General features: G+C 40.5%; 1 protein-coding gene across 1 annotated transcript; it reads left to right on the forward strand.

The window, feature by feature from the left end:
* The first annotated feature begins 49,381 nt into the window (after window positions 1-49,381).
* On the forward strand, window positions 49,382-110,346 carry PKDREJ (polycystin family receptor for egg jelly). The gene is made up of 2 exons (XM_044087240.1): window positions 49,382-49,460; window positions 102,302-110,346. Exons 1-2 carry the CDS (start codon window positions 49,382-49,384, stop codon window positions 110,344-110,346), a joined length of 8,124 nt encoding a protein of 2,707 aa, XP_043943175.1.
* Window positions 110,347-144,179: the final 33,833 nt, after the last annotated feature.

Genomic DNA, 144,179 nt, shown 5'->3' on the forward strand with positions numbered 1-144,179 from the left:
GTACTGGTAGTGTGATGGCTGTAATCTGTGTGCATAGTGGTGAATGAAGAAGGTTTGGTAGTGATATGGGACTAGTTGAGTAAAATGGTGTGTTGTAATAATGTTAGTGGAAGTCGTTTTTCTTGGTATGTGGATAAAATTAAGTTGCTTTTGGTGGTTGGTGATAGAAGTTAGCAGTAGGAGGGTGGATACACCTAGGAGCAACAGTAAGAGGTGTATGTATGTGGGTTTGGGTAGTTTGGGTATAGTTTGGTTGAGTTTGGTCATGAGAGAGAGAGATCTGCTTGGGATGGGGTGGGTGTGGTGGATGATGAGAGGTGTTTGTGACTGTAAGGTAGTTAGATGGAAGACTGTGCTTTACAGGATGTGGAATAGTGGAAAAGAAGGAAATGGGTACAGAGATGGGGTTGAATTCAGTGATTGGTGGTTAGCATGAGGGGAGTGGCTAAGTTTAGTTCAATGTAGCACTAGTGGGGTGGGTGGGAATAGGGGGCAGGGAGGGGAGCGGAGTAAGCCCGAGCACAGCGGGGCTAACACTAACTCCAATTATATCCCTGGGCTTACTTGTTTCTTTACTTTGTACACCAAATGTATCTTTTCACTTGTTTCTGTTTACACCAAATGTATCTTTTTGCCTGTATTGTACTAGTTTAATTTCACTCCATATGTATCTTTTTGGTTGTATTTTACTGGTTTAGTTTTACACCAAATTTATTGGCTATTTTAAGCTATAGATTGTCTCCTTGCAGAGATTAATTAAGACATGCAGGGTATATTTTATTGGCTATTTGCAGGGGAGCTGGATGAAATTACTGTGTGCAGGGTAGATTTGTAGGTTAAAGAGGTAAGATCCTTGGGGAAAATCTAGCTAGGTTACACAATATGGAGGGAGCCTAGATGTGCCTTTAGACCCAGGGCAGCATGAAACAGTGCATAGGTAGAGTATTAAGGTACTAGTACATGCTATGGTATTAACCTTATTCAAAATTCAGGTTGGACTTCAAAGACTTGTAGCAGGTAAAGTTTTTCAGGATAACATCCTTTCAGTCAAGAGTGTCTTATACCAGATCACCCTAGCCCAAACTCACTTATTGTCCACTCTAATGTATGCAGCGCCAATTCTTACCCACATCAGAAAACAATGATCTCACTAAGCTGGAGACATGTTATAATAAAATTGCCAAGTTTGCTAACAACTCCACCTTCAGAACCCATCACTGTCAAGCTCTAAGGGAACTACAATGGCTAGAACTTCCCCAGCTACTCAGTTACCACCAACTAGTCATTACCCACAATATTGTGAGATATCCAGATAGAACACCAGCACTAAGCCATCTACTCACTCTATACAGATCAAATCATCCCCTTTGCTCTACCAACAAATTGCTCTTGTGTATATCTACAGCTAAAACACTGCTAGGAAAGCACTATTCACTTATAGCATAGCTAGATCCTGGAATAACCTCACTCCTGCTTTGACTTCTGCCTCTACTACTACACTGTCCAAAAACTCTCTCAAATCTCACTTAATGAATACCTGGCTATGTCCATGTATTACTTAACTTTCACTGCGGCTAAAACCATAGACTGTTTCCTTTCCCATTATACTTATTGCATATATGCTACAGTCTCAAGAATCTTTCTCAGATGATGTTTCAAATATATAACTGCATGCTTTTATCAAAATTGATGTTTTACTGTATTTATGTCTCAAAATGTTGTATATATGATTATATTCTTATCATGTGCTTAAATATTTTTGCTTATGTTAATTACTGTGGAGCTTTTCTCCCCGGGCCTCCACTGTAAATGGACATATGTCTAGCTGGACTATCCCGATAAACAAATGTAAAATAAAATAAAATAAAATAAAATAAATTATCAGTGCTACTTTTGTCTTCTTTTCTTCGACCACTATATCTGGTTTCCTCACATCTATCTTCATAGGCTGGTACTAGGCTAATTGAACTGTTAGTAATGGGGGATCCCATGTGATGTAGACTTCATCATTTTCTATGATGCTTTGTGGCTCATGTTTCTGATGTTTTTAAGCTACTTCAGTATTATAATGTTTGCACAATCCCCAGTGCAACAGTCATGCCACATTATTATGCCTTTCAATATACAGTCTTTCTACCATTAGTATGTTACAACCAGCAACAAGGTATGCAACTATTTCCAATTCTATTTTATAAAACCTACATTTGTCTGTTTCTCCCACATGTTCAATGGACTTTGTAAACCAATGTGTACGTTGTCCACTATCTTGGGCTGCCAATATTAATCTTTCATCTTTTGGTTTAAAATTGACTCTCCTTAGCCATTCCTGTGTATACTTGCAACTATATTTATGCATTTTCCAAATTTCTTGCCTTCTCATCTGATCCTTCACCTTATATTCTTTTGGGAGTATTTTTCACATTCAGTTGCTGCCTGATATTTATCTACTTCTGGTTTGATTTCCATTCCCACTTGAAGCTGATATGCTTCTGCTAGACTAAGCAGGGAAGTCATCTTAGGTTTATTCTCCTCATGTTTCAAAACTTTCACTACATTTGGGTCTTGTGAGGTCAGCAAATATGTATGCAGTTCCATGTTTATCAGATCTGTACAAGTAATCAGTTTCAGGGAGGCCCATACCTCCTTCAGAACAAGGAATATATTACACATATTTTTATAAATCATTTGATGAGTATGAAGCATCCTTTTTGTTTTCCTGTCTAATCTATCCAATACCTTTTGGGCCAGTCAATCACTCCAAAACTGTAAGTTAGGACAGGAAGAGCAAATTGGTTTATAGCTTGAACTTTGTTCCTAGATGTCAGCACTGTTTTCAGGATTAATTTAAATCTTCTAAAATATTCCTTACTGAGTTTTATTTGCATTTATTCATGTTTTATTGTTGGTCCTTCATCATTTCCCAAATATGTATACACTCCCTCTTGCTCAAGGTCTTTTATATCACATTCCTGTCCCACACTGATGTTTTCTTGGTGCTGCAGTTTCCCTGCTTTAAAGGTTGCTTTTGCACATTTATCAAGACCAAATGACATTCTTATAACATCTGAAAAAGTTTTGGCTACTTGCAGTTGTGCTTTCAGTTCCTCATCTTATGAACTATACAGTTTTAAATCATCGACAAAAACAAGATGAGAAGTCTTTACATTTTGATACTTTCTGGGAGCCAAATTATAGCCATGACCTAATCTGTTAAGCAGACAGTTTAATGGGTTAAGGGCAAGGCAAAAGAGCAACAGTGACAGAGTCACCCTGTAATATCTCCCTTTGGATTTTTATCCTTGGAATAATAATTTGTCCTTTATCATGGCTTAACTGTAAAGTGGCTTGCCACTGTTTCATGGTCACTGTGATGTAGTTTATTATGTGTTTTCTTTACCACTCTATGTGAAAATACTAGTGAAGTTCTCACATGTCCACAACATCACTCATTGCATCCTACAAATGCATCAGACTTTCTTGTACACATGTACTGGCTTTTATGTGTTCCAAGTTGCCCTATCTGTTGTTGTTCTGTACACACATTCTCACTTATTGACCTCAGACATGTATATATTCTCTCATTCACATTGTATACACAAGCCCTGCCTTAAATATACATGACCATGAGCATGTACTGTGGAGTCTAGCAGGTGCTGCTCAACTTGTAACGTATTCGATTAGGAAACCATGCTCATCACGCACAGCCAGATCATGTTCGCTTTAGTGTGACACCCAGGATTTTAATGAATCCCAGGGATAGTGTTCATTAGCTTTGTATTAATGTAAATTCTAATGCCTTAGGCCCTGATTAATGACTTGCAAATGAATAATGCAGATGTCATTGCAATAAGTACTGGCATTCTTCGTACTATAAGAACAGTAATGGCAATATTATCTTGCAGCTTAGGACTGTACACTTCAAAGTTGTTTAAGCCAAAGTAAAAAGTGTAGAACTTTGCCCTTCCTGAAACTATTTGCTGAGATTACCATAGCAGCAAAATTTTCACTAATAGATAGTTCAGAATATCTGTAACCATAAGCCACCCCCAAGAAAAAGGCAGTTGATGTTTTACTTTGCTCTACCAACAAATTGCTCTTGTGTATATCTACAGCTAAAACACTGCTAGGAAAGCACTATTCACTTATAACATAGCTAGATCCTGGAATAACCTCACTCCTGCTTTTCTCCCTGGGCCTCCACTGTAAATGGACATATGTCTAGCTGGACTATCCCGATAAACAAATGTAAAATAAAATAAAATAAAATAAATTATCAGTGCTACTTTTGTCTTCTTTTCTTGGACCACTATATCTGGTTTCCTCATATCTATCTTCATAGGTTGGTACTAGGCTAATTGAACTAGTATAAACTCAGGAATGTTCATTACTGCTTGTAACATTTTATTTTCAGTTGCACAGCATTCCATCACTTCACCGAATGCATATATAAGATTTTTTTTTGTGGGATGCTTACTTTCTCAACTATGCATCCAGAAATTTACAATAACAGTTTCCTTATAAACCACTTAGCATATATTTACCATTATCGCTGGTCAACCTTGACATTCGTAGCAACTCATTATAAGGCAGAGCAGCTATTAAATGGGGAGGATGACTACTGGAGCCATATAAAAAAATTGTTTACTCGCTCAAACTTGTGATGAACAAATGTAACTATCTTACTTCCTTCTACCTCCAAATTAACATCTAAAAATGTTACTCTTTCCCCACATTGTGCCCCATCAAATTTAATCGTGTTAGATTTTTAGAACATTTAAGAAATATATAAAATGAAAAAGTGGAAAGCCCATTAGAGTTGCATTTTAAAATGTACCATAATAGTGATGGGATTAAGTTGAAAGGAAGTATTTTAAAAAAAGTTAATTGTGAAAGAGATGTATGTTTAAAAAGTAAATTACAACATAAAGAAGCACTTTTTATTTTGAAATTCAATACTTTGTACCCTTATGGGTTAAATAGAGAGCTTAATTGGAAATGGCTCTTGTAAAGTGTTTCTCTAATTGGTTAATTGGCTTTGTTTTAATATATATATATATATATATATATATATATATATATATATATATATATATATATATGAGGTTGTGAATGGATGTAATTGTACTCTGTTAAAGGCATTGGCTGAGGCACTAGAGAGAGGGAAAGAGTTTGCTTGTCTACAGTCATTTCAGCAATAAATTCTGCTTTTGGATTCACTGGCTGAGTCATTTTTCTGCAAGTAGAAAGGTACACTACATACACATTAAGAATCGTGAACTTGTTTTTCTCCTTTTTTTCTCAGATCTCCCAGCTGCTGAAGAAGTAGAGTTTAACATAGCCTCATTTTAAAAGAATACGTGGTCTCACAACCCCATATGTATGATATTACTCAAAAAAGGGAATCATAAGTATATAAAATAAAAATAAATAAATAAATAAATAAAATGACATTGAAGAATTACATAACACATTTCAGCTTGTCATTTTGTCATAAGTGGTCAGTAAACATATTTTCCGTGATCTATGTGAATTTATTACAGTAAGTCAGTCATGTGAAAGGAAATGGAATAAGAAAGTTGTTGTTGTGTCTTTCGGCTTTTCCCGGTTAGGGGTCGCCACAGCGGAACTCCGGTCCGCTAATGATTGGCAGTAGATTTTTACGTGCCGAGTTGCCTGCCCTGATGCACAACCTTCAACGAAGCTACACCCATTCACACATGTGTCCACACAGAAGGCACTCTAGCTGAGAATCGAACAGGACATCGTCTTACTGTGAGGCGACAAAGCTACTGCAGCACCACGGAATAAGAAAGTAGTAAACATTTTTGAAGTGAAAGCATTCCTGACCCTGATGCATTGCTTGTTGATACTTAATGTTGCAATACTTAATTGCAGATGGTTTGTGGCATTTAATTGCAGAAATCAGTACAGTTGTTTGCTGTGGCAGATCCAGGAATTTGCAAAAGGGGAGGCTCAGTCTGGTGGGAGTGGGAAAGGTGGACATTGGGATTGATGGTTGTGGAAAGATCACCTTAAGATGTTCTGACATCATGTGTGGAAAGACAGCAATATGCATTCAGTTACACATGATGATGCTTTGGATTTGGTAGTACATTTTGTTCCATTCAGCCCCCCTGGACCCTCCTTCCATTATCTGTAACTGCCTTTCAATAACTGATCTGTTGAATGTAATGTATTAGAACAAGAACACTCATCCATCTAGCTGCTTAACTGAATAAACTAAGTCCAACAAGGCATCAGAGAAAAAGTCCCGTAGATCTGCTTGCTAAAGTGATTTTATCTGGACTAATCCTTTGTACTCTGTTTCTTGTTAATCCTGTCACCCCTGGGTAACAGGTGGGACAGCATACCTGACTTGAGCTTTCTGGATTACCTCTGTTCACAGTTGTCATTTTGCCACATCAATATACTTGCCTTACATGCTGCTAATATTACCATGTCTCCAAGTACTCCTAGCTGTGTGGGGCAGATGTCAGTCTCAAACACATAATTAATGTACTTCTCCACATACTTTTCTTAAATAAGGCTAAATAAGAGGATATGCTGTTTTTTTTTTCAGCACGTTAATAATAAACGTATTCATTCATTTCAGATGTAAATTAAGAAGTCCCTGTGCGCCAGAGGCCCTTATGCAAAGGAGTTTTGTAAGTTTAAAAGTAATGACTAGAAAGCACAAAAAATGTGGCAGGGATGCTTTTGAATACAGATTGTGTGCTCTTCTTAGTGGAGGTGTTCATTAATCTGGCCTTTTAGTCTTTAATACAATATGGCCTACTACAGGGTATAATGGAAACTAGAAATCAAATGGTATTAAAGAATGTATTTATAACTATGATCAGACCCATGATAAAATATAATTTGTTGTTTTGTAATGTATTACTGACATAGGAAATTCAGAAACAGGTTAAAGAAGGTTTACAAAAAGAATAAACAAAATGAATAAGTAGACACGTTGAGAGATTGAAGTATTTGCATGTTTTCAGCATTTCATATAGAGTAATCAGGAGAAACATATTAAGGCTACATTACAAGGAACAGTTCTGATCTTAAGCAAGCAACTGGTTTAATAAAGGCCGTAGAATATCCTAAAATATGGGGCTGTGGTCCTAAATATATAAAAAACAGAACTGAGCAAAGAAAAGAGATAATTTTAAAACTCAAAGGATTTCTAAATTGTGGAATAGTATACTTGTTTATGTCAGAAATTCTTGATCTGTGTCAATCTTCAAAAAGAAGTTAGATGATTATATGGGGATCAATCTTCAAAAAGAAGTTAGATGATTACATGGGGAAAATAAATATAAGTATAGGCTTATGGGCTCTGCAATGCTTAAGGTCAATAAATACTATCTGCAGTTAAATTAAACAATGAAACAATGGTGATAGACATGTAATATCAGGACCATAACTTAACTCAATGTAAGGTCATGGATTGGTGAAGAGCAGGCTAGGTTTAAACAGCTATAGGAGTAACAGGGACTGTTACTGATAAGAGATAACCATTAAGAAATATACAGCTTAAAGTTTAGTGCCTAAGGTGACAGTGGTAAAGTTAGTTAGGTATTTAATAAGAGTTAAGCTTGGTGTGGTGATTATTAATTGTAGTCTCTGAATTAGTAGTAAGTGGCTTCAGTGATATGGTTTGGCTTAGTTTGTAAGGTAAGTTAGCAAAATATGGGACAGATTAAGGTAATAACTAGGTAGGCACAATGAAGGAGCTAATGCCGTAAACAGCTATGAATAACAACGATAGCTTGCAGGCAGAGAATTAAATATGAAAACAACTGCTTAAGAGACAAAATATGAGCATGAAAACAGTCTACCAATAGACAAGGCAGCGATTGCCCATGGCAACAGCAGTCTTGAGAGGAATAACAGTCTAGATAAAAAACAGTGTGCTAGCAGAACAGTACAACCAAACATTACACAAGAGTGAAATATCAGATAAACAACTAAGATAATCAGAATAGCAAAGGTGCAAAAGGCAGTACAATATATGAATGCTATGCAAAAGCAAATCCATCTAACAGCAGGCAACAATTCAATGACAGGAAACAGCAGCAATTCTGTCAAGTAGCAAATATAGCGGAACAACTACTCACTATAAACAGTAAAAATGAAAAAGTACACTGCCAGAAAACACTACTGTAACAGGTATCACATCAAGATGTAGTTTAAGTGCAAGAAAGCAAAAGTGAAAAAGTCAACCCAGTAACATCAGTAAAAATCCAAAACAGAAAAATAGCAGAAAAGGATTTAAAAACAGACAACCCAGCAATGAGTAATGTAAGTGTATTGAAACTAGTTAAACCAGCTGGGGAAAAATGTATGCAGCTGGTTGACTGATAGGTAAGTCTTACTTAGTTGTTGGTAACTAGTAGAGTAACCACTGAAATTATACATGGAGTGACTAGTATAATAAGCTGATAGTGCTGCCTCAATGCACTTTATGCAGCTAGTCTAATCCCAGACGTAAAAAGGGTTTAAGAGAATCTCTTACTTCTTTCTTCTCTCATGTGCATTGCACAAATATGCGCAGTAGTCAGAAAAAAAAAGGCAGTAAGTCATACGACAGTTTCTTATTTAATGCCCAAGTGTTTTGCTTTGACAGTAGTCTGCTGAACAAGAAAACAACGACAGAAGTGATTCCACAGCAGAGCAGCAATGACCAACTGTTCCTCTCTCACTCAGAACAGAGCAAAACAGTCCTAATCCATTTCACGCAGGCATATTCTGGAACTCTAAAAACGTAACAAAGGATAAGGGCGAAACAAAGCTTTAAGAGACAGCTAAATAGAATGTCACTAATATATCTCATCAACCTCCAAACGACACAGCTTCTCCAAGAAAATAAACTTCCAAGGTATAAAATCCGTTTTCTTTATTACAGGCAGGTACCAGAGTTAGCGCTTTCACCTTGCGGTTTCATCAGACTCAATACAAAGTACATAACAATGAGTCTTTAAATACTTAAAAAGGCGGGAAAAAACAAACAATTAAAGGTTCTTGACAACAAATTGAATGCTTAGCAACCAACTCATCCAACAAATTCATCTATAAATCTATATACATCATTAAAACATCATTAATAAAATAATCTAAAAACTTATATCAACTTTCTAACTACCAGTTCATATTAATAAAAACATATAAATTTGATACTTTATTTAATTTTAAGTCTTCTCATCCTTAAAAAAGGTTTTAAGGAGACCTTAGCATTAAGCCCAGGGGCCATATCTGATCTCAACTTCAAAATCCATGCATTTTCCCTACTCTCAGTGATGGCCCAAATATCCCCACCTCTAGTGGTAACATTTATCTTCTCTATAATCCTGAAACTAAATGTATGGGAACAATCTGTGTCCATAACATGTTTGGCTAATGCATTTGTAACGTTTTTAACCCTAATATTGTACAAATGTTCTCGTACACGGTCCCTTAAACATCTGTTCGTCTTACCTACGTAAAATGACGAACAGACGTGGCACATAGCCAGATAAACAAGGTCCCTGGACATACAATCACCTCTAGTCTTAAAGGTGTAAGAATTGTGGGTCGTGGGATGTATAAAAACTGGGTCCCCACAAATGAAGTCACAAAAATTACATTTACCACACTTCATGGTTCCAAATGGAATAGTAGTTCCAGGATTATTAATCACCCTATCACATAACAGCCTCTTAATATTCTTTTTGTTCTTATACCTAAATCGTGGGCCATCACCGACAATGCCATGGATGTGTGGATCCACCAACAATATATCCCAATGCTTCCTCACCACATCCTTAATGCTGCCCACATCTTTAGTATAAAACAAAGAGAAGGCAGTAAAGCCATGGGTGTTGATGTTAGTAAGGCCTGGTGTGTCCATGCCAAGGCTTGATTCAGAGAAATACGGAGCAGCTGCTTCAGATCTCAACTCAAATATATCCTCATGTCCTCTAATAATATCATCCATCTTGTAACCCCGTAAGGCCAACCTCCTATCTAAATCTGATAAGTCCTGGTGGAACCCTTCCTCTGTGGGGTTGTACCTAGAAGCCCTCATACTCTGTCCCCTGACAATATTATGAAAAATATAACCAGGATGCATACTATGTCTATGTAAAATAGAATTTTTATGGCATGGCTTTCTATAGACCCCAGTGTTGATAATGCCATTAGAAAGTCGCTCAACAAATATGTCCAAAAAAGGAAGCTTATGGTAAGAAAACTCATAACTGAACCTAAGATACTCAGTACAAGTATTCAAATCAGTTATATAAGATACAAGCTGTTCAACAGACCCCTTCCATAACTGGAAGAGGTCATCTACAAAACGCCTGTAGAAAGTAACATGAGCTTGGAAACTGGGATGAGGAATCATGTAATCAACCTCCCATTCAGCCATGAACAGGTTGGCGTAGCTATTGGCACAAGAAGTGCCCATAGCTACGCCATCCAATTGTATAAAAAACTCCTGTTCAAAGCCAAATACATTGGTGTGTAAAACAACATCCAAAAAAGTTAATAAAACACTGATTCTATCTTCACTATATCCAGAATGGTTATTAAGATGTCGCTTAATATAATCCAAACCTATTCGGTTGGGGATAACAGTGAACAAGGAATTCACGTCCAAAGTAACAAACAAGCAGTCTTGATGATCAGATGCATCCCTCAAATGTTCATAGAGATCTACCAAAAACTGTTTAGTATCTCTCAAAATGAACCGGTGGGCATCAACAACAGGTCTCAAGAACTTCTCTAAATATAGGGAAAAAGGCTCTGTTAGCCACCCACCACCTGACACAATAGGCCGAAGTGGTGGGTTAACTAGGCTCTTATGAATTTTAGGAAGCCCCTTAACAACCGGGACTAAAGGATGGGGTACTTCCAAAAAAGAGAACATACAATCATCTATTAGGCCCCTATTTAACAAATCCTCCAAGACACCACAAATCACCACACTATAGTTAGCTAAAGAGTCATAAGGGACACGTTCATAAAATTTACAATCACCTAACATTCTCCTAACCGCATCCAAATACTCTGATGTATCCATCACCACAATTCCTCCTCCCTTGTCCGCTGGCCTCAGGGTGATAGAATAATCATTCATCAGTGTTCTAAGTGCTATTCTCTCACCATATGTTAAATTATCCTGCCTTCTTTGTCTCTCATCATACATCCTATAAATATCTTCCTCAACCAATTTACTGAATGCTCCCAATAACGGGTGCATGGGAGGGATATAAACACTAGGTTTTTTAAAACTACTATGAACAAATCTATCATCATTATTATCATTAAACATCAATTTCAATGATAAATTCCTAACATAGAGTTTAAAATCACGTAGGGACTCCTCAATAGTACTATATGTGGTGGGGATAAAGGACAACCCCTTAGCTAAAACAGATTCCTCAGCACTAGAAAGCACACGAGAGGAAATATTAAAAACTAAAGAGTCCCCCTCCCCTGCCACATTTTCTTCAAGTTCATATTCATGGGGGCGCCAGCCGGCAGCTTCCTCTTCTGCCTCCCCCTGCTTTGGGACCTCACCCTCACATCCCTCTGATCTGTCCTGATGGGAAAAGGGTGCGACTTATCAAAGTGTAAAGGTGGCTCAACGCCATGAGGAGGGGTGAAGGGGGGAGCCTCAGGTGGAAAACCTGGTCTCCTTGTCTTACTCCTCACCACTGGATCCACAGTGGACGTAATACTAACAGTCTTGAAATTGCTGCCAACAGATACATTCTGAACATTACATCCTGGAGATACAGTACTAACAACCTTAGTGTTATGATTCACCGTGCCTTCAGATCTTATGCACTCATTAACTGCATTCAATTCTGTACTATCAATAACATCAGTCCCAGAGGTATTGTTGTCAGTTCTGATATTAATATCAGGAACAACTCCATCACTTTGGAGTACCACTTGTCCTGTTAGTCCAGATTCTCGTACATCAGAAGATGTTATATTTGAACTGTCCCGATCAACAACGGCATTGTTCACTTGTCCCTGGTTAAAACGAGGCCATATTCTGGAACTCACTTCATGTATACTGGATTGGACAGAAATATAAAATGGCTTGGCGGTAGAACCACTTCCTATGTAAGCTAGAAAAGGGGAGTTTGCACTTTAGGTATTGCGTTAGGTACATACTGAATGGAAAATATGAATGTTAGGGTAACTACAATTTTATCTAAGGTGAACGCTTTCCTAGTAGGATCTTCTAGTGTTCACCACTATAAGCAGATGAGATACAGCTGTGAGAAGCTTCTGAAGTCAAATTTACATAAGGAACAATCAACTTAAGACCTACAGCAGGGCCAGGGTGAGTAAGCTGTAAAAACAGCCAAATTAGAGATAGAACAACAGTTAAAGAACACTGGCAGCTCTCATAATTTAAGTTGTTCCTGAACTGCTTGCCTTAACTCACTCCCTCAAATCGAGCTCTGGAAGTTTGCACTGTAACTTTTAATGGCAAATACTAACCTTTTTGATAAAAGTAAATTATTTCATGTCATAACAGTTCAAACAAATGTTCATATATCTGGAACTATAGGGGTTATTAAAGAAGTGTAAATGGAAAACTCTTCAGCACAAACTATTTTTTACAGTGGTAGTATTGTTTAGGTCCTAGGTCTTAAACTGGATTTTATAAGTCTATTAAGTTTGTAATATTTTGTAAATAACTTAGAATATCTCAACAACCACTCAAGTTACCCACATACTGTCAGCAGCATTTTGCTTATCTGGATGACAGCATTCATAGGAGGCTGTAAGAAAACAATAACAGTAGCGGCAGGGGGCTGCTGGTGCAAACTGTAAACCAAGAAATCCAAAATAGTCACACTACAACACTTACGGAACACTGCAAGTTCTTATAGTTTACGTTTTTCCTGTATTGCTTACCCTAAGATTCTAGCTGAGGAAATGAAAGAGGCTAAGTAGTGATTCCGCAATGGGTGGGAAGCATTGTAAGGTGAATAACTGTGATGGCATCATGTAACAAAGGATGGATGCCTAACCAGGGAATATACACAGAGGCACTTACTGCTCATCAGGTACCTAGATTGCACTTCTTTAGTAGAAGCTTCTGCAGTAGGTTCTAAGCATGATTACTAAAGGTCCCTTTCCACACTTGATGTCTTTGGTAGCCTAAAGTCTTACTTTAGCAGCTGAAATTATGCTGTTCTCTGGGAAGCAGTTAGAAAGCTCTAAAGTGTTTAGGCCTCTTGCACTTCCAGGAATCTTTGATTCCTTTCTAGAACTTTTTGGGTCTCACAAATGTGGTAGATAGTGTGTGGTGGAAAGAATGGTACAATAAACTTGTTTTGTCATTGTCTGTTCTCCATCAGTATATTGAAGTCAAGATTTATGTGACTTCATTCTCCTTCTTACAACATAAATGTAATTTAAGCAAAAGGGATTTTTGGAGATACTTACAACTAAGGAAGGCCCTGTATAAATCCTTCTTTTAGCAAATTAATGAGTTGGAAGGTCTATCTATCCTGTATCTCCTGTTTGAAGATCACCTCTAATTACAATCACCAGCAAAATTAAGACAGCACAGTTATGTGCAGCTGTTGTCTTCTGAGCTGGAGGCACATGGAATGTAATTCTAACTCCAATTCTTATTCTGTCTTCATTTCAGGATGGCATGGTCCATATTAGTTAAATTTATATCTATTTCCCATAAAAGTGCTTCCATTTTCAGAAAACATCTGGATTACCTTAAGTATTCCACAACAAGAAAGGACTTTGCAAGGAGAGTTGGTGTAGCTGGCACTGATAATCAGAAATGCTATTACCTCCAGATAGAAAAATCCTTATGATTTTTACACCAGAACATGGAGGTACAAATTTGATTTGCTCTGAAATGCTATCATGTTATATCAATCTCAAAGAGATTTTCTGGGGCAGATAGAGATTTAGGGTGTCATAGTGGTGCAGCGGTTAGCATTGTCGCCTCACAGCAAGAGGTTCTCCAGTTTGATCCTTGGCTGGGGTGCCTTCTGTGTAGAGTCTGCATGTCCTCCCTGCATTTGCATAGGCTTCCTCTGGGTGCTCTGTTTTCCTCTCACATTCCAAAGACATGCAGTAGGTGGATTGGACATTGTAAATTAACCCTAGGTGTGAGTGTGTGCATGCAAGTGTGTGATGCACTCTTCAGGGAGGGTTGGGCCTAGAGCTAGCAACACGAGCTTGTAACACCCCTAACAGCTACAGAAACAAGGAGCACTGAAGGGTGCTCATTACCCAATGTGCCGCATGGCACGGGAAAGAGAGAAGAGATACAGATTTAGAGGAAAATGAAAAAAGACAAGGCAGGAGGAAAGGATATATTTTCAATTGACATTTACAAACTGGTAGGTTGTCAGTTTAGGAGGGTTATTGTGGCTATTTTAATGTCATCTTTAAGAAAGAACTCTTCCATTCTCATGAAAAGAAGCATGGCTAGTAGTTCTGAAGGGAAAGAAAGGGAGCGTATGAGACCATTGATTACCATCTAATTTATTTGATAAACATGGATATAAAGCTTTAATTATGTGTTCTATCTGCTAGATTGGAAAAATTATAGGTAAGATATAAGTAAAGGAAAATGGAGGAGTTGTTCAGGGTAGGTGATGTGAGGACCATTGGAGACTCCTGTTGCATTATATGGTGGCTTGTGAGTGACAAGGCTTGGATAGAGTGAGCATGGCTCTTTTGCACTTCAAAAAATTAATTTGATAAAATTAGTTGGAATTTTTCAGGTGTGTATCTAAAGGATGTGGATTAGCTATATGTTTTGCAAAAATGGCTAAAGGTACTGTACAGACTGCAGTCTCTGATGGCAATAGTTATTAGTGGGTATACAGGTTAGTAAAATATTGGGAGAGGTACAAGGCAAGGGTTTATTCCTTTGCTGTTTAAAAGTCCTAGTGCATGAATACTAGGAATTGATAAGAGTGAAGGGTCCTTCTAGTTGAGCAGTCAAGAATCTAAACTTGTTTGGCTATGTCTGCTTGGTATTGATTTATGATGTTAAAAGTAGTCTGTCTGGTACAGTGAAGAATTTGTTTAGTTTAGGAAACAAGCAAGGTTTCAATATCACCCCCCCCCCCATCTGCAATAATCCTGGTAGGGAGTTGGAATATTGGGTGGTTTTGCCTGCATCAGCAGTAAGAGGAGCAAAATATGTGGGCTTAAAACTTTATCCATATTAATAGGAATTATGTCAAATAATTGTGGGGTGCTGGTTAAAGCTCTATACTAGATAAATGTGTAAATCAATTCAGTTCAGTCCTGGTCACAGTAGATGTTATCAATATGATAATCTTGTCCATGACCTCTATTTAGCCACTTATGTGCCATTATGGGCAGGTATGAATGGGATTAGGAGCTTACAGATAATGTGTGAAAGTGATGTATGGAGAGGCAAGGGAAAAAGTACAGGTAAGGACAGAAAGATGGCAAGGAAATAGAGTTGTGTTAGGGGCAAACAGAGTGACTCAGATGCATTATGAAAACACATTTGGCAAATATGTAGGGTACCTCTGGGGAGCACCCTGAGATGGGAAGACTTGGAGACATGAGAGAGGGGTGCTAAGCATACTGTGGGAAAATAACAGACTGAAAGAGGAATGGTGCCAGGATTGAGAAGAGTTAATGAAACAAAATTTAGGATACAGTCAATGGCACCTAAAAGTAGAGCCTTTGGACACTAGATGCACAAAATCAGGCAAAGCTAATAACTCTCACCTAAGAAACTAAAGCATTGGGTGGATAGAGGGGTTCAGGTCTGTGGAGGCTTTGTGGACAGGATAAGGCAGGTGACTGTCATATGCCAGGGGTTATTTGTGGTACTATGAGTATGAGCATGGACATCTTGCAAACACTTACTCTTTTTCAAAATATTTAATATATGTGCTGGAGTATTTATAGTCTTAAGAAATAACTGGTGTGAATTCCAGTACCGAAGCTACATACATGCAAATGTATTAAAATAGTATACCTAAAAAAGTGAAAGCATTTTTTTGCTTGTAAAAATGAACACATATATGTGGCATTCATATAACATGACTGGTAAAATATCGAGCAAGTCCAGATTTGTTGAGTCCAGCAACCCAAATCCAAATTTGCCACATTGTGGAAACTCCTCTTTTCTCAGAGGTGGTAATTTAGGTAAAAGTTTTAATGGCAGATTTATCTCATGTTGTGATATCTGACAAGTGCCATGCATTTTTTAAAGTTGGTTGGTTCTTAAGATATTAATAAAAATATGGATATTTTAATATGAGCATAAGTAGCTTAATACAGTGACTACTTTAAAACAGCACAAGTCCCCTCTGTATTACAGTTTTAACTTTGCATAAACTATTTTAACTATTATGGAAATGCTATCTATTAGTTTGTTGACTGACCTTGATCATTGAGCTACATGGCATTTTTTTTGGACTCAGCCTGAGGGGCACAGTTTGGTTAAGTGAAATGTAGATGAGGGAATCCGTTCCTAAACTACAGGAAACAAGTCACTAACAGCTCATAGACTTACTCCTCTGTGTCAAATGCCCAACAATCATCTGTGTTGCCAAATATTACAATTCTTTTAACCCTTTATAACAAATCCAAGTGGATGCATGACTTAATCCCAAGTATAATGCCAAGTCACAATGTACCAGAGCCAAAAGACTGAAAAAATGTTTTACACAGAAATGAAATTCTAGAACATCAGTCCTATTCATGGGGGAGAGGGCAACCTACAAAAAATCTTTCTAAATGCTTGTTAAGATCTTGATACTTTCAAACACATTAAGGCACATTTTAACTTATCCTGTTAATACAAATGTTATGCAGTTTGTTGAAATTATAATGTGTGACTTCTACTATAATTCAATACTATAATGAGCACTAGGCAGTAATATAAAGTGAAGAATAGCTAAAAGCAAAAATACTTTAACTACTTTAAATCACTGGCATTTCAGGCACACTCACACTCCCCCACCCACAATATGTCATCTCTGCTGACAAAACATTCCTACTCAAAGTTTCACACAATTTTTAGATAAAAGAATATGCTGAATTTTGCTAGAAAACAAGTGCTTCCTTTATCCAAGTCTGGGCAGCCCTGCAATATAAATATTTAAGCAACTAGCATGCCAAGGGTGCAAGAGGGCTTGCCCTTTTTCAAACATGTAGACTACATCACATCCCTGATCACTGCACATCTTTTCAGCATACACAGAAAGCACTGTAGAAACAAATAAAATATATACATCAAATCACACATTTATAAGAACAATGTAAGTATGTAGCTGCATTTCATAACTGCCCTGTAAGAGTTTGCTTATAAAGATGGTATCAAACTCATGTTTTTATACATGATTAAGTTGGAGTTCTTTTCTAAGTCATAAACACACAAATACACACACATGCACACTGTCTATAACACATCAGAAGTGCACCACATTTTACTGTTTCAGAACTACAATGTACCTCGTCTTCCTTATTCAAGAGTTCACATCAGGTATGAGCTTCTCCAGGGACACATATTTAGCAATGAATGTCTCTAAACTACATACCGCATGAATGATACATACAGTGGAAATAAAAAGTTTACACACCCCTGTTAAAATGCCAGGTTTTTGTGATATAAAAAAAGAGACCACAATAAATCATTTCAAAAATTTTCTCACATTTAATGTGACCTATAACCTGTACAATTCCATTGAAAAACAAAAAAATCTGTTAGTTGAAAAAATATAAAAAAATAAAAAAAGTACAATACGCTGGTTGCATAAGTGTGCACACCCTTAAACGAATACTTTGTCGTGTGTGCACACCCTTAAACTAAATACTTTGTTGAAGCACCTTTTGATTTAATTACAGCATTCAGTCTTCTTGGGTACACACCTGCCATCAATTAAACAGACTCTGATTAACCCCAAATAAAGTTCAGCTGTCCTAGTAGGATTTTCCTGACATTTACTCGGTTGCATGCTACAGCAACAGCCATGGTTCGCAGATAGCTTACAAAGCATCAAAGGGATCGCATTGTTGAAAGGTATCAGTCAGGAGAAAGGTACAAAAACATTTCCATAGCATTGGATATACTATGGAATACAGTGAAGACAGTCATCAAAAAGTGGAGAAAATATGGGACAACAGTGACGTTGCAAAGAACTGGATGTCCCTCCAAAAACTGATGAAAAGACAAGACAAAAACTGGTTAGGGAAGCAGCCAAGAGACTACAGCAACACTGAAGGAGGTGCAGGAATTTCTGGCAAGTACTGGTTGCGTACTACATGTGACAACAATCTCCCATATTCTCCATATGTTTGGACTATGGGGCAGGGTTGCAAGACAGAAACCTTTTGTTACACAGAAAAACATCCAGGCCCCAGCTAAAATTTGCAAAACAATACATCAAGTCCACCAAAAGCATGTGGGAAAATGTGTTATGGTCTGATGAGACCAAGGTTGAACTTTTTGACCACAATTCCAAAAGGTACATTTGGCACAAACACAACACTTTGCATCACCAAATAAACACCATCCCCACAGTGAAGCATGGTGGTGGTAGTATCATGCTTTGGGATTTTCTTCAGCTGGAACTGGGGCTTTAGTCAAAGTGGAGGTAATTATGAACAGCTTCAAATACCAGTCACTTTTGGCCCAAAACCTTCAGGCATCTGCTAGAAAGCTGAAGATAAAGAGGAATGTCACCTTTCAACATGACAATGATCCCAAGCATACATCCAAATCAACTAAAGAATGGCTTCGCCCAAATAAAATTAAAGTTTTGGAATGACCCAGCCAGAGCCCAGACCTAAATCCAATAGAAAATCTGTGAGGTGACCTGAAGAGGGTTGTGCACAAGAGATGCCCTCACAATCTGACACATTTAGAGCGCTTTTGCAAGGAAGAGTGGGCAAATAATGCCAAGTCAAGATGTGCCATGCTGATATACTCCTACCCAAGAAGACTGAATGTTATAATTAAATCAAAAGGTGCTTCAACAAAGTATTAGTTTAAGGGTGTGCACACACAACAAAGTATTAGTATAAGGTGTGCACACTTATGCAACCAGCATAGTGTATGTTTTTTATTTTTTATATTTTTTTCCCCTAACAGATTTGTTTGTTTTTCAATTGAATTGTACAGGTCATAGGTCACATTAAAGGTGGGAAAAGTTTTGAAATGATTTATTGTGGTCTCATTTTTTTATATCACAAAAACCTGGCATTTTAACAGGGGTTTGTAAATGTTTTATATCCACTGTAGGTGATATCCATTCATCACTACTTAATCTTTCACATAATACCATGCAGTTCCAGGCTTTGATGCAGAAATGGTAACACAAACATGAAAATATTTCATATATACATCTGGGTAGGTGGGTGTGTGAGCATGTGTGCATGTCTCTGCGTATGTGTGTGTGCCCATGTGGCTAGGCGGTACAGGACTGATTTTCATATGCTCATGGGTAAGTACTAGGCTAGCTGTCCTTGTAGGTCATTTTAAGCCTAGCTAGTTTCCTTTTTGTGCTCAAATTAACCCATCTCATTTGATTATAGACTGGCCTTATGCATCCCATGGTCAATAATTACATATTACTCTTAATGAGAGTAATTTTGATTGAGTGATTGGATTGAAGGACTGACTAATTGGCCAAGTGCATGGGCAACATGAATCAGTGACAAGTCTTTCACATGGATGTGCCTGCCACTCATTTGTTTACTCATCCCTTTCTGTACCCATCTGTCTTGGCCTGTGTAGTGTCCTGACAGCAGTAGACTAGATGTGCCCTCAGTGGTTTGAATACAGTAGGGTTGGTTGAATTAGTAACAAACATAACCCTTGAAAATACTGCTTGTGTACTCTGTCTCTGCCACATTCCTAATATTAACATTAATTTGGTGGAGGATATGGGCCATTTAGCCTTTATATTCACTATAACTAACTAAGGGGATCCTGCAGTGCTTTCTGTAACCATTCAGCCTCCCCTAAGAACTAGAACTAGAATGTCTTGCTATTGCTGTGTCTCAACCACCTCTGTTGTCTTTCACTGTTCTACAAAACACCCTGGCTTCCCGCCCTTGAAAGAACTACCTAAGGGGATCCTGCAGTGATTTCTGTAACCATTCTGCCTCCCCCAAGAACTAGAACTATAACGTGAATGTAACCCTACTGTGATAATTATTTTATTCCTTTCTACTGTTGTGTCTTAACTCATCACACACTCACTAGCAGCCTAACACAGCCTTTAGTCTCCCTTTTACACACCAGCCTCCTTCCCACTCCCTTGTGTGCTCCTGGCTTGTAGTCACTCATAGTTTGGCCACTAGGTGACAAGATATATCCATTCCCTACCCCTATATTTTAAGTTAATATTTTAAGTTAATCGATGGGTGCCCTAAGTTTAGTTCCATACCCCAGAGAATTCTCTGTTTATTTCTACTTTCCATGCAAAGTGACCCAGTGACTTATCCCTGTGCCCCCTTACCTTTGAGCTTGCTCTCTCCTTCACTAATTGTTTTTTGCTGGCTAGGCTTCTTCCTTCTCCTTGGCTCTACCTGCTCTGTTTGCCCTGCGGGTGCACTCCGCTCCCCTACCCTGCCCCCAATTCCAACCCGCCCCCACTATTTATACACTTATATTAACAAAAGCACACCCACTCCCACATAGCCCAGTAGGCTCTTCCCATCCTCTGCCCATAATAATTCTTACCTCCCTCCCTTTCCTACTAAATCTTCACCCCCCCACTTCTCCTCAACTTCTAACCATACTTGGCACAACCCAATCCACTACCCACTCAACTCAATATTCTTCCACAGCTCAAATTCTAAATAACCATTATGCTTATAAAACCTGCCTCCTTCATAACTCATATACTTCTTCTTCTCACCTTATCCTGTCTTAATTATCTCACCAGTCCTCTTAATACTATTGACTATCACTCTCTATCACTCAGTACTATCACTCTCCCCCTTTTCATACAACTTGTTCACTCCCCATACAACACAAACACTCTTCAGCCTTCATATCCCCCTATCTTTACATCTTCAGTAACTGTCTCCTTTTTCCTTACAAACTTATCCCTACCTACATTTACACTACTCCAACCCCAATTGGGCCTAGTCCCACAAAATACCTGACTCTCAAACCAGACACTAAGCAGTCTAAATACCTCTTTTTCCATATTCACCAACTCATTACCATCCTTCTCTCTGGTGATATACACCCTAACCCTAGTCCCTGTCCTCCTCACAATTCAAATCCCCCCACTTACCCTCCCCTCAACAGGAAAATCCCTTCTTTTCACAACACTGAATGCTCAAAGTATATGTAACAAAATCCCCAGCCTCCATGCCTGGCTTCTCCATAATCAGCCAGATATCCTGTCCATCTCCGAAACTTGGCTGAAACCCCATATAAAAGACTCTGAGGTAATACCCCCCAACTATTGTATCATTAGAAAAGACAGAACCCATAAAAAAGGTGGTGGAGTCGCTCTCCTCTACCCATCCTCCCTTTCAGTTACTCCCTACACTAAACCTATTCCCCAGTTCGCTAATGCTGAACTAATTCTGGCCCTACTTCAGATGAATAGACACACATATATATGTATAGCTGCCCTCTATATCCCTCCTGGATATTACTTACTTACTAACAAATGTATAAGACTGAAGGAATTCACTTCCGTGAGAGCATTTTAAGGAATGGGGAAATAAAATAGAAGGTAAATGTACAGGGTGTCTCAGTATGGATCTCCGAACTGCACAACCCCATGCCGGTGGTAGCTCACTATTGGAAAGTCAGTACTGGAAATGCTGAATACAGGAAAAAAAAAAAAAACTGCAAATCCAGGGGAAAAAAAACGAGTTGGAAACATCGCTCTTCTCCATTAAACTTCATTGTTTTGGCATTGTTAAGGTCCCCTGCACCCTCTCCATACCTCTCAAGTGACCAGATTTTCACAGAATGTCCAGATTTTCCCTCATTATTTTTTTATATGTTTCTCATAAAATTTTATGCTTTTCTAGCAAATCATCGATGATAAAAGTCACTAAATAATGACAGAGATTTGAGTTTCACACTTTATATCCTTCCGAAACTGTATGCTAACACAAAACTTTTTATTCTAGCAGCATTCTAAGTTAATGAGTGATATTTAAAATCTGTACCTATTTTTGTGTCTTTGAACACCATTATTATTGGCTTTGTCCATTTGTCTTGTGCTAAGAGGTTGAAAGGTATGACCCCTCATGTTATATATACCAGTTATGAGATCTTGTAATGTTATCAACCCTTACTTCCCTTTCTCACCAATGCGAGCCATGGCATGTTGGTCTCTACCCATCACTCTCTCCCGAAGCAGTTGGAGGAGCAGTTCAGGATCGTCATATAGATCACCTAACCACAACTTCTAATCGCATCTCTGAAGTGTCTTTTACCAGTAAAAAAGTTTGCAAGTTTAAACGGAATCATGAAAGCCTTTGGTGGCACATTTTCTCATTAAAAAAAAAATAAAAGTGCATTTTTTTAATGGCATTCCAAACAGCTTTAAAAAGGGGCGGCATGCACCCCTGCGCCAATGCCTAAATCCGCCACTGTTTTGGTCATATTAAAGTAATTGCAATAGTACTAACAAAAGCAGACCTGAACCTCAACCAGTACTTGTCAGTATTTACTCATTGTATTATTAATAGCAAGGCATACAAATTGGTTACTAACAGTTTCATATTTAGCAATAAAAATGCTACTTCTCTTATTTTTGTGTCATTGCAATAAAGGCATTTGCTGTTATGAGTCCTTTTGTTGTCTCCATCTCTCTCTCTCTCTCTCTCTCTTATTCTTCTTTCATTCCCTTTATATTCTGTTTTCTGCAGATCAAGAAATGCCTGGGGCAGCTTCCCACAAACCCCATTCTCCATGTCTCCTGCCCACCTGAGGACCACTTCACAGCAGTGGCTCCACCCCTGTGGGCACCACAGGCCATGGCAATCTAGCAAGCCAGGCACATTGGCTTTAGGAACTGGTTGAGGCTGCAGCTGAGAAGGCAGTGAAGAGGTACTGGGGCTGATAAGAATCCCTCCTCCAGTGCATATAAGAGTCACAGTCCTGGTCAGCTCTGACCACTGAGCCACCTGAGGCCACCTGAACCTTTGACCCCCACACCATTGGGGTCACCCCACCCAGACCCCCAAGTGTAGGAATATTTGAATCCCTCCAGTCTGATGTGATACCAGGCTTTCTGTCTTCCTCACCTGCCCTTTTTCTATGTCTCCCCCTCTGAACTCAGCCAACTCACACTGTTCCTGTCTGTCTTGTCTGTGTTTTAAGTTTGTCTTAAAAAATGTCATTATTCCACTAGCCTTCTGTCTTACACACTCTGCCATTCTTCCTTCCCCAACTTTCCTTATAAATAAAAAAAATGGAAAACTGGGAGTCTATTCGCACCAAACAACATAGTGTCCATCCTCTCTGTTCTCCTCCGCACAACCCTCTTAATGCGTTCTTTTTATATTTCTGTTGTCTGCTCTCTCCACCTTATCTCAAACTGTCCTGTCTTCCCTATTTCTAACCTTATTAAAGCCATAACAGGGTATTCATATAAGGGCACTCAAGTGAATATAAGCCTTAAAAAAATTGTTAATAAGTTGTAGGCCAACAGTGTAGAGCCAAGTCCAGCACAAGATCTTGTAGAATGTCCTGAGAGATCTGTGTAGATCCATGTTCCTTACCATTTGCCAAAAATAGATGACAGCATTTGAAACTTTACATACATACATACATACATACATACATACATACAGATTTTTCCATACTTAACTACACTCAATTTTAATCAGTTTACACCAATTCAGATGTGTGAAAGTGTACTGAGTATTTTGTCGCAAGGCCAAAATGTTCTAAAATTGGCACCATTTGTCTGTGCTTTCCTGATTTAAATACACTGCAGGTATGTGGCAGCATGATTTGTAGATTCCCTTTATGCATCTATGAAGTATGGCACATTGAATACCACCCATAATCTTCAAACTGGATTATTAATTCTTGCAATTGCAGTGTGTCAATACTGCTCACATAACCTCTTCTGTGAGCACTCTTTCTCAACTTGTCCTTATAACCACCATCTTTCCTTCCTCTGTGAATTTAAGGTCACAGTACCAACATGTGTTCAGACAGGATGGTACGCATTTGTCTAGATCAGGGAAGAGAATTTTTGCAGCAGATATTTTGCAATATTTGACAAACACTAGCCAGGATTTTTGCCAGGTCAAAAATGTAACAGTTCACAGACAGCAACATTTGATGCATCTCTGATGGTTGTTAATGCTAGGAGCATTAATAATAAAGTTTTTTTATTAGAAAATTTGCTATGTTCCGACAAGATTGATGTTGTTATAGTTTGTGAAACATGGTTAAAGAACAATGACTGGAAACCAGTTCTGTCAGGGTATAAATGTTTTTACTGTAACAGACATTCTAGCAAAAAATCAGGTGGAGGTGTTATGATAGGGATTAAAGATAGATATGAGACTTGTGATTATTACATGTTCAGTGATAACACCAATACTATAGACTGTGTAACTGTGACAATAAAGACAACCCTGGAACATATAACAATTGTTGGAGTGTACAGACCACCAAAGTCAAGTGCAGATGACCTAGAGGAATTCATACATTTCTTACATGAAACACAGGAGGGAAGAATAATATTAGCTGGGGACTTAAATTTACCAGAAACAGACTGGAATAATATTGATTCAACAACGTTAGTAAAGAAATTATTCACAGAGTATATTCAGGTACAACAAATGCTTCAGATTGTAAAAAAAAACTACCAGGGGACGGAATATACTAGATGTTGTTTGTGTTCCCAAAGAAATTACTGTAACTTCAAGTCAAGTTTTACCACCATTGATGTGCAGTGATCATGGGGTCATAAAGGTTAATTTGTTGCTAGATAATTCTGCCAAACTGAAATCTAAGCCAATGCACAGAAGGTTAATTATAGATTATAGGGAAGCAAAACAGTTACTATATAAAACTAACTGGAGTGAGGTGTTCAGTGGAAAAACTGCAGATGGAATGTGGAAAGTTTTGAAAGAGAAATTGAGTGCAAAAAGTAAAAAAAAATGTTTAACATCAGTATCTAGGCATGCAACATCAGGGGGGGGGTATATTTTCATAAGAACAAGATACCTGATTAAGGTGAGAGACAAAAAATATAAGAAATAGAAGAGAGGTCAAACTACAACTTTGAAAACTGAAATAAACAAGCTGGACAAACAGATTAAGCATAGTGTTAGACAAGATCAAGAAAAATTTGAAGAAAATTTATATAAAGATACTGAGCATAATAGGAAACCTTTTTATAAATACATAAGATGTGGAAGGAGTAAAGCTACACAAATTGATAAACTGTGTGCAGATTCTAAAATTTATTCTCAGACACAACAGATTATAGATATATTTACAAAATCTTATGCAAAACAGTTTGGCTCCACAAAAGGGGTGGTAAGTTGTCCTAGTGACATCCAGGTAACCCCAGATACTGGAATCAAATTAGATTATAATGAAAAAGAACTGTGCAAATTGGATCCAAACAAAGCACAGGGAGGAGACGGAATAAGTAACAATGACCTGAGAACACTTAAGCAAGAACTTGCACTGCCATTACATCTATTATTCACTAGGTCATATAAATATGGGGAGATTCCTCATGATTGGAGACATGCACTTATTAAACCTGTCTTTAAGGGAAAAGGGAGTAGGACAAACTCAGAATCATATAGACCCTTAAGTCTACTTTCATGTTGTGGAAAAATAATGGAGAAGGTAAAACTGGACAAATTATTGTCAGAACTGAATAGGTTGGGACTTGAAACCATATATCAGCATGCATATAGGTTCATAGGTAGGTACTAGGCTATTGGCCCTAGGGTCTATATAAGCCTAGCCAAATGGTACCCTGGCTTTTGCCACCCAAGAAAATTATTTTCCTGTGCCCCTGTCAAGCAGAGCCACAGAAGTGATCCCCGGGGTGAATTTCCTATCTCCCATCCAATCATCAGGATTTTTCTTGAAGAGTGCTAATGAGGAGCGTTGTTTGATGTAGATAGGTAGTTTGTTGAAAAATATGTTGAAAATAGATCTATTACCACCTGTAACATGATGCTCTATAACAATATAATAACAGCTATGAATGAAAAATTGTGCTGGGATGTGATTTATATAGATTTAACTTCAGCATTTGACAGGGTCATGCACAAAACACTGACCAATAAATTAGTACATCTAGGTTTTGATGTACTGTTGATAAGATGGATAGCTACATGGCTTACAAATAGAACATGGTAAGTATCACACACCAACTGGACAGGTGAAATCCTTGGTTACAGTGGAGGTGTCCCACAGGGCTCTGTACTAGGCCCTTACTTGTTTAGATTGTATCTTTCAGACCTTACTTTTTCATCTGAGGTGTTCTACAGTCTATATGTTAACGACCTGAAATTGGGTAAAATGATTACAAGTGTCACAGATAAGGCATGTCTGCAAAACAATTTGACTAAATTGACCATTTGGGCACAGGAGAATAATATGTTGATAAATACATCAAAAACTAAGCATATGAGATTTGGGAGACATAAACTGAAAGATGAATATTTAATACAGCACACAGTGATTGAAACTGTAAGGACCTGGGTATATGGGTAGATTCAGCTATGAGCTTTTCTAATCATATCAATCAATTGGCTAATGATAGTTATGCTGTATAAAAAGATTTATAAAGTCTAGGAAATCAAACATAATGAAGTCATTGTTTGTTAGTTACATTAGACCCAAACTTGAGTATGGAATAACAATATGGAAACCCTATAGGAAAACAACCATGAATAAACTGGAAAGAGTACAGCGGAAATATACTAAGGGCATCCATGGATGTGAAAATCTAAGTTATTATGAAAGACTAAAATATGTGAACTTGTACAGTGTATCTTACAGATATTTAAGAGGTGATCTTATTTAGGTATATATGGCATTTAGGGAGAACTAACTCTGGGAATGTTTAGGGTTGTCAAAAAGTCCTAGAGAATCATCAGATAACCTATGTAGAAGATTCTATAGGAATGAAAAGTGTACTAATTGGTTCTCTGACAGAGTGGCTGATGCTTGGAACTGACCACCAAATTACATTAAAACAAGTACTAGTTTAGATATTTTTAAGAACAGCCTAGACATTTACTATGGGAACAAGTGTTTTGGCATATTGGCAAGCTAGAAGGGTTTTAATGCCCATGCTTGAAACATCTGTATGTATGTATGTATGTATGTATCTTGTAAAATCCATAAGGGCTCTCACTGTTTCGCCTTCCTTGCGCAATAACTTATAAATGTTTTACTTATGCTTTTCTTTGATTTACCCTCTTACAACTTTTTTTTGCTTAACCTTAAGACCAACTGTATTAAAACTACTCTAATATCATCAATAAGTGGTATATATTGTTTTAATTTGCATTGATTTGCTTCCATTGCAACAGCAAGTGTATAAAATTTGCTGAAATTCTTGTTGGAGCTTGTTGACACTATTAGTTATTGATGATTCCCTCTTCTTACTGACTTTCTCCTACACATTGAGACTTTTGCTGAATAATCTGTTTTCCTTATTATTTGATGACTACTACCTACATTCTAAAGTCTTGTACTCATTCCCTCTGTCAGATGTGCCCTTCTGAATCAGACATGAAACTGGAAATGTTTATATCTAGTGTGATAACAATGTCTCAGGTGACCCCAGCAAACATCGCCAACTGCACTTACCCTGTTGAAACAAATGGGTGATAGACAAAAAGGAAATGAAATAGGCATGCAGACAGGACAAATAAGTGAATACTCACACTCTCAAAACTAGTAGAAGCACCAAATGGACAGCTCAATAAAACCCAACTGAAATTAAAAAAATGGTAAAAATGTGCCAACAAAACAAAATCATCCCATAAGCAATATATACATATGTGTGTGTGTGTGTGTGTGTGTGTGTGTGTGTGTGTGTGTGTGTGTGTGTGTGTGTGTGTGTGTGTGTGTGTGTGTATGGGGTCCCTTCAGAATATCGAAGGTTTAAAACTTCGAATTTCATATGGTCGAGACTATATAATCAAAGTTTTAAAACTTCAAAATTCTGAATGGAGATCTCCATACAGTGCAGAACGGGAGATTTTTCTCACTGTAGTGTGATCTCAGAGTTGTTATATTTAAATAGAGGGGGTATGGGGGTGCAGGGGGGCTTGCCCCTTTGCAAAAACATTGAGGATCATGGTTTTGTTTTGTTTTTGTTTTTATTTTACAATATCAAAGTTTTGAAACTTTGATCATATGGTCTTGACCATATGAAATTTAAAGTTTTAAACCTTCAATATTCTGAAGTGAATATATATATATATATATATATATATATATATATATATATATATATATATATATATTTAGGTCTACTTCTTAATTTCAAAATCTCAAAATCCCGAACATCAGAATCCCGATGTCTGGATGTTCAAAATTTTGAAATCTTGAAGTTAAACAATTGAGATCACCCAACAATGCGTAACAGTAATTTTACCATTCTTTTCACTGTAGTGCGATCTCAGAGTTGGTATATTTAAGTAGCAGGGGGTGTGGAGGGTGCAACAACATGATGCCTAACTTTTTTTGTTTTAGTTTAGTTTTTTTTTTTTTTTTTTGCATTTAGAGATTTCAAAATCTCAAATATCTGAACGTCGGAATTCTGATGTTCGAGATTTTGAATTTTCAAAATTACATTTTATATATATATATATATATATATATATATATATATATATGGGTTACCCTTATTATGTCGAAAGGCGACTACATCAAATTCCACTACACCGACATGGGAGAACATCGACAAATGAAGAGCCAAAGTTTCCCACACAATAAGTTAGCATTTGGCCATCAACCTGAACTTTGCCCCTTACCCCCGCATTAATGCATACTTGGAGTTGGAATATTAAGTTAGGGGGATATGGGGGGCATAGTCCCCAACATTTGTGTAGTCGGTTTAATGGCAGTTTTTTATTTCTGGATGGCCAAACGGTAACTTACCATGTGGGAAACTTTGGCTCTTCATTTGTCGATGTTCTGCTGTGTCGATGAAGTGGAATTCAATGTAGAACTCTGTCGACGTACTAAAGGTAACTTGTGTGTGTATGTATATATATATATATATAAAACAATGTTTCTGCATAGGTGGAAAATCCCTGCACTGTCTTATCCATTTACTGATTGAATTAATCTAAATAAAGGTAAGAACCTTGGATAAAGAGGAACAATTTGTTTAAAATGAAATCCATTGTTTTTCACTTCTAAGTTGTGCAACCTTGCAGTCTACATAATTAAATTGCCACTGCTTGGTCAGCACACACAATTAATTTCCAACTAAAGGAACATTAAGAAAGGCGAACTTGTGCATAGTGTTGGTGGATCTAAAGAATATACCTGCTCCGAAGACACAGCAGTACCATTCTCAAAGTCAAAGTCAAAAATAACTTTGTTGTCATTTAGATCTACACATGTGTAGATTAAATGAGATTCTGTGCAATCAGCTCATCACAGGACAAACAAAAAAGAACCAACATACATAGACAGAGATAATTTAAAACAACATATAATAATGCTACCACCATCTTATAAATCAACTCTATACTTAAGAATATAGCTACATATATTCCTAGAAACAGACATTTGTTAAGATACTAAAAACATACATCTAGAAGCAAAGTTCATAGGATCATAGGATCACAGGAAGTTACTAGGCTATTGGCCCTGTGGCCCTTACAAGCCTAGCCAAGAATTTAGCCCATGTTCCAACAAGTCAGCACCCTATGCCACTGTCCAACAGGGATACAGGTGGAATCCCAGGTGTGTATTTTCTGTTCCCCATCCAGTTATCCAGGTTGTGCTTAAAAAGGGTTAATGAGGTACTCTGCTTGACGTGGAGAGGGAGTCTGTTCCACAAAAGGGAGAGTCTCCGTAGCACAAATCTGTCCCACCAACAAGTCCTATTGATGTCACAGACCACGGTGAGGTCACGTGTGTGGGTTACTCGAGTGGAGCTTGGGTTGCGGATATGCAGACAGTCCCATCAGGCTGGGGTCTGAGATTACTTTGTATGCCAGACAGAGGTCACCTCTGAGGAATCTGTAGGAGACTGAGTAGAGGGACAGGGCCTTTAGTCTATCTGCGTAGGGTAGATGTTTAGACCCTGGGTTCCCCTGGTGAGGAACTTCTGTGGTCTCTCCAGCTGCTGCATGTACTTTGTGAGGTACATGCCGAAAGGGGCATTGTACTCAATAATGGGTCTTATAAGGGAAGAATACAGGGATGTTATGACCAACTTGTCCCTGGATGAAATATCCTTACTAATGAGGTAGGCCATGTAGAAAGCTTTCCATACAACAGAGGCAATATGGTGGTCAAAAGTCAGTTTGCTATCAACCTGGGTGCCCGAGTCTTTGATGACTGATTGTATGCTTAGGACCTTATTATCAGTGTGATAATTTGTGGGGATGTCACTCTCCTCAAAGGGGAAAGATGATGCATTTTTTGGCATTCAATTTGAGGCCATGTTTCTGGCACCAGTCATATGTTTGGGTGAGACCCTCTTGGAGGATGTTCACATCACTAGGGAAATAGATGACAGCACCCAGCATGCAGTCATCTGCATACTTGGTCAGTCATATCCTACTGCTTTTGGCCTGCACCTCAGAAAAGTATATCCCAAACAGCAGAGGCCCCAAGACTGATCCCCGGGGTACACTTCTCATTATGGGTCTACTGCTTGAGATGGCTTTCCCTATTTTGACTAGGTGGGTTCTATCAGTGAGCCAGTTTGCTACCCATCTGGTAACATATGGATTTATGCCTAGTTGAGAGAGTTTATCTATTATACCTGAGTGGGGAATATTATTGAAGGCTTTGGCCAGGTCAAGGTAGGTGGTGTGCACCATCTTCCCCTCGTCCATGGTCTTGGTGACGTTCTCAAAGAAATCAACCAAATTTACCAGGCATGACCTCCCCTTGATGAAACCAAACTTTGTGGGATTGAGTGTCTGGAGGTTGCCAATGTTCTTGTTAATGAGGTCTATGATAATCCGCTCCATGGCCTTGCAGATCAGGCTATTTAGGCTGATGGGTCTATAATTTCCTGGATCGATGGACGCTCCACCTTTGTGCAAAGGGACGACAGTGGCTATCCTCCACTCAGCTGGGACTAAGCTAGTACTCAGCCTTTGGTTGAATAGGTTGCCTAATGGTGCTAGAAGTTCTTGCTTGAGATCATATAGGATGCAGCCTGGGATTTTATTGGGTTCCATGGAGGCTGTATTTTTTGCCTTTGAGAGGGCAGTGATGACTTGTTGCCTAGAGATAAGGTGAAGGGGGCAGGTACTGGGGATGTCCTGTTTTACTGATGGGGGGACAGGGGGTGAAGTTTTCATTGAACTTGTCTGCCAGCAGGTTGGCTATATCAACAGAGTTTGTGTATGTGGTGTCCTTGATCTCCAGTTCTGAGCAGATCTGGGTGCTTCTCTTGAGATTGTGGACATATGTGAAGAAGGCCTTATGATTGTCTTTAGTAGATGTGGCCAGTCTGGACTGGAAGTTTGCTTTGGAGGATTTCACTAGTGCTCTTATTTGCTTGTTCAGGCTAAGGAAACATTGCTTCCAATTAGACACCTGCTCATTCTTGGTCCTGGACAGCAATGTTTTCATTTTATTATGGAGTTTATTTATCTCAGATGTCCACCAGACAGGTTTACTCTTCCTTGAGGAGGAAGATTTCATCCTGTTGGGTATTCCTGATTCCATGCAGCTATATAAATACTCGTATAGTACTTTGGTGTAGGTTTGGACATATGTGCCAGTTCCTATATAGGGGGAGGGGACTGTGAAGCTGTCCATATTTTCCCTCAGGAGGTTGTAATCAGCTTTGGAGAAATGTTTTTCTTTGACCCTAGCTGGAGGGGGGGAGGGTGTCGGGGGAGTTGGTGACTTTAAAGGTGACCGCTTTGTGGTCGGCTCTTACCAAGTATGATGACACTAAAGGGATGCTGCAGTGGTTACTCATGTTGGTTAATACCAAGTCCAAGATATTTTCACCTCTTGTGGGGGGTGTTGACCAACTGGTCTAAGGCATTTGCATTGATGAAATCAAGGAATCACGGGCATTTGTGTTTTGACATGAGTATTTCTTCCAATCAATGATTGGATAGTTAAAGTCACCCAGGATCAGGCTAAAGGGTTGAATCTTGATAGATTTGAAGAGGTCCAGAGAGATGGAGTAGGCATCTTGAGTCAAAGTTGGAGGCCTATATATAGCTAGTTATGATTTGAATAGGGATCTTCTCAGTTGTTAACTGAACCTGGAGTGTTTCCTGTGTGTCATACTGTTTGACCAGCCTGGAGGTATGTATGTCATTTATATATATTGCAACTTCAGCTCCATTTGCTTTGCTGCCCACAGTTTGGGGTCTGAATGTATGATAGGATGAGTAACCTGGTATGGCTGAGGTGCTCTCTACAGCTTTGAACCAGGTTTCTGTGACTGCACAAATGTCAGCTTCTTCCAGGGTTAATAATGCTTGCAATGAGTGCAGTTTCATGTTTAGACTCCTAGTATTTAGCAGCATGACCTTTAATTTACGTTTTGATGAAATTTTCATGTTGGTAGTTTTAAACTCATGGCATTGCCTAAAAAAGGCACTATGGGGGAGGCAAGAGCCTTTATCAGGATCCTGAAGAACAAGGGGACACAGATTCAGGCCATCTCTGGCAAAGTATCGTGGCTTGTCAATCATGTCATCCCAGGCTGTCAGGTACTGGATCCCCTTGGAATTACACCAGAAGCTAAACCAATTGTTAATATCAATCATTTACTGTTTGTATTGAGGCATCATTCTGGGTGATGGTAGAATGCTGCTTAAGGTTAGGAACATACCTGCCTGGGACACATATTCAGCAAGTTCGATCATGTCTCTCTTCATATAGTCCAGAGGGATATGTCTCAAGTCATTCATGCCAACATGGACTATGACAGAGTCATAACAGTACCTGTAGAGAGACTTGAGTGCATGGGTGATATGGTGGATTCTGGCACCCGACAAACAACAAACCGTGACTTATCCATCCTGGTAAGGGTCACATCTTTGTGTCTCACAATGGAGTCTCCTATGACTAATACGTTGGGTTTATGTTTAGGCCTTAGTTGCTGTGAGACACAGGTGTGTGTACTATGTCTGGTGTGTGGTGTGGTGGGCAGTGGAGTTTGTGTGTGTTTTTGCCTCTGAGGTCTCTTTTGTTTGGGTATGTTTTTGTTGAGGATCTCCATGTATGTGGGGGGTGTTGTGTAGGTGTGGGTGGTGTTCGTGTTGACAACTTTCTCAGTGTCAGATACAGTGGCTTGTGGGGAGAGTACAATGACACTAGGTGCTTGATGTAATTGCATCCCTCACAAATTGTATTCCTAGGTGGTAGTTGCAGAGTGTTGTCCATGTACATAAGACAGTTGCTACACTGTCTCAGGATACCCATATCAACGAGAATGGCAGGAGAAAATGTAGGAAATTGGCCATCCATATTTGTCAGAAACTGAGGGACAGAGGCTAGAGAGAGCTAAGAGGGTAAAGGGAGGAAGGTCTAAGAGTGGTACTACTAGGTGATCACACAAGTGCTACTAAGGGAAGATTTGTAGCTGGAATACCTCAAAAAGGGTTAAAAAACATAAAGCAGAAGCTCTGGATGCAGCAAACCTGCATTTAGACTATGCTACTCAATTTAAGTTTAAGAATACAGTATGAAACTGACAAAGAAGCACAGATTAACCACTTACAGTCAAAAAACGGAACTCACAGTTTGAAAAAATACAGTTAAACAGTAACAAAATGCAGTAAAATGCAGTTAAACAGTAATGAATTGCAGTAGATAGCAATGAAATATAATTAGTTAATCAGTAGATTGCTTTAAAACAGTAGCTCACAATCACAACAGTAAAAAGCAGCTCAAATAAGGCAGCAATTCAGTAGAATACTGTCATCAATTTAATAAGGCTACCAACAAGCAGTAACAAATGCGGAAAACTAAATGCAGTTGAACTCCTAAGCACAAGCAGCAAAATGAATTAGGAAGAGGCATAGTTTTTTTTTTTTTTTTTTTTAGTAGAAAGTGAGGAGACAGAAGATAATTTAAGGTTGAGAAGCTAAAGGGGTTGTCCTTCACAACTTATCTCACTGTACATAGTAGAATGAGCTGATGTATTGCAGATGAACCATTTACCACATTATAGGTGAAGAAGCACATAGCAGTAGCAGATGAAGAAAAATATTGCACCTGGGTTAGTAGTATAAATTATAATGTTTGGCTGGGTTTAATAAATAATAGATAAAATAATATAGCACAGTAAATGGAAAGTCCCAACATCCTGACCTGTCAGTGATCAGACGTAATGTTGGAATTAAGAAGTCTGATCACCTTCAGATAAAAACTGTCTTTGAATTTAGTTGTCCTGCATTGAATACTGCGACATCTTTTACCCGATGACAGGCTCATAAACAGACTGTTTGCAGGATGAGTTGAGTCATTTAGTATTTTGGTGGCTCTCTTTAGGCTCCTCGATGTATAAAGATCCTGGATTGTGGGCAGACTAGTGCCACTTATTCTCTCAACTCTCACCACTCTCTGCAGGGATTTCTTTTCTGCAGCTGAACAGCTCCTATACCATATAGAAAAATTGGATGTTAGGGTGCTTTCAATTGCTGCTCTGTAAGGGTTTGTCTTTAGCAGCAGTACCAGCCCTACATCCTCTTTTTCTTGTTCTTTCACATCTCTTCCTTTTCTTACTTATCCAGCCTGTTTCAACACCTCCCATCTCATGTTTCAGGCACTCAGCAGCATGGTGGGTTAAGATCTTTAACTCGTAGAGATCTGAGACTCTTGTAGGCCCCACAGACTCTGCAGACAATAGAAAAGCAGTCTAGCAGCATGACAATGAAGTATGCTTAATTTCCAGCAATTTCTCTCTACTATAAACACCTATATTTTCATTTAAGAGCCCAGAACCAGGTTTTCTTGTATTTTTGTGTGAAAAAGAAGAAAAATTAAGCACTTTTCCCCTGACAAGCCGATGCAGCAGCTGCCATGCAGGGTGCCACCATTTTTTTTCTTTCATTCTGCATCATTTTATTTCATTCTGCATCACTCAGCACCGATGTCAAGCCTGTGCTTGTGGTATAGAGAAATAAAGCCCTAACTATGGCCCATGCAACTTCAGTTTGAATAGCAGCTCAGGTTCTTGATGCTGCAGGCAGGGAGGATGGGTGTGTTCATTCTAGGGGGATGGAAGGGACAGATGCTCAAGGATAGAGGTGCACTGGTTCATTTCCCTGTTAGACAACAACCCCTTGTGCATGGTCAGGATTGTCCAGCACAGACACCCAATACACATCCCACTCATGGACACTCAGTGGATATGCGTGAGGGGTAGGAGAAAAATGAAAAAAAAATCTTGAGCAATCCCTGATGGGCACATGCATGATATCCCCCACCCTGCTGACTCTTGCTCCTGGTGAGAGGAGGAAATGAAAATGCTGATTGGCTTTGGTGGGGTTGATGATAGCAGTTAGAAGGGACAAAGAAAAAAAATTATACAAATGTCAAGCCATTCAGATATGGTACCACTTCCAGACTAACCATTTCTATCCTCCATGATGTTAATCTTTTTGTTTGGAATAACTCAGTTTTACCTACCACAATATATCACTTACAGTTCTTATTAATTAAGGCTCCTTTTCTAGCATACAATTTAGTTAAGTAATCTTGCTTTTCTCTCTTCATGAGCAAACGGTTCCACTTCCTCCATATTCACCAAACAACATCTCTTCCTTCTCCTTTCTTACCTACAAGGGCTTGCCTTTTACTTGTCTACCTCTAATAGCAAACTTTTGATTTTTCAGCCACTCCTTCTTCCCTGTGAAATTCCTGTCATACTTCCCCTTACACTTATGACTGACACTGGCAGTGTCTTGCATTGCTGTATGTAGGTCTCAGAATACCGTGCTTATATTTCCTCCAATCTTCCTTCAACACAGCTTGTCATTCAAGGTCTCCCATCACTGAGATCAAGTTATATAAAAACATTCATATATCTTAGTGGTATTGATATAGCATCTGCATAGACTGTTTAGACTCTGGCAACGTGAACATCTTACAGTCAAAATTTAGTTCCATTCCACCACCACTCCCGCCTGTAACTTACTTTTTCACTTGTTAAAAGTAGTGCCTTTCAAAAAAAGAATTTACAAAAACAATCAATCTGATGTTTGTGGTGACCCCTAACCAGGAAAAGCCGAAAGACGCAACAACAACAATCAATCTGATGTTGTTAATTTTCATTCTATCCTCAACTCTTGGGTTCAAATCTGATCCTCGATCTGACTCAGTCATTACTAAAGCTTGCAGCCACCAAAAAGCTCTCAAGCTGCTCCATTACCCACAATGCACCAACCCCTAATATACCTCAGGTCTCATTTGCCACCTTTTGTGAAAAGATGTGGTCAGTCTTACCTCTCCACTTTCTGTAAAATTTGTGTTTTTCTCTTAAAGTTTCCATTTTTCTATTCTAAATCTTATTAATATATTACTGCCTTACCCCCCTTACACATGGTGTCATTTTTGTCTGCCATTGTTGGGAATTCCTTTCATATTTTCTGCTATTGTTACATGCTAATGCAGTCTTTCTTACCATTGTTGGTATTTCCCTTTATTCTCTTTAAAAATTTTTTTCTTTTCTTCCTTTTCCTTTTTTTCTTTGCTGCTGGTATGTCTCATAAAAGACCTTCCTGTTTTAATAAATGTCAAAAATATGGGCACAAATTGCCCTATTCAGATGCCCATGAATTGTGTGTTTACTGCTTAGGCACACAGCATCTCCAGGAGGATTGTTTAATTTGTAAACACTTCAATCCCAGAGCAACAGTAGACAGGAAAATAAATTAATATTAAAGGATTGCTTCTGTCAACCTTCAGTGAAGCTATTTCTAGGGCTCAGTCCCTCAAGACTAAAACTAAGGAGCATGTAAGTTAGAAAGACCCTCAACTTCATCAACTCTGTATATTCAGCCACTAAAGAAAAAGCCAAGACCAGATCTAAAACTAGTTCAGATCTACACTCCTTCAGAGCTGACAAGAAAATCAATGGATCCAAATTCTTCAGATCAGACAAAAAAATCAACAGATCCACATTCTTTGAATCTGAAGATCTTACCAAGGACTAAATATTCTCCAGCATTAGATCCAGTACCTTCCGGGGTTTCCTCTCCCTTTTTGGAGAGATGTCATTCCAGGTCACTTTCCCTTGCCTCATCTCATTCTTCCATGAATCTGACTGAGGAAGATGTGGACAGAATGATAAGGAGGTTCCTCTCTGCACAGATACAGATGGGTATTCCTCCAGCTCCTACCCTCTCGAGTCAGGAAGCCCATCCATCTACAACACCACAACTAGATGCTCATTCTCTGATCCATCTGGTTGCTTCAGATTCCCTGGATCTTCTGGGTTCATTTGGCTTGGAATCTGAAGATACCTTAATCTTTGGATCCAAATTGTTCTTTGAGTGTACCACCCCTGACATCTTTGGATCCAGGTGACTCTCAGAGTCGAAGCTGCCATTTAAAATCTGAGGTGTTGGATTCGACTCAGAGGTTTTCAGAGTTGTTTCTGCCCCTCACAGCTTTGGCATTAGATAGCTCGGCTACAATATCCTCCTTGGGGAGATTGCTCTTGGAGTAGAGGGAGTCAGCAGTCCAGAAGCCTGCCTTCTTGGGGCTGGTGTCTTTCTTCACTCCGGAGCAAGCTGCCTTTGAGGTAGTGAAGAAAGTGTTCTCTGCTCTGACAAGACAGATGGATTCAACCCCCTTGAATTTCCAATCTGGTTCCCAAATGTCTCTGCACATAGAGCTACATCATTCTACACCACAGGGACAGGCAACTCAAGGCCCCCAGAACACCCATCAGAGCTCTACAGTCTCTTCCAACATTTTGCTGGAGCATCCCTTCAAGGAAGTCTCTAAAAAGAGGAAGTACAAGAGGAGGCACTTAGACTCTCCACAACAGTCAGTCATTGAGGATACTGATTTTTGATGAGAGAGAAAGATCCCCACAATCACCTCCAGAAGATGTCTCATTTGGAGACATTCTTGAGATTCTTAGGCAGAGAGATGGTTGGTCTTCTAGCAATCATTCACCAGAGGACTCAGTATTTCTGGAGACCTTTGGAGCTGGCCTGTTTACCTCCTGGGTTACTCCACCTACCAATGAGCTCATTGATTTGGTCTCTAGGCAGGCGTGAAAGGAACCTGACTCAGTTGAGACAATCCCTAACAGGCCAGATCAGATACTGGCTTCACATATCAGGAACACATTTTGGAGTAAGGGGGTACCCATGGATTCCATGGTCAAGGTGGCAGCCACTAAGAAGGAAACTGATGAACAAAGTTCCTCTTTTCATCCCCCTAACAGGTAGTCTAAGGTGATGGACAGATTTGAGAAGCATGCATATGCATCAGTGACCTTTGCCCTCAGGTCGCTGAACTATTTGGCACATTTTATACACTACAAAGGGAATTGATCAAAGAACTTTCAAAATCCCTTTCTGGGACCATTACTGCTGAGACTTAATCTTCTGTGGCCTCTCAGTTGGCTACCCTCCAATCCATTTCAAATTCGTCTATGAGGCTTATTACGCATGCAGCCAAAGGTGCTTCAAGGACAGCAGGTTCAGGCATATCCATTAGGAGGCAGACCTGGATGTGCTTATGTAATTTTATAGAGCCTTTCAAGTCCTTGTTCATCAATGCACTCTTTGATGGCAGTTCATTGTTTGGAACAAAAGTGAAGAACACATTCTCCAGGTGTGAAAAGGATGGAAAGCCCATCTCTGCAGTGGACGTATGTTTTTCGACCCCTAAAAGACCCTTTTCTAGGAATCAATGAGGTGGTCAGAAAATGTGGTTCAAAAAGTCCCAGGGTCCTTTTCAGGACACAAGTGGAGATAGTTCACCTAAGGGCAGAGGGGGGAACTCTAACGGACAACAATGTCCACCCATCAGAGGAAGTCTGCAAAACCAGGGGTCCAGAGAATCTTTCTCTGACAGACCCTATCAGTGCTCCTGAAAAGAGGCCTGACTGTCTCCCTCTGGAGGTAATTGGAGGTCAACTACCCCTGTACCAGAGAGCCTGGCTAGATATAACAAGAGATACTTGGGTGCAGAGGATTATTTCCAGAGGTTATATAATTCCCTTTTCTCTTCAACCTCCAATTGTATGCAAAATTCCCGATGTTCCACCCAGTCAGAGGAAAGCAGCAGCACTAGAAATACAAAAGCTGCTAGAAGAAAGAGTCATTCAAGAAGTCCCACTAGACCAGATAGAATCCGGAACTTACTCAAGATTCTTTTTAGTGACAAAGAAGACAGGGGACTGGAGACCAATACTGGATCTCAGCTTCTTGAACAAGTCAGTTTGACATACAAAGTTTTGGATTGTCACAGTTCAGTCCATTCTACCCTTCCTGGGCAAGGATGACTGGATGTGATTGACAGACCTTCAGGATACGTGCTATCACATAAAAATGAACAGACAACCCAGACACCTGACAGAAGATATTTATGCTTCTGGCTAGGAGACAGTCACTATCAGTTCAGAGCACTGCCCTTTGGACTCATCACAGCCCCCGGCATGTTCACCAAATGCATGGCAGTGGTAGCATCTCTCTTGAGACTGCGGGGATTTGGACTGTTTCCATATCTAGATGACTGGCCCATTACTGCCCCAACCAGGCATCTACTAATAAGACCAAGAGATCAGGTACTTCACATTTATTCTCATCTGGGGATAACCATAAATTACAAGAAATGTCAGTTACAACCAACTGAAATTTTGGAATTCATAGGAGTGGTCTTCAACACGATATCATTGACAGCTTCTCTTCATCTCTCAAGAGTGCAGACTATCAGATTCTAGGTCAGGAAAATAATTTACAATACCAAAATTTTAGCACGGTTGATCCTTCAAGCTTTGGGGTCAATGTCAGCTGCCATAATCTTAGCTCCCCTAACAAGATTTCTTATGAGGATTCTTCAATGTATGTTAGCAACACAATCATCAGGTCTTTACCAACACATCAGCCCAAATAAGAATCACTCAGGCATGCAAGAGATACCTTTGGTGGTGGATTCAATCAGATCAAATTGTTTGAGGTCACCTTTTCGTTTTCCCTCAACCCAAGGCTGTAGTGACCATGGGCACTTCCCAGACTGGGTGGAGGGCACTTCCCTGGAAAGACAGTCCAAGGCACTTGGTCCCCCAAAGAGGTCAATATGCATATCAATGTTCTGGAGATGACAGCAGTGCTTTTAACACTGCAGGCTTTTCAAGACTCACTGACTTTCAGGACAATTGTGATTCAAACAGACAACATGTCAGTAGTCTGGTACATAAACAAACAAGGAGGAACCAAGTCTTACCTCTTGTGTCAAGAAGCCCTCAGACTGTGGCAATGGGTGACCTCTTCCAACCGCTTTCTGATAGCAATGCACATTCTTGGGAAGTCCAATGTGATAGCAGACAAATTGAGCAGGTCTATTCTACTACCTCACAAGTGGTCTCTCAACTTGAAAGTGACAGAAAAAATTTCCATCAATGAAGCCACCTTTCTGTGATCCTTTTGCTTCTCCACTAAGTGATAAATGCAGCAGCTATTTTGCCCTAATCCTCTCTCTGGGGAAATAACCGAGGGATGCTTTACTCCACTATTGGCCCCCCTGTCTACTTTATACATACCACCAATTTCCCTAATTCCAAAATTTCTACAGAAAGCTGCCAGGTCAAAGAGCAAAGTCATCATCATTGTATCTTTCTGACCTCTACAGAATTGGTTCCCCTTCCTTTGGCCTCATCTGCTTTGCATTTTTTATTTCTGGATCCAATGCCAGACCTCTTGTTTCACCTGATAGGTATGATTCATCCAGATATCTCAAACTTCAAGCTGACAGCATGGTTTCTCTAATTCTGTTAATAGCCAGACACTAATGCTCTCTTACCCCATCTGTCATATTATTTTATCTTCCCATAAGCCTTCTACAAGCAAACTTTACACAAGAAAATGGAAATGGTTCATTTGTTGGGTACAGCAAAAACATATTGATCCCTTCTCAGCTCCTGTACAAAGTATACTTGAATTTTAACATCAATTTTTAGTGAAGGAGCTAGCTCCTCAACCATTAAACTTCAGTTAGCAGCAATTACTAATTATCATATTGGATCTAAGAAGTCTTCTGTGGTTTTATCTACACTTTGTAAAGCATCTTTGAGAGGCACATTCCTGCTAAGAACCCCATATGGGGATCCTACTCCACCATGAGATATGAACTTGGTACTGCAGGCCTTAATTCATTCTTCCTTTGAACCAGCAGCTAAATGTGATCTTAAGTGCCTGGACTGGAAAAATATCTTTTTAGTGGCCATTACCTCTGCTAGAAGAATTTCAGAAATTCAAGCACTGACCTCTAAACCTCCCTACTTGATGTTTTATAAAGATAGAGTCACATTACGTACTGCTTCCTTCCTCCCTAAAGTGGTGTCAGAATCCAGTATCAATCAGTCTATTCATTTGCCAGTTTTCTTTCCGAAATTTCCTAAATTTGAAAAGAAAGGTGAATCTACGTTACATTTATTAGATGTTCACAAACAATTACATTTTTACCTACACAGAACAAAAGAAATTAGGAAGACAGATCAATTATTTGTGTCCTTTGCAGACTTAAATTGGGCAAATCAGTTGCAAAGGTAACTTTAACCAGATGACTGATGGATTGCATTTCATTTGTCTATAACAAGTTGGGCCTAACCTTACCAAAACCTTTGAGTCCAGATAACTAGGTCTATGGCCACTGCTTCAGTGTTTCTATCTAAAACTTCCATAGATGATATATGTACAGCTGTGACTTAGACCAATCCTCATACCTTTATCAGTCATTACAAACTGGATCTGGTCTTGAGGAAGGAGACCGCCTTTTGTTCAACTGTGCTTAGAAATATCCTACCTTAGAGTCCACCTGTGGTTTTAGGTAGCAGGGGACTCTGCCACAACAGTTGAGGATAGAATGAAAATTGACAACATCAGATAAAAAAGTTATGTACTTAGCATAACATTCCATCTGTGTTTATCGATTTTCATTCTTCCTCAACTTCCTTCCCACCAACCCCCCAACCCTTCTCACAATGGACTTCTGGAAGATTGTGAGATTATAAGGACACCACTGTCCTTAATGTTGAGCTCTAGATATGGCCTTTCTGTAAGGAAAGTTATATTAGTTCTTTATACTTTATGTAAAACAGCAAACAAGATCTGGGGTATGTTAAGGGTTGGTGTACTGTGGGTAAGGGAGAAACTCGAGAGCTTTTTGGTAGCCACGAGCTTTAGTAACAGTCAAGTTGGATCTGAGCATTGGATCCAAACCCAACAGTTGAGGAAAAATGAAGAAAAGGACAACTCAGATGGAACATTATGGCAAGTACATAACTTTTTTTTAGTCACACTGGATCCTGTTCTGTAAATATGTAACTCAAAAGGCAACTCTTTCAACTCAATCAGAGTCAGTATATCTTTTAAGTGTCATTGTATGTATGGGTTCCTTTTGTCTAATGATGATGCTCAAATGTGTACTAAAATCTAGCACCAGATTCATCAGATTTATGGATGAAAAGTGCACTCACCTTATGGAATGACTCCCTTCTTTTTTTCTTTTAAGGAACATACGCTTCACACTTATGATCAAACCACACCAACCATAGGTAAATCCTGATACACCCACACACAATCTTGAATTATTCCTTAAATATGCAATCTAAATTCAAAAACCTTTGCAGCTGGCTTCAAACAAATAAACCACTTATCAATAATACAAAAACAAACACTATGACATTTTCTGCTGAAAAGAAACAAATGTTACTACCTGCAATATCAATAAAAGATTCAGAATGCAATTGTTTTCCCAATGTTATTCAACAAAAATACCTACTCTAGTACCTTTGCTTAGCTTCAGTTGGCACACAGATAATATCACCAGTGAAGTGACTGCAACTACAGTTATGTTACCATATCTCTCACCTTCTCTTGTCATCTACACAAACTGTCATAGCCAAAGATGTCCTAATACCCAAGACTGTATATGCCTTTCCCCTTGGTTATAGTTCATTCTTCAAATAATACCCCAAAAACTCAAATTGTAGAAAACAGAATATTCAGATTTGCCCTTCTAGCTGATCTCAGTTGTCATCATTGCATCCTATTAGTTATTGGGGTCCAAATGGAGAGATGATAAATCAGCACGCAAAGGTAAGTAGTAGTGCTGGAACTGAATTCATCCTCAAGTCTTGGTGAGTACCTTCACAAGGTGGACCCTATTTTTCACAAAATTTCACCAAGGTGACATTGATATATAGATTGTATTTTATCAGAAGTAGGTTAAAAAATAAAAAAAGATAGCTGGGTGTGCAAGGCCCAGGGTAAAATAGTGCCCACTTCTGATAGGTCTACTGATGCCAGTACTGGAAAAAATGACAGTGTAGAATTCTCAAGGCATGAAAACTTTCCTACAATGGGGCTAGGCCAGGCCAGGCCCAGGGGGAGGATGGTCCCATTGTAATTAGCAGTCCACAAAAAAAAAAAAAAAAACTGACAGGCCAAAAAAAAAAAAAAAACAAAGCCATGCAGACAATACAGTGGACTATTGAGGATAAGAAAGAAAATATGCATTGTTACTATTATAAAAGAATCCCAGAATTTCCAGACAAGATATATGAAAAGATTAAGAGAGAAATTAGAAGAAAGAAAAATACTACCAAAAGGAAAACTGTCAGAAGCTTCAAATGCAAATTTGTGTTAGTTAATATTCCAGATCCATGAAAAACACTATATAGACCAAGAAACCTTGGGCCATTTGGAAAAAGAAGCAACTGAGGAAGTGCAAAAACATAAAAGAGCAAAATCTAGAGTCCAAGAAAGAGAGATTTGATATGGTATCATATTTATGCAATGGAGAAACCAAAATTAATCAACACAAAATAGGTATCCCCAAAGATATTCAAAGAGAAATACAGGCAAAGGCATCCAGATATGGAAAATTTCGCAATAAAGAAAAATAAGGTCACAAAGAGGGAAAGTAGACCAGAAGATTAGTCATGCAAAAGTTAAAAAAAATAGAAGCTGAAGTTATGCAATACTTGCAAAGTGAAGGATTTAGTTTAGAAAGTCTAACTCAGGTTAGATCACAGCATGATGGAACAAAAAGTCCCCAAAATAAGGAGAAACTGGAGGAGTAGAATACATCTGAGGAAGAAATATAGACATGGGAAAGAAAAAGAGATTTAATATGGTGCAATATTTATGCAAAAAAGAAAGCAAAAACAATTAATACAAAAAGACCAGCACCAAAGATATTTGAAGAGAAATACAGGAAAAGGCATACAGACATGGAAAATTTTACAATACAAAAAATAAGAAAACAAAGATGAAAAGTAGAAACAGAAACTGAGGTTATGGATTACCTGCCAAATGAATGACTTAGTGTAGAAAATTTAACTCATATAACATCACAGCAGGATAGAGCAATGAACACACAAATTGAGGAGAAACCAGTGAAACAGGAAGAATCTGATTAGGTGCCATATGAAGATATTTTGGACTCTTCCATAGGAAACCAGTACAAATGTTCAGTTTGAGTTAGACAGGAAGGGAAGGAACAGGAAACTGTGGAAACTCTGATGCAGTCAATGGAGTGATAGGCTAATGAGCTCCCATGTGAAAGAGCAATGGATAACACAGGATGAAACTGAAGAAAACGTGGCACAGGAAGATGCTCTGGAACTTTCTATAAATGCCCACAGGAAATGGAGAACAAAGACTGTGCCCTCAGTTTAGAAGAAAATGATTTAAGAGAAGAGTTGCTTGATTTAATAGAGATGGACAGACGTATTAAGATCAATTAAAGAAATAGACTGCAGAAGGTCAATAAAATCCATAAAGTTAAAAGTTTGATAAAACAGATGAACACAGTAATTAGGAATGTCCATAGAGATTCGTGCAAGATAACAGAACTAAATAGGATATACTACTGTGCAGCTAAATTAACAACAGATAAACTCTTACCACAAGAACATAGGGTAGTAAGGGAAAGGAAGAGGAGAAATTGAATGCCATCATGGAAGTATCGAATACAGAAAAATATAAAGCAATTAAGACAAGGAGTGTCACTGTTAGAAGAGTACAGAAGAGGGAACAGATCAACAAAAATAGTCAGAAAGATAGACATGAAAAAAGCAACATGCGTTATTATACCAGATCAGGATTTATCATGCACTATCGCAAATAATAAACCAAAAATATCAGCACAGGCAGAAAAACTTAGAATATATGTAAAGAAATATAAAGGAAAAGTACAAAATAAGCAATTTATTGATGACCCAAAATGTTTTGTAGATAATTGGGAAACAAGGCAAAATGAATTGAAAAACCAGCAAAAAAGAAGAAATAGTTACATTTTGGAGAAATATCTATGAAGATTCTGTGAAACATAACAAAGATGCTAAATGGATAGAAGAAGTAAAAGAAAGAATAAGAAGTTCAAACATACAGGATATGAAATGGGATGAAGTAACAGCCGGAAGGAATTGAAACAAAGTTAAGAAAAGCTCCTAATTAGAAAATCCCAGGCTCAGATGCAGTACTTAACTTCTGGCTAAAAGTATTAACATCTTTGCATGAAGATTTAGCCATGACTAAGAACTATTTATATATGCACTCTTAACAGATACCATCCTGGTTAGCAACAGGAAAAACAATGCTCCTACTTAAGACCGAACCTGCACGCTATCGGTATCAAGTGGGAATGGAAATCAAACCAAAAAATTATACAAATCAGGCAGCAACTGAATGTGCCAAAAATAAAAAGAAAGAATATAAGGTAAAGGATCAGATGAGAAGGGAAGAAATCTAGAAAATGCATAAAAATAATTGCAAGTATAGAAAATATTTGAAAGGCATAATAATGTGGCAAGACTGTTATACTGGGATTGTGCAAACATTATGCTATTGAAGTGGTTGAAAATCACTAGAAACATGAACCACAAAGCATTATAGAAGATGATGAAGTTTATATCACATGGGATCACCCATTACCAACAGTTCAAAAAATAGATGGAAGAAAAACAGATATAGTAGTCCATGAAAAGAACATAAAACTGGCATTGATCACTGAAATTGCTACACCCAGTGACTACAGTGTCTTATATACAGAGAGACACAAAGTCATAAAATACCAGGATTTGTAGGAAGAAACAAGAGCAATGTGGAAGAAAGATACCTGGACAGTTCCAGTAGTAGTAGGAGCAGCAGGTCTTATAAAAAATAATTTCAATCATACTTAGATATGTTACTGATACGTGTGACTCTCTACGAATAGTAGAAGGAGTCATTACTGGGCACATTGCGGGTGCTGCAAAGAGCACTTCTGGCTGACATCAAAGATTGAAACAATACTAATTTTATGAACTTTAATCATACTTTGACTTAGGAATGGGGTCCATTCTTGTCATGGTATTAGAAACCCAAAATACTTGGAGAAATTAAAAAGAGAAAAATTACACTAGCTTCCTATTACCTATAGAGAAACTTTTCTGCTAAATACCATTATATACAATAGTCTAACACCTGGCCACTGACCACTCCTTAAAAGAGCACACCAAATAAGGGGCCAAAGCTACTTTCTTAGAAGCAGCCAATAAAATACACCTACATTTGAAAGGCCAAGCTTTAACCAAACTATTAAAGAAAAAGCGTTCTCAAAAATAGTACCTGGTGCATGGAACCCACTACTTAACAAAATAAAAAACTAAGAACATTGGAAACTTCAAAATAAATCTTAAGCAATATCTATGTAATGAATCTAAATGCATCTTCTGTCTAGATTCTGGCTAATCACTGCAACTTAGTGACTTTGGACAGTAATAACATACTTAAAAATTACTTCAGCTCTGATTTGTACATATTGTTAAGTATTACTAATCTATATAATGGACATTACTATGTTGCTATCTTCAAATTTTCTTTTTTCTACTTCTAATAATTTCCCTGCACTTTGTGCAATGTGTGTTAATGCTGCTTACTAGGTTGAGTTGGTGTACAGTGCAAATAATTCTTTTGTAGCTACTACCATACATTTTTTTGGGGGGGTTGTAACTGAAAATGGTCAGTAGACTAGGTCACACACCTTATTAAATTATAAATAAATGTATTAGTTTTTGCTTTGACCATAACTGAGGAGGTAAACGTTGAGAGTTGTGTATTTCACCTCCCCATATAATTTCAGTCCTGTATGTTACCACATTGTTCACATAAGGTGCATCTTGTAAACATATCAAATCCACTTTGTATATTTTCACCTTTTCACAAAACAGAAAGCATTTGACCTCAGTCTCAAAGCTACTTAAATTAATAGGAAGGATATTCATTGTTTCTTTATATTACCCTTCTCCTTCTTCATCTTTCTATTGCTCTACAATTCCCCATGTATTGGCTCCTTCTCCAGATATATTTTCTCTGCTGTCTTTCCCTTCATTGTGCATGAAGTCCATCATCTCCTTGTCCTTATGAACCTCCATAACATTCATACATTTCCTGGGTATTGAATATTACTCAAAATCAGTAACTGTGCTTTCTCCCATGGACTTTGTCAGTATGTTCTGTATTATTCTTTACAGCACAGCAGTCAACCCACAGTTAAGTCTCAGAATTGTATTTACAGCATTTCATTTTATATTTCAGTTTCATGTGTCCCCTCTCCCCATAATTTTCAGATCATTGTTTTAGATAGGGAGTAGATAAAGGCCCAGGTCTCCATAAAACTATTACACTTTAGGCTGCCCTGGCTATTGGACAATGCCTTTGCAAAATTTCACATAAACAATATTCAGTAGCTATACCACATGACAAGCAACAAATCTGTAATCAGAGCAGCCTAGTTGCCAGTCTGTACTCATTTGGGATCAAGCATGATATTCAGAAATTCAACACTGCTTAATATCAGCTTAGAAATGCTGTCTACAGCAGTTACAATGTCCATTCTAAATGGCAAGTAAAAATCCACCTTCCTCTTACAATGACAGCCTTGTAAAATAAATTTAGACCTTGGAGCAGTCTGCTTTTCTGGTGAAAATTTTCCAAATACTTTAAAACCTTATCAAATGTCTCAGATGAAACATCGTTGTCCTCTTTCTTATGAATATGTTTCAATGACAAAAATAGCTGCACTGACATTCTTAGTAGGTCTAAGATAGGTCTCTGAAAAATTGTAATATTTTAGGACATTCAGCAGTCTTACAGCGAAATGCAAAACATTGTTTCTCAACTGAACATGTTTGTATAGAGTCTGGATCTCACCATGTTCCAATAGGGATGTGTCAACCACTGTGATGTCACTTCTTCCTGTCATCTTGGTGATACTGCAGATGTTGTTATTTCAGCTTCCTGTCCCTTTGGGCGTGCAGTACTTCTTGGTGCTCCTCAAAGACCGCAGACGTTCTCTTCAGATCTTCAGATTTTCCTCCTGTGTACCTGCATCATCAAACATTCCTGTGATGATACTACACAATGGGTCTTCTGGACTTTAAGACAGATGTGGTTTGCTACACATTTAGATTAGCACATCCGCAGGTAGATAAGAGTGTCTTAGCTCAATAACGTAAACAGATAGAGTTGTAATCCCCTCTTTCAAGAAAGACCACATTTTTCTACTTTGTTGCTGCCAACAAGATGAAACTCAGGCATACTCACCAAGAGCAGGAGGATTTCTCATGTTTCCTGGTCCAGTTTCCCTGCTCAGTTTAAATACCCTGTTGGGTTTCAACCTTGACATGTGCTTTGATTAGTGGAAATAATTTTATTAACAAAAAGTAAATAATGTAATATAATAAAAGGATAGAGCAGGAGAAACATTTATAATTGTGGGAGACATAAATCTTAGGAAAGGAAACAAGTTATTTCTGTATCCAAATCTAAAAAAATGTAACCTAATAAAATGACCAGATCAGGCTATATTCTGTCATGTAGGAATGTACAAGGAAAGAGAACATTTTTGATGTAATACTGACCATCAATGGAGATGTAGGGAACATTCATGTAAAAGGATTACCTGGCAGCAGTGACAACAGCATCATGTTGTTGTCATCTGGGGAAATGAGAAACGACAGATATGGCTATGGTAATGGATTACAGAACTGTGGATTATGAGAAGGTAGAAGAAATGTCTGAAAAAGAAAGGTGTGGATGGGGTAAGATGAAATTCGTAAACTGAGGGCTATATCAAGGAAAGCTTTGCATGAAATCATGCATAAGAGGCTAGATTAGAAATAATAAATCATAGGAATGATGCCAATATGATTTAGTGTTGAAGTGAGAAAAGAAAACAATGCAAAGAAAGAGTTCTCAAAATGTCTGAAGGTGAGAAATGCAGACATTAATATGAGGGCCCAAGGGAAATTGATCAAATACAGTAAGGCATGCTAAGAGAGACTCAGTGAGAAAATTAGCAGGAGGAATCAGAAAAAAAATGTTTCTTTGGGTATGTGACTGAAAGCTGTAAGGTAAAAACAGAGATGCAGAGATGGATCAAAATGCAGGATCAGTACAAAAGGCCATCTGATATGGCTGAAATGTTTAATAATTTCTCATTCCGCTATGCATAACTGAGAAGAAAGGAAGAACACTATTTTAGGAAGAGGATAGTTAGTATTTAACAAAAGATGTGGATGCTAAGAGCCTGCAGCAGGTGTAATAGGCATGCCCTAAACAGAACTTTTCAATCAGTCATTACATAAATGTATAGTTCCAGATGTTATAAAAGAGGTTACATTGGTTCCAGTCTGTAAGGCTACATTGGTTCCAAGTCTGTAAGGCTACATTGGTTCCAGTCTGTAAGTGTACCTCAGGAATGTATTCTAGCAATTACAGGCCTGTAAGTCTCACATCTGAGGCTGCAGAGTGATGGGAAGATACTGAAGATCCTCTCAATTAATTTTCAGGATATGTTCCAGCACGGTTTTGTAGCCAAAATATTCTGTCAGATAAATCTGATTCAGTTTTCTGATTGTATCTTTTGCAGCTTGATGATGGGAATGCAGTATAGACATCACATACCTGCACTTTAGTGATGTTTTTGACTCACTCCGACCTCACAAAAAGCTAATAGTAATGTGAAGAGTTTAGGAATGGGAGGAAGGCTAAAGATATGGGTGCAGGATTACTTAAGAGACAGAAAAGCAGTAGTCATTGGGGGACTGTGTCAGAAAAGGGAAGATATAGGAGATGGTTACTTTAATGGTTTGTCCCAGGTACTCTACTGTTTAGTATTTTTATATCAGATATCAGAAGGGGAAGTGAGAATAATATTAACCTTTTTATAAAATGAGAATAATGTTAACCTTTTCGCAAAGTATACTAAAAACAGGTTTCTGATTAATAAGTAGTGGAAAAGCATCTAAAGAGACTGTGCAGAAGATGGCATTGCAGATTGTGAGAAGGTAAGTGCAAGGCACATTATCTGGGAGTCAGTAACCTAAAAGCATATGTCATTCTGAGTGGAGTTTGAAAGGAGTACAAAAGTGAAAAACGAAAAACGTCACGGAGGTGATATTATCAGTGAGAATGAACAACGTACACAATAAGCTACAGTCAGAAGCAGTAAGATACTGGGCTCTGTGGTGCAGGCAACTCAACTCAACATGGAAACAAATCTCATTCCCACTATACCTATTGGATCGTAGGCTGCATCTGGGGCATTCTGTACACTCTTAGGGCTCCTTAACAGACAGACAAAAATAAACTAAATGATGGAGAGTTCATAGAAGGGTTAATTACTACAGAGCTAAGGAGAAAAGAGGGAAATATGATAAAAGGCTGAAATATCTTAAAAATGTCATTCAAGATAAAAGAAAAACATGAGGCATGATATAGGCTCACATGACATTGAGAAAGCATTTTGAGGTAATAACTTTAAAATAAAATAGGAATAAATAAAGATAATTATGACACTAAAGGCACATATTTTAATGTGGAAGTCAGGAAGAAGTTTTTTAAGAAAGGTTTGCGGTTAATTAGAAGAGGTTGCCCAAACTCATTGTGAACTATAACCCTACACATTTATTGAAGAGTGTCTGGTATAAATACCAGGCTTGGTGAAAGAAAAATGGATGGGTTAACTACAGGCTGCTAGTATAAATAAAATGGGAATACTAGGGAAGTAGCACTGTCCTATTATATCATCACCATGTTGTTATTTTGCATTATTTTGTGATGTTATTATGCTATGTTTAAGAACACATTTCAAAACAGGCACAGTTTTACATTAAACTAATTTGAGAACATTCAAACTTTTCTCATTTGACTTTGATTATGGCAGGCTTCTTATTTGTATACTATTTATTTGTTCATTTATTTGTTTGTTTGATTGTTTGTTTCTATTTGTTAACTGAGGTAAAGCACTAATCTATGTGGACATTTTCACGCTCAGCTCGGGAGTACTATCTAATTAAGTGATTTGTAAAGAAGAGTCAAACAGTACACAAATGGGGGCTGACAGAATCAGACTCTTGACCACAGGAAGAGGCTTATTAGCAGTTCAAAGAGGAGTCCTGTTTTAATTTCTCAGATTTCTTTGTACACTGAGGCATTTTGCTGGATGTTGTAGTTTGTGAAGGGAGTTGGTCTTTCACATTTAATACAATTTACATGCATGCAAAATATGCAAACTGGTATAGGTCTCTTTAGGCAGGCACATCTTCTGCAAAGTATGCTAATAATATATATATATATATATATATATATATATATATATATATATATTTTTTTTTAATTTTTTGCCACTGCATGGTCATCATCCTTCTTAGACCCCCCCCCATAAAGATATTTATTCCTTTTCAGAGCAAAAGCCCAGGTTCTTTCAAAGGACACAACTCTACAGAGTAAGAGCCCTTTGACTCATTTGTTGTCCATCACAGTGGTTGCTGTTCCCTTTCAGAAAGACAGCCCACTGGCTCATTCATTACCCTTAGTCGTGAGAGCTGGATACTGCCAAGGTGCTATCATATACTGTGAAATGTTTTTTTTTTTGTTTACTATAAAATGATCTGACTGCATTTGACTGAAATTTACAATATTTGCATAAATTTGACTGAAATTCACTTGAATGAAAACCCACATGACTTGAAAACTCATTTGACTGAAACTCATTTCACTGTATCACAAATTACAGAAAACAATTCTATATAACAAAATACACCATAAAAATGTTTTTGCAGAGAGCAAGCCCCTATTGCACCTCCTCTCACCAATGTATCCTTAGTTAAATATACTAATTCCATGATTGCACAACCATGATGAAAAAAAAAACACCATGCATGGTGAATCAGTGCTGGTGCACAAAGATGAACATCTATAAATGTGGGGGTAAGACAAGACAGGGGGCACTGCCAATCCACAAATACTATTTTAGGTTTGCTTCCCTAGCAAATCATATCCTCATAAATGACTTCATCACATACTGCATATACACTTCTACACACTTCTGTCATGTCTGGTTCAGGGAAATTAGTTTTAGTCAAATGAGTTTTTGGTCATGTGAGCTTTCATTCAAATTGTTTCAACCATTTGATTGCAGTCAAATGCACTTCAATCACATTAGAGTAAACTATTTTTTGATTGTTTGTTTGTTTTAAGTACCTAACCCCCTCCCTCAATGATACTAATGTTTATATCACTCAACCTCTTAGAGCAAGAAATATGGACAAAGCCATAAATAAAAGTGGACCAAAGGCCCCAAAATAGGGACAATTTTTAAATATTACTCTTACAAACTTAGAATGTTGCTAGAATAACAAGGTTTGCATTATACTCACATTATACTAACAACCTTTGTACATCTTCTGTACATGCTTCAGTTATCCAATATGCAAACAACTCCACCTTAATCTGCGCTGCATCATCCCTACAAGAGCTCCATAGTATTACGCAAGACTCCTATCAGTAAAAACATGGCTCACAAACTCCAAGCTAATTTTAAATCCTAACAAGACTAAACTTCTATTTCATCCAACAAAATCCTCCTCTTTGAATTCCCCTTTCGACATCCACAGTCCATGAACAAAACCACTATCTCCTCTGTTACTCATACTAAACTCCTTGGTGTAGAAATTGAATGCAACACAAAATTTGATATCCACATCTCCCAAACCATAAAAAGGTGCATAAAAAAACTAGGAGTACTAAATAGAAATTAACAATTCTTTACGAAGCAAGCCAAGTCTACTGTTGCACAAACACACCTCGTATCCACCCTTCTGTATGCCTCCCCAATTCTCACAAACATCAGAAAGTCTGAAATGGCCAAACTAGACTCTTTCTATAATAAAATAGCAAGTTTTACCACTGACTCCTTTCAGGACTCATCATTGTTCAGCCTTGAAACGACTGAATTGACTAGAACTACCCAGCCTCCTTCTCTACAACCAACTTATTTTTGCACAAAAAATCCTTTACCAGTCAGAAAAAAACCCTGTTCTCCAAAATCTAACACTTCATCGCTCACATAACAGAACCGTCCACTTGAGCAGTGAATTATTTCTACATGTTACAAAAGCTACTAACACAGCCGTTGAATTCTTTTTCTCTAACTACATAGCTAAAATATGGAATACACTACCCTCCAATATAGTAACCCATCCTTCACTAGCCCAATTCAAACAAACACTAAAATCATATCTGACTAACACTTGGCTATGCTCCTGCACTACCCCAAGGTAGATCTTACACAACCATTGAATCTTTTCAACTCACTCTCCTCAACTATACACTCACACTACTAACCAGGTTTCTCACATGTGGTTTCTCCCCATAATGCGTGCATATTAACAAAACTAATTCTGCAGAACCTACTTGTTTACTATCTTAGATTACTACTGTTCATTATGTTAGGCATTCAAATCATATGTATTTTTAATATGAATCTACTCAGTCTTGTTACATAACATCTATTGCTCAATGTGTACTGCACAACTGACTTGCTGTCAAAACCTGTGGTATTTTTAACTGTATTGTACTTGTATTTGTACTACTAATTGTATTATTCATTTGTACTAGCACTTGCATTTCTATTTTGAAAATGGGGACCTGTGTCCAGTTGGACTTTCCCAGTTAACAAATATAAAATAAAATAAATAAATAAATCATCTTGAATTTTCTGAAGGTTATGAAGTCTGAAACTCAAATGCCTTTGTGATACCCATCACTGCTACCAATATATGATGGCCACCACTGCCACCAATATGTGATGTCCTCATACTGGACCAGTAATCAAGGAGCCTGAATCCTCATCACTGATGCTGGATAGAGATATGCACTTGGAATACAAATTGATGCACTCAGTATTTCCAGATGAAGACCTCCATGCATCAATATTACTTTATTTTGCTTGTGCTTCTTCTTAAAAGCACTCAATTGTATTATTCTGCTGCAGTTATTACTGCTTGGTGATTGTTTGATTTGCTTGATTGCTTGCCTGATTCAATTGTAACTGTTATTCTAAGCCTTTTGGTTTAAGCACTTGGGTTCAGACCAGTTGTTTTACATTAAGAATGTTTGTGGACTGCATTGTTGTGGCAGGACAGGTAGCTTACATTCTTCTAAGTTGGGAATTGCTGACTGAAGGATCAGTGGGCAGGATTCACGAAACCTCCGTGTAAGAGTTAAGAAGTCTTACACGGAGGCTGCAGTAAAACGGTGTGATGTCAGCATGCCATGCATACGCATGCTGAATCACACCCTAGGCTAACACGGTCCGTGTAGGAAAGTAGGGGGCGTGTCCACACGGCGAGTCCTGCAAAGGGACACGCCCCCAGAAGAATCACAGTTCCGAAAGGAAACTCCTACGAGCGAGTCCACGGAAATGTCAAGAAACACAACACCACACATGCCCCCACAGACTATAAACCCAATTGTAATATAAATCATAAAAATTAACAGTTTAATTTTTTTTTTTATAAATTCAAAAATGTTTGCCCATAATTGCGCTCGTTTGCACGGGTGTGCCCTTCGCTCAGCCACAGTTAGCAGTCATTGAAAAAGCATATAAGATCTAAATATGCAAATTAAGCCAAGTAGCAATAGCGTAGCGGTAGAGACGTCGGCCAAAGAGGAGGTAGTCACGGTTCGAGCCCCAACAACATCATTTTTATTTTTAGTGAAATAAGCACGAAACAATCCCCTGACATATATGTACATATACATAACTATAATTTAAGTAAAATGTAATGAAATGGGCCATGTATTTTGAAGAAATGTGATACAATAAAAAAAAAATTTTATAAGTGCCCATAGCTGAGCAACGCTCCAACAAGCTGAGTATGACTGCCCGCAGGTGAGCAGTGGTTTAACAGGTGTAATATGAGTGCCCGGAGTTGAGCAGTGCTTTAATACGCTGAAACTGTGTTCCCATAGTTGAGCAACATTTCTCATAGCGTAATATGCGTGCTCATAGCCAAATAACGCATTAACCAGCGTAACCCATTTGCGCAGAGCTGCGCAGCGTGCCAACCGGCTTGCCGGCGGCAACGTTGAGCAACCTGTATCAAAGCCGCCTTTACACAGACACACCTCCTAGCCTGTCTAGACAGTAGTAAAATAAAAAAAAGCAATGCCCAGGCTCGAACCCAGGATACTGTGCAGCATAGTCAAAGTACTGAACCACTAAGCCACGAGAACTGTACTGAAAAATGCAGTATTAGCATATATATATATATATATATATATATATATATATATATATATATATATATATAGGAATGAATGGAAATAGAAGCATGACAAAGCAGGTTTTTTTAAGCTGATACAATTCCAAAATGGCCAATCACAGATAAGTGCGGGAAAAATGGCATATATAAGCCCCATAGGCGGGAATACACAGCATAACTAATTGTGGAACCTATTTGCAGTCAGGATGGCAGGTGTAGGAGAGGGGAGTCACTTCCGAGCACAGAGGTGGGGTGTTGAGGAGTCCAAATATATAGTTTGGCTCCTAGTCCACGATCATGAGGCTCAACTCATGCAGGGCCAGGTTCTATGGGGAGCATACAAGGCAGAGGCGTGGAACCGGTTGGCACATGATCTCACCAGTGCCACAGGCATACCAAGGACTGGTGAACAGGTCCGTCACCACCATGCGGACCTGAAGAGATGAAAGCAAGACCAACTGAACCATTGGATCCAGGAGGCCCGGCAAATGCCCAACACCCCACTACTGAGTAAGTATCCATATAATTACGTATGTAAGGAATTATCCTAGCTGATATTATGGAGATGTATGTTCCAATATTACTTCATTTATATTACAGCTGCAGGTGTGCGTTCTGCGAATCGGCAAGCCTATGGTGATAGGCTGGAGCGGTTGCGCCACCAGGCAGGTTAGTAATTATTTTTCTGTAATTGTTATACAATATAAGTGAGACAGCTTGTAAAAGAGTTCAGTGTAGTTACATATTAATAAAGTTCAAATAACACTAGAAGAAAGATTCTGCTAGTACTATATGATTAGATAAGTGATGCAGCCTGTAATCCAGAAATAAACATTAAACAAGTCTGAAATAGAGATTTCCCACCTGTATTGTAATATCAGATAACCTGCTGCAGCCTGAAAATTAGTGGTAAACAAGCTAAAGACAATAGACATGTGTCAAATACATCCCCTTTGAAAATCTGCAATATGAAACAAGTGAATCTGTTGGAAAGGATTGTTGTAACCAAGTATGACATGTTAATAACGCCTAGAATAAAGTACCATCTTGAATTGTAAAAATAAAACAAGTGAGTGTGAGAAAGAGTTATGAATCGACCAAGAAAGCTGTTATAACTTTTGAATAAAGTATACTGCAGTCCGTACATAATGAAATGCATGAGACAGCCACAACCAAACAGTGAAATGTTTGTAATAAAGTACTGAAGCTGGAATGTGTCTGTCCCACAATTTGGATATGTTGCTGTACCCTTGCCATATGGAGATAGTATGGTTGTATGAAATAATGAACATCCACAGTTGTCTAGAGCCATATAAATCAAATGTAGCAGGATGCTGTACCTGAACACAGCCAGATATGAACGTGTATGAATAAAAATGCAATGTATATTAATGTAGCAGTAACAGTCCCATCACCAACATTCCTAAGGTTATATATAGGAAACTGTACTAAGACCTGTAGGGTATATATATCTGCAGCTACTAGAGATGTACAGCATATGTATAGGTAGTTGAAGTTGTTAATGAAATATTTCTTCACCCTACTCTATATTCACAAATAATGCCATTCCACAACAAACTGGGTATGTGTATTCACAATTAATTCCTATGGACATTTGTCCTGTTGGTTCAAACATATTTGCACGTACGTTGATGCATGTGCCCTGTTCACATATCCAAACCTGATGGCCTGTTGCCATAAATCAACCCTGCATGCTGTTGGATTGTGTACTGTTGTTCAAAATATGCATGTGTTATGCTTGCTGTTCAATGTTTGGAATTCATGGGTGTTTGGTTAATGGGAATACTGATGCATGCTGTTACAAATAATTTTGAATGGTATTGTTTGTTACTAACCCAAAATGTCATAAAATATTGCTAAACATAGGACAACAGGGAAGGCGGGTTTCAGCGGACCCACCTCTCCCAGCTCAGCTGGCGAGTGCACCTGGCACTAGTGCCCAGGCCGGAACCTCCTCCAGTGGTCTGTGGTGCGTAGTGAGATCAGGCATTCTGTGCTTGAACCCCTACGCCAGCTTGAGGCTCGGGTGGCGCAACTCACGGGTGTGCCTGCTACCCATCCTACACAGCCCCCAGCACAGCCCTTCCTGGGCTGTGAAGGCACAGTAGCAACTGCCCATGGGTGGGGATCTCAGTTCCACTGTTGCCATCTGTGGGCTCATGGGCTCGCTATATCCAAACATCCATCCCCGTCAATTGTGTTTCCCCCCACGTGTCATTCTCCGCCCCTGTATGCGTCTTGTTTGTCTTGTCTGTTAACCTCCCCTACCTAGCTCCCCAAATACCTACTTCCTGTACCTCACATTCCACTCTCACCTGCAAAAAAAATAAAAAAAAGGGCACTCTGTTCCCGCAAAAAAATTACGCCCCATACATAGCTGCCCATTTTACAGGCATGTCTGCTGGACATGTGAACTGGTAATTACACTTGGCTGTACAACATATTTTGTTGTCCTCACCCCTCTCTCAGGGGTGGAAGGTTTCAAATTTCACACCAAATTACACACATATGCACAGCTGTTGCTGATAAAGAAATGGACAGCTATGGGCCTTTCCTACGTCCTTCCTGCAAATCCCAAGCTTGTTTTCCTACTGTCCTACCCTCTTTGTGTCCCCTTTTTCACCACTTTCCTATCTCCCCATTTTCTTTTCTTTCAAAGAAATTAGTGCGGGTGTGTGCGAGAGTAAGCACTTTTAAGTAGTAGTAAGCGGGTGTGCGCTTGTGTGTGTTTAGCTAAGCATGTGTGCGCGAAGCTAAGCAGCACTGCGCATGCGTGAGCTCCACGCAAACCAGCGCTAACCCACTTACAACTGCTTAAAAGTGCCTTAGTCACTCTGAATGACAAGGCCTGTAGTCTGCTCAGCAGCAAAATAAAATTCTTCTGTCAGTCTCGAACCCAGGACCCTGGAAACACTAGTCTGCATGACTTACCACTAAGCCATGACTGATATACAAGAAATTTGTGCTGAAAGCAATATATCATGAAATAGTAGGACTGAATGTAAAGGGAATATAGGAAGGCTATTACACAAAGCTTTTCTTGTATCTTTACTGGCAATTCTTGTGGATTTGTATAACATTAGTGTGAGAAGAGAAACAGCCATGCTAGTCGGTAGCTAGTAAGTAATAATGTGACAGTAGCACCTTGCAAACCACACACACTATCAGAGCAGGATAAACACTGCCATATTTGAATAGGTAAGAGGCCAGACCTTGCAACTGTGACTGATTTACAGGGATGTCCCTGATTTGAAAACAAATGTTAACTGTGCCCCACTGACTCCCTGTGAAATGTACTAACAGTAGGCAGAAAGGTGTTTTATCCCATGTAATGGTAACTGTCAATTACTGAAAGTATGCACTACTTGCATGTCAGAAATGGTGTAGTAATACATATGCTCAAAATACCCCACAGTCACAACTGCAGAATATCTGAAATATATCACAGGTATATCCCACTGATATGTACCATTCCCTGAGGCTGATAAAAGATACACCTGAGAGTATCTGAGGCCTGCAAGTGTCACAAACTCACAGGCATATCATTCTGTCTGCTGTCACACACTCTGTGAATAGCTGTAGAATAGCTTCCACAAGCACACCCGCATGTAGGTGTACAACCCACAAGTATCAAAGGATGTAGCCAACTAATAAAATAAGGACAGTATAGCAGTTTACAAGCGCTGCATGTGCCTGCTATCCATAACTGTTAGTACAAAGTACAAGGCCCCACTACTGCTCAGCAGCAAAATAAAATACCCTTGTAGGTGTCAAGCCCCACACCTTGGCCAGACCACACTGCATGCAGTACCACCAAACCACACCAAACATATAAGGAATTGCTGCTGAAAGAAATATAGCAAGCATTACAAGGAGTGAATGTAAATGGAAAATAGGAAAGCCATAGCAACACATTCCAGTAAAGACACCTAGCAGGCATTCAAGGAGTGAATGTAAAGGCCAAATAGTGAAGCCATAGCAACAAATTGCAAGAGCCACTGCTGTATACCAGTTACTCCACAAGTCCCACAGGAAAGCACATACTCCCATTTAAACAGTATTAGTATTATTAGGTGTTAGTTAACATACACACTGAGAAGAATGAACTGGAGGAAGCAATAGTCAGGTTTCAGTACAACATGCATTTCAGTGCCTACAACACAGCCTGAAATATGAGAGACATACCAACCTTTATACTCACAGAACAGTATCCACAGCATACCAGCATGGTCCCCACCTTGAAACTCTGAAAGGGCTATGCCTACCTAACCTAACATTTTATAGCACTGTCCTGAAATCACAGTGAGAATTGCAATTACCACACAGCAGGCTGCATGCAATTAGTAAATGCTGGCTAACAATTGGTGCAGAGGCCATCACATGCACATGTGCATATACCTACAAAAGCAGCCTGTACTCCCAGTCCACACATGCAATACTTTCATTGCAACAACCGGAGGGAGAGACAGAGAGAGAGAGAGAGAGAGAGAGAGACAAAGAGACAAAGAGACAGAGAGAGGCACCAAAAAAAACAATAAAAACCAGCAAGCTAACCAGCAGCAGGCCACCAAGCAGCAAGCCATCACAAACAGCAGTGACAAACAAAGGTAATGTAAACTAATAATCTAATAGTCTACATACTGTGAACCCTCCATATGTGTTAGCAGTCTGTATCTATATATATATATATATATATGAAGATGTGCACAGGGCAGGGGACATACTGCAACTGTTAGTGAAGGCTGGACATACATATGTATTTGAAGGTTGCTATGTGCACATATCAATGTAGGTTGTAGTGCAACGTACAATGTAGGTTGTACAGTAATGGATGTTTAGCAGTATGTTAGTGTGTGTATTCGTATGTGTAAATAAAAAAGTATATATATATATTATATGTATATGACTGTATATTTATATATGTATATATATATAATATGCATATATGTGTACAAAGAGGGATGTATAAATAGATAGACATATATAGATAGATAGAATGTGTATATACATATATATGTAATAGACACATACATATATATATATATATATATATATATATATAGATGCATACACATATACAGACAGATATGAATGTCTAGAGATATGTATGTATATGAATCTCTCTCTCTCTCTCTCTCTATATATATATATATATATATATATATATATATATATATATATATATATATATATATATATATATATATATATATGTACTGCGAGAGGCACATGTGTGCAGATGTATTGCAACAGGTGCCTGGTGACAAAGGCATGGACTGAACACCAGTGTGGATACTGGAGTACCATACCTCATTCCAAAACACTTATACCACTAACCTCCACATAGGTGGTTGCCTGCCTACTACTGGATGTGTCAGGAGGGAACATGGGAAACAAGTGTACAATAGCCTCCCCTTTGATATTCACAGTGGCACACTAGTCTTGTAATTCCTGTACATGGTATGTGTCAGCACAAATGGTGTGTCAGCTAGGGAAATGTAGGTCACTGTACCCCTCTACACCTCACAATGTCCTACACGGTATGTACCTCCAATGACAACTACAGAAAGGGAGAAGGACACAGTCATACCTAACAAACAGTGATAATGCCCTCAAACACATTACCTATGCAGAGTGACTGACAAAACCACAGATAGAGTGCCTCTCAAACTACCTACACAGAGGTTACCACTGCTGGATATACATAGTTAAGTTACACCCATAACAGTTGTCCAACAACCATGGTAACACCTCACAATATCCCCAGCCTAAATGACCTATGTCTGTCATCCTTGGCACCGCAGTAAAGAGCACATGGTGGAGGTACAGGTTCCTACCCACAAATAAGCCATACCCTGGAGTAAACCACCCAGCATTAAGAAGCAAGGCTCCTCATTAGTAGATGTCAGACATACCCCGGTTGAATGTTATGCAGATAGGTAATATGCCATATGAGTCACCCTGTGTAACTGTTTGACAGGAGCAAGTACAATCACATTACATGTGTCCCAAGGGGCAGGGTAGCATAACAGTATGCTGCTGTAGGCCCAGGGTCAATAGCATACTACCTACCTATGACACAATGCACACACATGTGTACTCATTGCAATGCCAACTATGTGAGGTGGAATGAGTGTGCCACTGACTGTGTGCAAGGTCTGTAATGGTGTGATTGCTCAGCATGACTTTGTGTCTGTCATGGTAGTATGTGTCCTTGGTGTGAGGCCAGAGAAAGATGTGTCAGGTATTGGGATACAAACATACTACATTGCCATATGTTGTGCTGTGGTTCCCTGTATGTGACTGCGGTGTGGGTAGGGGTATGGCCACAAAGACTAGGGTGCATTACCATTGAAATTTTAACTGTGCATTGCATGAATTGCATGGGTTGACAATGTTCCCCAGCAATTACCTTGATACAAACCCCCAGTGTGAGGTTGTGCATTGGACCTCAAACAGTGTGCCGACTGCTAGTGTATACTAGTTTGTTGTATGGAGTGTGCCAGGCACTGTCACTGATGAAGCGCAATTCTATTGCGTGAAAGCGCTTGTTCTTATTTTGTTTTTATCATTAAATGCTGTCTGATTCATTTCGTGGTGGTTTCAAGCAATTTCTTCAGCACTGTCACACAGTTGTTGGCTGAGCACTGATATGTGGTCATTTACATGTGTATCCCCCAATAGACAGACAGATGCTATATATGGCAGTTCAGTGATATCACTACAGTAGAGTATTATGTGTGCCATATCACTTGCTCACATATTTTTCTTTTCCTTCCAGGGCGATGGTGCACCATCGCAACCCCACGTACTCTGCTGCAGAGGAAGAGGAGATACACCAGAGCCTGGTGCAGGATTTTGCCACACTCTTTTCCCGCACCAGCCAGAACCAGCAGGAGAGGGCTGCATTGTGGCAAGACCTTGTCCATTAGGTAAATGACATAGGCATGCATAACCGGACATATGAGCAGGTACGCCATCACTGCAGTGATTTAATTAGAAATGTCCGTCAGCGTGCGTCTGATATCCACAGGCAACAGCTTGCCACAGGTGGTAGGATGGCTATACACCCCCCCTCACCAGACTATAGGGGCTCCTCCTAAGTGTTGTGGCTCCAGCCCAACAACAACAACATCTGCAGACATGTGTAATGATGGAGGCTGGAGCCACCCAGCATGTGGACTTGGAGCGTGCAGGTAACATGCCATATCTATAGTTGACTGTTCTCTACACTGGTAGTTTATGCATGTGTGAGGTGTGTACTGTGGTTGTAGCTGTTATCCTGGTAATTATTGTGCAAGAGTGATATTCTCAATATCAGCAGTAGACTTGTGAAAGCCAACTGTTGTACTACTGAACTGTATCATACTCACAGTATCAATGGCACAGTTGTGCCCACTGACAATAAATGTCTTATTTGTGCAGGTCCCTCTGGTGTAACAGCAAGGCAGCCAATCCATGCTAGTGAGTGTGTAATAACAATACTTTTAATACTAATGATAATAATAGTAATAATACCCTCAAACAGTATTGCTATGTGTTTGATTGCAGGTGTGTTTGTGTCTGTGTGTTTGTATCTCATGTACTGAGGAGTGTGCATGTGCCCATGTGCGCATGTGCGCATGTGTGCATGTGTGCTTGTGTGCATGTGCCCATGTGTGCATGTACCCATGTGTGCATGTGTGCATGTGCCCGTGTGCATCTGTGGTAACATTGTGTACACATTGTAAACTGTGTTTCCTGTCTTCCTCTCACAGGTTCTGGTGTTGCTCTGGTGGTGTGCAGCAGGGAATCTGAATCCACTGCTGGGGATAGTGATAATGATAATACATGTGTAATGGCACAGGAGGTGTGCCAGGGTCTGTTGTTGGTCAGCCAATCGACAGTACACAGCAGCCAACCCCATCAATGTGCACAGTCATCCTGCCAATACATCCATTGTCCCCAATGTCCTTAGGTGATGGACAGCATACAGTGGGCATTGACCAGGGTAATGTGGTATCAGTGTGGCATATGTATCCTCTCACAGCAGCCATGGCCAGAGTCCTGACATGGTACCACACAGGCAGATGTCCAGGGGTTTTCTCGTGGGAGCATCCGTGGTCGTACTGCCCCTGTCAGACGTGCCCACAGAGGTCTTTCAACCTCAGCTATGTTCAGGGCTGTAATGCAGGCACAGGCACATATGGAACGGTACACCAGACAGGGTCTGAGGGAGCTGAGAGCACATCGCACTGCTATGAATGACACTATGCATGATGTTGCGGCTGCCATCCGTAATTTCACCAAGGTCATTGACAGACGTTGGGGGGACACATTAGATCTGTTCCACAACTACATGTCCATGAGCCAGGGCAATGCAGGATGGTTGAGGCATTGACGTGGACGTATGCCAGCAACATCAGCAGCTGGCAGTCGTAGCAGATGACAACAAACCCACGGCCGCTCCTATAGTGCCAGTACCAGCCCCAGCAATGCTGGGTCTGTGCTGTCATCAGACCGCCCTAGGAGACCACGTGCACGTGGCTCTGGACAGTCCCAGCAGGGACATGTCTCCAGTCATCAACCAACTGCTTCTGATGACAGTACCCAGTCCAGCTTAGTACCTGATACTGTCCGTAGCACCCCTGCCAGGCACAGGTACCGTGTCCATGGCCGGAGACAGTGATCTGTATGACCTGGCAGGTACAGTCTGTGGCTGTCCACAAACACCCGTATATGGCAGCCACAAGGTGGAACTGTGTGCATGCATACACACATGCATAATGCTAACACCTAGGGCTAACACATACATGCACACACCGCATCAACATTGCCCCATCTTGTACTGTTGTCCCTCCCTAACACACACACACACATACATGTCGATTGGTTGTATCAGTGGCAGACTCAGGCATACCAAGTACACACCCTGTGCATATGATGAAACCGTGCCACCTCCTGAAATCTGTAACATTGATGCAGGAACAGGTTAACATGGTGCTGATGCACAGGGTGACTACATAGAAGTGTAGTAATATTATCATGTTGTCAACAGTACAGTGTAATGATATCATTGTGGGTATATCCCAGCATGCCTGATGCATTAACAGTATGATTGTCATTGTATTGTTTGGTACACCACTATTAACTACCATAGTGTAATGTCTGCACATCTTTGCATTCTGCTGGTAAGGCTGAAAACAGAAGGCCACCTACATAGGTAGCACAGGGGATAAGAAAACTGAAGTAATGATGCTCAATGATGGACATGTAAACCACAAGATGCATGCAGTCCAAACTCTACTCTGCATGGAGAATGTTGATATCTGTGCAGTAATAGACAACAGGTTCAAGACTCCCAAGAGCACCCTAGCACTACCAGGTTACACCTCATACCATGCTTGACAGCCCCAAAACACGGAACTAACTATGACAGGAGGGTGAGTCTCATTAAATGTCAAGGATACTGTGGTGGCAGGACAGGTAGCTTACATCCTTCTAAGTTGGGAACTGCTGATTGAGGGCTCAGTGTCTGTTATTCTAAATGTGTATTAGTTCTGGTTTAAGCACTTGGGCTTCAGGCCAGTTATTTTACATTACGAAGGTTCATGATCTGCACTCTTGTGGGAGGAGAGGCTGGACTCTGCCCGTCTGAGCATGGAATTTCTGGCTAAAGGCTTATAGTGCCTGCATATTTGAACTGTTTCTTACCGAAATTGGTACACCTTGTTTGCTGTAGCATAGACTAGATACAGGCCTGCTGAATGTAGCTTTGTTTGTATGCTTGTTTGCTTGTTATTTCCCTGAAGCACTAATTCCACCTGAAACGCAGCTTTTCAGCGCTTCTGTGGATCCCTAGTGACATTTGCATTGCTTACTGTACTTATTTCCTTGTTTCACTTGAAAGAAAGTTACTGTTTGTCATTTTTGCATTTAAGTTACATGTAACACATTGCATTTGAGTTATCTGGCACTTGCTCACTAAAGCATTTATATATGCCAGCACTAACAAATTAAAAGCACTACACCCTCACAAACTCACCTTGAGTACCTTGTTCCCCATTGGCCCTTTTTGTTGTCAATTATAAAGGAATTCCCAATACTATTCTAGCATGTCCAAAGGTCAGTTGTCAATCTCCTCACCGGTCCAGCTGGTGAATCTGGGAATCTTGAGGCAATGTTACAACTGCCTCATGTACACAGACAACCCTCTCCTCCTCCCAACAAATTCCAACACATGTGAGAGATGCAACCATATAGCCAAACTGGAGGCTAAGCTCTCTCAACTCAGTGCTGGTGAAACCTGTCAGGAGGAGAAGGAAACCACAGTCACTACAATTCCAGTCTCACATAGACCTACCACGACAGCAATCCAAACACATAAACACACAAAAACATACTCGGAGTCTCTAAATAAAAATCTGCCTAAGCAGCAGAGACCTCTAAAGCAGACACCCAAGCAACCGCTACCCCAGAACAGAACACATGCAACACATAGCTCACAAAGCCAGTGTGCCGAACAGTCACAGCCCTTAAGGCTAAACAACACACCTGATACACTTGTAATAGGTGACTCTATCGTCAGGCACACTGACGTCCCGCTCACCAGGCTGAACAAGGAGAAGGCCATGGTGAGATGCCTGTCGGGCGCTATGATCCGCCACATAACACAAGCACACAGGTCACTCCAAGGCAAGTACAAATATGACTCAGTCATTGTCCATGCCAGTGTGAATGACTTGAGACGTACCTCCCTGGACTACATGATAAGAGACATAGAGGAGCTCTCTGAGCATGTGGCCCAGGCTGGTATGACCCTGACCTTGAGTAGCATCTTACCCTCACCAAGAATGATGCCACAATATGAAGACAAGATGATCAATTTCAACAATTGGCTTAAGTTTCGGTGTCATTTAAAGGGGATCCAATGCCTGTCAGCCTGGGATGACATGCTCGACAAGCCACGATGGTTTGCTAGGGACGGCTTGTACCTGTCACCCCTGGGCTTTCAGATATTGGCAAAGGCTCTTGCTACCCCCATAGTGTGTTTTTTAGGCAAGGCTCAAAAGACTAAACCACCTCCATAGGTATCACAAGGGATAAGAAACTAATAGTAATGCTACTCAACGCCAGCAGTGTAAACCTCAAGATGCATGCACTGGAAACTGTCCTTAGCATGGAGAACATCAATATCTGTGCAGTAACAGAATCCTGGTTCAAATCTCACGAGAGCACCCCAGCACTGCCAGGTTATACCTCATACCATGCTTGTTGGCCCCAAAACTTGCACCGAACCAGAACAGGAGGGGGAGTATCAATATTCGTCAAAGATATACACACCTCCAGGTTGGTGGCACAGCACGAAGCATCAGAGACTATCCATGTGCAATTAACAGTGGGTAAAACTGCCTTCCAGTTTATAGCCTGGCACACACCACCCTCCCAAACCCAGGAACCCCACTTGGCCTTCCTGAGAACACTGGAAATATGAAGGTCTCTCCAAACACCATTATATTGGTGGACTTCAACTACCCAAACATAGACTGGGAGCATTACTCTAGTTCCAACACCCTAGCTCAAAGGTTCCTAGCATTTATACACTCAAATGCTATGGAACAACTTGTTACCACTCCCACAAGAGGGGGAAACATACAGGACCTGATCATCACCAACATGGGGGCTCTATGCTCCAGACCAGAAGTGTACCCCTCACTGGTAAGATCAGACCATAAACTAATCTCACTAGATATTCACATCCCAACCTTACCCCCTGCCCACAAAACCACAGTGTAAAACTTCTCTACAGCAAATTCCACAACCCTCAAAACCGAAGTGGAATCCTTCAAAGCCCCCGGGCCTGTGGAAAATACGGCCCAGACCACAGAATCCTTTATAAACGCATTCTATGAACACCTTCAGGAATGCATGGATCATGCAATCCCAAATAAAAACAAGACCCAATCCTCCAAAGGCAGACATCCTGTCTGGTGGACCACAGCCATAAACAAACCATACAATAGAAGGAGGAAGCTACTACATGATAGAGCAAAATCCCAAAAAGGGGAGGCATCTCTGTTCAGTGTTAGCAAAATACTACGGGCACTCATAAAATCGTCTAAGGCCAGCTTCGAGAGAAGAAATGCACAGGACACTAAGGATAATCACAAGGCTTTCTTTAGTTATGTTAGGAACCTGGGTGGGAATTCCCAGATATGTTCAGAATTAGCCCAAAATGACAAAAAACTACACTGAACCCACAGACATTGCCAACATCCTAGCTGACAGGTTCAGCACAACCCCCCCCCCCCACCAGAAGGGCAAATATCTATCCCAGCAGAGTGCTGCCCCCCCGACATCTCAGATGCTCAGGTAAGAGCTGCCTTCTCCAAAGCAAATAACACAGCATCAATGGGACCAGATGGTGTCCCGGGCTGCATCCTACATGAACTCCAAGATGAGCTAAACCCAAACATAAAACTACTGTTCAGTCTCAGCCTTACCACAGGATATGTACCCTAAGAGTGGCGTACAGCAACAGTGGTCCCTCTACACAAAGGTGGTGCCTCAACGGATCCTGTAAACTATCGCCCCATAAGCCTGACTAGCTTGGTCTGCAAAGCTATGGAAAGGATCATCATGGACTTCATACATACAGATATTGGGGACCTACAGACACTGGATCCTACCCAGTTTGGCTTTAAGGGCAGATCCTGCCTCTTAAACCTGGTTGATTTCTTTGAAACAGTCACCAAGGCCATTGACAAGGGGAAGGTGGTCTACACAGCCTACCTGGACCTCACAAAAGCCTTCGATACAATACCCCACTCGGGCGTTATAGATAAGCTCATCAGCTTAAATATCAACCCCTATGTCACTAGATAGTTTGCAAACTGGCTCAAGGACAGAACCCACATAGTTAGAATTTCTGGAGCCATGTCAGACTCCAAACCAGTTACATGTGGCATCTCACAAGGCTCAGTCCTGGGACCTCTCCTGTTCGGTATATATTTCTTGGAGCTACAGGCCAACACGGACGGACTGCGGCTGACCAAGTACGCGGATGACTGCAAACTGGGCGCTATAACTGACTCTCCAGCCGACACAACCATCCTCCAAAAGGGCCTCATAGAAACACACAACTGGTGCCAGAGCCATGGCCTCAAGCTAAATGCCACAAAGTGTATAGTCATCCCCTTTGGCAAACACAAAGTGGCCACAAATGACCACATAAGGTGGTAATCTATTACGTACAGAAGAAGTAATTATGGACATGGGGACCGAAGTTGATAGCAATCTCTCATTTGAGGACCACGTGGCCAAAGTGGTTAGAAAAACATTTTATATAGCCCACCTAATCATGACAGGATTCACATCTAGATCAGAGGAGGTCATTGTGCCTCTTTACTCATCCATCATTAGGACCATAATTGAGTACAATGCCCCTTTTGGGATTTACCTTACCAGACACCTGCAGCAACTGGAAAGACCATAAAAGTACCTCAACAAGAGGATCAAAGGGCTCAAACAGATGCCATATGCTGCCTGGTTAACATAACTCCATACTCAGTGGCATACCGCCTGCTCAGAGGCGATCTGTGCCAGACGTATAATGCCATGTCCAACCCAGAAGTAATGGTCATGCTGCACCTCAGAAAATCCAAATCCCATCGAGCTACGAGCTCGAGAGACTTGAAACTCAGCACTGACATCAATAGGACATGCTGGAGGGACAGATTCATAACCCAGAGGCTCCCTTCACTCTGGAATAAAATCCCAGTCCAGGTTAGGCAGAGTCCCTCATTGACTCTCTTCAAGAGGAATCATGATGAGTGGATGGGGGATCGTAGGTGTACCCCGGGTATCACTTCTGTGTCAATGTTAGACAGAGGCACAGTATACTAACCTCAGAAAAGGACATAGCAACATTAATCTAAAATGGGTGGCGAAAGCCAAACACACTCTGGCTTGGCTTATAAATGCCCTAGGGCAGATAGCCTAGTATGAAATTATGAACCTATACCCACACCCCCAGGTTGTTGCCACAGTGTGACGCATTACAGACTATCCACATGCAACTAACAGTGGGTTAAACTGACTTCCAGTTCATAGCCTGCTACAGACCACCCTCCTAAACCCAGGTAACCCACTTGGCCTACTTAAGAATACATGAATATCTGCAGGTGTCTCCAAAAAACAATATATTGGGCAGCTTAATTTACCCACACATAGACTGGGAGCATTACTGTAGCTCCAACCCCTACCTAAATATGTTATGAAACTTGAGATAGATGCATTAGCAGAGCATGCTATTCGCATTCCTGGGAGGTTTCCCTTCTCCTGCTATACTTATAGGGTGCTGACATCATCAGTGTTTAGAAAGAGGAATGTGCATCATGTAGTGTGTTCTTCTAGTTGCCAAAAGGGGCATTTCTTTTACACAGAATTGCACACACACTAACTCCTCTCACCCAAACACACACACACTGAGCATTTGCAGGATTCAAACGCCTACCTAACTATGTTATGACACTTGAGAGAGATGCATTAGTGGAGCACGCTATTCGCATTACTGGGAGGTTTCCCTTCTCCTGCTATACTTATAGGGTGCTGACATCATCAGTGTTTAGAAAGAGGAATGTACATCATGTAGTGTGTTCTTCTAGTTGCCCAAAGGGACATTTCTTTCAAACAGAATTGCACACACACTAACCCCCCCTCCCCAATCACACTGTGCATTTGCAGGATTCAAACCCCTACCAACTTGTGTATCTGTGGAAGATGTTTGAATAGGAGAGGGATCCACTATTTAACTTATGTTTCTGTAGTCATTTAACTGTGTGCACTGGGCAGATTGCTGTATTGTGGGAGGTTCCTAGATTAACACATACAAATACCAGATATGTGTGGCCAACTGCTAAACTGAGACATGGCATATGTGTGTGAGCATGCCCAGTTCAGGCTTTCCATGGCTTGTTGCCTGACATATGTCTCATTTATCAAAGTGTGCGAGCATGCCCAGTGTGAGCTTTCCATATGTTGAAATCTGCAGTCCACCATATTTGTGGTTGTGTGTGAACTTCAACATTTCACATTTATAGTTCTGTGTTGGGAGTCATGTTGTGTACTTACTGCCCAACTGCTTTGTGTCTGAACCCAACAGGGATTATACTGTGCCTGCAGGGTTTCCATGGGATAGTTTGCATACAGTTGTCAACATCCTTTCATACTGACCAAACACTGTAATATCGTATAGTGTACTGGTTCAGTACTTTCACTGTGGTGGACAGTATCCTGGGTTTCAGTCCTATCACTGCTTTAAATATTCATAGTGAGCACACCAGACTGGTTAAGGGCCAGTTGTGCACATATGACCATGTTGCATTTTGTTCAGATATGGACTACTTAAATCAGGCTTGTCCAACATTGGTAGTGTATTCCGCAACTTGGGTGGACATTGACAAACACTAGCTATGTGCCCTAGGCCATTTCTAATGCTAGTCAGAGAGTGTGTTTGCCCTTCAACACACATTGTAACTGGAGTTTGCCATGACATATTTCAAGGTTAGTATACTGTGCCTCTGCCTACCCGTGACATAACAGTGATACCCAGGGTAAACCTACCATCTCCCATCCACTCATCAAGATTCCTCTTGAGGAGAGTCAATGAGGGACTCTCTGGCTAACCTGTACTGGGAGTTTACTCAAGAGTGGAGGGAGCTTCTGGGTTATGGATCAATCACTACAGCATGTCCTGTTTATGTCAGTGCTGGGGTTCAGGTCTCTCATGTGCATAGCTCACTGGCATTCAGATTTTACAAGGTGCAGCATGTTCATTGATTGGGCAGGCAGTATGGCACTGTGTGGAGCTGCAGTTTGTTTAATCAGGCAACACATGGCATCTGTTCGAGCTCTTTGATCCTCCTGGTGAGGTACTTTTGGGGTCTTTCCAGTTGCTGGAGGTGTCTGCTGAGGTACATCCCACAGGGGCAATTGTACTCAATTGTGAGGCTGATGAAGGATGACTGAAGAGGCACGATGACCTCCCCTGATCTAGATGTGACTACCTTCATGATTAGGTGGGTATATGGTATGTTTCTGTAACCACTACAGCCACATGGTTGTCAAATGCAAGATATCTATCAACTTGTGTCCCCAGGTCTCTTATTACTTCTAAAGTACTTAATGGGTTAACACCTATGTGTTAATTGGTGGGCACTTACTGTTTATCCACAGGGGATGACTATACACTTTTCTGCATTTAGCTTGATGACATGGCTCTGGCACCAGTTGTCTGTTTCTATGTGGCCCTTTTGTAGGATGCTTGTATCAGCTGGAGGGTCAGATATGGTGCCCAGTTTGTAGTCCTCTGCAAACTTGTTCAGACACAGTCTCTCCATGTTGACCTGTACCTATGGGACATATATACCAAACGAGGGAGGTCCCAGGACGAAGCCTTGTGGGATGCCAGTTATATCTGGTTTGTAGTCTGACATGGCTGCAGCATGTCTGACCATGTCAGTTCTGTCCTTGGGCTGGTTTGCAACCCATCTACTGACATAGGGGTTTATATTTAAGCTGGTGAGCTTATCTATAATGAACACGTGGGGTATTTTATGGAAGGCTTTTGCAAGGTCCAGATAGGCTGTGTGGACCACATTCCCCTCATCAATGGCCTTGATGACTGTTTCAAATGAGTCAAACATGTTTAAGGGGCAGGATCTGCCCTTAAAAAAGCCATGCTGGGTAGGATCCAGTGTCTGTAGGTCCCCAATATCTTTATTTCTGAGGTCCATGATGATCCTTTCCATATCTTTGCAGACCAAACTTGTCAGGATTCTGGGGTGATAGTTTGCAGTATCCATTCAGGCACCACCTTTGTGGAGAGGGACCACTGTTGCTGTACAATGCTCTTTGGGTACATATCCTGTGGTAAGGCTGAAATTGAGCAGTAGTGTTATTTGGCGTTCCATTCTTCTTGGAGTTCATGTTGGATACAGCCCAGGACACCATCTCGTACCATTGATGCTGTGTGTTTTACTTTGAAGATGCTGGCTGTTACCTCAGCATCTGCAATGTCAGGGGGCCAGCACTCTGCTGGGATAGATATTTGGCATTTTGGTGGGGGAGGGGGAGTTTGCACTGAACCTCTCAGGTTGGATGTTGGCAATGTGTGTGGGTTTGGTGTATTGTTTGTAATATTTGAGTAATTCAGAGCATATCTGTGAATTCCCACCAAGGTTCCTACCATCATTTAAGAAAGCCGTGTGATTATCCTTAGTGTCCTGTACAATTTGTATCTTCATAGGTTCATAGGTTCATACTAGGCTATCTGCCCTAGGGCATTTATAAGCCAAGCCAGTGTGTGTGTGGCTTTCGCCACCCCATGCTATGTGAATATTATGCCCATTTAGGGTTTACATTACTGTGCCTCTGTCTAGATGTGACAGAGTGATGACCCCCAGTGTAAATCTACGATCTCCCATCCACTCATCAAGATTCCTGTTGAAGAGAGTCAGTGAGGGGCTCTGCCTAACATGGACTGGGATTCTGTTCCAGAGTGTAGGGAGCCTCTGGGTTATGAATCTGTCCCTCCAGCACATCCTATTTATTTATGTGTTGAGGTTGAAATCTCTCATGGCTCTGATGGATTTGGATTTTCTGAGGTGGAGCATGTCCATTAATTCTGGATTGGACATGGCCTTGTACATTGCTCATACATCACCTCTGAGTAGGCAGTATGTGACTGCATACAGCTGGGGTGTCTTCAGCCAGGCAGCATATGACAAATGTTTCAGATGCTTTATCCTCTTGGTGAGGTACTTTTGAGGTCTTTCTAACCGCTGCAGGTGTCGGCTAAGGTACATCCCAAATGGGGCATTGTACGCAATTATGGGCCTGATAAGAGAAGAGTATAGGGGCACAATGACCTCTCTTGATGTAGATGTGAATCCTTTCATGATAAGGTGGCCAATATAGAAGGTCTTCCTAGCCACCTTGGCAATGTGAGTGTCACATGAGAGGTTACTGTCCACTTGTGTCCCTAGGTCCCTGATTACTTCTTCCGTACATAATGGATTACCACCTATGTGGTAATTTGTGAGTACCTTGTTTGGTATTTGGAGAGACATTCATACTCTCCAGTGTCTTCAGGAAGGCTGAATGGGGTTCCTGGGTTCGAGAGGGTGGTCTGTAGCATGCTACAAACTGTACACTGGAGGTGTGGGTATCTTTGCTGAATATGGATACTCCCCCTCCTTTTGTGGTTTGGTCCAGGTTTTGGGGCCGAAAAGCATGATATGAGGTATAACCTGGTAGTGCTGGGGTGCTCTCAGGAGCCTTGATGCAGGTTTCCATCACTGCACAGACATCGATGTTCTCCATACTGGGGAGGGCCTCGAGAGCGTGCATCTTAAGGTTTAGACTTCTGGCGTTGAGCAGCATTACCCTTATGTTTTTTCCACTTATGTTTTCTAGGGAGGTGGGTTTGTCTTTTCAGCCTTGCCTACAAAAGGCACTATGGAGGTGGCAAGAACCTTAGCCAATATCCAGACGCCCAGGGGTGACAGGTGCAAGCCATCCCTGGCAAAGCAGTGTGGCTTGTCAAGCATGTCATCCCAAGCAGACAGACATTGGATCCCCTTGGAATGACACCAGTAATTGAGCCAATTGTTAAAGCTGATCATTCTGTGTTTGTACTGTGGCATAATTCTTGATGAGGGTAGGATGCTGCTCAGGGTCAGGGTCATACCGGCCTGGGCTACATAATCAGAGAGCCCCTCTATGTCTCTTTTCATGTAGTCCAGGGAGGTACGTCTCAGGTCATTCACACCAGCATGGACAATGACTGAGTCATATTTGTACTTGCTTTGGAGTGACCTGCGTGCTTGTGTTATGTGGCGGATTGTAGCAGCCTACAGGTGACTTACTGTACCCTTTTCCTTGTTCAGTCTGGTGAGCAGGACATCTTGGAGTCACCTATTACAAGTGTATCAGGCATGTTGTTTGTCCTTAAGGGCTGTGACTGTTTGGCACACCGACCTTGTGTACTATGTGTTGCATGTGCTATGTTTGGAGGTAGTGGTTGCTTGGGTGTCTGCTTTGGAGGCCTCTGTTGATTTGGTGGATTTTTAATTAGAGCCTCTGGGAATGTTTTTGTGTGTTTATGTCTTTGGTTTGCAGTTGTGATAGGTCTAAGTGAGACTGGGTTTGTGGTGTGTGTGGTTACCTTCTCCTCCTAACTAGGTTTGACAGTACTGAGTTGAGAGAGCTCAGCCTCCAGTTTGGATAAATGGTTGCATCTCTCACATATATTTGTATTTCTTGGGGGGAGGAGGGGGATGTCTGTGTACATGGGGCAGGTGTAACATTGCGTCAAGATTCACAGATTCAACATGTTGTAGTTGTCCTTAGTGGATTTTATGTGTGGCCATATTTTATTGCCATAATACTGATCAGAGATTACTTCCCTTTTTGGGATTTGCTCTATCATGTAGTAGCTTCCTCCTTCTCTTGCATGGTTTGGTAATGGCTGGGGTCCACCATGCCAGATGCCTGCGTGTATGGAATTGGGTCTTGGTTTTATTTGGGATTGCATAATCCATGCATTCCTGAAAGTGTTCATAGAATGCATTTATAAAGGGTTCTGAGGTGTGGCCCATATTTTCCACAGGCACAGAGCCTTTAATGGATTCCACATCAGTTTGGAGGAGTGCAACATTTGCTTTACACATTTTTATTTATTTTATTTTTATTTTTATTTTACATTTGTTGACCGGGCTAGTCTAACTGGATATATGTCCATTTTCAGTAGAGGCCCGGGGAGAAAAGCTCCATTAGTTGTACACTTTCACAAAAAGGCATAAAAGGTTACATAAGAAACATAGCAAGTAAAACAGATAAAAAATAAAATTGTAAATTTTTTTTTTTTTTTTTTTCATTGTGGTTTTCTGCCCAGGGACTGGGGTCAGGATGTGAATATCCAGTGTGATTACTCTATGGTCTGATCTTACCAGTGAGGGATACACTTCTCATCTTGCCATCCAGTACCCATGTTGCTGATTATCACATCCAGTATGCTTACCCCTCTTGTGGGAGTGGTAAGTTGTTCCTGAGCATTTTGGTTTATGAATTCTAGGAACCTTTGGCCTAGGGTGTTGAAGCTAGAATAATGCTCCCAGTCTATGTTTGAGTATTTTCAGTCACCCATTATAATGTTGTTTGGAGAGCTTGATATTTTCATGTGTTCCAACGTAGGCCAAGTGCAGTTCCTGGTGTTAGGAGGGTAGTCTGTAGCAGGCTACAAACTGGGAGGCAGTTTTAGCCACTGTTACTTGACCGTGGATAGTTCATGCTGCTTCTTGTTGTGGTACCAACATGGGGGTGTGGTTATCCTTGACAATTATTGCTAGTCACCCTCCTTTTGTAGTTTGTTCCATGTTTTGGGGCTGTAAAGCACGGTATGAGGTGTAACCTGGTAGTGTTAGGGTGCTCTTGTGAGCCTTGACCCAGTTTTCTGTTACAGAACAGATATCAACATTCTCCATGCTGAGGGGAGTTTAGACTGCATGCATCTTGCAGTTTAGACTTCTGGCATTGGGTAGCATTACGTCTAGGTTCTTATCCCTTGTGATACCTATGGAGGTGGGTTTGTGTTTTGAGCCTTACCTATTCAAGCCACGGTGGGGGTGACAACAGCCTTTGCCAGTATCCAAAAGGCCAGGAGTGATAGGTGCATGCCATCCCTAGCAGGTGGAGCATCATGTCTTGCTCAGCATGTCATCCCAGGCTGGCATGCATTGGATCCCCTTTTACTAACAGCAATACTTAAGCCAGTTATTGTAATTGATCATCTCATCTTAATACTGTGGCATCATGCTTGGTGAGGGTAGGATGTTAGTTAGGGTCATCAAGTTTGCATATATTACATGGTGTTACATTGCTTAACACATGGCAATCATGCCCCAGGTGGTGCTGCAGGGCTGTCTATGTTGGATGAACATACTACACTCCCTGTACATGTTTGAAAGCGGGTTGTGTCAACTTAGGCATCCCTTTTACTATATGTGTGAGTCAGAGAGAGGTATCGTTTCCAGGGTTCCTACTGAGCCAGTGTATGTGCTATGCGTTGCCGCTTTGCCAAGGCCAAGGCATACTGGGCACGCCTCCTTCTGCCTACTGGGGCAGGCTCAGGTTGTTCCTCCTCTGAGTCACGCTCTGCCTGTGATTGGCTTGGCAATGGTGGGGGGCTGTTTGGCCCAGCCCTATGCTGGTCCTGCTGCAGCTGTTTTCACAGAATCATATTATGTAACATAGCACATACCATGACAATTTGGGTATATGTAGTTGGTGAGTACTGCAAGGCTCCACCAGATGTGTCCAGGCACCGGAACCGTGACTTGAGCAGCCCAAACACACGTTCGATTACATTTCGTGTTTGTGCGTGTGCCTCATTATGGTGTTCTTGTTCAGGTGTGTGTGCATTTCTGATGGGCGTCATCAGCCACGGCTCCAGTGCATAGCCAGCATCCCCCACTAAGTGACCATGTGGGATGTCCCATTGGCAAATGTCTGGTACAGCTGCGTCAAATGCCAGATATGGGAACCATGGTAGCTTCCAGGGCAGCCAGCACACACATTCATTATTATGCCCTGGGCATCACACATGACCTGGCAGTTGATGGAGGTGAAGCCCTTGCGGTTAATGTAGGCCCTACCCTGCTCACCAGCTGGTGCTTTGATGCGTATATGCATACAGTCTATTGCACCCACTACCTCAGGGTATTCCGCTATTTGCTGGAAGAGACGCATATTGCTGGCCAATACCTCATGGGAATTGGGGAAATATACATGATCACCAACATGTGCTGACATGGCATCCAGGAACTGGTGCAGTACCCTGGATGCTGATGCCTGTGATATCCCCATCATATCACCAGTTGGTCTCTGGAAGGTACCTGTTGCTAGTATTCTTAGGCCAACACATATCTTGGTTTCCACTGGGATGGCTTCCCCTCTGTTGGTTCTGTGTGTGAGGCGTGGCCTGCACAGCTCAACAATTTGCTGTAGGAGGTCTCTGTCCACTCTATAGCACTCCACTATCTCCAGCTCATGTAACCCCTGGTAGGTGACCCTGGGCCTGTACACTCTTCTCCATCTCCTCACTGTGGGTTGTCCGGCAGCATTTGCATAGTCACCACCCTCAGCAAGTTGCATATGTCTCCTTATAACAGCTATGGCAGCCCCTAGCATTTTTGGTCTGAGTGAAGCTTTTTCAGTTTTCACTTCTAATAGCTTACTCCTCTGTTGCAGTGTCTCTTGAGAGAAACATTCTGCACTGTTGTTTGCAGAGTTTTAAGTGCTGGGCTGGGCTACTGTTCTGCCTGTGTAATTGCCTTCTTCTGATTGTTTTCACCTGCTAGCTCTGCCAGTAATCCCTGCTAGCTTCCTACTATTTCTCATGCTTCCTTTTTCCTTTCTGTTTCCTCAGGGGGGAGCGATGCGCATACCAGCGAAAACACGCTCACAGCGGCTAACACGTGCGCACACATGCTTAGATGGACTAGAATCTGCTTATTTGGGTTAAAACATGTGCACACCAGCGCAAACAAGCATAAAGGTGTTTAAACAGGCTCCTACATGCTTACTCTGCCTTAAACGCGCGCACTCACGCTTACACGCACGCACTCTCTCTTGCTCGTGCCTACCAGCGTGCACACGTGCGCATGCACGCCCCACAAGAAACTTTGGTGTTATCCATAGTGTACACCTTCCATTTCTTGGCTTTCCCATGCCTACTTGTTGACACTCCTCTTTCCATGATGTGTGACTGACATCTTTCACATACCACTGTGCTCCAATGAGCTGCATTTCTTTCATACATTCCCCCCCATGATGTCGCCTATCTCCTACTCCTACACTGCACAGAATGTGCTCATTTCCTATGTGACAGTACAATTCACTATCCTACCACTCATTTACATAGGATTGCCTACTAATGCTTAGTTACATGTCTTACACTCAGCTTTCCCCCTTAGCAACCCCTAATCAGTGGCCATGTTGTTTTAGCCTGATATTCCCTTACATTGTAAATTCATGCTTTGCATAAAACCCATGTTTGTGGGTTTAATTTTTTTATTTTTTTGTCTTTTATAGCGCACCCCATTTGCCCGGTGCTGCGCTACGTTTAAACATCGGTGGAAAAAAAAAAACATTTTTATTTTATTTTTGCATCAGGGTACATTGCCAGTGGCCACATATTTGGTCATTGGCATGCTGCCTGGGAAATTTGCAACCTTTATTTGGAGCTGACAAGGCTCCATTGTGTTATTTGCAGAACTGTACTCAGTTATCAACTGAGTACATTAGTGCAGATAACACGGCTCTTACACGGGCAGGTTTCTGCTTCCTGGATCATGAAATTACCTCATTTGCATGCCTTTCGGCTGCAAGTGAGATAATTAGCATATCCACACCCTGTCTGTGTAGGAGCCGTTTTAGGTGCTCTCTTACACACACATACAGGCTGTTCCTGGATAGCGATGGCTGCATGGAGTCTTACACTACTCTTAGACTCCATGCAAGCCATCGTGAATCCTGCCGAGTGTCTGTTATTCTAAAAGCACATTAGTTCTGGTTTAAGCACTTGGGCTTTAGGCCAGTTATTTTACATTAAGAAGGTTTGTAGTCTGCACTCTTGTGGGAGGAGAGGCTAGATTCTGCCCTTCTGAGCTGGAAATTTCTGGTCAAAAAGGGCTTATTGTGCCTGCTTATTTGAACTGTTTCTTTCTGAAATTTGTGTGCCTTGTTTGCTGTAGCCCAGAAGTTAGTAGTTTATTGGCCATTTTTGGGCTAATTTCTATCTCTTTCATTTCCTTGCTATAAAAACCACATTTGTGCAGTTTTTTGTGCTTGTATTCAGCTCAGTAAGTGCCTGCCAGGTATCCTACAGAGTTCTACAGCAGCAGAGAGACAAAAGAGAGACTTTGGAGTGATTAAGTATCATTTTTCTGATTTTCTCGCTGTCTTTAACTAATTCCGCCTAAATCGCTACATTTTTAGCATTTCTGTGATTTAAAAAGCTTGTTTCTGCTACATATTGTACTTATTTGCTGCCTGCACTTGAACTAAGTTGTTTTTGTGTTTAAATAATCGGTTTAACTGTTGTAGGCTACACACTAAAGTGTGATAGCCATTTGTGTGCATTTAACGTGTTTTTTTTTATTGTATCTGCTTTATTTTCTGAAAAAAACAAACAAAAAAATATATATATATACTTGTTTCCTGCCTTTCTGAACTAGTATAGTCCAGTTTTCGGGTTATTGCTGAATTCAGGGCTGTGTTACAAGTTTCTGTGTTGCCCATACCTTACTTGGATAGAAGGAAGTTTCTCTGTTCACCTGTGAGAGAGGGGAGCTTTGAGCAGCCTATCTGTCCCTGGAGGAGTGGTTTCGGCCCAGAAGTTAGTAGTTTATTGGCCATTTTGGGCTAATTTCTATCTTTTTCATTTCCCTGCTATAAAAAATGCATTTGCGTAGTTTTGCGCACCGGGCAACGCCGGTTAGCTAGGGTTAAACTATTCCCGGCTCCACAAAGTCTACTCTTCAATTTTTCATTTGGAACTAGACAAACTTTCAACTTAAGCACTCAAACCATTCATTTCACAACCCAGCACTTGCTCAAAACTCATAGCAAGCACTAATTAACTCTAACACCAGACCCCCTAAACTGTCCAGAAGGACAATGCTCTCTATTCATCCCTACCAGCCAATCAGTAAAACAGCTCACTTTACCTATTCAGGCATGTCCAAAGGATAGTTTCAGGTGTACTCTCCAGTCCAACTGGTGAATCTGGGCATTTTGAGGCAATGTTACAACTGCTTCATGTACACAGACAACCCTCTCCTCCTACCACCAAACACTACTATATGTGAGAGATGCAATTATATAGCCAAACTGGAGGCAAAGCTCTCTCAACCCAAGTCTGGAACTGACAGTCAAGAGGAGAAGGGAAATACTTGCAACACACCACCAGTCTCACATAGACCTACTAAACCAACACCGGCAAATAACACACATAAATACATGAAAACATGCTTGGAGGCTCTAAATAAAAATCTGCAAAAGCAACAGAGACCTCCAAAGCAGACATCCAAGCAACCTTCACACCCTATCACAAACCACGAAGCACATATTTCACATAATCAGTGTGCCATGCAATCACAGCCCTTAAGGCAAAATAACATACCCAACACACTAGTAATAGGCAACTCTATAGTCAGGCACACTGATGTCTCACTAACTAGGCTGGACAAGGAGAAGGTTACAGTTAGCTGCCTGTTGGGTGCCAGGATCCGGCAGATAACACAAGCACTCAGGCCGCTCCAGAACAAGTACAAATACGACTCTGTCATTGTCCATGTTGGTGCGAATGACCTCAGCCGTACCTCCCTGGACTACATGAAAAGAGACATGGAAGAGCTCTCTGATCACGTAGCCCAGGCCAGTATGACCCTGACCCTGAGTAGCATCCTGCCCTCACCAAGAATGATGCTACAGTATAAAGAAAAAATTATCAATTTCAACAACTAGCTAAATTTCTGGTGTCATGCAAAGGGGATCCAGTATCTGTCCGCATGGGATGACATGCTCAACAAGCCACATTGCTTCACAAGAGATGGCTTGCACTTGTCACCCTTAGGCTTTTGAATACTGGCCAAGGCTTTTGCCATCCCCATAGTGCCTTTTTTAGTCAAGGCTCAAAAGACAAACCCAACACTGTAAATAGCACAAGTAATGAAAAACTGAGGGTAATGCTACTCAACGCCAGAAGTCTAAACCTCAAAATGCATGCACTCGAGGCACTCCTCAGTATGGAGAACATCGATATCTGTGCAGTAACAGAAGAGAGAGCACCCCAGCAATACCAGGCTATAACTCATACCATACATTTCGGCCACAGAACCCAGACCAAAACACAAAAGGCAGGGGTGTATCCATATTCATCAAGGATACCCACACCTCCAGGTTAGTGGCACAGCACGATGCCTCAGAGATCATCCATGTGCAACTAACAATGGGCAAAACTGCAATTCAAATTGTAGCTTGCTACAGATCACCCACCATGACCCAGGACCTCCATTCCACATTTCTGGAGACACTGGAAAATATGAAGGTCCTACCAAATGCCCTAATATTGGGTGATTTCAATTACCCAAACATTAACTGGGAGAACTGCTCAAGTACTAACTCCCTTGACCAACGCTTCCTAGAATTTATAAATTTGAATGCCCTGGATCAACTGGTCAACACCCCCACCAGAGGTGACAACATATTGGACCTGGTCATCACCAACATGTGATACACACCGGAGGTCAGCCCCTCACTGGTTAGATCAGACCATAGACTAATCACTCTGGATATCCACATTCTGCCCCCACCCCCAGTCAAGAAAACCACCATGAAAAACTTTTAAAAACAAACTTCACGTTACTTAAGACCGAGGTGGAAAGGTTCACAGCCACCATGCTAAAGGACAATACTGTCCAAGCTGCTGAATCCCTTACAAAGGCACTCTATGAGCACCTACAAGAATTCATGGATCGTGGTTTTCCAAGCAAAACCAAGACTCACTCCTCCAAGAAAAGGAAACCAGCCTGCTGGACCCCTGCCATAAACAAGCTATGCAATAGAAGGAGGAAACTAGTACAGAAAAGAGTAAAATCCCAAGAAGGAAAGACATCCCTGATCAGTATCAGCAAGAAACTATGATCCCTGATAAAATCATCCAAGGCTTGCTTCGAAAGAAAAATTGCCAAGGACTCCAAAGATAACCACAAAGTGTTCTTTAGCTATGTCAAGAACCTAAGCGGAAACTCTCAGATCTGTTCTGAGTTAGTGCAGAATGGCACAAAATACACTGAACCGACTGATATTGCCAACATTCTGACAGACAGGTTTAGTGCAAACTTCACCCCACTCTCACCCCCTAAAGAGCCCATAACCATACCAGAAGAATGTAGAGCCCTGGCAATCACTGACACACAGGTTAAAACAGACCTATCCAAAGCCAAAAACACAGCTTCAATGGGACCGGACGGTGTCCCAGGCTGTGTTTTACATGAGCTCCAAAATGAACTAACCCCTCACCTAAACACACTGTTCAAACTCAGCCAATCTACAGGCTACATACCCATAGAGTGGTGCACGGCAACAGTTATGCCGCTCCACAAAGGTGGAGCCACAACGGACCCCGGGAACTATTGCCGTATAGCAGACCTCACAACCAATTGGGGACAAATTTCAACAGAATCAGGGACAAGTCACAAAAAAATCAGGGACACTTTTAAAGTATTAGTGCTATTAACTTGAAACATTGACAGAATCAGAGCATATGAATTAATACACATTTTCTCAAGTAAAGGAAATTTATAACTCTTAATTATTGTCATTTTTCATTAAGTGTAAATCACCACCTTTCCTCCAAAAGTCACTAGTTTTACGAGGGATTAAGAGGGACAGAGCTAAAATTTGCGTTAAAATCAGGGATGTCCCTGAAAATCAGGGACAGTTGAGAGGTATGCCTATAAGCCTGACTAGCCTGGTCTGCAAGGCTATGGAGCGCATCATCATGGAACTCAGTAACAAAGACATTGGGAACCTCCAAACATTGGACCCTACCCAGTTTGGCTTTGTTAAGGGCAGATCATGCCTTCTAAACCTGGTGGGCTTCTTTGAGATAGTTACCAAGGCTTTAGATGAGGGAAAGGAGGTCCACACAGCCTACCTAGACCTCGCAAAGGCTTTCAACACCATTTCCCATTCAGGTATTATAGACAAGCTCACCAGCCTGAACATAAATCCCTACATCCCAAGATGGGTTACCAATTGGCTCATGTATAGAACCTACACGGTGAGAGTTGCAGGCTCTAGGTCCGACTCTAAACCAGTTACAAGTGGTGTCCCCAGGGATCAGTCCTAGGACCCCTCTTGTTCGGTATATACTTCTCAGAGGTACAGGCAAGCATAGGAGGACTATGGCTGACCAAGTTTGCAGACGACTGCAAACTGGGGGCCATAACTGACTCTCTGGCTGATACAGACATCCTCCAGAAGGGTCTCACTGAGACGAATACCTGGTGTCAAAATCATGGCCTCAAGCTAAATGCCAAAAACTGCATAGTCATCCCCTTTGGAAAAAACAAAGTACCCGTGAACTACCACATATGTGGTAACCCCCTAAATACAGAAAATGTAATAAGGGATCTGGAGACCCAAGTAGATAATAATCTCTCCTTTGATAATCATATTGCCAAGGTGGTTAGAAAATCCTTCTATGTGGCCCACTTAATCACAAAAGGGTTTGCATCTAGAACAAAAGAGGTTATTGTGCCCCTCTACTCATCACTCATTAGACCCATCATAGAGTACAACGCCCCATTTGGAATGTACCTTACAAGGCACCTGCAACAGCTGGAAAGACCACAGAAGTACCTCACCAAGAGGATTACTGGCCTCAAACAGATGCCCTATGCAGCCTGACTGAAGAAACTCCAGATGTACTTGGTTGCATACCGCTTACTCAGAGGTGATCTCTGCCTGACATACAAGGCCATGTCCAACCCAGAATTGATGGACATGCTCCACCTAAAAAAAAAAAATTTCCGAGAGCCACATGCTCTAGGGATCTAAACCTCACTACAACAATAAATAGGACATGCTGGAGGGATAGATTCCTGTCCCAGAGACTCCCCATGCTTTGGAACAGGATTCCAGTCTATATTAGGCAGAGCCCCTCACTAACACTCTTCAAGAGAAACCTTGATGAGTGGATGGGAAACAAAAATATTTACCCCGGGGATCACTGCAGTGGCTCTGCTGAACAGAGGCGCAAGGAACTAATGGCTCTGCTGGACAGAGGCACAGGGAAGTAATCTAAGGGGGTGGCGAATGCCAGCACATTCTGGCTAGGCTTATAGATGTCCTCAGGCAGATAACCTAGTACTTGCCTATGAACCTAAGTGCACGTTCCCCTTAAGAGCACACAGGGAACACATTCAGCCTGGGATATGGATGTCTCTATATCTGGCTCCCCCCAGATCCCCAATAAGACTCCCCACTGGTACAGCTGTAGGGTTAGGTCCTCAGCCGAGTGTCCAAGCCAAGTCTTCCAGCACCCTCTCTGTAAACTTAGTGCTTCGTGTCCCTGCCCAAAGTAGCTGACATACTCTCTCTAAGATTTAATTTTCACACACACACACACACACACACACACACACACACACACACACACACACACACACACACACACACACACACACACACACACACACACACACACACACACACACACACACACACACACACACACACACACACACACACACACACACACACACACACACACACACCTGGGAAAGGCTGGCAAAGATTACCTGCTCTACCAACTTTGCCCAAACTATAAGGGAGATTCACTGCCACCAGTTCATTACTATAAGGCTCTTAAAAAGGTATCCAGTTATGCTGAGTGAAGTTAATATTAGTATAAGTGATAGTAGTTGACCAAGACAGCTAGGCCTTCTGGTGTGGCCCACATAGTATCACCAAATAAATATAAGTACTCTCAAATGTTAGATACTTTCTACAAGGACCAGCTACAATAAAAGTTTTAAATATATTTAATAATAAATAATAAAATAACATAAAAATATTGAAATATATTTACAGTAAACAACAAACTTAAAATCACAGAAAATATTGAAAACAACATTGATGGACAGACTCATACAAATAAATAAAAACAGTCTCTAAATTAAGCTTCACTATATTCCTGACTGAATCTAGGAGAATGTATTGTTCCCTAATAATATACTTGGACAATGCAAGATGAAATATGTGAGCAGTCTTTCTAGTCAGGCTTCCAAACAGAATACTCTATATCTAAAATATAATTTCCAGGAGGGCTGGCAGAATAACCTCATCTGGTCACCTGAATCTAGGTTCTTACAGTATTTTCCTATGAAGCTGAGACAGGAATTTAGCATAGATTACTACAATGCACATCTAAATGTTTATGGCAGTGCCTGGAGCTTCCCTTCTTTTTACTGACACCTCTCTCCCCCAACTCTTCTTGCCCAAAGACGTTAGTCAAAAATTGGTTGACTATGTTGTTGTTAGGGTTTTGTCTCTCTATGTCACAGAACTGGGAAAGTCTGCTAAGAAATGATTTTGAGACTACAGTTCAGCAGAACTGCAAAATTCATAGACAGTTGTATAGCTTTTCCTTGCATCTGACAAGATTTCTCGTCATATCTGTAAAACTGCGCATGGGACACTGCTTATGCTTGGTGCTCCTCGGCAACTTTTGTAACCATTATGGAAGCAACGGTCATAGTTAAGAGGGCAGCTGTACTCTGGCAATGTTTTGAACAAAATAAGGTCTCTTTATTTATGAGGAATTGCATTTTGCTCAGCAGTCTGATTCCTATCAATCAAAGGGCTAGAATAGATAAAATAACAAAAAAGTCTTTGGGAAATAGGTTATATGACACTAAGTGTGGTGCAATTGTCTTCCTTTTTATAATAAAAGTTGTTTTGCTGTAGCAGCAGTATATTGTAGGTCAATCTGACAGATCAAGATCTAGATGAATTTGTTATATTTTTTGAGTAGCAAGAGGGGCTGCCCTCTAGAATAAAAAGGCATTTCAGTGTCTACTAATATGAACAAAGCCTCTTTAAATGATTCTTTCTCCTGTCTGAATCTCAACATCTGGAGATGGGTATTTTAATTTCTACCTTTCAAGGTTCTCACAACCTTCCCCCCCCCCCAAAAAAAATGTATTCTCAGTTTTTTCAAAATATTCAAATCTACATGGTCCTAAAACAGTTTACATTGCAGAATTTCAAAACCTTCTTCCTGCCCTACTCTGAGTTTTTCAGAATTCCACTGCTCCATGATTAAAAGTTATTTTATACACAATGTTGCTAAAATGAGTAACAGAAAGGGTGCAAACAATGGAATCAGTAGAGATCACATACAGACCTTCCCTCTTTAGATAAGCATCAAACAGTTGCAAAGTAAAAAAAATGGGGCTTGGTATAATGGTTAAGGTGTTTGACTCTATGATATAAATAGGACCTGCTGGAGAAACAGCATGTATCTCAGAGGCTGCCTCATATCCTGAACAAGTTCCCCAGACATGTAAAGCAGAGTTCCTCCCTAACCCTAACTTGTAGAACTGGATGGGGAACAGGAAATTCATCCCTGGCTTGGCAGCTATGTCTCTAATGGACACAGACAACCTGTAAATGGTTCATCTCCCAGGCCTTTGCTTGTAAATGCCTCATCTCCCAAGCCCCTGCTTACACTTATCAAGGGTACCAGAATTTGTCAGAGATTTGGGATGCATGGCTAGGCTTAAAAAGGCCCTTGTGGTCATTAGCCTAATAAATACTTATGAACCTATGAACTCCTCCAAACCTTCTTTACTTACTTCCTTAAAAAGTCTGGATGATTACTTTACATCTTGAAAAGGTATATTAGTATTTACTCATTTACAGATCTTATAGAATGTTTTTCCGGTTTCAAAAGCTTGCAAAGTTTTCTGTGCTCCTCTTTGGTTTAACTTTGGAGAGCACAATATTTTCCAAAGGTCTGACTTCCTTCCTTAGCAGCTTCCAGGAATATGTTTGGTCTCATGTTTCTGTATTTGAAAATTCATGTCATATAGGTCATATCTAGAGAGTAACTATAGCATAATTTAGTTTCAGTTATTCCCTTCCTGGATTCCCTGGGGCTAAATATTAACAGAAAAGGTAGACCTAGTACCTGCTTAGTGAAAATGTTTTTCTAGTGGTAATTCTTGACACTGTTCAGGAAAAGATTTCCCTGATTAGAATATCCAAGATAGGTTCATATTATTTTAGTCTCTGGCAAAAATGTCTTCTCTGTTTCTTAAAATTCTCTTCTGTGTAACTAGCAGCATTTTGATTGTTGAAAATGCCAAGCTGCATATGACAAAAATTAGCTTTGCTTAATGATTGTCTGGGATGGGCCACAGATTCTTTGAAAATGGAAGGTTTTTGATTCTGTCACTCATAACAGAGCTATTTGCAGGGTATCAGAGCACTGAACATTGCAGGTAAGTCATTCCAACCTGTTTTTTCCTACCTAAGCCTTCATAATAAATGCTTAAGATAAGGGGTGCCTGCAAACGTGGATGACTTTCTCCTTAGGGACAGTGGTCCCTGTCTCATCTTACCTTGTACTTCAGTAGGAAGGAGATGTCAGAAGTACAATGTTTCATCGAAATATTCTAGAATTGTCTGTTTCTGGCAATGTCTCATAATGCTTCAAGAGGCTGGTTGCTCCACTCAGCTGCTGGGTCAAGATATTGGAAAGCATACATATATATTTTTAAAGCATATTTTCACACAACTTTTTACAATAGTCTTTGTTTTTGAGATGACAGTCACAAATTTGTGGAAGAGTGAAGGAGACACATTTTTGAGGAGCAAACAGAGTGGGAGGGGAACATTCTCAACGTTAAACCTCAATCAAATGAAGAGTGTAAATGGAAACACTTATGAGGTAATGGGAAGTAGATATGGAAGGTGACCTGGAAGTAGTCGCACAACAGAAGAAAGCTTTGAATGCATAACTCCAAACTACAGATTTTCACAGAATGTCCAGATTTTTGCCTCAAATATTTGGTCTGTTCCTCATAAAATCTGTGGTTTTCTGGCAAATCATGGTGGACTGAAGTCCCTAAATAATGAGCAAATAATTATATATATTTGAGTTTCAGCCTTTATTTCCTTCAGAAAATGCTTGCTAACACAAATCCTGTTATTCTAGCAGTTTTATAAGTTTATAAGAGCAATATTTAAAATCTGTCCCTATTTTTGGGCCTTTGTCCCCCCATTATTTTAGGTTTTGTCCAGATTTCTTGCATTAATGGCTTTTTGAACTGTTATTCCAAGCAGCTTAAGTTCTCTGGGCATAATTCTAATGAGTTTCTAAAAGAGTAGCATGAACCCAATGCGGTTATAATAGCAATGCATGATTGACATGCAAAATAAATCCATGAAACTAAACAGCCAAATAATATACAGAGAGCAGAAGATGGTTACATTGGTAGGCAAAGCAAGTCTGTAATTTGCACTAGACTGGGATTTAGGAAGGTGAAGAGTACAGATTTGATTGTTTGGAGTCTGTGAAAATCATGATGGTACAATGGGCTGGATTTTCCAAAATATTGTTAGTTATTAAAAGGGTTTATAGACTCCTTTCATCAGTGGCTGGTAGGGCTTATGGCTGACTGAATGTGATTTTAGTTCAGTATGTAACTTGATGTGAGAAGAAGCAGGTTTTATCATAACTCTGGTGACTTGGTTGGAGGATAGCAGTTGATGGAAGATCACTGTTTGCAGATCCTGGTTTCTCAGAGACTGCCACACAGCAATGGGTGCAGTTTTTGGCTACTATAAACAGAATTCCAACATCATAAGTTGAACTATATGCTTACTTGTTTGTTGTTTTGTTTTTGTTGATGAGGCTAGTCCAGCTGGATAGTGTTATAATACATACAGTTCTAAGGAAAACACTACAAGAAAAATAAAGACAACATACTACAATGGTCTAATACATAGGGTTCCAATGAAACTCTGCATCAATGTTTTCAGTGATCCTGAAAATGTTTTTCTAGCAGGGATGCAACTGTTTACTTCAGCTCAGTCTGTGACGAATAAACTACAAAGGTTGGAGCAACCTCTGGATTACATGATCAAGGAATCTGTGTTAGTAGACTTGGATAAAGGCAGTGACTGCTTTGATGTAGTTAACCTCAAAGAAGATTGAGGACAAGAGTTTGAATAAGGGAAGGTGAGTCTGTTTTTAAATTTACATTGTGGAAGAGAGAGATGCCAGTTGGCTACTGGAGTGAATTTTGAACTTTGGGGAAATTATTGCAATGTCCTATTTTTATACTTGGTGGCTTTGCAGTTGCCTGCCCCTACTGTAAATTTGATCTGGGACACTCCTCCCAGTCATTACCTCATTCTACCTATTCCAGGGAGAACATTTGAGAAGGCCAACCCAGTTAGCTTCTGATCCTCCTTTCCCCTTTCCACTTTACAAAAAAAAAAAAAATTCTAAGCTTGTTTCCTGCCTTTCCTATAAGTTGTCTAGTCCAGATACAGATTTGCTGTATCCCGGACTGTTTGTAAGCTTCTGAGCCCCCAAGCCTTTCTGTGTTGGAGGGAAGCCTTCTAGCTTAATTTTGTTTCTTAGAACTAGCCAGTTTTCTAGTTTTAGCACTCAAATCTGTTTATTTGAGCTCAGCACTTGTTCAGAACTCATTGTAAGTACTAAATAAGCTACAAATTACTACAACACTCAACTTTCCTCACTTGTCTAGAGGAAAACAGTTTTTAGTACTTAATAAATAAGCACCTATCCAGGCATGTTTAAGGGTCAGCTCCCGGTGTTTTCTCCTGTCTACCTGATGAATCTGGGCATCTTGGGACAATGCAGCAATTGCCTCATGTACACAGACAACCCTCTCCTCCTACCACCCAGCACTACAACATGTAAGAGATGCACTTATATAACCAAACTGGAAGCAAAGCTCTTTTCACCCAAGACTGGACTAGACAGTCAAGAGGAGAAGGTAAACAATTACACCACACCACACTCATCACATAGTCCCTCAAAACCTACACCACCAAAACACACACATAGAAACACAAAACACACACCTACATTTCTGGAGGCTCTCAAAAAATCTACCCAAGCAACAGGGACCTCCGAAGCAGAAACACAAGCAACATGCACCCCCCAACACAACCCAAATGACACATAGCCCACAAACTCAGTATGCCACTCAACCACAGCCCATAAGCTATAACAACGTACCTAACACTCTAGTCATAGGTGAGTCTATAGTCAGCCACACTGATGTTCCACTCACCAGGCTAAATAAGGAGAAAGTCACTGTAAGCTGCCTGTCAGGTGCCAGGATCCGCCACATAACACATGCACTCCGGTCACTTCACAGCAAGTACAAATATGACTCTGTCATTGTCCATGTTGGTGTGAATGACCTGAGATGTACCTCCCTGGACTACATGAAAAGAGATATGGAGGAGCTTTCTGATCTTGTAGCCCAGGCAGGTATGACCCTAGCCCTGAGTAGCATCCTGCCATCACCCAGAATGATACCACAGTACAAGGACAAAATGATTGACTTCAACAATTGGCTAAGCTTCTGGTGTCATTCTAAGGGGATCCAGTATCTGTCTGCCTGGGATGACATGATCAACAAACCACGATGCTTTGCCAGAAATGGCCTGCACCTGTCGCACTTGGGATTCCGGATACTGGCTAAGGCTCTTGCCACACCTTATAGTGCCTTTTTTAGGCAAGATTCAAATGACAAATTCACTGTTATAACAGGTACAAGCAAGCAAAATCTGAGGGTAATGCTACTCAATGCTAGAAGTCTAAACCTCAGAATACACTCACTCGAGGCACTCCTTAAAATGGAGAACATTGACATCTGTGCAGTGACAGAGACCTGGTTCAAGGCTCCAGAGTGTACCCCTGCATTACCAGGCTATAATTTATACCACACCTTTCGGCCACCTAACCTGGACCAAAGCACTAAAGGTGGAGGTGTGTCCATATTCATTAAGGATATCCACACCTCCAGGCAAGTTGCTCAGCATAAGGCATCTGAGATTATCCAAGTGCAACTAACTCTGGGCAAGACCACAATGCAAATTGTAGCTTGCTACAGAACCCCCACCATGCCCCAGGATTCCCACTCCTCATTTCTTGATACACTGGAAAATATTAGGGTACAATCAAACACACTAATAATGGGTGATTTCAACTACCCCACCATTAACCGGGAAAACTACTCATGTACCAACTCTTGTGCTCAATGTTTTCTGGAATTCATAAATTCCAGTGCCTTGGATCAACTTATCCACACCCCCACCAGGGGCAGCAATATCCTAGACCTGGTCATTACCAACATGGGCAACCGGTGTTCCACACCAGAGGTCAATTCCTCATTGGTCAGTTCCGACCAGAAGCAAATCACCCTAGACATCCACATCCCAGCCCCATCCCCCATTAGGGAAACGACCGTAAAACATTTCTCCAAAGCCAACTTCACGCTTCTTAAGACAGAAGTGGCAAACTTCATGACACCCATGCTGCCGGACAATAGAGATACGACTGCTGAATTCTATACAATTGCACTTTATAAGCACTTACACGAGTGCATGGATCATGCAATCCCTAACAGAACCAAGATGCTGTCCTCCAAAAAAAGGAAGCCAGTCTGGTGGTCCCATGCTATAAACAAACTCTACAACAGAAGGAAGAAACTGTTGCAAAAAAGAGTAAAATCCCATGACTGGAGGAACTCCATGGTCAGCCTCAGTAAGAAGCTGAGATCCCTCATAAAATCCTCCAAAGCTAGTTACGAAAACAAAATCGCCACTGATTCTAAAGACAACCACAAAGCATTCTATAGCTATGTCTAGAATCTCAATGGCAACACTCAGATCTTCTCTGAGTTACAGCACAATGGCACTAAATATACAGAACCAACTGATATTGCCAACATCCTGGCAGATAGGTTCAGTGCTAACCACACCGAAAAACAAGAGGCCAAATGGATTCTATGACTTCAAGCTGACAGGTTGCATGGACTAAATGATAGAATGTCACTGAAGCCCTTCTTGAAAGATAGACGCCTTAAACATTAACTGAGAATATGTTGGTTTTAAATTAGATTAATATATGTTTTTAAGCATGTTTTTTAAGCATGTTATCAACATTATCTCTGTGGGCATTTTTATATGCTTTTTAACTGAACTTTTAATGTTAATATATATAGATACATATAGGTTCATAAGTTCATAGGTTGGTACTGGGCTATCTGCCCGAAGGCATATATTAGCACAGCCACGTTGTGTGGTATTCACCGCCCCTTTAGTAGTTCCCTAGAGTACTAGCAGCTAGTACCCTTGGCCCCTATCTAGTAGTGCTGTTGGTGTGATCCCCGGTGTGAACTTTCTGTTACCCATCCACTCATCAAGGTTCCTCTTGAAGAGTGATAGTGAGGGGCTCTGTCTTATGTAGATCGGGACGCTGCTCCATAGTAAGGGAAGTCTCTGCGAAGGGAATCTATCCCTCTAACATGTTCTATTTATTGTTGTGTTGAGGTTTATATCCCTAGGGCGTGTAGCTTGAGTAGATTTGGTTTTGCTAAGATGGAGCATGTTCAACAATTCTGGGTTGGACATGGCTCTGTACGTTAGACAGAGATTGCCTCTGAGAAAGTGGTATGCAACAGTCTTAGCTTTTTCAATCGTGCTGCATAGGGCAACTGTTTGAGGCCAGTAATCATTAATCATTAAACATTTGTTTTTTTATATATTAGCTATATATTATCAATTATATGATAGTATGACATTGTAGTAAGATAAGATTATTTATTTATATAAGATAGATTATTTATTTATTTATTAGTTTATGCTATTTAGGTTGTTCAGCATAGTTTCTATATAGTTCTAAGTATCCATACCACTGTTATTTTTATATGCATTCAGGTATATAGTATTTATTTATTTATATATGAATGCATACATATTTTATTTTTTATTTGAGCATCTTTAAAAATGCAAGTCATGTGTTATTAATTAAGTTAGCTGCTTACGTATATGATTAATGGAGAGATGAAATGACATGTGACTGGCTTTTTAACTCTATAAAATGCATTTTAAATAAGATGGCAGTTGAAAGTCTGATGAAGCATTTATCTAAACGTGAAAGCGCTTACTGGCCGTTTGTATATACTTTTTATGTCCTAAAATAATTTTTTTTTTTGTGAGAGGTCAGCTCCGATTGTCGTGTTTGTGCCCTTGGAGTTTTGGATGTATTGGACTGTTTACTGTGCTTTACAAGGGCACTTTATCCTGAGCAGTGTTTTTATCTGTTGCTAGTTCAGTGCTAACTTTACCCCTCTCTCATCCCCTAAAGAGCCCATCTCTATACCGGAAGAATGCAAAGTACCTGTAATCACGGCTGCACAGGTAAAAAACACACTCTCCAAAGCCAAGTACATAGCATCCATGGGACCTGACAACATCCCAGGCTGCGTTCTACATGAACTACAGAACGAACTGGCACCCCACCTAAGTACCATGTTCAATCATAGCCTCACCTCAGGCTTTGTACACACTGAATGGTGCACAGCAACAGTTATCCCACTCCACAAAGGGGGAGCCACCAAGGACCCAGGAAACTACCGCCCCATTAGCCTGATGAACCTGGTCGGCAAGGCTATAGAGCATATCATCATGGAACTTATAAACAATGGCATTGGTAATCTCCAAACTCTGGACCCTACCCAGTTCGAGTTTGTAAAAGGCAGATCATGTCTCCTAAACCCGATAGACTTCTTTGAAGTGGTCACCAAAGCTGTAGATGAGGGTAAGGTGGTACAGACAGCCTATCTAGATCTCGCCAAGGCTTTCAACACCATCCCCCACTCTGGAATTATAGACAAACTCACTAAACTAGGTATAAATCCCTATGTCACAAGATGGGTTGCCAACTGGCTCACTGACAGAATCCACACTGTGAAAGTAGCAGACTCTAAATCCAACTTCAGACCAGTGACAAGTGGAGTACCACAGGGTTCAGTCCTAGATCCTCTCCTGTTTGGTATTTAATTCTCTGAAGTACAGGCTAACAAAGATGGTCTTTGGCTAACAAAGTTTGCAGACAACTGCAAACTAGGAGCCATAATCAAATCTCCTAACGATGTGGACATCCTACAAAAGCTCCTCACTGAGACAGATGCCTGGTGTCAAAGCCATGGCCTCAAGCTCAATGCCAAAATGTGCATTGTCATCCCTTTTGGTAAAAACTCTATAGCCATGAACTACCACACAGGCAGTAGCTTACTTAACACCGAAAGTGTGATAAGAGACCTTGGGACACAGGTGAACAGTAGTCTCTCCTTTGATAATCACATCGCCACAGTAGTCAGGAAATCCTTCTACGTGGCACACCTCAACACAAAAGGTTTCTCATCCAGGAAAAAGGAAGTCATTGTTCCCCTCTACTCATCACCCATTAGACCCATTATAGAGTACAATGCCCCTTTTGGTATGTACCTCACGAGACATCTACAACAACTGGAAAGGCCACAGAAATACCTCACAAAGAGGATTACTGGCCTCAAACAGATGCCCTACGCAAGCCGTCTCAAAAAAATCCAGCTTTACTCTGTCGCATATCGCGATCTCTGCCTAACATACAAAGCTATGTCAAACCCAGAGCTGTTGGGCATGCTCCACGTAAAGAAATCCCAATCCCTCTGACCTACACGCTCTAGGGACCTAAAACTTGTCACCCCAATAAACAGAACATGCTGGAGGGATAGATTCCTGTCTCCGGGACTTCCCATACTCTGGAACAAACTGCCTATCTATATCAAACTAAGCTCCTCATTAGCAGTCTTCAAAAAAAATCTTGATGATTGGATGGGAGATAGGAAATTCACCCTGGGGATCTCTTTTGTGGCTCTGCTTGACAGGGGCACAGGAAAATTGTTTTCTTGGGTGGCAAAATCCAGGGCCAATAGCCTAGTACCTACCTATGAACCTATGTCAGCCAAGTGTAATGAAGGGAGGATACATAATGGTGATTATGTGTTCCAGTGGGTTCTACCTTTTTTTTCTTACTTTTAAAATGCAGCTACCCAGTAAATAAGTTTGAGAAGCAAAAGGCATGTGAAGAATACAACACAGCATTTGAATAGTGCCATATCTGGATTGTTTTTTCAAGTTTACATTTGTTAACTGAGATTTGGGGCTCATGTAATGATTCTTCAAAGGGCACAAAATGGTGCTTTAAGCGTGACTTTTCTGAGCCTGAATTCATTAACTGAACTTGAGCTACATACAAAGTTATACATTTGTTACTGAAAAGGGACTTGCTTGATAGAGAGTGAGACCCCACTGAGACAGTGTTTGTTACATAGATAGGGATGGATGTTCTCCAAGGACAGAGATAAGTATGCTTTTGTTTGATTAATTGTTCAAAGCATTTCGTTTTCTGGATTACATTGTGCAATTACCTATAATGATATCATTAACAAAATTATGTATTAGGGAATGTTGTCTCATAACTGTTGTTTAAAGATGAGTGACTAGAAATGTAAAATTAAGAATGAAGTAAATATGTTTATTGTGTTGTCAGCATTTCCCATTAAGGGCTACTATGCAGGCTAAATTTGCATGTTGTATAAAAAAACATTGTTTCCAATGGCAACCAGAAAAGGTCAAATTATAAATTTGAAAAAAAAGATAGGTGGCAGGCATGTGTGATTGATATTTAATAATCTTTGCTTTGAATTTGTTTACCATAAGTAGCCAAAAATGGCTATGGTGCATAGATAAACATATTTATATATATATATCTGCATCTACTTATCTGTCTAGGAATATATCGAATTATATGTATATATGCTTATAAGCATGATTTTTAACAGTGATAGAGTAGGGTCATTTTCTAGTGGTCCTCCAGTACAACATATCTTTTTTTTGGTATTTATTAAATGTGATTTAGTAGGTCATATATACTGGTCAAGTGCAATGTAAATGTTTAAGGTTATTTGTGTTATATCAGACACATTTCAAGTATCAAGATTATGTTATCAGAAGACATTTTGGAAATAAATAAGTAGTTATTACTAGGATATATGAAACACCTTATGTTCAATTAGGTGTTATAGCACAATAGGAAATGAGGGATGGTGGTGAAGAAACTGATTTTTAGTGCACTGCTGCTAAAGAAGGTGGGACCAGAATCATGGTGATATATAACTAAGAACTAAAGGTGAATGTCAATAGATCAGCCTTTTCCCCATGTTCTCAGGTCTTACTGATGACAGTGTTATAGAGGTGCAGGTTCACGTGGTTAGGAGGTTAAGACAAGAGAAAATACTGAATACAGACAGGACTGAGTTAAATACACACTGAGTTTAAAACATAGTGGGTTATTAGCTAAAAATATTAGTTAATGCAAATTATACTCGATTACTGAATATAGAATCAAGAGCTGTATTTCTTAAATGTGTATAAAGAAGGCTACCATGGTATTGTTAGGTCACGTAAGAAATTGTACCACATTGCATGCAGTATGTAACTTGTAAATAAATTCCTGTTTTTTTAATCAATAAAGATTTTATTTTTTTTTTCACAGAAAAAAGAAATGTCTGATGTTCATCATACTGATCACTGCTGCAGTAGCGTTAGCTATATGGGTTATATATGCCAAGGATATAACAGTCAGCCAGATTCCAAACCTTTAGGGCACCTTCCACTCACCCAAACTGTCAGGTAGTTCGAGCTGAGTTGACTAAAAGACAAGTTTGGGTGTGAATCCATTCAGAACTTTAATGCTGCCTAAGAGTACGCTCCTCTGAGGCTTTCAAGGATTGACAGTTATCATGTGCTTTCTTTTGCTGGGGATATAAGTTCCTTTTAGGGAAATAAAACTTCCATTTTCTTAATTTTTTAAAATGTTTTATTACTTTCCTCTTCAGCAAAGTTATTTTAAAGCTAGGATTGTTGTGTTTCAATGGACTATCTCAAGACTGTAACATACATTGAAACAGAAGGTTTGTATTTTCTGTCAATTAAAAAGTGATGTAAAGTAACTAAAAACATTTTTTTATGGATAAATTGTTTATTTTACCTTTTTGGGGCTAGCATAGTGTTTTAAAATGCTTTTTATTATGTTTTTCCTTCAAAAAAGTGACTTGTGCGAACTGGTAGTGTTTACTGGCAATTGCTGCTTGTCTTCCTTGGGAAAGATGCACAGTTTTCAGCTTGATGATGTATCAGACTATTAGTCCCACAGTTGGCCCTTATTCCAAGCACAAAAAAAAAAAAGAAATTAGTAAAAAAGTCTTTTGCACCACAGCTGGCTTGCAATTTCCCTCAGCTGTAGGAGTGTGGCACTGCTGTGGCCATTTGTTGTACCTTAGACCACTCATCTTTTACCCCAGGTCCCTCTGGTGTAGCATCTACAGCCAATATGGACTAGGAGATAGCCACATCCTCTGTGGCTGTTGGGATCCCCTCAGCAGGCAAGGGAGATCCTCTCTTGTTGGTCCTAGGAGAGGAAACAGGGAAGGTTTCCCTGTTGTTTGAGAATGCTATGCCCATCCCTGCGGAAGCTGCTGCTGGCATTAGTAACACAGTTGACCAAATATTTCCTGTCAAAAATATATAGAAAACCAAGCATGTATCTACTCCTCCTCCTCCTCTATTTTTTCTTCAGATAGGAGTAAATTAATAGGACTGGCTCATGGTTTAATTCAGGCTATTGATCCTTCTTGTAAAGTAGTTTCTGGTAAATGAAAGAGGGATTCCTCTTTTCTTGAAGAGACTCAAGATTCTGAATCTGAATAGGAAAATGCAGTGATGGATACATTTTTTCCCTCAGATTTCTGATTCAGACTCAGAGGGAGCTCAGTTTCTGATTTTCCCTGTGGGAGGTTCTCTTTCTCTGAAACTACTGTTAGAATATGGCACTGTTTTCAATGTGAGAACACTGAGATTTATCAGTCCCTCAGAAAATACAGAATGATTTTCCAGAACCTACACCCATTCCTCCTGTTGAGTTGGTTTTAGAGAGTGTGTGTATTATTGCTTGCAATCTTCCTGATAGTCAGCCAGCTGCCCCTAAAAAGGCAGGTAGGATTTATTAAGTTTCTCATTCATTTAAATTTGTATACACTGTTCCCAAACCTGAACCAGCAGTTATAGCTTTAATTGATCCCATCGGAAAATAGATAGTTCAACCAGCACCCCCACCCTCTCAACTCTTCAAGTGAAGAGCAAAAAGAAAAAAAAAGAACTTTACTGTAATAAGCCGTTAAAGAATTCTCCTGCAAGCTCAAGATTTAGGCTATGTAATGGTGACCAATCACAGCGTTTTAGTAATAGATTAAAGAGGTCAGGGGAGAAATGTTTGCTACTACGGATGTATTTGAAGGGATTGCAAGGTTGAGTTTGAATTCTTTTTCTAAGTAGAAATGTAGGGGCATGGTCACTAAGGTTGATAGGTAGGAAGCCAGCTTTGACACTTAGGTTAGGCTTGATAGTTAGCATCCAGTCAAATAGTGACTCTTTTTTAGAGTTTTTGTCAGAGCGGGTGGGACAGTTTATAACCTGGGAGAAATTATATAGAGTTATAAAGTTGATGGGGCAGTTAGAGGAAAAACAGAGCCAGTCAAGATTAAAGTCACCAAGGATAATAGTTTCTTGAATTGAAAGTATAGGCAGACCAAGAGAGGAGAAGTTCAATGTTGGGGAGATTGTTGCCAGGGGGCAGATATGTAGCTATGATAATCATGGTTTTATGAGGATTTATTTGCAGGCGGGTTATGACGAGTTCAGCATTAGGGATAGCTGGAGTTGTACAGTTTAGTTTTTCTAGCTTTAGGGAGTCTTTAAACATAACTACTACACCACCACCTCTTTTGTTTAGTCTATCTTGTCAAATAATGCCGTAACTATTCCAAGTAATTTCTGAGTCTTTGATGTGAGGTTTTAACCAGGTCTCAGTAAAAACAGCTATGTCAGGAGAGTAAGTGTCTAGGATAGCATTTAATTCAGTAATTTTATTCATAAGGCTTCTAAGGTTGAAATACGTTATTAGTAGGATGTAAATCCTACTGTAACCTTATTTGGAGCTTTTCTCCCCAGGACTCCATTGAAAATGGGTTCATTTGGCCCAATGGACTATCCTGGTAAACCAACTGCAAATAAAATAAATAATAAATAAAAAAAGTAGGTCAGATTTGGAGGTGGTTGGTAGAGAGCTGTATGATTGTGATCTAGAAGGAGTTTGGTTGGAGGAGTATATATATGAGCGTTTAGGAGAGGCAGTTGAGTTGGGGGTAAAACATTACTGGGACCTGGGTTGGGATGGATGGCCGCTCATAATTTGATTTGTTTAAGGGAATGCAGTAGTAGATGTTATAATGCAGCATAGTCGAGTAAAGCAGCCACCATAACAGCAGAGATTCGGTATGCACATCTCTTTTTTTTTCTTTTAGTATTTACTTGTGTTTGATGCGGTTTCTGCCTTTTCAAATGTTTCCAAATGTTTTGATTTCTAATGCTGTGACAGGAATGAACCTCATTTTTGGGTCAAGTTAAGATTGCAGTTCACAAAATTGGTATTACTTCAATCTTTGATGTTTGCCAAGAGTGCTCTTCTCAACACCCACAATATATGGTTCCCATTCAGAAGCCTGAAACACTATAAGCCTGAAAATCAAAATCCTGAAACCAAAAGCCTGAAAATTCAGAATCCTGAAAACTCAAAATCCTGAAAGCCCAAAATCCTGAAACTCAAAATCCTGAAAACACAAATAATGCTAATATGCCAATACAAAGACACTAATATCTACCAACTGACCTTGACCCTAACCCTAACCCTAAGGTCCGTCACTATCGCACACTCACCTGACCCGCGCCCTAACCTTAACTCACTTAAACCGCCCCTAACCCTAATTTCTGTCACTATTGCATACATGCCTAACCTGTGCCCTAACCCTAACTCACTTAAACCGCCCCTAACCCTAACATAAAACCAACCGCACACTTACCTGAACCCAACGCATGACCTAACACAACAGGGCTAACAATAGCAAAGCCACAATGACGTCAGTATGTCTATTTTGTGTTTTCAGGATTTTGAGTTTCAAGATTTTGGGCTTTCAGGATTTTGAGTTTTCAGAATTTTGAGTTTTCAGGATTCTGAATTTTCAGGCTTTTGGTTTCAGGATTTTGATTTTCAGGCTTATAGTGTTTCAGGCTTCTGAATGGGAACCCAATATATACAACATTGTCTCCTTCTGGAAAACAAAGTCTAAACCAACCATCTTTAAAGTAATGACTATTGTAACAGAGATAAAAGAACAGGAAAGGGTATATATGCAGAAAAATGTTATGGAGAAGCAATGAGGTTTAAGAGAAAGCAGGAATTGAACAAGTCATGAAATGTTGGATTGATTATATTGTACAGAAGAATATATGTGATGTATAATGTCTGTAAATGTGAGCTTGTTGATATAATTTGTTTGTTTTTATATAAATGTAAGTTTGCCTGTGCCACAAGTGATAATTCAATAAAGGTGTTTAAAAAAGCATTGCCTCCTTCTGCAGTTTATATAGGGTTACATGTATTGGTAGCATATTTAAGTACAAGTGAAAAAATCCTGTTGCTCATACTACTGTTGGAACTCTCCAGTTGTATTATCCCACATTGTTCTAGTTTCTGCTTGCAGATCCTGGTATTTTATGACACTGGGTCTCTCAATACATAGGACATTATAATCACTAGGTTTAGCTAGCTCAACGATTGATTACATTTTTATCCTTTGTTGTTTAACTATTATTCCTGGTTTTCTTGCTTCTGCTTTCTTAACTGTTGATATTGGATGACCCGTGTGATCAGAACTTAATTTTCCGTAATGCTTTGTGCTTCATGTTTCCAGTGCTACCTGTATGTTGTAGTGTATTCACAAACTGTGTGAATGGTTGAATGGTACGTGAAATGAATAACAGTTTGGCATCTACCTGTGTTATGGAGAGGGCTGTTATGTACCAGGTTGATTAGACAGATATTGCTCAGGGCTGTTAATGTTAGGCTATATTATGTCACAGTAAAGTTGCTTTCAATGTTACCTACCGACTTCACCATAGTTATATTCTGAAGGTAGAAAATTCCAGTCACAGCCTTTGCTAAGTACTTATGTATGGGCACAGGTGGACAACTATGTGTTTATTTATTAAATTTATGTATGGATATTCCTTTTGTAGCTATTTTTTTACTGTAGAACTCTTCAAGGAGTATAAAATGTGCACATTTCCACTGGGAACTGCTTTATGGTTTATGCTTGGAATACCAAGTTTCATCTTAGAGATGCCTATGTTTACTGCATCCCCCCCTTGTGGCCAGTGGCTGTAGTTACAGGTAGCACTGAGTAGCAGGTGCTCATCATTACTAAAGTATCTCTAGCTGGTATGATGTTACTAGAGTTAGCATTACTTGAAAGTGAAGACTGACACCAGGAAAAGGTTATGTTAAACCATTGAATCAGGTGTACTTTCAGTATACAGTATACTTTACCAGGTTCCTTTACTTTACTTTTCTAACTAGTTTACATCATGAGTTGCTGCATAATCAATAAGCATAATTTTTTATTTTATTTTTAAAAATTGAATAGTAACAGACTCATCTTTGTTGCAGGTGTTCACTATTCTCGTCAAGATAAACAGTCTTAAAATGAGGTCTGAATTCTTCTTTATCTGCATTTTCTTGAGTGTTACACCTTTGTTGGCTCAGTTGAACAGCCCTCCATTGAAGATTGAATGCTTGCTGCCTTATGGGAAGATCTACACCAGGCAAACGGGTAACAGTTGGGTTAGCTGTCTTGCAGACAGCTCAGTAGAAATGACTTACAGTCCTTCTGCATCTGCATCTGTATTTGTTAGCAAAACTGTACCTCCAGTCTGCAAATGGTACAATGGATCTTCATTGCTTGCAACGACTTCTGAGTGGTCTGGAAAGCTATTCTTTTCTCAAAGTTCAGAATTACTCTTTGTCACTGTGCAGTGTTCTTCTACAGCATGCTCTAAGCAGCCATGTTCTTTTGAGAAAATCACTGTTGAGGTGACCAATCAAGATATACATCTTTTTATTTTGTTGCCTCCACCCCCTTACTATGAGTTTCAAACAGTGCAGTTTGCATGGTGTGCCAAGATGATGAAACCAGACTGGAGCTATACTTTATCTACCAATGGTGGAACACCAAGTAGGGTGGTGCTAAATGCCAATTACTATACACAAATTGATGAAAGCCTGTACCCTCCTGGTCTAAAGCTTAAATGTGCACCATATTATAACTACAAAGTTACTGTGCTGTATGAAAATGTTGGTGAATATGCAGCATCCCTTTCAGTTGATAGTGGACCACCAGTAAACCTACAAGTTTCATTAGATGTGGAGCCCCTCTTACTGCATATTCTTAGTGCAAAGTCTGAAGTAATAAATGTATCTCAGAGAGTGAAGCTTTCATGGAAGGTATCAGCATTCTCTGACTTGCTTGTCTACCAGCTAGTAACAGAAAACAGTGAAATTAACTGGTCCTTGTCTTATAATCCATTTTCAGTCATGAACAGTTTGTGTCAATTTCCATTATCTGGTGGTCCCAATACAGCACTGCAAATTCTTGCAGAAACAGGATTTTTAATGAAAGGACAGAACTATACAGATGTTGCGGGTATTGTTACCCTGTCTAATGGCATATTTGGAATAACACAGAATGGAGCATTTAGTTACATAACCCTTGGCCCAAGAAGAAATCAAGACAGCATTGTTTATTTCAGCAACAACAGTGGGCTTTACTACTCCTGGAAAGAAAATACAGCAAACGCAGCAAGTATGCTTGGTGTATATTACATATTTTTTCAAGAGCAGGGTTTAGGTTACCTTTTCAACATTGTTTTCACAGACGCGTATTTATATACGTTTACTGTAGATGTCTACCTGAACAGAATGGAAAGCATCTACAAATCTTTACAGGAAATTGATATAGAAATTCATTTATACAACAGTGGTCCTGCGGATGTAAATAATGCTATATTCATTGTGTGGTTTATTCCTGTGCAGCATCCATTCTTACAATGTCTATGGAAATTTTCAGTGGCATTCGCAAAGGACACTGATGCCACTAGTGTAGACTTCACATATACATACAATGGCAATAATGAATATGCACACACATATATTCCCAATGTTGTTTTACCATTTGATCGACTTAAATATGTAGGGTTTGTAGGAACTGGTTTCTATAGATCCACTGGAGTAAAGCCATTTACTCTGACAGTCACTGTTGGTTCTTATGGCTTTAAGACCATAAAGTCAGTAGTTTACTGCCAGAAATCACCTTGCCTGCTATCAAAAGCATCAATACAGAAGCCAAATCATCCCATTCCAGTCATAACAAGTACAAAGGGATCCTCCCTAGTACTGTATGCTTCACTAAACATTACCTGTAGTGCTGTTAAAGAAATAACTTTGGTGTGGAACTTCTATAATGTGCCTAATACAACTACACAACCCAATTGGACTGATTATTTGGACATACCACAAACCTGGTCAGTGGATCAAACCTTACTTAACATCCCCAAATGGTCTTTGAACTATGGCTTATACCTTGTAAACTTCACTGCTGATATCCGTACTTCTGATGCTAAATTACCTTTCTTTTCAATCTCTGATTTTGTTTTTCTTAATGTTGGTGTAAGTGATCTTTCTGCAGTGATATCTGGGGGATCATACAGAACAGTTGGCTATAACACATTGTGGATAATTAATGGATCTTCTTCTGCTGATCCTGACTCCCGTGACCCCTTAGATGGCCTCAGTTTTGTTTGGTACTGTACAAAAAGTGTTACAGAGTATGAGACATTGACTTTCAACAAACTTCATGCTTGTCATCCTGATCAGTCTAGTCTTATATGGCCTGCTACTAGTGATCCTGTAGTTACAATGTATCCACAGAAACTAGCAGGGAATGAAAAGTATTATTTTCGGCTAACTGTTCGAAAGAAAACTAGAGAGAGCCATGCATACCAGACCATTCATGTACTGCTTGGATCACCTCCTGAAGTAATGATTACATGCATAGAGAATTGTGGGAAAATTCTAATCCCAACAGAAAGATTTTCACTCTCTGGCAAGTGCTTGGACTGTACAGTGGAAACTCAAGAGGTATATCAATGGTCTCTTTTTACTCAGGATGACTCCGAGATAGAATTTGACTGGGATACTGCAACATCAACAGGAAGGTTTAGTGGATACATATCAATAAAAGCTTTGAGTTTTTTGAATTTTTCCGAAAAAATGTATACACTCCAGCTAATGGTATCAACATGGAGTGGTGTATCAAGTACAGTAAAATATTCATTTTATGTAAATGATCCACCAAGACATGGAACCTGCAACATTACTCCAAATAGGGGCATAGCACTTGAAACCAAATTCACAATAGAATGCAAGGATTTTGTTGATATCAGTGTACCATTAATGTACAGAATAATAGCAATCACAGATAACGCAAACATTGCTACTATAAGTTCATTGCAGGATAATTCATTTGGGTCCATAATTTATATGGGGTATGATGCTAAATGCCCACAAACAGTGCTGCCTTCTGGAATTCCATCAGAAAAATATATGCTGACCATCTATGTTCAAGTGATTGATGACTTAGGGACATTTACACAGGTGCATCTCAGTGCAAAAGTGGAGAAGCCACACATAATGCAAAATACAGTCGTAAATTATTTACAGAATCTTACACAAGGACCAGACTCATGGCTGTCATCCTTTGCTAATGAGCATAACTTTCTTGAAGCGCAAAAAATGACCTATGTGATAGCAACGGTGTTAAATCATTATGCAATTGACAGTGAGGGCAAAAGTGTTCCAGATCTAAACTCTAAAATTAAGCTTCGTGAAAGTCTTCTTAAAGCTTCATCTGCTGTACCTATGGGTAGTGCTGCAGCCATAAACCAGGTAGCTATCAGCATTGCTGAGGTCACAGAAGTAGAAGAAGAGCTGTCTCTTCACAGCTTGAAACTTGCTATAGAAAAGCTACAGGAAGCATCAGCAGTTCTTACGGAATATGCACATGAAGGCATTGGCTCAGAGATCACAGATCGACTGGCTGCCACCATATTAACTGCTTTATCCAACACTGTGACTGCTTCCCTATTACAAATGACTGAAATAGATACAACTGTAGACAAATCCAAAGCTGCAGGAAATATTGAAGTCATTGAAAATATGTTTTCAGCAGTGGAATCACTAACCAAGTCAGTTCTTCATGGTAAAGTTCCAGGAGAAAATGATACTTTGATGCAGACCAAATCCAGTTATATCATTGTTAAGAAAGAAGACAAACAAAATATTGAAAGTTCATTTCTTATCAAAACTGATTGTATCAATTGCTTTTATCCACAGCTAGGAAATGATTATTTGCCCTCGGATGCTGTGATAAATGCTGCTGTATATAACTTCAAGCAGAATCCCTTCCCTTGGCTTTCTAATGGAGAAAATATATCCACAGATGTTTCTGGCTTATCTATGACAGCTGAAAGTACTGATGGAACATTTATAGATGTTACACCTGAGGTTATAGAAGTGGTCATGAGAATCAAAGAAAGACTTCCTACAGTAAACATCACAGTAAAACCTGATAAATTGAGTCCTGGCCTGTCAAGTGGGGAATTCTGTTTTGAAACTGAGCTTCAAGAGGGAAATGAAGTATTTCTGCAGTTTCTTACCCATCTTCATGCTACTTTTAAAGCATCCATTTTTATTGGGAATACATCTGCCAAAGGTCTTCTTGTTGGCAAATATCTAATCCCACAGAACATTTCAGATGTGGTTACTGATGTCTCAGAAGTGGCAACATTTTTTGCTAAGACTAGATATCGTTATATTCTACAGATTCCATATACTTCACTTGTAAATTCTGAAGTCCAGAGACGTGGAAGCAACAGAACAAATATAACAGCTTTGTTGCAGTCTAGTGACATAAATATAAGCAATGACACATTAATTGAGATTGTTGTTTTTTATGCAAACTGCTTGAATTTTGATAAATTATCAGAAAACTGGAACCAAAAGTCTTGCAAAGTGGGCCCTTTAACCACCTATGAAAATATTCATTGCATCTGTAAACACACAGCAGCTGCAGCAGGTAAAAGGATGCTATCTCCCACTAAGATAAGTGCTGAATTTATTGCTGGAAAAGTTTTCGTAATGCCACACATTGTAGACATTAGAAAGACGCCTGTTCTTTTCAAGACATTGCACAGAAATATGATACCACTTATTGCTGTTTTTAGTGTACTTGGAATATATGCTGCTTTAGTCATATGGGTTTTAAAGAAAAAAAAGGTGGATGACCTTTGCAGAGATAGGGTAATAATCCTTCCTGATAATGATCCATTTGACAGATTCTGCTATTTGGTAACAGTTTACACAGGAAGCAGATTTGGGGCTGGGACTACAGCAGATGTTTTCATAACACTGAATGGAAGACGTGGACAAAGTGATGTGCACCACCTAAAGCATCCAACTATTCCTGCATTATACAGAGGTGGAGTAAATACTTTCCTGCTGACCACAAAGGTGTATTTAGGTGACCTAGTATCTATCAGATTTTGGCACAACAACAGTGGATATTCTCCAGAATGGTTTCTTAGCAGAGTAAAGGTTGAAAATATGTATACTAAAGAAGTATGGTATTTCATGTGCCAAAAATGGCTTTCGGCTAGCAAAGATGACAAACTACTGGACTGGACATTTTCAGCCATAAGCATTTCTGCACCTATAGCTAGACGTGACTTTTTCCAGATAAGTCTGGCCTTTGGTTTGGAAAATCATATGTTGTTTTCAGTTTTTTCCAGTGTTGTATCTGATTCCTTTAATAGACTTCAGAGGTTATCTTGTTGTTTAACAATGCTTATGAGCATCCTTCTCACTAGCATTATGTTTTTTAAGAAAGAAAGTTTTCAAGAAGACACATGGGAAGTGTATGTGAAATCTATAATAGTTAGCATTGAAAGTGCTCTGATTTCTGTACCAGTGCACTTACTTACAACTGGTTTGTTTAAACACTCACACAAAGAGCAAGAAGTTGCTTTGCCCTCTCCAGATCATCATTCTAATGAACAAAAGTTAACAGGCGATTATATGTTTTCTTGGATGTTTTATTTGCAACCTAGAAATTGGAAAGATCGCTTAAAAATGTGTTACTTGATAGAAAGTATTAAGGAACTGCCAGAAAATAATTTGGAAATCAGTAAAATCCAAACTCTAGATCCCAAAAGTATCCAGCATTTAACAAATAGTAATAAAATTGTGCCTGAATCGCTTATGAAAAGAAAAACTCACCTTAACTGTGTTGTTACTGAATCTTTAGTAGGGGCAGTAACCATAGACTATGACCACCAAATAGCTGCTATGGGTGCAGTTTATCATAAAGAAAATGGTGTGCATCTGACATCACAAAAATGTTTCATACAGTCTGAAAAACATAAGCAGAAAGGAAATGATGAACAGATCATTCTTGCAAGCAAACCAAAATTAATTCTGCCACATTGGTGCATTTATTTTGCTTGGGCTGCTGTTGTAATAGTGACGCTCGTTTCCTCATTTTTTATAATACTATATGGTCTTTCATATGGTAAAACAATTTCACTTGCCTGGCTTTTTGCATCTGCATTCTCATTTTTACAAAGTACATTTATTGTTGAGCCAGCCAAAATCGCATTACTATCTGTAATACATTCTGTAATAAGAAACACTTGTAATAAACTCTCATGGATCACAAGATGTAATATTCTGGAGTTCAGGCTAAATGAAGTCCCAAAAAATATTGATGAAATGAGACAGCTACATTTTGAATTCATCAAAATGCGCAAAGGCAAAGTGTACCAGCCTCTAAATGAGGATGAGCTGAGAATTGCAAGGAAAAGAGGCAGTACAGAAACAAATGCTACAGCATACCTTAAATGTGTCATGAGTCATTTTATTATATTAGTTTTAGTGACCTATTTAGCTAATTTCCATGAAAATGTTAATTATTTCTACAACAACCAAATCATACAACATCAATTTTCTTTTGCTTTTCTTGATGTTAAAGATATCAACTCAATTTACACTTGGTTAACTGAAACATTTCTTACACAGATCCACAATGACAAAAAAACAACCTTTCTGAATAACAGCCGTGCAAAAATTCTTGGCTTACCTAGGATGCGGCAAGTGAGAGCAGCTAAAGAAAATGTCAAATGTTTTCAAAAGTATATCTTTGTCTATCTGTCAAAGCAATGGAACATTCAAAATGCTATGTTTACCTATCTGTCAAAGCTATGGAACACCACCTGCCAAGCAAAGTATGGTCCTAGATTTGAAGATCACAACAGCTATTTTAATTCCTGGCAAAATATTGACAAAACATCCACAGAGAAAAACATTTACAGATATAATGGCTATGTTTATGAACCACCCATTTTACCTTGGACATATATCTCACCAGGAAAGTTTCATTATTATTCTCCAGGGGGTTATACTGTTTATTTTTTTCCTGAAGATCAATTGTCTGATTCAATAAAAAAGCTACACCAACTTGTGTCAAGTTCTTGGATTGACAAATATACATGGTCTGTGATTATGGAACTTACTACCTTCAATCCAGATGTGAACTTGTTTTGCACAATTTCAGTTGCTTTTGAGATGTCACCTTTTGGAAGAATTTATAAAACAGTATCAGTTAATTCCTTTCACCTCCCAGTTTTTACACCTAAAGAGTGGCGTAGCATTTCGAGTGATATTATAATCATTGGAATTCTTATGATATTTATTATAAATGAAGTTCGTACAATTGTAAAAGAAAAGGGCAACTATATAAAAAGAATATCAAATCTTATGAACTTACTCCAAACAGTTATGCTTATGCTCATGGTTTGTCTGCTGGTAGTAAAGCATAAGATGGGAGCTGATTTATTAAACTTTTATTTACTTAATCCAAACCAATTTATCCCATTTCATGCTGTTTCAGCTGTACATCAAGCCCTGAGGATGACCAATGCAATTTTAGTTTTCTTTACCATTTCAAGGACTGTAATATATGCAAGATGTTTTCATGATGTGCGTTTAGCACAAAAGTCTATCACCACAGCTCTGCCTATCATCTCCTCTGTGGGGATTATTTTAAGTATTTACATTTCTGCCTACATCATGTTTGGCTATCTGGTGTTTGGGCAATATGAGTGGAGATTCAGTACATTGAGTAACACAATACAGACTGTTGTTTCATATTGTATCTTTGAATTTAATAGTGCTGATTTCACTTCAAAAAAGATTCTTGGTGGCTGCTATATTTTTTCATTTGTTATTTTCATGGCGTGTGCATTAATAAATGTTTTTCATACAGTAGTCATAGCACATTATGAAGGCGTGAAAAAGCCTGTGTATGAAGAACCCTGTGAAGAAGCTGAAGCAGTTGCTTTTCTAATTTGTAAGGCTAGGCATATATGGAATTCCTTAAAGGGCAAGGAGTACACTGATAATGAACCAGATACTGCCATCCCTATGTTGTATGGGAAAGGTGAAAAATATAGTGCACAACAAAATTTAGGAATGAAAGCAAAAAATGTACATGGACAAAAATTTAGCTATTTGCTTATTTAAATTGCACAATCTTTGCTTAATCATTGTGTAGATTTCATATTTAATGCACAGGTACTTAAGGGGCATATTCTTTTCAAACATTCTGTTACAGGTATATTGTTTCACTGCTGTTTATCTATGCTGCATGTTTGAAAGTACACATTGTGTTCTGAATAAAATTAAATGATTATCCAAAGTGCAAGTAAAATGTTTTTTTTTTATTGAGCACTTCTTTGTTTCAGAAATGTGTAAACAGCTGATCAGACAAGTGAAATAATAAAAGTAAGGACAGTGTATAGTTGTGTGAGGCATTCACTATAAGGCAAGATAACTTAAGTGTTTCACCTTCAGAGTAACAAGGTGAATATTAAAACCACTCTTTCATATCAGAAGTAACAACAATAAGCAGCCCTTGACTTCTTGTATAATGCATGGTAAGCAAGTCACCTGCACTAAGCATGCTGGAGTACAGAATATGAAGACATTAGAGTTAATAAAAGGGAATTAAGAGAAATGCCATGAAAAAAACACACAGGACTTGTAAAAAGAAACACTATGAGAGGTAATCCCACCTTTCCACACTGCTGGCAGATATGGATTTTTCTTTTTCTAAATAAACATCATACATTCATGGAGCACAATGTAGGTCTAGAAGTTCTTACTAAGCTTACAGCCAAGGACACTATCAAGAAGTTCAGTGACATGACCCAGTACTGGTGAGAGAATAAACGTGTCCACCACTAAGTCAATTTTTTCCAAACATCCCTTGTAAAAAATTTGTAGTTACCCATTCAGTCATGCAGACTTGGTTTTAAATGCTTCAGAGGTAGTGGTTTTCTGCTTGATATGCTACTGCAGCCTATTCCAGAAGTGGGGAATATGTAGGATTAAGAACCTGTCATGTCATCTGGCATTGTTGATATAGTAGGATATGTTAGGTGCTGTAGAGTGGGTGCTTCCTTAACCAATGGTTCTACTTACATGAAGGTATTCAAAGAGCACTGGGTCATTTATAGCACTGAAAGGTAAGCAGAGATCACCTTTCAGGAGTCTGTACAACACTAAGAGGAGAAGTATGGCTTTCAGTCTACCGCAGTAGCCAACAGTACTGAGACCTGAGATTATTTTGGTAAGGAAAGTTTGAGGTCTCTAATTTTGGTTAGAAGGAGGCATTATGTTCAATGAAGAGTCAAACAGGAGGAATAACGTGGAATAATGTGGGACTATAACTTCTTTGGACCATGAGGAGACAACACTGATAATAAGTTTGTAAAGCAGAATGAATTTCTAACTACAACAGAAATGTGGTTGTCAAGCGAGAGCTTATCAGCATACGTAACTAAGTATCTAATGATGTTGTTAGGTTTAAGAGAAGTATTATGTATATGTATTATCAAGGAAACTGTGCATCATTTCTTTGTGTTGAAGGTTATCCTGTTATTTTCATACCAAGCAGTTGTTTGGTCCTGTCTTTATGGGGAATTTGAATATCAGAATGAGAGTTGCTAACTTCCCTTAATTTTCAGTCACCAGAAAACATTGTTAATCATATTCCCCTTTTATCAGCTTTATGTCAAAAAGTATATACCAAAAAGGAGAGGGCCCAGGACAGGGTTCTGTGGAAGACTCCTGCAAGTATCTTTATGTCTTGGACAAATACCTCTGACCTTAACAATATGGGTTCTGTCAGATTTCTGAATACCTATCCAGTGAGCTATGCATGGATTAATGTTGAACTGGGAGAGTCTGACAATAATCCCAACAGGGATATTGTTGAAGGTCTTGGCAAGATCTAGGTAGGCAGTGTGGACAGTATGCCCTTTCTCCATTGTCATAGTAACCCTTCTGAAGACCTCAACCAGACTGAGCAAGCATGGTCTGCCTTTTCCAAAGCCAAACTGGTGCGTATTCAGGGATACTAGTTTATACCTATATCATTGTTTGCTAGTGCAGATATAATACATTCCATAGCATTGCAAACAATATATTTGAAACTAATAGACCTGCAATTACCAGAGCAAGTAAAGGGACCACTTTTATGCAAGAGCACCATAACAGTTGTTCTCCATACCTCAGGAATGTTAACTAGTGGAGAGTTGATGGAAGGGTTTTCCTAGGTGAGATTTCTCAGCAGACATCCAGACATCTTGTTAAAACCCATATAAATGACATTTTTAATTTTAGAAAGTGTGAAAAGGACTTGGTCCAAAGTGATTTCTGGAGAAGAGGAGGAGGCGTACAAGAGAAGAGGGGACAGAGAAGTAGGAGGATAGAGTAAAGTTGGAAGAAAAATTGTCTGGAAGAATATTAACAATGTCCTTGAAGGTCAGGGAAGGACATAAGAGAAGTGATAAATTCAGTGCAGAATTTTTACTTACTTCTAAACTTCCTAATACAAATGAAGAATCATTACCTTATGGCTGTCTTTGAAATACATGTTACTCATACATCATATATCATAGCCAGTCTTGCATTTCTTAATAGTGTGGGACTTACTCTATATTACCAGAGCGAAACTCCTTTTGAGCGAATACCAAATCACCAACACAAATTGTGCGAACCGCGAGAATACCGAATGCACTAAACCGCGAAATTTTAAATCTCGAACTGTCATAGTCGGCCAACTCCACCACCCGCTACATACTACCTACCCAAACAAAATAAATAAACAACATACAAACACTAACTAAACCCTATTTCTAACCCTAAAGTAAAGCATTAAAACCCGACTTTGAAATCTACACTAAACCCCACATACACAACTATCTTTGCACTATCCTTAACCACTCCCTAACCCTAAGGTCCGTAACTACCGCACACTTCCCCTATGAAAATATAAACAAACAAAAGAAATAATCCACATACATACATTTACCAAACCCTACTCCTAACCTTACATTAAATCTTACATACAGTAACTATCTATGCACTTACCTTAACCCGCACCCTAACCTTAAGGTCCATAACTATCGTACACTTACCTTATGGAGCTATACTACAGACGGGCCAACTATGGTAATTTGACATTTCCAAATTCATGGTTTTGGATGTTAGCTGTAATGCCGGTTTGAGCAATACTTGTCGACGTTACGGATTTGCTTAAATGGACGTTTGCTCTCGTAATAGGGAACCAGACTTACCACTTTTAAATCCCTTTTATGATAAATTATTCATATTTTGAGAGGGGCCGGAGATTTGGCTTTTTCTTAAAAGGTTTGTTGATGTAGATTTAGTTTTAAACTTACCATTATGCTTATGTAGGTAGGTACAGATTCCAAACTATACCATTTTTGATTTATGGTAAGTCTGGTAAATAGTCATTTTTTTGTGTGTGTGTAATCCCTGTAATATAGAAGAGTTCTCAGGTGCTGCAAAGAATGTTTTCAGGAAGAAAGTCAGAAGAAAATGGTCAAATGTGACTAGGGTGGTGATAATGCAGTTTGTATAATTACAGTGAAACATTTGTGAGGATAAGATCTAGAAAGTTAACACCTCTGGTGGGCTGGGGGAAATTTACTCAAGTGTATTGGCATTTACAAAGTCCGGAAATCTCTAGGAATATGTGCTGTTGGTAGTGCATATTTGCCATGTTATGTGTTGGCTGTTGAGGTACTCTATAAGAAAGATATTTGAAGCTCAGTGGTTAACTTTTCTAACTAATTAAGGTATTCTGAAAACTCTGAAGGGTGGTCTTATATTGGGTTCTATAATTGCCCAAAATGCAATAATTCACTTTATGAATGCAACTAGGACTTTAACCAGTTCAGACTTGGTATCATGTGGAATCTGGTGAGACACATTCGGACTAAGAATAAGTACAGATATTCTGTCATAGTCGCTGGTAGATGTGAATGCATGCTAGTTGTTATACCCTGGAACAGAGGGAGTGTTGTCACTATCCTGAAAGCAGGTTTCTGTAATTATGCAAATACTGATTTCTTTGAGGGTAAGGAAGGCCTAATATTCAATGCACTTACTGTTTAGGCTTCTGGTATTCAGGAGTGCTACCTTGATATTATGGGAAATTGGAACTTGCTGTGTTGTGATATCAGCCATTTGAATGCTGCCTAATAATGGCACTATGATGAGAGTTTTAGCCTGTATGCAAAAATTGAGGGGGTGAAAGGTACAGGCCATTCCTTGCAAAGGGGATGGTCTGTTCCCCACTTCATCACATGCAGATAAACAGTGGATCACCATAGAATGAACCAATTTACTAGCCAGTTATTTAAACCAATTACGTTATCCTTAAATGTAGGCATAATTCTTGATGGAAAGTACAATGCTTTTCATTGTCAAGACCTTGCCTTCTTCGAAGACATAAATGCAGAACTCAATAATGTCTCTCTCTATATCTCCTTCAGTGTGGAACACCTAAGATTGCTTACACAATGGGCAGCTGCAAGGCTATAGTCATATGTGTGATGGTGCAAGAACCTAAGGACCCTAGAGACAGTTGTCAATCAATCCTTTGCCAACCTGTGATGTGTGCAGTGTCTGTTACATCTTACAGTGGAGTCATAAATGACTAATGTATTTCTAGGATGTGCTGCAGGTATATAGGATGTTAAAGGTATAGGATTCCAGCCCAGGTGAATCCAAGTAACAGTACCACTAATTAGTAAGTCCACAACAACAGGTCCACCCACAGGTGTGAGTGTAACTGTGGTTGTGGTCTTAATATTTTTGTAGCATAACTAAGGTTAACCTAGTAAGATGTCTAAGAGACCTGGGAGGCTTACATAAGGATTTCTTTATTACACCAGCATATGTAGGAATGATGTTGTAGTGGTGTGGTAATGTAGTGCTGTTTATGGTGTTCTTTTCTGACTGGAGGGGGTGGAGAGGACAGCCTCCAGTTTTAATAAATAAGTGCATATTTGGCAGATAGAATCAGTATATGCTTGAAGAAGTGGGTTGTCAGTGAGCAAGAGTCAGATGTCTTTTTAGAAAATCAAGCGCTAACAGGTTAGCTAAGGATGAGCTTAAAGCAGTTTAGGACTCCATTGTGGCATATAATGTTTTTTTTTATGGTCAATTACTAGCACAGATAATATCTAATAGATTGCATACGTACTAGCTTTAAAACTGGTGCAAAACAGGTATGGTTGAAGAGACGCAAAATATAACAAGCTTAGTTGCAATAGTAACAGGGATGAATTTTAAATGTGCGTTTGTCTGAAAATAATTGGCGATAGCAGCAGTTATCTGCAGGTGGTCAGCAGTCTAGGACTGTGAAACACAATGGCATGGTAAAGAAATTAAATTAGTTTAAGGAAAGCATTTTTCTCAGAACTATACTTTTGTGTTTACTAACAAGAGCCAAAAAGAAAGAAGGGATGGAGGGAATTTTGTAGTTAGATTAACAGATGACTGGAAAACCACACTGAGTTTAAGAACAAAACGGTAATAGGGTTGGAGGGGAGGAAAATTGTTCTCACATTGCTAATGACTGTGCAAGAGACCGAACAACTTTGAAATCATGTACATACTTGAAAAACTGAATGGGACACCCATATTCAGACTCCACTGTTTTGAAATGTTACCCGGTGGCTAGTGATTCTTCTAATCATGTTTTCTGATAAAATTACTATTTTATTTGAAAATAAAACTTCCAATGAATCATATGGCTGCAACCGATGCTCATAACCTTCTGGCAGTGTGGTTGTGATGGGCATTCCATCGTGATGCATTGTCAAGATGGAAGCTTTCCTGTCTCTGCTTCCAAATACTATAACATACTTTAAAAGACTGCTGGCTGTTTATGTCAACATACCCATTTCCCCTTACAAACTCCATGTTCAGTTAATATGGGGAATGGGTATGTCTTTATTTATTTATTTGTGTGTTTGTTTTTGAGCCCATAACTGTTCATGATTATGAGTTCCAACACTGCTAAGTCAGAGTGATAAAGTAATAAAATGGGCACTTGCAATACAGTATTATTTAATGAGCACAGTAGCACAGCTGCATGTATTTATTAAATATTACCTATTTCTGAGTGACCATTCCTGCTTTTCTGTCTTTCTGCCATTTTTATGAATCACTGCCATATGCCTGCACCTCCAATCTTACAACATCACTATGCTAAACTTGGATGGGGGTCCCCCCAGGTGTTTGGCAATGTCAAGGAAAGAACACTGATTTTAAAGCAAAATTTATAGACATAAATTAAAGTGATTTTTAGTGGCATCTGCAATTTCTAGTAGCAAAATCACAGCTCTGTGAAGGCAGAAACTGGTCCAGAATTGATACAGGTAAGTAATTCAGCTACACTTTTGCCTGGGAAAGGTCCTCCAAAAGTGGGGTGACTGTCATTTAACATTTCCTATGCCATCTTTCCATTAGGTTCAGTTGTTATGGCAACTCAGGTTAAATGCTGGGGTACCACCAGGGTTAAACAAATATATCTCTATTGTTAGTGTTTTGAGGTTAAAATCTTATTTGGTATAAAAGCTTTATGTGTTTTTTATTTTTTTGTGTTTTAACATTATCTTTTTTAAGAGTGTTCTTTTTATTTTTAAATAATAAGTGCACTAAGTAGATTTTAAGTTTTGTAAGAAAGTTTATAGGTTAATGGAGAGGGAGGCATGTTTGATCATGTGACTTATTTAAATGGTTTAGTGATGAACGCATTGTACTCTGAAGAAGTCTTACCATTAAAGATGAAAGCGCTCAGTCAATCTATTATGTATTCCTTCATGTTCCTCCATTTTTGGGTGTCTTTGGTTTGAATTTATTGTTTTCTTGAAGTTCCTTTCCTTTGAAAAACACTCTACACTTCATTCACTTAGTAACACAAGGACATAGTGCTGAGTTATCCTAGATGCTATTTAATCTACGCCATGGGAACAACTTTATTTAAAGCATGCATTTCAGTTTTAACATTTGTACTGGTAGCATTGTCTTCAGTAAAGTAACACAGAAAGTAGCAATGTGATCCCTCTTCCCAGGTTTGCAACAAATAGTCACATTACTTTCTGCATTTTGTTTCACAAAAGACAGCAGATTTTTACTGCACTTTTAAGCTTAGAATCAATTATGTGCTGAAGATTGCGCCCCTAACTGACAAGTCTTCCACTAAAGTTGCTATCTTTCCTGAGTTTTGGATCACTCTGTAATACCTGATTTATTTTAACATTAGGCAAAATTCTTTTAAACAGGACTACTGCTGTGATTTCTATTACTATTTACAATTACAATTAGATTTTAGCCAAAGTATTAAATATTCTTTAAATGATGCATCTGAGCTTTTACTGGTTTACAACATTAAAAACCAAATTATAAAATGTTATTGCTTCTACTTCAGGGTTTATATCAGCCCTGGTCAAATAGTCATTCTTGTTTGCCATAGTCCATGCAATCAGCTCACTGTAGGTCCATATATGTTTTCAGTGCCTTTCCTTTCAGAGAAGATGATTTTTTTTCACGCAAACTTCTTGGTCCAAGTTTTATATGGTGACATAGTGCTCAAAAGCCACCAAGGCAAGTTTTAGATTATTCCCATGATTACTTTCTTCATGGGAGATACAGTCTCAGATTTTTCAGTTACAATGGCCAGCAGAACTAGCTGTTGCTGTTATTGCACTAGTGTTTGGCCAGTTCCTGCTTGCGATTCCATTATTCTTTTTTCTCAGTCAAACATGTTGAGATTACCAGAAACTATGATGGTAGCACAAAAATTGCAATGTTGTAAGGAATTAGTAGACCAGACAGGGTTTGGCAGTAAAACTGCTGCAAAGATACATAAAATAGTAAGTTTCTGTTCACATTCTTCAACACTGTAAAGTCAAAGCAGGCAGTGGAAGAAGGACTTACATAAAACACAGGTTTATTTTTCACCATTACAGAAAAATCAAAATAATAGCCCATTTGGTTTAAAATGAAACAAAACAGTACTAGTGGTATCTTTTCTCCGGCAAGAGTGCATTCTCTCACAGCCCCAACATCAATAGTCTGACTTTATAAATCCCTGGCTGGAAGCCTCAACCAGATCCAAACTGCAGCTCTATATTCCAGATGATCCCTCCAAGTATAATCCATAGGTGAGCCCTGACTGGACTTTCACCCTCCATGTCTCCTGGGCCATCTGGGCAAGCTCCAGCTTACCTCTTTTAAATCTCCAGTTGAGGAACAAACTTTTGATTCTTGCCATTCAGGCTACTACCTTTTGTCAACTTGCTAATACAGTGTGTTTTTACACTCTAATAGGAACTAGTTTTATTTCTAGTAGGTTGATTCAGGTGGACATTATTATTTTTGCTGGCTGTGTGAGGCTTAATTAGGTAGGAAATGTTGGCTTTTAAGACTGTGCATAGATTTTATATGTGCAGTGAATAAAGGTTTTTTTACATTGACGTTAATGAGGAGTGCAGTCGACATTTCATTTTTTAAATTTTATTTAGCATTTTTATTTAATTTAGCATTTTTTAAATAAACTAAGTGTGTGTGTGTGTGTGTGTGTGTGTGTGTGTGTGTGTGTGTGTGTGTGTGTGTGTGTGTGTGTGTGTGTGTGTGTGTGTGTAGGTTGTTTTAGGTAAACTAGGGTGTGATGTCCCCACTCTGGGCCAGTAATCAAGGAGCCTGAATGCTCACCACAGGGACTGGAGAAGGACATTCACTTGGAACAAAAATGAATACATCCAGTATTTCCATATGCAGCTCTCTGTATCAAGCACAATTTCCCTTAAGAGCACACAAGAAGACACTCAGTCTAGGGTCTGGATTTCTCTCTATGTCTCCATCCAAGTCTCCAATAAGACTCCCCACTGGCATAGCTATAGAGTTGAGTCCTCTGCCAAGTGCCAAGTGTCCAAGACAAGTCCTCCACCACTCTCTCTGTGAAACCAGTGCTTTGTGTCCTCCTTCCAAGCAGATCACACACACACACACACACACACACACACACACACACACACACACACACCTGAGAAAGTGTGGCACAGATTTACTAGCTTTGCCCCCTTCTGCCCAGACTATAAGGTAGTTACACCTCCACCAGATACTCCAAAGCTAGCTACCCTAAGGCTCTTACAAGGGTACCCAGTTATAGTGAGTGAAATTAATATTAATACAAATGGTAATTTGACCAATAGGAAGGTTTTCAGGAGCAGCCAGAGCTGTCACCAAATATGTATAAGTACTTTAAGGAATTAAAATATTCTTTAAAAGACCAGCCACAATGAAAAACTTAAATATATTTAATAATAATTAAGAAAAGAACAAGAAAATACTAAATACCTCTTTACAATAAACACCAGAGTTTCAATCACAGGAAATATTAAAATAACACAGATGAATAAATTCACACAGATACAGAAAAACAGTACTTAACAAGTCTCACTATATTTTCCCTGACTGATGTAAAGAGTTACCATTCCCTGGTCACTTACTAGAGCAAGGCAAGATGAAGTAGGTGACTATGTGACTTCAGTCTCATCTAGTATTCAACATCATTTTTGTCCTACATTATAGAATGACATCACATACATCTGGTCATCTGACTTCTTGTTCCCATGCTACCCCCATTGGCTAGAAGCTGTCAGGATTTAGCACGTGTCAATAATATGCACGCGAGCACACACACACACACACACACACACACACACACACACACACACACACACACACGCACACACACCTACAGCCTTTCTAAGATTTGCTGCAGCTCTTGGAAGTCATAAAACATTTTCAAACCTCCATCTTTCCAGAGTAGCAATTAGTTCATCCCAAAGACAATGCAGAAATCTTCCAAGTACAGACTTTTTGTCTCTGGCTGCATTGAGAACTGTAAGATACAGGGCAGGATTTACGAAGCCTCCGTGTAAGAGTTGCAAGGCTTACACGGAGGCTGCAGTTAAACGGTGTGACATCAGCATGCCATGCATATTCATGAGAGCATGCTGACTCACACCCAAGGCTAACACGGTCCATGTAAGAAAGTAGGGGGCGTGTCCGTAGGGTGAGCCCTGCAAACGGACACACCCCCAGAAGAGTAACAGTCCCGAAAGTAAACCCCCACGACAGAGTCCGCGTAAATGTCAATAAACACAACACAACACATGCCCCCACAGACTATAAACATAAAATGTAAAAATGAACATGTTATATTTTTTTTAATAAGTTTTAAAGATGTTTGCCTGTGAGTGCGCTCATTTGCGCGGGTGCTCCCGTCGCTTAGTCACAGTTAGCAGTCAGTGGAAAAGCATATAAGATCTAAATATGCAAAGTAAGCCAAGAAGTAATAGCGTAGTGGTAGAGATGTCGGCTGAAGAGGAGGCAGTCATGGTTCGAGCTCCCACAACATCAATTTTTATTTTTAGTGAAATAAGCACGAAACAATTCCCCGACATATATGTACATGTATATGTATTATGATGAAATGTGTGATAAAAAAAAAAAACAAATGTCAGAAGTGCCTATAGCTGAGCTACACTCTAACAAGCTGAGTATATCTGCCCGTAGGTGAGCAGTGGTTTAACAGGTGTAAAATGAGTGCCCGTAGGTGAGCAGTGGTTTAACAGGTGTAAAATGAGTGCCCGGGGTTGAGCAGAGTTCTAACACGCTGAAACTGTGTGCTCGTAGCTTAGCTGAGCGTAATATACGTGCTGACAACCAAACAATGAGTAAACCAGCGTGACCCATTTGCGCGGAGCTGCACACCGCTCCAACAAGCTAACGGGCAACGTTGAGCAAGCTGTATCAAAACTGCCTTTACACAGACACACCTCCTAGCCTGTGTAGACAGTCATAAAATATAAAAAGCAATGGCCAGGCTCGAACTCAGGATACCATGCACCATAGTCAAAGTACTGAACCACTAAGCCATGACAGTTGCTCTTAGAAATGCAGTAATAGCATATATATAGGAATGAATGGAAAGAGAAGCATGACAAAGCAGGTTTTGTGAAGCTGATACATTTCCAAAATGGCCAATCACAGATAAGTGTGGGAAAAACGGCATATATAAGCCCCATAGGTGGGAATACACAGCATAACTGATTGTGGAACCGATTTGCAGTCAGGATGGCAGGTGTAGGAGAGGGTAGTTGCTTCTGACCACAGAGGTGGGGCATTGAGGAGTCCAAATATATGGTTTGGCTCCTCGTCCACGATCATGAGGCCCAACTCATGCAGGGCCAGGTCCTGTGGGGAGCATACAAGGCTGAGGCATGGGACCGGTTGGCACATGATCTCACCAGTGCCACAGGCATACCAAGGACTGGTGAATAGGTCTATCACCACCATGCAGACCTGAAGCGACAGAAGCAGGACCAACTGAACCGTTGGATCCAGGAGGCCCGGCAAATGCCCAATGCCCCACTACTGAGTAAGTTACATGTAATTATTTATGTAGAAAGTTAACCTAGCTGATATTATGGAGATGTGTATTCCAATATCACTTCATTTATATTGCAGCTGCCCGTTCCATGAATCGTCGAGCCTATGCTGATAGGCTTGTGCGGTTGCGCCACCAGGCAGGTTAGTAATTCTCTCCCTGTAACTGTTAAAAAATATAAGTATGACAGCTTGCAAAAGAGTGCAGTGTAGTCACCTATTAATATAAAGTGCAAGTAAACAGTGTAAGAGAGATTCTGCTAGTACTGTGTGATTACATAAGTGTGATGCAGCCTGTAATCCAAAAATCAAAATGAAACAAGTCTGAAATAAAGATGTTCCACCTATAATATAATAGTACATAACCTGCAGCAGGCTGAAAATTACAGCTACACAAGCTGAGTAAAACACGTGTGAAATACATCCCCGTTTAAATTCTGAAACATGACACAAGTGAGACTGTTGGAAAGGATCGTTATAACCAAGTAAAACATGTCAATAAAGCCTAGAATTAAGTACCATCCTGAATTGTAAAAATAAAACAAGTGAGAGTGTGAGAAAGAGGTATGAATCCACCAATAAAGTTGTAATAACTCCTGAATAAAGTATACTGCAGTCAGTACAGAATGAAATGAATGTGACAGGCACAACCAAACAGCGAAATGTGAGGAATAAAGTACTGAATCTGGAATGTGTGTCCCACAATTTGGATATGTTGCTGTCAGTTTGCGATATGCAGATAGTATGGTTGTATGAAATACCAAACATCCACAGTTGTCTAGAGCCATATAAAGCAAATGTAGCAGGATGATGTAGCTGAACAGAGCCAGATATGAATGTGTATGAATAAAAATGAAATGCATATTGATGTAGCAGTAACATTCCTATCACCAACATGCATAAGTTTACACATAGGAAACTGTAGTCAGACCTGTAGTGTGTATATATCTGCAGCTAGTAGAAATGTACAGCATATGTATAGGTGTTTAAAGTTGTTAATGAAATATTTCTTCACCCTACCCTATAACCACAAATAATCCATTCCACATGAAATGGGTATGTGTATTCACAATTAACTCCCCTGGACATTTGTCCTGTTGGTTCATACATATTTGCATGTACGTTGATGCATGTGCCCTGTTCATACATCCAAACTTGATGGCCTGTTGCCATCAATCAACCCTGCATGTTGTTGGATTGTGTATTGTTGTTCAAATTATGCATGTGTTATGCTTGCTATTTAATGGCTTGAATTTATGGGTGTTTGGTTATTGGGAATACTAATGCATGCTGTTACAACTAATTGTGAATGGTATTGCACGTTAATAACCCAAACTGTCATTAAATAATGCAAAACATAGGACGACAGGGAAGGCGGGTTCCAGCAGACCCACCTCTCCCACCTCAGCTGGTGAGTGCACCTGGCAGTAGTGCCCAGGCCGGACCCTCCTCCGGTGGCCCTGTGCCACCTGCAGGTGGAAGCACTGCAGGGGATGGGGCTTGTCCCCCCTCTGCAAGCGTGGCTGGAGGAGAACATCCACTCACCCTCTGTAGTGCCCGGACTGTGGTGCGTAGGGAGATCAGGCACGCTGTGCTTGGGCCCCTATGCCAGCTTGAGGCATGGGTGGCACAACTCACGGGCATGCCTGCTGCCCATCCTACACAGCCCCCAGCATAGCCATGTCCTGGGCAGTGAAGGCACAGTGGCAACTGCCCATGGGTGGGGATCTCAGTTCCACTGTTGCCATCTGTGGGCTCATGGGCTCGAGATATCCAAACATCCATCCCCGTCAATTGTGTAACGCCTCCACATGTGTCATACACCACCCTTGTATGCGTCTTGTTTGTCTCGTCTGTTAACCTCCCCTACCTACTTCCCCAGCTATACCGACTTCCTGTACCTGACATACCACTCTCACCTGAAAAAAAAAAAGGGCACTCTGTACCCACAAAAAAATTACGCCCCATACATAGCTGCCCATTTTGCACACATGTCTTCTGGACATGCAAACTGGCAATTACAATTGGCTGTACAACAAATATTGTTGTCCTCACACCTCTCTCAGGGGTGGAAGGTTTCAAATTTCACACCAAATTACAAACATATGCACAGCTGTTGCTGACGAAGAAATGGGCAGCTATGGGCCTTTCCTACATCCCTCCTGCAAAACCTGAGCTTGTTTTCCTACTGTCCTACCCTCTTTGTGCCCCCTTTTTCACCACTTTCCTATCTCCCCATTTTCTTTTCTTTAAAAGAAAATAGCGCGGGTGTGCGCGAGAGTAAGCACTTTTAAGCAGTAGTAAGCGGGAGTGTGCTTTTGTGCGCTTAGCTAAGCGTGTGTGCGTGAAGCTAAGTGGCAGTGCGCATGCGTGACCTCCACGCAAGCCAGCGCTAACCCACTTACAACTGCTTAAAAGTGCCTTAGTCACTCTGAATGACAAGACCTGTAGTTTTCTCAGCAGCAAAATAAATTACCTCTGTCAGTCTTGAACCCAGGACCTTGGAAACACTAGCCTGCATGACTTACCACTAAGCCATGACTGCTATACAAGAACATTGTGCTGAAAGAAATATATCATAAAATAGCAAGTCTAGTACACAAATCATGCCATGTATATTTACTGTCAAATCTAGTGGATTTGTAAAATAGTACTATGAGATGAGAAACAGCCATGCTAGTTGGTAGCTAGTAGGTAATAATGTCACAGTAGCATCTGGCAAGCCACACACATACTCAGAGCAGGATAAACACTGCCATAGTTGAATAGTTAAGAGCCCAGACATAGCAACTGTGACTGAGTTACAAGGATGTCCCTGATGTGAAAACAAATGTCAACTGTGCCCCACTGACACCCTGTGAAATGTACTAACAGTAGGCAGAAAGGTGTTACTACACATGCAATGGTAACTATGAATTAATGAAAGTATGCACCACTTGCACATCACAAATGGTGTAGTAATACATATGCTCAAAATAACCCACAGTCACAACTGTAGAATATCAGAATATTTCATTGGAGTATCCCACTGATATGTACCATTCCATGAGGCTGATAAAAGATGCACCTGAGAGTATCTGAGGCCTGCTCAGCAGCATGATCAAATACCCTTGTAAGTGTCAAGGCCCACACCATGGCCAGACCACACTGCATGCAGTAACACCCTACCACAACAAACACATAGGGAATTGCTGCCCAAACAGATATAGCAAGCATTACAAGCTGTGAATGTAAATGGAAAATAGGAAAGCCATAGCAACACATTACATGAAAGACACCTAGCAGGCATACAAGGAGTGAATGTAAAGGGCAAATATTGAAGCCATAGCAACAGATTGCAAGAGCCACTGCTATATACGAGTTACACCACAATCCCCACAGGAAAGCACACACACCCATATACACAGTATTACTAGTCGTAGGTGTCAGTTTACATACACACGGAGAAGAGGACACTGGAGGAAGGAATACTCAGCTTACAGATCAACATGCATTGCAGTGTCTACAACACAGCCTAAAATATGAGAGACATACCAACCCTTACACTCACAGAACAGTGTCCACAGCAAACCAGCATGGTCCCCACCCTGATAATCTGAAAGGGCTACGCCTACCTAACAGACCTTTTTATAGCACTGTCCTGAAATCACAGTGAGAACTGCAATCACTACACAACAGGCTGCATGTAATTAGTAAATGCTGGCTAACAATTGGTGCAGAGGCCATCACATGGACATGTGCAGATACCTACAAAAGCATCCTGTACTCCCAGTCCACACATGCAATACTTTCATTGCACCCTCTGGAGGTAGAGACAGAGAGAGAGAGAGAGAGAGAGAGAGAAAGAGAAAGAGAAAGAGAAAGAGAAAGAGAAAGAGAAAGAGAAAGACAGAAATAAAACAATTAAAAAAAACAGTAACAACAAAACAAACAGGTTGACAGCAGGCCAAGTAACTGCAAGCCTACGCAAACAGCTGCAACAAACACAGGTAATGTTAAGTACTAACATAATAGTCTACATACTGGGAACCCTCCAGATGTGTTATTGGTCTGTATCTATGTATATGAAGATGTGCATAGGGCCGTGGACATACTGCAACTGTCACTGAAGGCTCTACATACCTATGTATGTGAAGGTAGCTATGTGCACATAGCAATGTAGGTTGTAGTGCAATGTACAAGTAGGTTGTACAGTAATGGATGTTCATCAGTACGTTACTGTGTGTATACATATGTGGAACTAAAAAGGAGTATACATATATATATATATATATATATATATATATATATATATATATATATATATATATATATATATATCATGTATATCGAGATATGTATGTATATGTGTATATATATATATATATATATATATATATATATATATATATATAATATGCATATATGTATACATAGATAGAGAGGGATGTAGAAATACATAGACATATATAGTTTCACAATGTCATAGTTTAGTACTAGGCTATCTGCAGACAGTGTACAGAATAGATTTAGAAAACTGTGCCTCTGTATAGTAGTGACACAGTGAAGACCCCCTTACATAATAGCATTAGTTTACTGTGCCTCTGTCTAGTAGTGACACAGAGATGACCCCTGGTGTAAACCTATGATCTCCCATCCACTCATCAAGAATTCACATGAAGAGAGTCAGTGAGGGTCTCTGCCTAACATGAACTGGGATCCTGTTCCAGAGTATGGGAAGCCTCTGAGTTATGGATCTGTCCCTACAGCATGTCCTATTCATATTTGTGTTGAGGTTTAAATCTGTAGCTCTTGTGGTTCTGATGGATTTGAATATTATGAGGTGGAACATGTCCATCAATTCCTGATTGGACATGACCTTGTACGTCAGGCACAGATCACCTCTAAGTAGGCGGTATGCTATGGAATAGAGCTGGAGTTTCTTTAGTCTGGCAGCATATGACATTTGTTGGAGACCCTTGATCCTCCTGGTGAGGTACTTATGGGTTCTCCCTAGCTGTTGCAAGTGCCAGGTGAGGTACATACCAAATGGGGCATAGTACACATTCATGGGCCTGATAAGAGAGGAGTATAGGGGTACAATGACCTCCTTTGATCTGGATGTGAATCCCTTCATGATAAGGTGGGCAAGGTAGGAAGTCTATCCAACCACTTTGGCAACGTGGGTGTCAAATGAGAGGTCAGTATCGATTTGTGTCCCCAGGTCTCTGATTACTTTGTCTGTACTCAGTGGGTTACTGTCTATGTGATAATATGTGGGTACTTTGTCTTTCCCAAAGGGTATGACTATACATTATTTGACATGCAGTTTAAGGCCATGACTCCGGCACCAGTTGTCCGTTTCAGTGAGGCCTTTCTGTAGGATGTATGTGTCAGCTGGTGTATCGACTATGGCGCCTAGTATGCAGTCATCTTTGAACATTGTCAGCCACTACCCTCCCATGTTTGCTTCCACATCTGAGAAATAAATGCCGAACATGAGGGGTCCCAGGACAGAGCCCTGTGGGACACCACTTGTGACTGGCTCTGAGTCTGACATGGCACCAGTGATTTTGACTTTAGGGTTTCTATCCGTTAGCCGGTTTGCAACCCATCTTGTGACATATGGATTTAAATTTAAGCTGTTGAACATGTCTATGATGCCAGAGTGGGGTATTGTGTCGAAAGCTTTAGCAAAGTCCAGGTAGGCTGTATGGACTGCTATGCCCTCGTCAATGGCTCTAGTGACTGTTTTGAAAAGGTCAACCAGGTTGAAAAGGCAGGATCTGCCCTTTACAAAGCTGAACTGGGTGGGATCAAGTGTCTGTAAGTCCCCAATGTCTCTGTGTATGAGTCCCATAATGATTCTTTCCATAGCGTTGCAGACCAGGCTGGTTAAGCTTATGGGGTGGTAGTTACCAGGGCCTGTAGAGGTACCTCCTTTGTGGAGTGGGACTGCTGTTGCTGTATGCCAGTGTCCAGGTACATATGCTGTAGTAAAGCTATGGTTAAATAGCATTTTATGTGCGGGTTTACCACCTCTTGGAGTTCACGTAGCATGCAACCCGGGATACCGTCGGGACCCATTGATGCTGTGTTTATAGCTTTGCTGAGGGTGGTTCTCAGCTGGACATCTGAGATGACAGGGAGGTTACAGTCAGCTGGGATAAGTAATTCCTCTTTTGGGGGTGAGGGAGGGGAGAAATCTGCACTGAACCTGTCTGCCAGAATGTTGGCAATATCTGTGTGTTCAGTGTAGTTTTTGTCACTGTGAACTAACTCTGAACATATCTGAGGGTTTCCGCCCAGGTGTCTAACATAGCAGAAGAAGGCCTTGTGGTTATCTGTAGTGTCCATAGCGATTTTCCTCTCAATGTTGGCCTTGCATGTTTGTATGAGAGAACGTAACTTTCTACTAGTGCTGATCAGAGATGCCTTATCTTTATGGAATTCTGCTCTGTCGTGCAGTAGCTACCTTCTTTTGTTATACAATTTGTTCACGGCTGGGGTCCACCAGATAGGACGCCTGCCCTTGGTGGAGAGGGTCTTGGTTTTATTTGGGACTGCATGATCCATGCATTCTTGGAGATGTCCGTAGAAAGCATTTGTGAAGGAGTCTGCATTGTGGGATGTAGTTTCCACTGGCCCAGTGGGCTTAAAGGATACCAACTCAGTTTTACGAAGTGTAAAGTCGGCTTTTGAGAGGTTTCTCACTGTAGTCTTTTGTGTTGTGGGTGGAGGTGGGATATGTATATCCAGGGTGATTAGTTTGTGGTCAGATGTGACTAGTGAGGGGTATACTTTCGGTGTGTAGCACATTGTCCCCATGTTTGTGATGATCAGGTCTAGTATATTATCTCCCATTGTGGGAGAGGTGACTAGCTGTTCCATTGCATTTGAATTAGTGAATTCCGGGAACCTTTGGGCTAGGGTGTTTGGGCTAGAATAATGCACCCAGTGTATGTTAGGGTAGTTGAAGTCTCCCAATATGATGGTGTGTGGTGGCACATTCATATCCTCCAATGTCTTCAGGAAGGCTGACTGTGGTTCCTGAGATTGGGAGGGTGGTCTGTAACATGCTGCCAGTTGTATAGCAAGTTTGCCTATGGTTATTTGCACCTGGATGGTCTCTGATGCTTCATGTGTTGCCACTAACCTGGAGGTGTGGGTGTCCTTGATGAATATGGACACTCCCCCTCCCTTTTTGTTTTGGCCCGAGTTTTGGGGCCAAAAAGCATGATAACGAAGTATAGCCTGGTACTGCTGGTGTGCTCTCAGGAGCCTTGAACCAGGTTTCACTTACTGCACAGACATCGAGATTGATAGAATATGTACGTACAGATATATGTAATACACACATACATATATAGATATATGTAGATACATATACATATACAGACAGATCTGACTGACAACAGATATGTTTGTATATGACTATCTCTTTCTCTCTGTCCCACCCCCTTTCACTCTCACTATCCCTCTGTCTCTCTGTCTCTCTCTCTCTCTCCCCCTCTCTCCCCACATCTATATGTATATATATATATATATATATATATATATATATATATATATATATATATATATATACAAACATATATACATATATATATATATATATATACAGATATATACATATATATATATATATATATATATATATATATATATATATATATATATATATATATATATATATATATATATATATATATATATATATATATCTACTGAGTGAGGCACATGTGTGCAGATGTATTGCAACAGGTGCCTGGTGACAAAGGCATGGAGTGAACACCAGTGTGGATACTGGAGTACCATACCCCATTCCAAAACACTGACACCAGTAACCACCACATATGTGCATGCCTGCCCACCACTGCATGTGTCAGGGGGGAACAGGGGCAACAAGTGTACAATAGGCTCCCCATTGATATATACAGTGGCACACTAGTCCTGTAATACCTGTACATGGTATGTGTCAGCGGACATGGTGTGTCAGCTATGGACATGTAGGTCACTGTACGCCTCTACACCCCACAATGTCCTACATGGTATGTACCTCCCATGACAGCTACAGATATGGAGAAGGACACAGACATACGCAAGTAATTGTGTCAATGCACTCAAACACATTACCAATGCAGAGTGACTGACAAGACCACAGAGCGCACACAGACTACCTACATAGAGGTTACCACTGCTGGATATACATAGTTAGGTCACACCCATGACAGTTGTCCAACAACCATGGTAACACCTTCAACATCCACAACCCAAATTACCTATGTCTGTCATCCTTGTCACCACAGTATAGAGCACATGGTGGAGGTACAGGTCCCTACCCACAGATACGACATACCCTGGAGTAAACCACACAGAATTAAGAAGCAAGACTCCCCATGAGTAGATGTCAGACATGCCCCTGCTGAATGTTATGCAGATAGGTAATATGCCATATGAGTCACCCTGTGTAACTGTTTGTAAGGAGCAGGTACGATCATAACACATGTGTCACAAGGGGCAGGGTAGCATAACAGTATGCTTCTGTAGGGCCATGGCCAATAGCATACTACCTACCTAAGACACATCCATGAACCCATTGAAAGCCAAATATGTGAGGTGGAATGAGTGTGCCAGTGACTGGATGCATGTTATGTACTGGTGTGATTGCTCCCCATGACTGTCTGTCTGTAATGGTAGTGTGTGTCCTTGGTGTGAGGCCAGAGACAGATGTGTGAGGTATTGCGATCAGCACATACTACATTGCCATAAGTTGTGCTGTGTTACCCTGTATGTGACTGTGGTGTAGGTAGGGTTATGGCAAGTAAGAGTAGTGTGCATTACCAGTGAAATATGTAACATGCATTGCATGCAGTGCATGGGTTGATAATGTTCCCCATACAGTACCTTGATACAAACCCCCAGTGTGAGGTCGTGCATTGGACCTGAACCAGTGTGCTGACTGCTGCAGTATACTAGTCTGTCATATGCAGTGTGCCAGGTACTGTTGCACAGTTGTCGGCTGAGCACTGATATCTGGTCATTTACATGTGTATCCCCCAATAGACAGACAGATGCTATATATGGTGGTTAGGTTATATCACTACAGTCGAGTATTATGTGTATTATGTGTGCCATAGTTTGCTGACAGATATTGCTGACATATTTTCCTTCTCCTTTTCAGGGCTATGGTTCACCAGCGAAACCCTGTGTACTCCGCTGCGGAGGAGGAAGAGATACACCAGAGCCTGGTGCAGGATTTCGCAATACTCTTTTCCCGCACCAGCCAGAACCAGCAGGAGAGGGCTGCACTTTGGCAAGACCTGGTCCGTCGGGTAAATGACATAGGCACACATAACCGGACATATGAGCAGGTACGCCATCACTGCAGTGATTTAATTAGAAATGTCCATCAGCGTGCGTCGGATATCCACAGGCAGCAGCTTGCCACAGGTGGTGGGGTGGCTAGACATACCCCCCTCGCCAGACTGGAGAGACTACTCCTAAGTGTTGTGGCTCCAGCCCAACAGCAACAGCAGCAGCATACATGTGTAATGATGGAGGCTGGAGCCACCCAGCAGCAGGACACGGAGCATGCAGGTAATATGCCATGTGTATAGTTGACCGTTCTGTACACTGTTAGGTTATGCAAGTGTGAGGTGTGTCCTCGGTTTGTAGCTGTAATCTTGGTAATTATTGTGCAAGGGTGATATTCTCAATATCAGCAGTAGACCTGTGGAAGCTAACTGTTGCACTACTGAACTGTATCATACTCACAGTATCAATGGCACAGTTGTGCCCACTGACAATAAATGTCTCATTTCTGCAGGTCCCTCTGGTGTAACAGCAAGGCAGCCTATCCATGCTGGTGAATGTGTAATAACAATACCTTCAATACTCTTGATACTAATAGTAATAATAGGCTGAAGCAGTAGTGCTATGTGTTTGATTGCAGGTGTGTTTGTGTCTGTTTGTTGATATCTCATATACTGAGGAGTGTGCATGTGTGCATGTGTGCATGTGCCCTGTGTGCATGTGTGCATGTGCCCTGTGTGCATGTGTGCATGTGTGCATGTGCCCATGTGCCCATGTGTGCATGTGCCCATGTGTGCATGTGTGCATGTGCCCATGTGTCCATTTGTGCATGTGTGCATGTGTGCATGTGCCCATGTGTGCATGTGTGCATGTGCCCATGTGTGCATGCGTGCATGTGCCCATGTGTGCATGTGTGCATGTGCCCATGTGTGCATGTGTGCATGTGTGTATCAGTGGTGACATTGTGTACACATTGTAAACTGTGTTTCCTGTCTTACTCCCACAAGTTTTGGTGCTGCTCTGGTGTTGTGCAGCAGGGAACCTGAATCAGCTGCTGTGGATAGTGATAATGATGATACCTGTGTAATGGCACAGGGAGGTGTGCCAGGGTCCATCATTGGTCAGCTAATTGACAGTACACAGCTGTCGACCCCATCAATGCGTACAGTCATCCTGCCAATACATCCATCCCCTACACATGCACCAAGCCAGAACAGGGGGCTGTATCCAAAGGCACCTCAGATACACACACCCCCAGGATGGTGGCACAGCACAAAGCATCAGAGCCTATCCATGTGCAACTAATAGTGGGTTAGACTGCCTTCAGGTTCATAGCCTGGCACACACCACCCTCACATACCCAGGAAACCCACTTGGCCTTACTGATAACACTGGGAATATGACGGTCTCTACAAACACCATTATATGGGTGGACTGCAACTACCCAAATATAGAGTGTGAGCATTACTCTAGCTCCAAGACCCTATCTGAAGGGTTCTTAGCATTTATTCCCTGCATTGCTATGGAACAACTTGTTACCACTCCCACAAGAGGTGACAACATGCTGCACCTGTTCATCACCAACATGTGGACTATATGCTCCAGACCAGTTGTGTATCCCTCGCTAGTGGGATGACACCATCTGCAACTCACACTGTATATTCACATACCACATGCAGCCCCTGAACAGAACACCACAGTCATACAGTTGTCTAATGCATATTCCATGTATTCACATGAGGCAGGCTTCGGACATGGGAACTATTGAAGTTCACAGGTACATATTTGTAGGTGGCACACACATACAACATGTGTGCATTGACATTACTGATATAATGTATGTCATGCAATATTGGGAACAACACCCCACACACATGGACAAATTGTGTGACAAAAACACACATGGTGTTTGTAGGATACAAATCCCTACCTAACTATGTTATGTCACTTGTGAGATACGCAGTAGCAGAGTGTGCTATTTGCATTACTGAGAGGCTTGCTTCCTCCTGCTGTACTTATAGGGTGCTGACATAATCAGTGTTTAGACAGTGGAATATGCAGCATGTGTTGTGTTGTACTAGATGCCAAAAGGGACATTTCTCTTACACATGGAATTGCACACACACTACTCCCTCACACACACTGAGCACTTGCAGGATTCAAACCCCTACCTAACTATGTTATGACACTTGTGAGAGACGCAGTAGCAGAGCGCGCTATTTGTATTACTGGGAGGCTTGCTTTCCCCTGCTGTACTTATAGGGTGCTGACATCATCAGTGTTTAGACAGTGGAATATGCAGCATGTGTTGTGTAGTAATAGTTGCCAAAAGGGACATTTCTCTTACACATAGCATTGCACACACACTACTCTTCCCTACACAGTCACACACACACTGTGCACTTGGAGGATTCAAACCCCTACTTAACTATGTTATGACATTTGTGAGAGATGCAGTAGCAGAGCGTGCTATTTGCATTACTGGGAGGCTTGCTTTCTCCTGCTGTACCTATAGGGTGCTTGACATCATCAGTGTTTAGACAGTGGAATATGCAGCATGTGTTGTGTTGTTATAGTTGCCAAAAGGGACATTTCTCTTACACATAGAATTGCACACACACTACTCCCCCCACACAGTCACACACACACACACACACACACACACACACACACACACACACTGAGCACTTGCAGGATTCAAGCCCCTACCTAACTATGTTATAACACTTGTGAGACACGCAGTAGCTGAGCGCGCTATTTGCATTACAGGGAGACTTGTTTTCTCATGCTGTACCTATAGGGTGCTGACATCATCAGTGTTTAGACAGTGGAATATGCAGCATGTGTTGTGTTGTAATAGTTGCCAAAAGGGACATTTTTCTTACATACACACTACTCCCCCCCACACAAACACAGAACACTTGCAGGATTCAAACCCCTACCTAACTATGTCATGACACTTGTGAGAGATGCAGTAGCAGAGCGTGCTATTTGCATTACTGGGAGGCTTGTTTTCTCCTGCTGTACTTATAGGGTGCTGACATCATCAGTGCTTAGACAGTGGAATATGCAGCATGTGTTGTGTTGTAATAGTTGCCAAAAGGGACATTTTTCTTACACATAGAATTGCACACACACTACTCCCCCCCACACAATCGCACTCACACTGAGCACTTGCAGGATTCAAGCCCCTACCTAACTATGTTATGACACTTGTAAGAGACGCAGTAGCAGAGCGTGCTATTTGCATTACTGGGAAGCTTGCTTTCTCCTGCTGTACTTATAGGGTGCTGACATCATCAGTGTTTAGACAGTGGAATATGCAGCATGTGTTGTGTTGTACTAGTTGCCAAAAGGAACACTTCTCTTACACGTGGAATTGCATACTCACTACTCCCCCACACACATTCACAGGATTTAAACCCCTACCTAACTATGTTATGACACTTGTGAGAGACGCAGTAGCGGAGCACGCTATTCAAATTACTGGGTATCATTTGTGCTCCTGACATATGTATAGTGTGCTGACATCATTGATGTATGCAGAGGTATGTACATCTGTTACTATCCATCAGTACAGGGGAGAGCATATCTATGCATTAACTTTGCACAGGCACAGTGGCCTACTGTACTGCGGAGACAGATGCCAAATACACTGTGGATAGCCTTCTGTATTCCCTAGGGACAACAGCCTAGTATTGCACTCTACGTCCATATGTTTATCTGTCAGATGCAAGTATCTGTTGCTCATATACTGTTTGTGGGTCTTTATTGCCATAGCTTTCCCTATCTCTATGAACAACTTGTGCACTGTGGAAGATGTTTGCATATGAGTGGGATCCAGTACTTTACTTATGTCTCTGTTATAATTTCACTGTGTGCACTGGGCAGATTTCTGTATTGTGGGAGGTTCCTGTGTTAACACATACAAATGCCAGATATGTGTGTGCAACTGCTGAAATGTGACATGGCCTAAGTGTGTGAGCATGCCCAGTTCACAGTTTCTATGGCTTCTTGACTGACACGTCTCATTTATCTAAGTGTGCGAGCATGCCCAGTGTGAACTTTCCTTATGTTGGGATCTGTGGTCCACCACATTTGTGTTTGTGTGTGGACGTCATCTATATTTCACATGTACAGTTGAGTGTTGGACATCAGGTTGTGTTCTTACTGCCCAACTGCTTTGTGTCTGAACCTAACAGGCATTATGCTGTGCCTGCAGGGTTGCCATGGGATAGTTTGCATACAGTTGTCAACATCCTTTCCTACTGACCAAACAGTGCATTGTCGTATAGTGTACTGGTTCAGTACTTTCATTGTGGTGGACAGTATCATCGGTTTCAGTCCTATCACTGCTTGTAATATTTATAGTGAGCACACCAGACTGGTTGAGGGCCAGTTGTGCAGATATGACCATGTTGCATTTTGCTAAGATATGGACAGCATAGTACATGATTGTCTGACATTGTTAATGTATTCCACAACTTGTGTGGACAGTGACAAACAATGGCCATGTGCCCTAGTCCATTTGTAATGCTAGTCAGAGAGTGTTTGTCCTTCAACACACATTTACTGGTGTTTGCCATGACAAATGTCAAGGTTAGTGTGCTGTGCCTCTGTCTACCCGTGACATACAGGTGATATCCAGGGTACACCTACCATCTCCCATCCAGTCATCATGATTCCTCTGGATGACAGTCAATGAGGGACTCCCTGGATAACCTGTACTGGGAGTTTAGTCGTGAGTGGAGTGAGCTTCTGGGTTATGGACCAATTGGTACAGCATGTCCTGTTTATGTCTGTGCTGGGGTTCAGGCCTGTCAGCTGCATAGGTCACCAGCATTCATATTTTACATGGTGCCAAATGTCCATTGATACCAGCTTGGTCATGGCTTTATACATCAGGCACAGTTCACCTCCAGCCAGGTGGTATGGCACTGTGTGGAGCTGCAGTTTGTTTAATCAGGCGACACATGGCATCTGTTACAGCTCTGCAATCCTCCTGGTGGGGTATTTATGGGGTCTTTCCAGTTGATGCAGGTGTCTGCTAAGGTACATCCCTGAAGGGCCATCGTACGCAATTGTGAGGCTGCTGATGGATGACTGGAGAGGCACATTGACCTACCCTGACCTAGCTGTGCTTACCTTCATGATTAGGTGGGTATATGGTATGTTTCTGTAACCACTACAGACACATGGTTGTCACATGCAGGATATCTATCACCTTGTGTCCCCAGGTCTCTTATTGCTCTTGATGTACTTACTGGGTTAACACCTATGTGGTAATTTCTGGCCATCTACTGTGTTTCCACAGGGGATGACTATACACTATTCTGCATTTAGCTTGTTGACATGGCTGTGGCACCACTTGTCTGTTTCTATGTGTGCCTTTTGTAGGTTGCTTGTGTCAGCTGGAGGGTCCGATATGGTGGGCAGTTTGTAGTCTTCTGCGAACCTGTTCAGACAGAGTCCTTCCATGTTGGCCTGTACCTATGTGACATATATAGCATACAAGAGAGGTCCCAGGACCATGCCTTGTGGGATGCCAGTTGTACCTGGTTTGTAGTCTGACATGGCTGCAGCATGTCTGACCAGGTCAGTTCTGTCCTTGAGCTGGTTTGCAACCCATCTACTTGGATAGGGGTTTATAGTTAGGCTGGTGAGCTTATCTGTACTGACCAACTAGGGTATTGTGTGGAAGGGTTTAGCAAGGTCCAGATAGGCTGTGTGATCCACATTCCCCATATCAATGGCCTTGGTGCGCATTTCACATGAGTCAGACATGTGTAAGGGGCAGGATCTGCCCTATGAAAGCCACACTGGGTAGGGTCCAATGTCTGTAGGTACCCAATCTCATTATTCCTGGGATCCATGATCATCCTCTCCATTACTTTGCCAACCTAGATAGTCAGGGTTGAGGGGTAATAGTTTGCAGTATTCATTCAGGCACCACCTTTGTGGTGAGGGACCACTGTTGCTGTACGCTGCTCTTTGGGTACATATCCTGTGGTAAGACTGATAGTGTGCAGTAGTGCTATTTGGTGTTCCATTCTTCTTACAGTACTTGTTGGACACAACCCAGGACACCATCTGGTACCATTGATGCTGTGTGGTGTGCTTTGTAGATGCTGGATGTTACCTCAGCATCTGCAATGTCAGGGGGCCAGCACTCTGCTGGGATAGATATTTGGCAGTAAGGTGCTGGTGGGGAGTTTGCAAAGAATCTGTTAGGTTGGATGTTGGCAATGTGTGTGGGATTGGTGTATTGTTTGTGATATTTGAGTACTGCAGAGCATATCTGTGGATTATCACCATGGTTCCTACCATCAGGTAGGACAGCTGTGTGATAATCCTTTGTGTCCTGCACAATTTGTATCATCATAGGTTCATAGGTTAATACTAGGCTATCTGCCCTGTGCTTGTTTGAGCATGGACAGACTGTGTGTGAGTTTCAACACCCCTTGCAATGTGCATATTATGCCCATTTAGGGTTTACTTTACTAGATGTGACACAGGGATGGCCCCCAGTGTACACCTACTATCTCCCATGCACTTCACCAGATTTCTCTTGTTGAGTATGAGTGTGGAGCTCAGCCTATCATGGACTGGGATTCTGTTCCAGAGTGTAAGGAGCCTCTGGGTTATGGATCTGTCCCTCCAGCACATCCTATTTATCTATGTGTGGAGGTTCAGATATCTCACTGTGGTGTCTCTGCTGGATTTGGCGTTTCTGCAGTGGAGCATGTCCATTCATTCTGGATTGGACATGGCCTTGTACATCAGGCATACATTGCTTCTGACTGGGCAGTATGCTTGTGAATTGGGCTGTGGTTTCTTCAGCCAGGCTGCAGATGTCAAATGTTTGGACCCTTTATCCTGTTGGTGAGGTACATTTGGTGTCTTTCTAACTGCTGCAGGTGTAAGGTAAGGTACATCCGAACTGGGGCATTGTTGTCACGTATGGGCCTGATAAGGGAAGAGTATGGGGGCACAGTGACCTATATTGATCTACATGTGCATCCTTTCATATTAAAGTGGGCAATATAGCAAGTCTTCCTGGTCACCTTGGCAATGTGAGTGTCACATGACAGGTTACCGTCCACTTGTGTCCCTAGGTCCCTGATTACTTCTTCCATACATAATGGATTGCCACCTATGTCATACTTTGTGTGTACCTTGTTTGGTATTTTTTGAGACATTCATACTCTGCAGTGTCTTCAGGAAGGCTGGCTGGGGTTCCTGGGTTTGTCAGTGTGGTCTGTCGCAGGCTGCAAACAGGGACGCAGTTTGAGCCACTGTTACTTGCCTGTGGATATTCCATGCTGCTTCTTGCTATGGTACCAACCTGGGGGTGTGGTTATCCTTGACAATTACTGATAGCCACACTCCTATTGTAGTGTGTTCCATGTTTTGGAGCTGTAGAACATGGTATGAGGCATAACCTGGTAGTATTAGGGTGCTCTTCTGGTCCTTGACCCAGGTTTCTGTTACAGAACAGATATTACCATTCTCCATGCTGTGGTGGGTTTGGTCTGCATGCACCTTGCAGGTTAGACTTCTGGTGTTGGGTAGCATTACGTCCAGGTTGTTATCCCTTGTGCTACCTATGGTGGTGGGTTTGTGTTTCCAGCCTTACCTATTCAAGGCACAGTAGGGGTGACAACAGCCTTTGCCAGTATCCACACAGCCAGGTGTGCTGGGTGAATACCATCCCTAGCAGGTGGGGCATCATGTCTTGCTCAACATGTCATCCCAGGCTGTCAGCCATTTGTTCCCCCTTGCTAACAGCAATGCTTCAGCCAATTATTGTACTTGATCTTGTTGTCTTCATAGTGTGGCATCATGCTTGGTGAGGGTGAGATGTTAGGCAGGGTCTTCATGTTTGCATATACTAGATGGTGTTACATTGCTTAACACATGGCAATCATGTCTCAGGTGGTGCTGCAGGGCTGCCTCTGTCGGATGCACATACTACACTCCCTGTACATGTTTGAGAGCAGGTTGTGTCATGTTAGGCGTCCCTGTTACTATATGAGTGAGTCAGAGAGGGGTATCATTCCCAGGGTTCCTACTGAGCCAGTGTATGTGCTATGCATTGCCTCTTTGCTAAGCCCAGGGCATACTGGGCATGCCTCCTTCTGCCTACTGGGGCAGGCTCAGGTTGTTCCTCCTCCGAGTCACACTCTACCTGTGATGGCCTTGGCAATGGTGGGGGGCTGTTTGTCCCAGCCCTATGCTGGTCCTGCTGCAGCTGTTTTCACAGAATCATATTATGTAGCATAGCACATACCATGACAATTTGGGTACATGTAGTTGGTGAGTACTGCAAGGCTCCACCAGATGTGTCCAGGCACCGGAACCTTGACTTGAGCAGCCCAAACACGCGCTCTATTACAGTACATGTTTGTGCGTGTGCCTCATTATGGCATTCTTGTTCAGGTGGGTGTCATCAGCCACGGCTCCAGTGCATATCCAGCATCCCCCACTAGGTGACCATGTGGGATGTCCCCAATGGCAAATGTCTGGTACAGCTGCTTCAAATGCCAGATATGGGAATCATGGTAGCTCCCAGGACAGCCAGCACACACATTCATTATTATGCCCTGGGCATCACACATGACCTGGCAGTTGATGCAGTTAATGTAGGCCCTACCCCGCTCACCGGCTGGTGCTTTGATGCGTATGTACGTGCAGTCTATTGCACCCACTACCTCAGGGTATTCCACTATTTGATGGAAGAGACGCATATTGCTGGCCAATACCTCACGGGAATTGGGGGAAATATACATGCTCACCAACATGTGCTGACATGGCATCCAGGAACTGGTGCAGTACCCTGGAGGCTGATGCCTGTGATAGCCCCATCATATCACCAGTTGATCTCTGGAAAGTACCTGTTGCTAGTATTCTTAGGCCAACACATACCTTGGTTTCCACTGGGATGGGTTCCCCTCTGTTGGTTCTGTGTGTGAGGCGTGGCCTGCACAGCTCAACAATTTGCTGCAGGAGGTCTCTGTCCACTCTATAGCGCTCCACTATTTCCAGCTCATGTAACCCCTGGTAGGTGACCCTGGGCCTGTACACTCTTCTCCGTCTCCTCACTGTGGGTTGTCTGGTAGCATTTGCATTGTCACCACCCTCAGCAAGTCTCCTATGTCTCCTTATAACAGCTATGGCAAACCCCTAGCATGTTTGGTCTGAGTGCAGCTTTTTCAGTTTTCACTTCTACTAGCTTACTCCTGTCTTGCAGTGTCTCTTGAGAGAAACATACTGCAATGCTGTTTGCAGTGTTTTAAGTGCTAGGCTGGGCTAGTATTCTGCCTGTGTAATTGGCTGCTTCTAATTGTTTTCACCTGATAGCTCTACCAGTATTCCCTGCTAGCTTCCTACTATTTCTTCTGCTTCCTTTTTCCTCTCTGTTTCCTCAGGGGGGAGCAGCGCGCATACCAGCGGAAACACGTTCACAGTGCCTACCACGCACGCACACATGCTTACACAGACTAGACTCTGCTTATTCGGGTTAAAACGCGCGCACACCAGCGCAAACAGGTTTATATATCTTTGCACAGGCTCCTACATGCTTACTCTGCCTTACACGTGCACACTCTGTCTTACTCGTGCCTCCCAGTGCGCACACATGCGCATGCACGCACAGCAAGAAACTTTGGTGTTGGCCACAGTGTACACCTTCCATTTCTTGACTTTCCCATGCTTATCTGTTGACACTCCTCTTTCTTTGCTGTGTGATTGACATCTTTCACATACCAATTTGCTCCAATGAGCTTGATTTCTTCCTGACATTCCCCCCGTGATGTCACCTATCTCCTACTCTGTTACTCCCTCTTATCTAACTCTTACACTACACGGAATGTGCTCATTTGCTATGTGGCAGTGTGATTCAGTATCCTACCACTCATTTACATAGGATTGCCTACTAATGCTTAGTTACATGTCTTACACTCAGCTTCCCCCCTTAGCAACCACTAAACGGTGGCCATGTTGTTTTCGGTCTGCTAGTCCCTGCATTGCAAATCCATGCATTACATAAATCCCACATTTGTGGATTTCAAACCTTTATTTTATGTCTTATTTAGCGCAGCCCATTTGCGCGAGGCTGTGCTGCGTTTAAACATCGCCGATCTCTGAAAAACAAAATTATTTTATTTCATGTTTGCATTGGGTTACCATGCCAATGGCCACATATTTGGCCATTGGCATGCTGCCTGCTACATATGCACACTTTATTTGGAGCTGTCATGGCTCCATTGTGTTATTTGCAGTAATATACTCAGTTGTCAACTGAGTACATTTCTGCACCTAACACGACTCTTACACGGGCTGGTTTCAGCTTCGTGGATCTCTAATCTACCTCATTTGCATGCCTTTTGGCTGCAAGTGAGGTAATTAGCATATCCACTCCCTGCCTGTGTAAGAGACGTTTTAGCTGGTCTCTTACACGGGATTTCGGGCTGTTCCTGGATCGCGATGGCTGCATGGAGTCTTACACGACTCTTAGACTCTGTGCAAGCCATCGTGAATCCTCCCGACAATCTTGAAAGCCCAAACCAGGTTTATTTAATTTCAAACTGTTTTCAAAGTTAGGTGGATTGAGATTAACCTCTTCTCTTCCAGTATCCTCTGTTAAAACATATACATATAAACAGCTACTATAATACATGTATATTTCTTTTTCTGTCCAGCATGGCACAGGCTTGGCACATTTTTAATATAAGCAGCTTTACAAATACATTTTTCAACACAAACATCTGTACAAATCAGTTTGATATATGGATGACTTATAATTCTTTACAAACTTCCAGCTAGCTGTGCTGGCATATGTTATGCATCTGCTGCCCAACTTCTCCTGGCATAGCTGGCAATACCTCACATCATCACATGGAGTATTTTGTCCTGTCTCTTTTTGTGAATGCATTGCGTAAACTTATGTTTTTATATTTTACATTATCATGAATGGGAAATACATCCTATGCTTTAGACTATTAGTTTTTACATTATTTGTCAATTTTAAAGTTACCCAAAGGAATATTTGGATGTTGGGATTTTATTGTAGGCCATGGTGTTTTTGTGGGGTGCCAGTGTCTTGCTTTTGTGTATGCAGTGTATAACCTTTTACTTTACTATTTAGCAAATAGCATAATTTTGGTAGAATAAGGGGAATTTGATGATTTGCCATGGGTGGAGTGTAGATAAATGTGATGATGTACCAAAAGTATAGATAAATAAAAAAATGTACACATTTACACACTATATAAGAAGCATTTGTTGTGATATACTTTATAAATTCATAGACATTCCAAGGCTAATGAGTCTTATAACAATTTGTAACTTGCCAATACCCTCCCTCAGGCTGCATTTCCTTTCTCCAAGAAGACCAAACCAATTCATGTGAAAAGTAAGGTTATGTTTAAAGGAATATACACTGTTTAACATGCATGGGATGTTAGGGAAGCATTAGGTTATAAACCTGCCACTCTACCATGTCTTATTTATCTGTTTCTGAAGATTTAGGTTCCTGGCTCTAGTATTTGTTGAGCCTGTGACTTATGGAGATAAAGGAGGTCAAAGACAAATGGGTCTCTAATGGTTCTATGAGACACAGATCTCTCCTCAAAAGTCTATAGGACATTGAATAAAGGGATAGATGTTCCAGCCCCTCTTAATAACTCAGGGACTTTAGGCCTGTGATGTGTTTGATTGAGAACCTTTGAAGTTTTTGTATTGTTTGAAGGGGGACATTGCACTTGATAATTGGTCTAACCAATGGTAAGGGAGTGACTACCTCTTTAGAACTTGATATTCTTTTGACTATTAGCTGTGCTAAATAAAATGATTTCCTGACAACTGTTATCATGTGATGATAAGAAGAAAGAGAATTATCAGCCTAAACTCCTAAGACTTTGACTATATTTTTGTTTCATAGTAGTGGGCACTATACAGTATGATGAGGCGAGGGGTTGTCTACCAAAAGTGACAATAATAGACTTTTTAGCACTTTAATTCCATTTTAGTATGCCACCAGAGAGTTCATTCTGGAGTGTCTGGATGTCAGAAGATGACTTAACAACAACTCCCAATTGGTCATGTGCAAACTTAGTTAGCCAGAGGTCTTGGTTCTTTGCTTGGAGATCTGAGAAGTAAAGGGCAAACAGGAGACGACATAGCACAGAGCCCAGAAAGACTCTGCCAAACACTTCATATTTTCTGATGAGGTGTCTCAAACTTGAGCTGCATTAGTTGTCTTTCAGCTAGTTTGCTATACTGGTTGATTTTTTTAAAGCCATTAGCTTCTGTATGATGCCAGCATGGGGAATGTATTGGCCAGGTCAAGATATGTCTCTCAACAGTCTTTCTTGCATGCCATTTATAGATAACCCCTCAACAGACTGCCTGTGCAAATCACCTCATATCCCTATTCCTATTTTCTGTCTCCTACAAACTGTTGAGAAGTTATCTATAAATGGCATACAAGACATCCCAAGATCCCACCCTGATGCTATTTGTTTTGTGGAAATGCAAGAGGTCCATCAGAGTGGGATCTTAGAATGTCTTGTATGCCATTCACAGATAACCCTCAACAATCTATAGGAGAAATTGAATAGGAATGGGCTTGGAGGTGATCTGAATAAGACATGTTGTTAAAATCCTGTATTCTTTTTGTGAGGAATCTTCCACTCATTGCATATGCCTGGTCAGGTGCATACTGAAGGGGGCATTGTACTCCATGATGGGTCAGCTGAGGGCTGAGTACAGTGGAATGATGACTACCTTGGACCTAGATGCCATATCCTTGCTTATAGGTAAAGCAACATAGATGTTGGTCAAAAGCCAGGTTACTGTCTACATGCACCCCCAAATCCATGACTACTGTATCTGTTCTTAGGGGTGCATTATCAATAGGGTAGTTTCCTGGGAAAGCCTACTTCCCAAAGGTTACTATTATGCACTTCTTGGTATAGAGTTTTAAACTGTGTCTATGGCACTAGCTATTTGTCTTTATTAGCCCTTTCTGGAGGATATTAGTGTCTTGGGGGGATTCTATGACAGCTCCTGGTTTACAATAATCTGCACACTTGGTCATCCAGAGGTCCTTGGCATTAGTCTTGACTTCTGAGAAGTTTTCTAACATTTGGAATTAAATCCTGGTGATTAGGCTACAGTCCTGAGTGTGTCCTTCTTTGAATGAGATGCCTTGTAACTATAAA

The sequence above is a fragment of the Protopterus annectens genome, chromosome 11.part0 (assembly GCF_019279795.1).
Source record: "Protopterus annectens isolate FY-2018-M chromosome 11.part0, PAN1.0, whole genome shotgun sequence".
NCBI classification, from domain to species: domain Eukaryota; kingdom Metazoa; phylum Chordata; order Ceratodontiformes; family Protopteridae; genus Protopterus; species Protopterus annectens.

What these genes read in the sequence shown, in the direction of transcription:
- PKDREJ (XM_044087240.1), top strand. Translation starts at nt 49,382, where the DNA reads ATGGCTATGGTAATGGATTACAGAACTGTGGATTATGAGAAGGTAGAA. An exon ending in AAAAGAAAGGTGTGGATGGG is followed by an intron (nt 49,461 to 102,301) that starts GTAAGATGAAAT and finishes AAAATTGAATAG; the next exon opens with TAACAGACTCATCTTTGTTG.